General features: G+C 40.2%; 9 protein-coding genes and 1 long non-coding RNA gene across 11 annotated transcripts; 7 read left to right on the top strand and 3 right to left on the bottom strand.

Moving 5' to 3' along the window:
* The first annotated feature begins 6,916 nt into the window (after positions 1–6,916).
* Positions 6,917–43,430, top strand: LOC122786621 (ubiquitin-conjugating enzyme E2 E2-like). Its single transcript, XM_044053061.1, has 6 exons — positions 6,917–7,100; positions 8,596–8,793; positions 13,511–13,561; positions 35,253–35,385; positions 39,376–39,523; positions 42,706–43,430. Exons 2-6 carry the CDS (start codon positions 8,603–8,605, stop codon positions 42,801–42,803), a joined length of 621 nt encoding a protein of 206 aa, XP_043908996.1. The 5' UTR covers positions 6,917–7,100; positions 8,596–8,602; the 3' UTR covers positions 42,804–43,430.
* Positions 43,431–44,707: 1,277 nt separating this feature from the next.
* On the top strand, positions 44,708–58,457 carry LOC122786620 (ubiquitin-conjugating enzyme E2 E1-like). The gene is given in 8 exon segments (XM_044053060.1): positions 44,708–44,746; positions 46,346–46,393; positions 46,395–46,406; positions 47,426–47,623; positions 48,535–48,585; positions 54,704–54,836; positions 56,286–56,433; positions 56,768–58,457. Coding segments are annotated over 8 exon segments (705 nt in total). The 5' UTR covers positions 44,708–44,729; the 3' UTR covers positions 56,866–58,457.
* A 684-nt stretch (positions 58,458–59,141) lies between these two features.
* On the bottom strand, positions 59,142–62,748 carry nkiras1 (NFKB inhibitor interacting Ras-like 1). The gene is made up of 4 exons (XM_044053063.1): positions 62,593–62,748; positions 61,908–62,008; positions 61,258–61,499; positions 59,142–60,876 (listed from the first exon to the last, which is right to left on the bottom strand). Exons 2-4 carry the CDS (start codon positions 61,999–62,001, stop codon positions 60,634–60,636), a joined length of 579 nt encoding a protein of 192 aa, XP_043908998.1. The 5' UTR covers positions 62,002–62,008; positions 62,593–62,748; the 3' UTR covers positions 59,142–60,633.
* A 716-nt stretch (positions 62,749–63,464) lies between these two features.
* rpl15 (ribosomal protein L15) lies at positions 63,465–66,695 on the top strand. The gene is made up of 4 exons (XM_044053062.1): positions 63,465–63,513; positions 64,508–64,689; positions 64,798–64,934; positions 66,343–66,695. The coding sequence occupies exons 2-4, from the start codon at positions 64,518–64,520 to the stop codon at positions 66,646–66,648; spliced, it is 615 nt and encodes a 204-aa protein (XP_043908997.1). The 5' UTR covers positions 63,465–63,513; positions 64,508–64,517; the 3' UTR covers positions 66,649–66,695.
* Positions 66,696–68,170: 1,475 nt separating this feature from the next.
* sf3a3 (splicing factor 3a, subunit 3) lies at positions 68,171–73,582 on the top strand. The gene is made up of 17 exons (XM_044053521.1): positions 68,171–68,405; positions 68,518–68,565; positions 69,471–69,523; positions 69,738–69,843; positions 69,933–70,005; positions 70,209–70,300; positions 70,401–70,483; positions 70,843–70,981; positions 71,095–71,163; positions 71,252–71,319; positions 71,719–71,826; positions 71,915–71,984; positions 72,083–72,247; positions 72,378–72,488; positions 72,577–72,667; positions 73,164–73,219; positions 73,319–73,582. Exons 1-17 carry the CDS (start codon positions 68,310–68,312, stop codon positions 73,394–73,396), a joined length of 1,506 nt encoding a protein of 501 aa, XP_043909456.1. The 5' UTR covers positions 68,171–68,309; the 3' UTR covers positions 73,397–73,582.
* Positions 73,583–75,700: 2,118 nt separating this feature from the next.
* maneal (mannosidase endo-alpha like) lies at positions 75,701–82,708 on the bottom strand. Its single transcript, XM_044053248.1, has 5 exons — positions 82,603–82,708; positions 81,792–82,395; positions 80,522–80,631; positions 77,347–77,423; positions 75,701–76,639 (listed from the first exon to the last, which is right to left on the bottom strand). The coding sequence occupies exons 2-5, from the start codon at positions 82,303–82,305 to the stop codon at positions 76,003–76,005; spliced, it is 1,338 nt and encodes a 445-aa protein (XP_043909183.1). The 5' UTR covers positions 82,306–82,395; positions 82,603–82,708; the 3' UTR covers positions 75,701–76,002.
* A 1,172-nt stretch (positions 82,709–83,880) lies between these two features.
* On the top strand, positions 83,881–90,979 carry LOC122786773 (protein lin-28 homolog A-like). Its single transcript, XM_044053249.1, has 4 exons — positions 83,881–84,010; positions 84,157–84,335; positions 85,658–85,836; positions 89,389–90,979. Exons 1-4 carry the CDS (start codon positions 84,001–84,003, stop codon positions 89,546–89,548), a joined length of 528 nt encoding a protein of 175 aa, XP_043909184.1. The 5' UTR covers positions 83,881–84,000; the 3' UTR covers positions 89,549–90,979.
* Positions 84,347–85,389, bottom strand: LOC122786774. The gene is made up of 3 exons (XR_006362485.1): positions 84,853–85,389; positions 84,527–84,682; positions 84,347–84,446 (listed from the first exon to the last, which is right to left on the bottom strand). It is a non-coding gene; the product is annotated as an uncharacterized LOC122786774 (long non-coding RNA).
* A 1,833-nt stretch (positions 90,980–92,812) lies between the features above and the next one.
* On the top strand, positions 92,813–105,837 carry pdik1l (PDLIM1 interacting kinase 1 like). The gene is made up of 3 exons (XM_044053216.1): positions 92,813–92,975; positions 96,949–97,244; positions 100,639–105,837. The coding sequence occupies exons 2-3, from the start codon at positions 96,960–96,962 to the stop codon at positions 101,377–101,379; spliced, it is 1,026 nt and encodes a 341-aa protein (XP_043909151.1). The 5' UTR covers positions 92,813–92,975; positions 96,949–96,959; the 3' UTR covers positions 101,380–105,837.
* Positions 105,838–106,893: 1,056 nt separating this feature from the next.
* On the top strand, positions 106,894–114,322 carry LOC122786097 (replication protein A 32 kDa subunit-like). Of its 2 annotated transcripts, XM_044052122.1 has the most exons (10): positions 106,894–106,976; positions 107,068–107,123; positions 107,200–107,301; positions 108,485–108,598; positions 108,709–108,780; positions 108,852–108,959; positions 109,194–109,271; positions 110,148–110,245; positions 110,475–110,583; positions 113,574–114,322. In XM_044052122.1, the coding sequence occupies exons 1-9, from the start codon at positions 106,964–106,966 to the stop codon at positions 110,551–110,553; spliced, it is 720 nt and encodes a 239-aa protein (XP_043908057.1). In that variant the 5' UTR covers positions 106,894–106,963; the 3' UTR covers positions 110,554–110,583; positions 113,574–114,322. The 2 variants fall into 2 exon arrangements, with proteins under 2 accessions (XP_043908057.1, XP_043908056.1); XM_044052121.1 differs by lacking the exon at positions 113,574–114,322 and having other exon boundaries at positions 110,475–110,769.
* Positions 114,323–117,492: the final 3,170 nt, after the last annotated feature.

Raw genomic sequence — 117,492 nt, 5'->3', positions numbered from 1 at the left:
TTTGTTCCCAGAATAATTCAGTACTTCCCACATGACTGGAGCACAGACTCCGTCTGACACAGTCACTGAACTGAAATGTAACTGAACGGGTTGTGATGCGACTCACGATCGCCGGCTTTCAGCAGTGCTGTCGCTAAATACACCAGACTCCTCTGTTAATTATTGACATTTTAGACATTTCCTTTGCTAAATGTTGGAGATGAATGCATGTTTTTCAAGTCTCTCCAACTGATCTACAGTTTGGCATTGATTTCTGTGTGATTTCTTGATTCTTGTGACTCTTCCAGTGATGAAACTTTCTGAACAATCAGTGGCAGGAAGTCTGACAACATTTTAGTATTGGCTCAGCTCACTTTGAACCTCACCCGAACAGATATTTAAAATGTACCAGGTACTGTCAAGAGTCGAGCCGAGTCATGTTACAACTGTCACAGCAATTTCATGCAGCCTTGCTATGATGACTCCCCCCTCGCCCACATTGAGGAGGTAGTAATGGAAAATGACCCAAACTGTGTAGAGTGGAGCTGTGCCAAGCCGTGCTACAACTGCGTAGTTGAAAAGCGCCATTTGTTGACATGGAACAATTATATAGTTCACAATTAAATAATAAAGCAGAATAAAAGCCACTTATGAAAACAAAATAAATATAAAAAGTACCAATAAATAAATGGAGTTTGTTGTATTCAGGGGTTTGTTTGTTTTTTAGATTTCAGTTTCTGTTTAGTTTCAGCCTTGGTTTAATAGATTTCATCTTTGTGTGTCTTGTCTGGTGTGACTTCCTGTTTTTCTTTATAGTTAGTTTGGGGAGTTTTTTTTTTCTCTCTCTCTCTTTTGCATACCTGGACATGTTTTGCTTCCTGTGTTAGTTTTCTGGTTTTATAGTATCTGCCTCGCCCTGATGTAAATCACCTGAGTCCTGGACTCTGACACAGATATAACCTCAGTGACACATCAATCAAACAAACTGTTGTTGTACAACACACACATACTGTCTACTGTATCACAAAATGCAGCATACATACATCCACCCTTACACACACACATGTTCTTGAACAGCATTCTTTGTTTGGACACTCATCAACAGGGATGCGCAGTATTTCTTTTTTATACGTGTATTTAAAATTTCAAATACAAAAATATTAGTAACACAGGAGATTGACAACCCCATATTCTATCACATGCACCACTTATTTTGAAAATACAGTATTTTATTTTGATACGTTCATTAGTCGAGTATTTGGTATTTTATTTTAAAATACAATTAGATGTATTTTTTACCCATGCATGTGTTCCCTAGTCCCTTACCCTAACTTTAACCCTCTACAGTCCCTGACAAAAGTCTTGTCACTTATCCATTTTGTAGAAAAAACAGCTCATAACCTAACTTTGAATTAATCCATTGGTTTTAGAAATGGCTCATATGAAAGCTAAAACCCTCCCAAATCATGTTCAATATACTAAAATAAATTTGCTTCACTGAAGAAAGATTGAACAAATAATTTACTTCAGATACAAAAATATGCTGCATAACATCAGTAGATTAAGTAGTGGTGCTGTGAGATCAATAATTAATATCTTGTATGACTTCCATGAGCTTGAAGGACTGCATCCATGCGGTTCAATAATGATTCATACAATTTATTGATGAAGTCATCAGGAATAGCAAAGAAAGCCGTCTTACATGCCTCCCAGAGTTCATCAAGATTATTTGGTTTCGTCTTCCATGCTTCCTCTTTCAATCTACCCCAGACATGCTCAATCATGTTCATGTCTGGTGACTGGGCTGGCCAGTCCTGGAGCACCTTGATCTTCTTCGCCTTGAGGAAATTTGACTTAGAGATGGAAGTATGCGATGGAGCACCATCCTGCTGCAAAATTTGACCCCTTTTATGTTTGGGAATGTAAGAGGTAGCTAATACTTCTTGAAATTTTAGGCTATTCATATTGCCTTCCACCCTGCAAATAGTGGATGTAACCCCAGACCATGATTTTTTTTCCACCACCAAGACTTTTGTCAGGGACTGTAAATGTCTAACCCTAAAACCAAGTCTCAATGGTGCATTCCATTTGTAGCGAGGTTATCGGCTGGTATTGCTAACATTGGCTAGCACGAGATATGTTTACACTTGTGGTTTTTTTCCAACTACTCAACTGGAACATGGTGAACTCGCATCCCGATGTAAATGGAAAGCAGCATAACTCTCACTCTCAAAAAGCCTCTTAACATTGTGAGGAGCAGCCAAAATGTCCTCACAAAGATGGGTTTGAACCAAAAAAGTGTCCTCGCAGCCAACTACAGACATTCCATCGACTAAAAGCTATCCCCAACCAGTTCATGCCTAACCCTAACCTAACCACAATTCCAATCTTTGCCCTAAACTTAACCAGTTCCTTTATAAATGCGGTTCTTCCTGATTAGGACCAGGTTTTGGTCTCCATGAGGACTACTGATCTTGACAAGATCACACATTAAAGACTTAAGACTTAAGAAATAAGAAATGAAATTCTAAGAATGAATAGTTTTGGTCAGGATATTTGTAAGTCACTCACGATCTTGCACCACTCCATAGAGAAAATCAGGACACAGGAGCTGCTGTCTACTGCTGCCTCGTGTGGTCAGTTTGTGGCACTGAGGTAAATCCGAACAAAGGATTTCAAACACCGAAGTCACAAAATAACACAGTGAAAAGTCACGAGAATAACACAGTGGAAACAGGATTTACGTTCACGTTACAGGATTTCCAGCTCTCATGATGTGAAACAATGCAGGCAGTTCTCCCCCAGAACCAGTTTCAAGTTGTTTGTCTGCAGTTGTGGAGCATTCCATTTGTTGTCAGAAACTGGGAATTTAATCACCACATTTGACGTAGGATTCCAACATGGCTGCCGCCGTACAAACACTACTTCTTGGATAGAGTATCCGCTAAGGCCTTGGTTCCCAACCTGGGGTCCAAGTCCCCCTTAAGCGAGCATCAGGGAGCACATTGGGGGCCCAGAGCTTTGTCCGCTCTGAGGTTGTGAAGTTATTAAAGTTTATTATGCATATTAAATTTAGAAAATCTCAATCACACACTCTGTTGGATAGTCAGAACTCGGTATCACCCAAATTTAAACCCATATGCAGCTTTAAAGTACACTGAAACGTCATAACATGTAAGCCTACAAACCTCAAAACTTAATAATTAGCTGTTCTCTCCTTTCACTAGTTTCAGTCTTGTTTATATTGTCGTTTGCATAATGTCAGATATTGTTGGAATGATAAACAGCAGACCAGTGGGTCCAGTTCGGAGACAAGATTTGGAGAACTTCTCTCCCACATCGCATTCTTACTGGGTTAACATGACCCCAAAAATACTTCCCTCCTTTCCATAAACAGCAGGCGAGTCTTGGCCCAGATTCGAAGAAGATGCAGCAGCAGCAGCAGCAGCAGCAGCACACATTTCCCAAAGAGTTCCAAATCCCAGCTAATGTTTCCTCACCACAATGGAAGCTTTTCAGGAGTGAGCCATCCCTCACACTGTCATCCCGCTCTCCACTTTCCTTCATTTGGATTGTTTTGTGGGGCAGGTCAGGAGCCTCTGCCGTCGCTCAGTCACACAATAGACGGGGAGTAACGTGAGAGATGACGATTGTTTTCACTCCACCCTTCCATGTTCTCAGTTGACCCTTTTCACTCTGTGGCTCAGGGAGATGCTGTTTGATCTGAGGAGTGGAACGTGTTGTCACGGTGACCCACTAAATCCAGTCATCATGACAGTTATCGACCATTAGCTGTGGGAAAAGTCATGACAGTGGCTTCAGATTACTTCATTTTTTTACACATTTTGTTGTGTTATAGACCAGGACTGCAATGATCAATTGATTATTAATCAGTAGGAGTGTCATGATTCTCCAATTCCTCAATTCGATTTGATTTCCGATCATTTTTTTCCTCTCTCTTTTAGCGCAGATGGGTCTGCCGTTTTTAGACGTGAATTATTGGTTTTATGTCACGATAACTCATTTAATATTATAATTAAAATGATATAATGTTCACCATTTGTTTGCAATGTACCACACTAATACTGTGTTCACACTGGAGCCGTGCAAATTTGTCAATATTGTCTTATTTAAATCATTAAAATGTAATAATTTTGGCTTAAGATGTTTGAGAACATTATTATTAGGATTTTTCGCCATTTTATGGACCAAAAAAGTAATTGATTAATTCCAAATGAACTTAAAAAAAGATATACTTAAATATTTTGTGTTTTTTTTGGCTCTGCCACAAGAACCTGAGTGGCAAGTTAAATCTTCTACTGCAGTATGTTTTCACTATGTACATGTGTGTTGTGAATTAAAAAAAAAAACAAAAAAAAAAAACTTCCGTTCTGGTGGTTGCAGGAGCACAGAGACCATCACGCCTCCTCCGTGACCATTTGACTAAATGAAGGTCATGGAGATCACTAATATGAGCCCAAGCGTCACTGTAATGGGGCTAATAATAGATCCACACTAATGAGGCCGCGTACGCCCGTAGAGTCGTGATAAATGCAGCCAGAGAACTCCTTGAAGCAGCTCTGAGGTCATGTGACAGCACGTGACCTCAGAGCGGGTGTGAACGTTTCCTGTTCTTTCACAGTGACGCGATCATAAATGTGTAAAGGTGTGTAGTCAGTGTTGCCAGATCTCGTGAGAGAGAAACAAGCAACCGGGCCCTTTTTAAAAACAAGCTTCTGCACAATGACCACAAGAGGGACTCACATTCTCAAACCAATTTTTAAATTATATACAGTAAAACTTTGCACACACAAACACATAAATATCATCCTGAATTCACAAATGTATTGTTTCTTTTTTATTTTAGTTCCAGGACAAACTCTAATTACAAACACTAAACAACACTTAATTAATAATACATTTTAAAAAATAAACCTACTTGCTCTCTAACAAAAATAAATAAAAATAAAAATGATTTTGACAGTAGTGAACGATCACAGACTGTGGTATGTTTCAAACTTGAGTTAATGGCAACAAATCATCTCGTCTTTTCTGTTGAACCCTGGGGTCAAAACAACGACCGTCATAGTGTAAATTATCACCCACCTATTTGTTTCAATATTCTCACTCATGACCTGATATTAAACATGTCAACATTCATTTCCAAAACATTTAACCCTCAACTGTTATCCTCAAATCTACTAACACCACTAATCCTCAGCAATTCTTACTTTCCAAATGAATGAGGGATTTCTAAAGTGTATGTATCAGGTATTTAAGTGTCTTTAAATGTCAATGTTTATTTAAATAAAATACAACACCATTGCACAATATAGAAAATAGTAGTTGTAAAGAAGATCATAACATTTAATATCAGTCATTAAATATGAAGTAGATAATTATAAAAATCATTTTTGATGTCCCAGGAATAACAGGGGGGTTAAATCAGCAGTTAGAAGAGCTGTGATTCAGGATTTTGACCTGTGGAGGGCAGCATTGAGCCTCCCTGTAAACAGCCTGCTCGATTCTATTAGGAGAAGAAGAAGGCGTCTCATTTCACACAACGACTGATTTCCGTCTCCTCCTGAGGACACAGACCGTGGATTGAGACACGTGAAGATGAAGTGGCAGCCTCCACGTTCGCCCTCTCATTTCCACTTCCTTTGTAGTCTGACACCATCATCAAAGCCTGCCATAAACAAAAAAGGCCTCAGACAGCACTTACACCGTCCGCCGCATGGAGGCGCTCTCTTGTTTGGTCAAGTTTTGGCATCCAGGAAGCGACCGGAAGTGATGATTCTCAACCTAAAAATAAAACAATTTTGCTATGTTACATTAAAAAAATGTCTGTACATACATAGGTGTGTGATAATGTACTGTTTTGTAAAAAAAAAAATAAGTTGAATGTAATAACAAAATAAAGAAATTAAGGAACAAGAGTGTGTTCAAAAGCATAGACTTTCCAATCACTACAATCAATAGTTACATAACATTATTAATGAGCATTTGCTTTGTTGTAATAGATATGTAAATACATACACATACACATTTATCTTACACACACACACACACACATCTGTCCATTAAACTAGAACTATTTTTGACTCTTTACGAGAAGACCCGGGTTCGAGCCCCGGTTGGAACAAGGGCCTTTCTGCATGGAGTTTGCATGTTCTCCCCGTGTGTGCGTGGGTTCTCTCCGGGTTCTCCGGCTTCCTCCCACAGTCCAAAAACATGCAATGTGGGGATAGGTAAATCGGACACTCTAAATTGACCATAGGAGTGAGTGTGAGAGTGACTGGTTGTTTGTCTCTATCTGTGTGGCCCTGCGATGGACTGGCGAACTGTCCAGGGTGTACCCCGCCTATCGCCCGATGTCGCTGACTGACTTTTTCTAAATGTGTGTATTCATTTAACAATGTTATATTATACAAATGGTACAGTATTGTGGAGTATGGAGTGGTAAAAACCCCAAATCTGTGAATATCTTTAATAACTTTACTTAATAAATTTTGGTATTAATGATTCCTTGCAGCCCCATGCTTTAGAGAATATCATTCCCAAATTTAAAATAAAACTCTTATCACAATTTAGTATTTCGTGACCAGGTTATATCTATTTTGTAGCCGTGAATTAATATTTCATGGCCATAATTTAGTAGTTTGTCTATTTCATGGCCTTGAACTCACAAGTATTTCATAGCTGTGAGTTAGTACTTTGTGGCCACAATTTAGTATTTCGTGAACACATTTATTTCATGGCCACAATTTAGTATTTCGCAAACATGTTCTATTGGGCTCCATAAAAAAGAAACGTTTTTAGATGGAAAGTGTGTATGCGGCTCACATACAAAACAAACCCGCTATATCAATCCATCTACGTGGACTTTTATTTTGCCAGCATAAACCGGAAGCGACGCCTGTAGCTAGTATGTCTGCGTTGGCAGCTACAGTCGCGGCTCGGCTCGGCTCACATTCTCCAGCAGCAGCACCAGCGGCGGCAGCGGAACAGTGAAGTGAAGGCAGCGGACGGGAACCAGCGCTCGGTCAGTTCGTGTAGCGGACAACGGAACGGACATTAGTGGACATTAGCCGACATTCCTCCTGCCGCTGCTTAGAAAGGTGAGTCCCCCCCCCAAACAAATGCATGTGAGCGGAAAGAATGGAGGTGTATTCCGCTGTGTTGTGGAGGGAGGGGGCGGTGGTGGAAGAAGGGGTGCATCCATTCTGTCTTTGTGCTGTTGGTCAGCGGCAGCTCCGGCGTTTGTACGCCTGGATGCGGGGGAAGAGTGTTTTTGTTCAGCTTTATCTCGCACTACCATCAAAGACGTCTCACTCCGAGGCTCTGGTAACTCTTCATTGATAGCCACAGAGCCATGGGACTCGAGAGAGAGTGGTCCTCGGGGAAGTGAGGGAGGGTCGGGTCGGTGTGTATGTATTTATGTGTGTGTGTGTGTGTGTGTGTATGTATGTGTATGTGTATGGGGGGGCTCGGTGTCGATGTTACCCCCGGCGCGTGCCTTCTCTGTCTGACACCGAGTGTATGTAACGCCTCCACGAATCCCATCCAAAATGTCTCTATTTTAAACTTGTCCCCACTGAAAAACAATGACATGCACATCACAGCGGAACCGCTCAAGGTCCTTCAGAGTCCGCAGCTGCCACTGTTTAATTCGGCTAACACCCCCATGCACTACACTGCACTTGAGTCCAGTGAGAGCCGGTAAACTTCCGTGAAGCGCTCACCAGGTCGTGCCACTGCCACAACCTTCCCCCATGAGGTGCCTGAGTTAACATGACAGTGGAAAAAGTTTTTTTTTTTTAAAGAGCTGTTGAAACTTGGTTTTTAAAGAGGGGCTGTTCAAGTTCAATGAAGCATTGTTTAGGAAACATAGAGATTTCCTACATCCATGAGATATCTCTTACATCTCTTTAACCCCTATTGACCCTTAATGAAGTGCAGGGCTGCAAATGACGATTAATTTCTCCATTTATCCAGTACATTTTTTGGTTTGGTTTGACATAAAATGTCAGAAAGTTTTGATCATTGTTTCCCAAACCTGGAAGTGATGATGTTCTCAAATGTCTTGTTTTGTCCATAAACTAAAATTAATCCTGTTTTAATGATGTATTTGTTGGATGGACCCAAGAAACCAGAAAATATTCATATGAGAAAGCTTTGAATAAAGCTTATTGAAAAAAAACCCCACTCTCATTCATAATGAAATATCAAAATAATTGACAAATAATAAATTATTACTCAGGTAATTGTTTCAGCCCTCATAATAATACTAATGTCAAGTAGTTAGTTTACTATCATGTGAAACTTAATCAAAAGCAGCATAATTCCATTAGGGGCTGCAAGGACTAATCATTAGTCAAGTCATTTGATCATCCATTAATCAGTTTGATTGGTGTTTAATAATTAAAACAAGATTTCTGTGAACACTTAACAACATTTTATGGACCAGCAAACGCTTAATCCATTAATCAATTAATTGAGAAACAAATTTTTATTTGCTTTCCTTAAGTCAGATGAGTGGGTCGTCCCTCTCAGATTGCTTGTTTCTGCACTTCCTGCATGTGCCTCACGCCGTCGTCTTGTGTGTGTCTGCAGCGTCAGCATGTCCAGTGAGGTGCAGCCGAGGCCGGACGACAGCCCCAACACCAGTGGGGGAAGCTCAGATGCTGAGCAGAGAGAGGCAGCTCCTCCCGAGCAGGCGGGCCCCGAGCAGCGGGACCAGACCCAGCCCAAGAAGAAGGAGGCCAAAATCTCCAGCAAGACGGCCGCCAAACTCTCCACCAGCGCCAAGAGGTAGATTTACTGCCCCAGTTATCTTTGACTGTGTGTGCTGCCTTCACTGCACTCACCTGCCGTTTGCTCTGTTGTTCTGTGTGTTCTAATGTGATTAGGGTGCAGAACATTAGACAAAAAAAGAGTGTGTGATGGATCCACTGTTTAATCACCAACTTTATATTTGGATTCTCAAAGCCTCCGTCACCACAGCTCCTCTCCTTGAAATGTGCCACCTCAGGAAAACACTGACTGCAGATAAAATAACACAGCAAGTGTTCACTATTCCATAAATGTGGAGATAATATTACAAGCTCTTTTGCAAATATATGTCTTACCCCATACAAAAATAAATGAATACATTTAAAACAAACTCTATTTGCCTCACTTTGACTGTGAACAAAATAGATGCTGTTTATTGCTGCTGTTTAAATATTTACAGTCCCCTCTAAAAATGATTGGAGGAGTGAGGACTATTTCTTGGTTTTTTTGCTGTAAAACATTCGGGTTTGACATGAAAAGACCAGAGATCATTATTTCAGCTTTTATTTCCAGGCCCTCGTTAAATGTAAATGCACCACCACATTTTAGTATAGGACGAGAATTAGAGAGAACTTAATACTTAGTGGCCAATGTTGGTTCTTTAGATGTTGTGGGTTGAAGGAGCTACGTTTTCCTCCTCCTCTTGACAATTGAGCAGAGCACAGGTTACCCGGGGTCTGTCAAATTATGGATTTGGTTATAAATCGTCGCCCTCTCTCGTGCAACGCAATAAGTCGATAAGTTGGGGCAAATATTGATGTTGGCGCTGCTCAAAGGAATGAGGGAAACTTGGGTGGAAGTTGCCTGGCTGAAGAAGAGAGAGGTCAGAGAGATAGAGAGATAATGGTGGAGAAAGCTACGTTAAGACATGCTCCATCCACGTTCTTCACATACAGTAGAATTTATGCACGTTGTTGTGAATAAATAGAGAAATCGTGCACTTTTAACTTTTCACATTAACATTCTTCAGTGAAGTAGATATCGTGATGTATCGCTCTATGATTGTCTCGCAATATATTGATTATCACAGAATCGTTGTATCGCGATATTATTAGTGTCGTATGTATCGTGTATCGTATTAGACTGTGCTTATCTGAAGGCGCATATTTTGTGTGTGGTCACCTGCAAAATATATCTACTATTACATTTAGTACTTACTCTTATGTTTATTACTTCTTTTAAATGTGTGTATGGATGGATGGATGAATGTAAGTGAAAGCTCTTTAAAAGGTTTGTTGCACCATGTCCATGTGTACAATGACAAAGAATCTAATCCAGGGAAACTCATGACGTGATAATTGAGTTTTTGTGCCCCCGCTCTGTTATTCAACATGCCATACATTTCTTTATCTTCATCATTTCTAACAGCCGTGATCACAGAACATTCTCTTTGTTGTTCTCTGTGAGAAACAAGCACAAGAAAAGGTGGAATAACCAAAATGATTTAGTTTGAATGATTACTTTAGTAAATGGAGCCGAAACTGTAAAGTGTTCACATGCAACAAGCTGAAAAATAGTCAGAGTAATTCAGCAATCGGTAGACAATGGATTAATCATTGCCACATTTCTTTTTTGTTCTCATGTATTTTTCATTGGTTTTAATTTGTTAAACAATAATTTTTCTTAACTCAAGAAATTACTTTGTAGTGCAACATTGAATCAAGTACTAAATATATTAGTCCTAAATGTGAATATTTTCTGGTTATTTTGATCCATGTAACAAAGGAATCATTCAAATTGAATCATTATGGTTTGTGGACAAAACAATGTCGTTATTTTTGAGGTTTTGGGAAACACTGATCAACATTTCCTGACATTTTTTGGACCGAATGTGTAATCGGTTACGAAATTGATCATGAGCTGCCGCCCTACAACTATCACACATTCAGTCGATGCCGAAACAATCCGTCATGTCGGCATCGACCGCTTGTCTTTCGTCTCCTTCTCACTCGCAGTAACAAATTATTTTTATGTGTCAGTTAACAAACAGCTGAGGGAACAGTTAACAGGATCAATCAATGCGAGAAGTCAATTATTTAGTTTATTTTTCTTTTTTTTGCTTTGTTATGTTACTTTGAACATTTTGAGTTATTGCAGTGAAACATGATGTAAGAGGAGCAGAAGAGCAGGAAATGGAAATGAAAGCAAATCTCCCTCTTGGTGCAGAATATGCTGTGTTTGAACTTGAATCCGTGGGAGTTTGAACTTGGCAGGATGGATATTGGAGTCTGGACTTGTAAGAGTGAGAAGCACGAGTGTAACATCCTCCATGGCTGACATCGCCAGCTCAGTCTGCGTCCTGTTATCGCGCTCCGCGGCACACGCTGTCCCCAGACAAATCAAAACCCTTGCAGACAAATATGAGATGAAGATTTCAGACCCAAAAAGTGCACGTTTCATAAAGAGTCTTTAAGAGACGTAAAACTACAAAGACGTTAATAACAAGAGCATGACAGTTATTCACCGTCGGTTACGCCGGCTCTTTACAGAAAAATCAATAATCGTAAATAAAAAAACATCTCAGCCGTCTGTATCTGTTTGCCTCATGCTCGCTCACATTGTCATGGAATAATAGAATAATGCAGCGACGTGTCTCTCTCTCTCACTCGCTCTCTCAATTTCTTTACAAGTGCAGTTGAATGAGGTAGTGACTCGCAGTTAATGTTGACTTCACCGTGTGTGTGTTCAGCTTGGTGCTGGTGCCAGGAACCAGAACGGAGAATATTTTTTCATGCTTTATCTTGTTCCACTAAAGTCCACTTTCCAACTTCTCACCCTCCTGCACCAAAGTCTGTAGAGAAAATCAACATTTCTAGCTTGCGGGGGACACAGGAGCCACTGGTCCGCTGCTGCCAGGTTTGGTTAAGATGCGTTGCCTAGGTAACTTTGAACAAAGGATTCCAAACACCAAAGTCACAAAATAACTCATTTAAATTCACTATTGGAGGCAACAGGGGGATCAACTACTCCTGTGTTCTGTGATGTAAAATCACAGATTTTTTGCATGGGCTTCAGTGTGGGGGATTGTGTTGGTTACAAAGCGACGCAAACTTCAGTTTCCACGTTGGAGAAAGCTGCCCTAACAGTGAGATAAAGCAACAGACGTATTCCCAGGATATCGTAGAAATAAGCTGGAGTATTTTTTGTGACATTAACCTTTTGACTGTGTGTCAGCATCTCATACAACTGTCACTTTACATGTGAAATGTAACAGAGGTGGTGGAGACTGATAATGCGACAGGGATGAAGCCATTAAATGTTAATCTCATGCATTGCGACATCGACATGGATGATTGACTACAGCCATTTTCGTTTCGGAAGATGGATTAGTTTGGTTTTTTGGGGGGATGAAATATTTCAATTTTATGGTTGCTCTTGTGTTTTCTTGGCAACATTCCTGCACTGCACACAGGAAGTCATTTATTTTATGTCAACTCAAGACAAACAGAGGCGACAGCAATGTTCAGCTAGTTAAGTGAGAACACAAAGAAGTGTCCACTACAAGTGGTCGTTCAGCACTTTGATGGGATAACTGCTTCTTGCCTCCGCCCGCCTTTGTGCTGCTGCTGTATACAAGCAAGTGCTCCCCGAGGGCTTGTACGCACAGGAACAAGTTTAGGCAAACGTTTTGTATCGTATTGAATCGCTAAAATATGCAAAGTAATGATGGAAACTTGTCTTTGATAGTCTTTATTAACACCCAAACTTTTCTGCTGTATTTCTTTGACAGCGTTACAGCGCCACACGCAGGCCTGGCATATACTACAGTGTTAAGAGTTGTTTTTTTATATACTTTTTTGAGGATATGTCTCCATTCTGCTGTATTTATAGATTTTCTAGCAAAAACATGCTGCCAAATAAACATTTTAAACACTTTTTAACAGACAACAAATATATGTTTAGTACATTTTAACTGCCAAATCAATAAAGAGTAAAGAAAACGGATCTTATAGGTTAAGTTATTTTCCGTGTGGACGAGGCCTAATGGGCAGATAAAAAGATGCAGCTTAAAAATAATTTAAACCCTATCTGTTCACACCAAAGCAAACGGAGACTGCCGAATAACATAACAACAACAAAAATCACCTAAAGATACGCACTGCAGCTTTAAATGAAAGCCGCATCGATCTAAAATGAACCATGTGCGTTAATGTAGAAAATTGAGGATGCAATACATGGCATCGTCGTCATGGTAATGGCAACTGAATCATGATCAATCAATCCGATGTGTAATTATGTTAAGTATATAACATGGCTACTGGTATAGTAAACGTAATAAATACTAAACCGGGGAGAGTCAATTGATTGAATACTTTCTTCGTGTGCTCGGTGTGGAAACGCGCCCGCCAGCTTCCCTTACAGTCAAATTAATTTACCCTCATATACCAGATATGATTCCATTATCTGACACGACCTTTTTGACATCGATATCCATTTACATTCGTATGCGGGAGAGAGAGAGAGAGAGAAAAAGTGAAATATGCAGCTGCGTGGTCGCCGTGGTGTTGATGTTGTGTGTCAGGACTGATTCCTGTGTTCACTCGCCGCGCTCCGGAGCTCATTAGAAAATCAATGAAGTATTCCGTGTGCACTCACAGATTGATTTTTACAGTCAGGATTTATACAACTGTCTTGTTTTGTGCGTGTGTGTGTGTTTGTGTGTGTGATTATAACACAGATCTTCGTCTCGTTTCAGGATCCAGAAGGAGTTAGCAGAAATAACCTTGGACCCGCCACCAAACTGCAGGTAAGATCCCGATGATGAGTGTGTTTTTGAAAAGGGCCGTTTGCTCTGACACCCGAGGCTCTTTAGTGTGTGTGTGTCTGTGTGTGTGTGTGTGTTAAGCCCTATTCTATTTGGTCCACAGAAGTCCTGAGGGCTACGCAGAGAAATCTGGGTGTTTTCTCCTGTTTTTTAAGTGAATGTCGACGTCCAGGAGTAGTTCACTGGTTACCAGTTCACTTTAGAAGACATTTTAAGGTCCTTGTTACTTCTTTTAGAGCTTTAAATGGTCCGGCTCCTTAAGACCCTGCTGATCTGCTGCACCTTTACTCCCCAAGACTTCATCTCAGGTCAGCAGATCAGAGGCGGATCAGTGGTTAGGACCAAGAAATTAATGGACTAATGAATGAATCAGTTATAAAAATGGTGAAAAAATTTGTCACCACTATATCTCTCAGTTAAAAAAAAAAGATTGCAACAGTTGTTTCTTGTCCTGAGCTCAGATACCACCATCGCATGCTGCCTTTTCTATTTTGGATGAAATGATGAATCAGTTCATTGAGCCAGTGAGTGATGTTATATTGTATCAGTAGTTTTTTTGTATCGTTGATGCAGACGAAGATCATTTTCTCACCCGTCAGAATCACACCATTAATCTGTCATGGCTGTTTGCAGTGTAAATAAACAGCCAAGTGTTTTTATCCGTCGGACCTCGAGCGATGACTCCGGCACCTGCCGGCTGTTTGTCAGCTCCCCAATCTCAAAGACGAGGCTAATCTGGCTGAAGCAAGCCATTATGTTTCCTGACAAAGAGCCAAGCAGCAGAAGGGGGAATGAAATTTCATGGGCAGACACTTCTATAGAGACTGACACGTCTGTGTTCTTCCCTGAAGAATGTTCACACTGAAAAAGGCCCCTGTGACAAATGGATGGAGCGCGGCTGCAGTCGGGGAATCTTCAGACACGAGTGACAAACTGGGCTCAGGCGACTCGGGTGTTTTTCATTTGGCTTTTTATCACAAAACCGGCATTTAGGTTCAAAGGGTCTCGGCGAGAAAACAGCACACTCACATTTTCCTGTAAACAAACTATTCACAACTTTGGGAAACGGAGGATGTCATGGCCCCAACCTCTTGCTGTTGCATTCTGACTTTGATTTTAATGTATTGCTATGCCTTTGTAAAGCACTTTCAGTTGTGTATGAATAGTGCTATATGCACAAGCTCCTGTTCATTTGAGGTGTATTTCTGTGACAGCGATACAGCGCCACATACAGGCCAGGCATATACAACAAAGGAAATGGTCCAGGATCCTCTGTTTGCTCGTACGTGTTGCTGAAGTTGTTTTCCTAATGATGATGTGATTAAAGCAAGGTCACGGTGAAAAGGAGAATTAAAATAGACAAAGGAGTGACCTTGGAGTTTTTCCACACTAAGAAAATGTTATGGTTTCAGCCTTTTTTACCACAGGGAAACTTAGAAGACAAGGCAGATGATGGCAGACTTCACCCCATTCACACAACAAGCCCCTGGTGGTCTCTGCTTGTCAAATTGGCAAATGTGGAAACACAGACAGACAGACAGACCAAAAAAAAAAACGTAACTTCCACTCCGTGGGATGAAGTAACGAGTCCCAGAGTGAAAAAAAACTCAAAATGCCGCCCTAACATTTGCAACTTGAGGGGAAATTATAGCCCGACCTCTTCACCATCACTGCCTTCTTCCTGTGTTTGTAGTTTGTGCTTAAGTTTGCATCATATTCTACCTGTTAGGTGTTTTTCTGTGGCAGCATTACAGCGCCACATGCAGGCCTGGCATATATACCACAGCATTTAGAGGCGCTTCAGGCATGTGTAGGAAATAATTTAAACTAATGACTGAATAGGCTACTACCTCTAGCGCCCTCTATGATGAAGAAGTTTATCTACATCTGTATGACAAATATTCTGTTGATTTCCCTACAGAAGAGACTACATGAGCTCTGCAATTGGGCACAGGGGAAAAACTTGTATTTCTAGATTATTGGTTATCGGCCCAAGGAATTGGGCTGGCAGAAACGGGTAAAAATATCTGAAACTAAACTCCTTCAAGCGACAAAGAAGACACTTTGTCACAAGAAAGCAAAAAAACCCTCGGAAAAATGACTTCCAGATCACAAAACAAGAGTGTAGGAAAAAGGGAAGTTTCTGTGTGGACAAGGCCTCACACATCCAAAGCACCGGTGCTACTTGAAATGTAGATCTCTGCATTCATGCGCCCCTTCGGGGTATTTACCTCACTCTTAAATGGTCCTCAGTTCCCCCACAAGGCTGTCACATCCCCGGTGTTTGATTTAACCACAGCGACTGTTCTCGTGAACGTTTCTGACGGGATGAATTTCCTCACACACAAAAGACTTCACGTCTCCTCAGCCCTTTCTTCACCTGCTAATTGATGTGACAGTGTTAAATAGGCTGTGTTCACAGAGAGACATCAGATGTGAGGGGGGGTTATGAGGGGACGCTGTGATGCGGCTCATTACCCCACAGGCTTCAGCTTCTTCTGTTCTGTTTTGTTTTGTTTTTTTTCCTCCTCCCGGCAGAATATAACGCAGCTCATGATCACAGCAGATCCGTCTCACATCCTCTCTGGCTCATTTTCTGCATTCCCTTCCTCAGTAGAAAAGGAAAAGTGCTGTTTCCCTCCTGGGAGTCGTTTTTTCTCGAAGACTGCGTGTTTGGCTTTTCTTTGGTTCGGCTTAAAATGGAATTAGTGGAAAAGAGTTTTGGAGCCGCATCAGGATTTTTTATTTTCATCAGTCTCTTTAATCATCCTTGTCACACTGCCAGAGAGTAATTAATTCAACGTGACAAACACTGCAAATATGTATGTAAATAGCCCTCACATCAGACACATTATATTAGCCCAGTGCTTAGTAGCCTTCCTGGCTCTGTGTGTGTGTGTAAGTGTAAGTGTTGTCTTTTCTATAATTACCATATCCTTTCATGATAGTCCTGGCAGCATTTTAATAAGAATCCCCTATTAGAGAAGGTTTGGATTCTAGGGCTGCAGCTAATGAATATTTTCTCAATCAATTAATATTCAAAAATATTATGTTTTAATGATTTATTTGTTACATGAAGCCAAGGAACCCGAAAAATCTGAAAGCCCCCTATAATGTAACATGTAGCATTAGAGTTATGGTTAACATTAGACCAGTAGTAGATATGGTTATGGTTAGATGTCTTCTGAAGGCATGGAAAAAGACTGTGTGTGTGTATTGTGGTTAAGCTATGTGTGTGTGTGTGTGTGTGTGTGTGTGTTGTGGCCCCTGCAGCAGCCCAGCAGGCTTCAGTAGCTGTAGTTTTGTCCTGTCAGATGAACTGGAGGAGAACCAGTTTGTTATTAGGAAACATCCTGCAGTGAAACAGCCGTCTGCAGAGCTCACCTGCTGTTCAGCAGCTTCTCTCTCTGCTCACACTGAAACCTCCAACTCACAAAACTGTGAGAGGAAAGAGGATGTAGTTGTGATGTGTGATCACAACCACAAAGACATCCATGCATCCATTATCTATCATGAGAACTGCTGAAAAAAACACCTAACAACATCACTTAAATTGGTAACACCTTCATGAATTAAAGCTGTCGTGTGTAACTTTCAGGAAACCTTGATGGGCAAATAAACCAGAACATATTCACATTTAAGAAGCTGAAAAACTTTAAAGCTTGTTGTAATTATTAAAAGAAGCAATCAAACCGATGAATCGATTATCAAAATAGTGAACAATTCCTTTAGTTGTCGATTAATAATCGATAAATCGTTACAGCCCTCGTCTGTTACGGTCAAACAAGTTCACACGTTGTTGATTAAGTCGTATCATACACACAAGCTCATAGAGAGAGATACAGCGCCACCTACGGAGGCAGAGTCAGATGTACACAGCCAATCGGGGTGGTGTTAGCTCACTTGGTAGAGCTGCCGTCCCATGTTAAGGTTGCAGTCCTCACTGCAGGCGACCCCGGTTCGAATCCCGTGTCGGACAGTCCTTTCCTCCATGTCGTTCCCCCTCTCTGCCTCCCCATTTCCTGTCTCTCTGCACTAAACTATTGATTAAAAGCCCAAAAAAATACTTAAAAAAAAAAAAAAGATGTACGCAGCCAATAAATCGAAAATGGAGTCTTTGCATTGACTCTGTGATTACTCTATGTAAACTTGACGCACAAATTTGTGCCGCGTCCATTGTGAACAGAGCAAGAGTCTGACTACGGTCTTAGCTCAATGAAACTGTGCATATAAACATGCCAACTGTGTTCTTACTTCCTGTCAGAACTCGTGCTGCAGCGTGTTGAATTAACTTGAGGGTTTCAACAAACTCATTGGAACATCCTGACAGTAAGGACTTTGCAGTAATCCAATCTAGATTTAACAAATGCAGTGTAACCTTGAGCTCGGACAAGGAAAGAGACGCTGATGTTTCCGCTGTTTGAAGTGTGACACGTGCCTCGTGTACAGATACACATCTGTGACTACAAAGCAGAGAGAGAGAGAGAGAGAGAGAGTGAGAGAGGGAGAGACCATCCTATTTCATCATTTCACTGTTATCCTGAAACAGCCTGTTGTCGTTGTCATTATCCCAAATCACCCCCCGTCAGCAGGGAGCTCCAATTCTAACTGCCTGTGAACTTGGTGGGAATCTTGACGTACATCAGGATTCCATTTGATTTAATACAGAAGGCTGTGAGTTAATTATGAAAGAGTTATTGATGCATCTGGAATATTTAGGGCCCAAGCTCCGTACGGTATGTTTATTTTTCTTTGAAAACAGTGTGTTTAACAGTCCATATTTAAGTATTTGCTTCTGTACAACAGTGTGCCTCTAAAAGCAACTTTCCGTTGGAGTTGTCTCGCCTCTATTTCTGGAAAATGGGTCCCTGAGTGACACAAAAAACCCAAGAAAACGGCCCCCTTGCATTTTTGTGTATATTTAGGAATATGCAACTTTGGGAAAGTGTTGCTGTGTTTCCGTGGCAGCGTTACAGCTTACACCTACAGGCCTGGTATCTATACGACAGCATTTACAGTCGGTTTGGCGTGTATGAAGACATTTCTTGAAATGATACCATGTTTATTGTGGAATATTAATTCACTGTTCCTGCTCGTGATTCTATACAAACACTGGAAGTGCAGTACCGGCTCTCTCCTCATTGATTTAAATAGAATCCATGGTCTTGTTAGCTCAAAATAACTGCCTGGAGGCGTTGCTAAGATGGCGGCTGACTGTTGAGACTTGCCTGATGATGACACGGGTGTAAATCACTGCTGTTGTGAGAACTGACTCTACAGCTACATTTCTACCTCCTCATTCATTTAATCCCCTTTTTCTTGTCTGCAGTTAGTTACAGCTGACTAAGCCTATCTCTCTTTCTCGCCTATCCAATCTCTCTCTATGTGTGTGTTTGTGCGTGCGTTCGTGCATGTGTGTGCATGTGCTGTAAGAAGTTACTGCAGTGTCTTTCTGCTAAAGACCAGGACAGCATATCTAACAAGAGCCTAATCATTCATCCACACAGTGAGACATGATGTGCATAACTGATGATACATACTGGAACACACACACACACACACACTCACAGCTGTTTGTCTTAGGACATGGCACTGACTTCTATTTAATTGGACAGTGTGACCAAAGCATTAACCTTAACCAGTTAATGCCTAACCTTAACTTAACTACAATTCAAATCTCAGTCCTAAACTTAGCCAGTAGATCAGAAATGAGGTTCTGCTTCATTAGGACCAGGTTTTGGTCTCCATGACAGATCATGGTGCTGACAAGTTGTTGTTTATGCCAGAAAATGTCCTACTTTGTACATCCCTGAACAGCATCCTGGTAAGGACACTATGGATATAAGGACACAATGCATTACCAAGCCCCTTACCTTAACCGTAACTTAATTTAACTTAACCCTAAAATCTTAACCCTTAAAAAGCCCTTTAAAGTTGTTAAGACCAGCCAAAATGTTCTCACAGTCTACTACTACAACACACACACACACACACACACACACACACACACACACACACACACACACACACACACAGACTTCCTGGGTATCATCCATGATGTGCTACATCCAGCAATTACTGGCCTGTTTTCAAATCTTAAGTGTAAATCCACCTCTGATGCAATGTCCTCTCCCTGACTCTAGCTACATTACATCTATATTAAAATACACACATTTTATTGCTCAGTGTATTTTTATTTTTTTACATTAAAAAAGGGGACAGTTGAACAACAGTGTAGAGACAGGAACAGTCCCGCCTCCTTATCTGCCCGCTTTGTTACAGCTTTACCAACCATTGTGAGGGAGGGGAGATAAGGTGAAGATGCTCTTACAACAGTCAGTGTGAATACCTGAGGCTGATGCCACCACAGTGAGTGAGTGAGTGAGTGAGTGGCCTCAGGAAAAGCCTGACAGAAACATCACACAGTGTTTGTGTTTGTCGTTGTTTTTCTTTCTTCTCTGTGTCAGCTATTGATACTTTACACACAAACACGTGGCACTTTTTAGATTGCAAAAAATAACAAATGCACAATTCTATTATTTATATTGTTTATGGTCAGTATTTCACAATATTTGTGCCAGTATTTCACAGAATCTCACAATAAAAGTGTCTTTGACGTGAAACATGTATAGTTTACAATAAAAATGTTTCTGCATTTCTGATGCAAAATTAATCAATTACTTCATTAATTTTGCATCAGAAATGCAGAAACTGGACCTTTTTAAATTGAGTTAAACTCAGTGAATGAACCTGACAAGTTTGCCAACACTGATTTAAAGTGTGAAACCATTAACAGAACAGACCGTGAGAGGTTAAAATGTTCATATTAAACATTTCTCTAAAGTCTTGTGCAGTTGTCAAGGGAGGTTGTGGACTCTGTGAATTTGTATTCTTGAACTGATTCTGGCTCCGTGTGGGTTTGCTCCCAGGGAGGTTTCCTCTGTTTATTTTCCATTTCTCAAATCCAGCCAAGGCGTCTCTAAACTGCAGTGTTGCTGAATCAATAGTGCAGTGAGAGCCAGGCTGCACCCACATGCTCCACTGTTGTAGCGCACACACACTTCACAGCCGCCTTAAAATCTGACTGCAATGTGTTTTAGGGCCTGTACACACGAGAACGAGTCCAGGAGAATCTGCTCACGTTTCTTATTCTGTCGGCTTTCTATTCACATGGAATCAGCTTTTTTTGGGTGCTCTTCAAAGCTGTTTTTGTGTTAACAGTCGATGTGCAACTGGTAAAACGATAATGTCACAGTTCCACCTCTCTCTCTTGCTCGCAAATTCGTTGTCGCGATCTTTACCATCATCATTTTCTTCTTTTTGTGTTTGGTCTATTTGCTTAGTTTCATCATCATTTAATCTGCCGATTGTTTCCTTAATTTGTTTGTTGTTTGGTCCATAAACTGTCAGAAAATGTTGAAAAATATTGGTCTGTGTTACCGAAACCTCGAAAATGATGATGTTTTCAAATGTCTTGTTTTTGGTCCACAAAACCATTTTTCAGTTTAAACAATTTCTGTGTTAAATGGAGCTGAAAAATCAGAATGCTTGTTTGATATAAAAAACAATACCCCAACAGATTTGATTTTCAAAATATTTGCCGATTAATTTAGTTACACAGGCAGGTTGTATCAATCTCAATAAAATAACCTCTTCAATGTTTGTTGATGCCTTCAAATTGGCACTGCCCTCTAGAGGAAGTATTGCTTAACATGCTTACAACACAAAAGATGCATGGAGGTGTGTAAGGTAGAGACAGCAATAAACGAACAAGTATAAATGGGCCTAATTTACACCTTAAAAACCCTCTTCAAAATATCCAGCATAGAAGCACATCAGGCATTGTAAATGAATTAACAAGTTGTCCAGCAGAGGTTGTTGTGTCCTCTGTGCTCACCAGAAGACAACAGTGACGTTATCTTGTTTTGAGGGGATGATTGAGGACACAAATAATGTAAATTCTACTCTTGAGAGGACAATTGTGACACTAAAGCATCTGGAAATAGGTGTATGTATGTACGTACGTGTGGTTCTATACGGATTAGTGGTCGGTCAAAATATTGAGGCCAGGCATGTGTGTGTATATATGTATATATATATATATATATATATATGTATATATATATGTATATATATATATATATATATATGTTCACTTTATTTTTGTATGCTTGTTATAATGACACCAGAACAAATTCCTTGTATGTGCAAATAGGCAATAAAGCTCTTCTGATTCTGATTCTGATATATATATATATATATATATATATATATATATATATATATACACATATATACATATATATATATATATATATATATATATATATATATATACATACATACAGCTTTTGGGGAAGTCTGTATGTATGTATATGTATGAAACAGTATCGTGTTTCAAGAAAAAGATCACGCAGGAAAAGTTGTGTTTCCGTGTGGATAAGACCTCGGTCAGCAGACAAAGTTTTCTTTCAGTATCTCTCGTGGATTACGTTCCAAATCATCCCTTGTCTTTGCCTCAGGCAGCTCTGATCCCTCTCTGCTGCATATCTGAAAAGTATCTGTAACCTTTATCAGAGCCCCGAAGAGTGTTTACATTCGCCTGTCATTGCCACACACACACATATACGCGCACGTCTGTCCTTGATAAGATTAATTAACAGCTCAGTGGAAAGATAGTTGGACTTTCAAGGTAGCTGCCGCTACTGCGGCGGACCCGCTGTAGGTCACCTGCATCCCAGATGCAGTGATATGGAGCCTGTGGGAACCATTCACGCTACTCGCCTTTCAATTCTGATACCAGCCTCTGCACTGGCAAGGCCCTGAGCTGCCATTAATCAGACAGTACGTCTCAGAGGAAGCCACAGCGTGGAGGTGGGGGGTGGCAAATTTTTCCCGTACCTTGCAGGATCATCCTCTGCACAGTAAATCTCTGGTTAATTGTCTCCATGCATGGCTCAGTTGGTTTTCCAGCTGATGTGGCTGCGCCGGCTGTTGAATTCTTAATGTGCCCCCTTTTTCCACTTTCTGCAGCTATCACCTTCAAGCCTCGGCACTCAGTGGGGGTTGAGTCCTGTTTTATTTTCAAGGAACTTCTTGAAGGCACATGAACTGCTTAGCCGGGATAACACTGTAAAATACATTGACTCTGTTTGAAAATATGAGATTTTCACTTCATCCACTCCAAGAATTTATAAAAAAAGAACTTCAACCAGAGCAGGCTCTAGAGGGGATTGCGCTGTCCCCCTATGTATTTTCCTCTTGAGCATCTCAAACTTGGCACACAATACCAAGTGAAATTTGTGAACTGTTAACAACCAACAACATGGTTACTGGAAAATCAAAGCTGCTAACACAACTCTGCATAATCAACCATCAACCTGTCCAAGGGACAAGGGATGAAAATTTGCCTTTGGCTATAATCTTGTATATTTATCTTAAGAAAATAAACTTCCCGCTTCAGTGGGGTTGTGGGGGATCAATACAGTTTTAAAGAGAGCTAATGAGTGGTGTAAATCGCCACTGAATTAATTGTTCATTACTTCCCTCAGTCACAGCAGTGATGTGAGCATAACATCCGTACACACGATAACAAGTTAAGGAGAATATGGTGCAGAAGGAGCGCGTGCTGCAGGATTTCCTACTACGCGCAACTACGCGCAAGCAGGCACGCGATTTAAGTCCATGTGGACCAGGAGGAAGGTGTGAGACGTTTAGGCCACAGGTGAACTGTTCATATTCCACTGCAATATGAACAATGCAATTGAATATGTCATTATTATCATTTAAAGTGACCGGTAAAAATTGATTATGACGGGATTTTTATGACCCTGTCAGTCAAAATGACAGACAACGAAAAAGTCTAGCGCAACCTCTGGGTCACAGTAAATATTCAAGCGAATAATTAAATAATAGTATATTTTCCATGTACACAACTATATCATAGCCTGTTGTAGTCGTCTTCTTCTTGTGTTTGGAGCTCGTAATCTTTTTGCACATCCTCCACATCCTCATCTTTACATTACATTACAGCGACTTACAATAAGTTCATTTTAACATTTGGGTACAAATAAGAGCTAGAAGTAAGTAAGAGCTTCAAGTAAACCAAACTATGAAGTGCTAGTCGATGTGTGCGATGTATAAGTTTTTTTTGTTTGTTTTTTTTTTGTTTGTTTGTTTTGCCTCTGCAATCCTCTCAGTGAGGGAGCAGCGAGCCGGTTCATCTCTGTTTTTGATGTGTAAAAGATTGTGTTGGGAAAGTTCTGTGTCCGTGTGGATAATCCCTGAGTAACTGTGACAGGTGAGCTCATATAACGAGGGCTCATATGTGCAGAAACAGAGTAATATTGGCAGCAGGTCAAATAGTAATGACGCAGAGCGAGGCTACTACGGCACGATTCTATTACTGTTTTGGCAGAAGGTCTGTGTTGAGCTCCTGTCCTCTGCAGATACCACTCACACACACTGACGATCATCTTCCTGTATGGGCTGTTGATTTCATTCATACCCCCATCCTCACTGGTCAAAGACCAGCTGATCTGACAGAAGCTGCATTATAGCTGCCGAAAACACCTGACGGGGCAGGGATTAAGTATTATGATCTACTTTTATCATTACAAAAAAAGGCAAAAGGTGTCAGGCAGTCAGCAGCTCCCTCTGTGGGATATAAATAAACCACATTTTTGTAGTCACAAAGAGACTTAAGTACAGGAAAAAGGTACCATATGATAATGGTAGTGAGTTCCATGTGCTGGTACCGTATTGATTCAAAAGTACCAACTCAACTGATGACAAACAACCACTTTTATCTCACAAAGGTTCCCATTTTGATCTACGGCTAAACAACATTAAGTACAGTTCCTAAAACACACACACACACACACACACACAGTGTGTATATTTATAAGACAGCTTCGAAGCACATCAGACACTAAGTAATTAACAAGTTGTCCGAGCTGTCAGAGGTTATTGTGTCCTTTTGTGCTGTAGTTTTGAGGTGATAAGATTGAGGACGCAAATGAACTAAATTCTAAGAAAATAGGTGAGTGTACTTATGTCTGGTTCTGCACAGATTAGGGGTGGGGCAAAATATCGATTTGGTGATGTATTGTCGTCTTTCCTTGGTTAAAAAGTAAACAGACCATGCCAGTTTCACTCATCCATCGGGCATACATTTAAATGTCCTAGAGGGCGCTGCGGAGCAATTTTGCCACACACACAGTGCTGTGATCCACATCGATTGTTACGAATCAGAAAATCAATTATTTGTGCGTGACGTGCATCGGCACCCTTCCCTTGGGGTACCAGAGTAAAACAGTATGGTACGATTGGACCGGCTCCACCCACGACAGTCAGCTGATTAAGCGACAGAAAAATGTCACTCCCTTGCAATCGGTGTAAATATCCCAAACAGCCACAAACCGAGCAGGAAAGAAAGAGCTGCTGGATGTCCTCCATTGTTGTCTGTTGTGTCGCGCTCAATGCCATCTTTTGATGATGTCGGTATCGGTAGATGCTCGGGTTTGTGATATTGGACACAAAAAATGGTATGGTGCCATCACTAAACGGGCAGAGCTGCATTTCTATGGAACTGGTTAAGTTTATGGCTAAAATTTTAATTGTGGTTAAGTTAAGTTAAGGTTAAGGTTAGGCATTAATTGGTTAAAAGGTAAGCTAATATTTATTAGCATATTATGTAATTTATAGTGATGGTAGATGTGATGTAAATGTTTTGAATTAGTCCTGAAAGTCACACTATGTATGAATATACATACATGAATATACATACATGAAGATATGAGAATGTACTTTGTGGCCGTTGGAGGTATCGTGTGTCGGTATCGTGTCTTCCTGTATTGTTGGAGTTTTGTCCGTTTATCCTCGACATCTTAAAATATTGTGATGCAGTGCTATAACTGTGTTTGTATATTTTAAAAAGCAAATCAAAAATCTGACGTCAGTGCAGTGTCTTAAAAGTAACCACTCAAAGTCATGTGTATGTGTGTGTAGAAGGCAGTGTCCCATCTTGCCCAAAATAACTAAATCCAGTGTTGGCATCTCACCATTGAGCTTCACACTTGTGAATTAACACTGTGAAGCCTCCGGTGTTCTCTTCAGGCTTCGTGCTACAACTAATAAACTGCTCACATATTCCAGCCTCAAGCTAAATTAGCTTGAAATGATGTATATCAGCTTTCTAAGCTGAACTTCAACACTTTTTCCAATTCCAGTACTGATACAGATGTCAATGCAACATAATGTGTGACTTCAGACAGAATCATATCTGAAAATCTAAGCCCTAAACCTAACCAGTTGCTCAGAAATCAGCGTTCTGCCTCATTGAGACCAAGTTTTGGCCTCCAAAAGGTCACGTAGCAGCAGAAATCTTCGATCTGTCACCAGTTTCTGCTCTTTAATAAAAAAAAAGATTTATACTGTATATATATTTTGAAATAGAAGGTAAAGGAACTCTGACTTGACAAAATAAACATGATTTTCAGTCTTTCCACTTGACGAAAACAGATTGTCTGGGTCAGAGATGAAGATTCAGTCCAACTGTTGTCTTTGTGTCAGAGTTTGAAATGGGCTCATGTCACTGTGGACATATGGAAGCACTTTCCACTGAGAACCAGAGATTAGTCAACATGAAAATAGTCCCTAATCCAATTAATTCTCCACATTTGCTCCCTCTCATGGTCACATTTATTGGATTAGATTATTTTATTATTAAAGGAAAGGCATACAAACACGATAATTGATTTAACTCAGCAGTTGTTTTGTGTTGATTTAGTGTTTCGGAACTTGTGTGTTTAGTTTTGGGTTGTCACGAACATCTGCAAACCTAACTCTGCTCTTCTTCTCGTGTTTCCTTTTTTCCCTCTCTATTTCTTTTTCCTTCGATTTCTCATCTCCACGCTGCTTTATCGGCTGCAGGTTCTCACAGCTGGAGCAGAGTTAATGAATTACCATTTCCTTCTCCATAATGGCAGCCATTAACTGCTACAGAGACCGCAAAGGTTATCATAAACACATTTGCCCCCCCTCTTTTATTGCCTGATCGGGTGTGGGTATGAAGGAGGGATGACTCACATCTAACTGTACCGTTTGCTTAAATAGTCACAGTGGATATGGTGTAATATGCAGCATTGGAGACGTGGCGCGTCATTGAGAAAATCGTGTAGGTTGGTAAAAAAAATAGTCTGAAAACAATAGCTGGAGTGAGAACCTCAAAAGTAGATGCAAAGCATTACATCTGATAAAGTGGACCCTTGTCCTTCACGGGGCCAACATTTACAAAATGAACATCATGCTGTATCACAAAAGATCATAAACTAATGATTGAGACCATAAAGTACTGAGGAAAATGTCTATGGACGTTATAATTATACACATAAATACTTTCTGGAGAATCCAGGTGGGGCGGCCACATTAAAATCGTGGTCACAGATCATTTCTGCTGTCATCTTTCCTGTCTCACACCGATACTGATGCAGATATCAATGTTTTGTTTAGTTTTTTGCTCTTTCTGCAAGTGTCCAATTAACAATACAGCCCGCCCCACACGAGAGGATAATTGGCCAGATTCCGGTCCCGATCTGGCTCTTCTGACAATCATGGATGTCGTTTTATTTGAGCAGATTATCTGGCCAAATTATCTTTTAGTGTGAGGGATTAACAGACACGATTTTACCTTTATCGGTCTTCACCATTTCAGATCCTAAGTATTTAACATATTTGCTATTTACGAGTGAACAGTGATTGGAGGGCGGGAGCAGAACCCCACAATAACCAATGAGAGCGAGTCGACCGGGAAACGGGTGTTGCATACTTTTGCGTTTCTCAGCACAACACAACGCACTTACACACACACATATAACAGCTATTAAATGACGCAAGTTTCCGTGAGATCCCAAATCCCTGGAATCTCCTCCCTGAAATTGTTTGATTGAACGCCAAGTGTGTGGTCCCGTGTCTTGACTGGATCGTCTAGTCTGTGCTTTCTCAGGATTAAAACATTGTCTGTGGTCTCCCACGTTTCTAAATCGGATACATTGCTCAGACGTAACCCAGCCTTTGACCTGGTGGGGACCCAAACTGGCAACCCTTTGGTTATGAGCCAAGTTTCCTCTCTGCTTGTCCACGAGCTGCCCCTTTCATTTTACGTGCTATTTGATATTTAGGGTTTATGGATTGCAACATATTTTGTCGGTATCCAACTGATAAAGTTGTTAGCCACGTAACGCCATGTGCTGCCTGCCCTTTATATACGAGTTTGAAAGGAATTTATTCAATTTCTCTTTCTCTTTTTATTTAAAGAGAAAGATACTTTTGTGTGTCTCCCATTGGTATTTGTGCCTGTTATGGAGTCACGTGTTGCTCTGCACCATGTTAACATTAATCAGATTGTGCAAAGAAAAAAAAAAGAAGCCATGGGCTCTGTCACTCTGTTTCATAAAGATAAGACACGAGGTAACTGAGTTTGGAGTGATGAGCTTTTCCCATGACTGCACTGTCAGTGCTCATCAGGCACAAAGCGTGAACGGCCTAATTCATCTCCAGCTGCTCTGTTTTGATGAGAATCTCACACTCCTTATTTAAGGGCATCATCAGAGGGAGCACGCAGAGAGAGGATTAGATCTGACGTCGGCCCATGAGCTGTCACTAATGTTTAGGAAGTAATCTGAGCCTTGATTCCTTTCATATGATCTTGTCGGCTAATTTAATCGCTTAATGTGTGTTGATTTGTCCCTGAAGGACTTATTTGGAGGATGTGAGCCATGAGCGAGTATGAATGTGAGAGACCATCCGTTTGTTTATTGGCCTTTTATGTTTCATTGTGTCGGGCGGACAGTTTGGAGGGGTGTCGAGTGGCGCTGTGGTGTCTGCTTTGTACTGTCGTCGTTGTTGTTGTTGTTGTTGTTTCCATGGAAATTCCCCTCACAGCAAAAAATAAATACTTTTTTCTTTTTTTTGCATGCTCACAGTCACTGCAGGGATTTCGTGTTGCTAGGCAACACATTCAAGACAATGGTGAAATGTGGTCAGTTTAGTGCTGATGCAAAGGTTAAAGGGTGTGAGTTACTCTACGTTACTCTACGACCTTCTGTCACCTGTGCTGCCAGTGAACTGGTTTATTGTCAGTTTGCAGGTGAACGCAGTGAAAAGGGACAAGTCAACATTCAGTCCCTTTAACTAGAACAACAGTGGAATTAAAGAGCTTTTATTTTTGAATTTCACCTTTTTTTAGCCGGGTTTCCACAGAGTGGACCAGTTCGGTTTGGCACTGTAAGGCATGTATTTTAGTGCTTTTCAATTAGGAATAGTCCCCGTCATAGTGGTGGGAGAAATCAGCCATTTTGCAATGAATTGTGATTCTCTCTTCAACGATTATGAAAAACATAGCCTTTTAGCGCCGCGCTCGGTTGAATCGACTAAATGTCGAAAGTACAGACAGACAGACAAAATGTTGTCTTCGTCGTCTGTTTATTTCCGACTTCTCATCTGGAACGCGGTCAACTTAGAGATGGCGTCACTCCCACTTCCGACTTCCGATGTCAATGGAAGGCACCGTACGACAAAGATCTGAGGCAGCTACTGTCGGACTTTGCAGCCACCGAAAGCCTTTGAAGTGCAGAGTGCTTTTAATCCAGTTAGTCTGTAATCTGGAATGGGAGGAAGGATTAGCCATCCATCATGAAGCATAAGTCGATGGTAATGAAGCCCATCAGGTTTCTCTTCTTCACTGCAGATAATGGAGGCTGAGTTTGGGTTTTGGGCCAAGTGGAGCTAGTCCTGGTTTTACAGGATTTACACAAGAATGGGATTAAAATAAACTTCACACTCGCAGTTCAAATATAGGACTTTGGTAAATTCCTGTATGAACAGTGTGTCAGTGTCCCACTCGACCGTCTGTCCGCGAGCTATGCTTCTTTATTTACCTGGTCTGTTTGTAATGGTTGTGTGTGGTGAAGCGTCTCTGTTCACTCCCCAGTGAGTCACTGACATTTGCGCAGTGCCCTTGAGCGTCGACACATAGCTGAGGTGCTTGTACAATAACAACACTGTGTTAGTGGGCTGGATACAGAAGAGTCAAACCCACTGTGTGCAAACTTACTGAGCCCTGTTTGATTTGCTTCACGCCCACAAGAATAAAAGAATGTTTGACGTGTGGTTAAGACGCTAGACAATGAAGAAAAATGCTGTAGGAAGAGTTTCTAGAGAACTACCACCTAAAGCCCTTCATGGCAATTTCACTTTTTGGGAATTTAAGACATGCAAATCCCTTTAACCTTGATTTGAATCTACAGCGTAGCTAAAAAGTGTCGTTTTAATTATTGAAAACAAACCAAATACTGACAATAATCGATTAAACTGTCAATTGTTTTCTCGGTTAATCGAGTAATGTGAAAATGTTGATCAATGTTTATCAAACAAAACCAACGGAAGATGTCCTCCATTGTCTTATTTTGTCCTCAAACCAACATTATTCAGTTTTAATGATTTCTTTGTTATATGGTGCAGTATTCACATTTAAAAAGCTGAAAAAAAACAGAGAGGACGTTTTAATAATAAAAATAGTTGACGATTAATTTTGTAATCGATTAATAATGGATTCATTGACTAATTGTGGCAGCCTTGGTATTGTCGTTTGGGTTTGAAATTAAATATATCATGATTCTAGGGAAGACTATGGAAAGACAGAGGCAGTTGTGGGTGATTAAATCCAGAAGGCGGTAATGCAACATCTTCAATGCTTAAAAAAACACCATAGAAGATTTTGTTCCTGAACTCAAACATTTCCATCCCCCACAGGTTTGGAGACTTGACAGAGATTGACATTTATTCTGTCACTCAGCCTCATTAGCTGAATTGATTAGCTAAGGCAACTATCAATATGCCCGTAGGGCAAAATGATTAATGTTGCCACTTTGAGCGCAGATGTCACTCATCCACTGAGGACACTGAGCTGGAAACCAAGTCTTTAAACCACAGCGGTTTCTATCAGGGGTTTGGATTTAGTTGCATGTGTGGATCTCTTAAAGTCCTGAAAAGAATAATAAACATACAGAGCTTCCAGGGTCAGTTGTTGAAGAGTGCACTCGTTTTTTGGTGAAAGACATTTAAAGAGCTGGTGTTACATTAACAAAACCTCGGGTTACATCACCTATAAGCAAACTATTAAAATTCAAATAAATGTGTTGAATCACAGGTAAAAAAATAAGAAGAAAAAAGTCCACAATACATTTGATTGTTGACTGCAAAAAAAAATCTGCAGGGAGCCATCTGTGGGTCCCAACCCAGTCTTTGGGAACCGCTGCTGTTGAATGCTGTGAATTTTTCAATCTGATTATGATCAGATGTTTGAGAGGATCCCTTAAGTTTGGTATTAAAGCATTGGAATAAAAGCGCAGCTCCTGAGAGTGAAGTTCTCAGGAAGTCTATTAGCATTTTACATGAATAAAATATTACGTTGATTCCAATTTAGCCCCAGATCCGTCTGACTTCTGCTCCTCGCTGCCTACATAGGAAATTGTATTTTTTTATCATTTTCTTACAAAAAAAACTTCCTCAATAGAGATTTACATTAAATAAAATAAAGTAAGTGTATCCAGTGGTCAACATTGGCTGTAGCAATGGAGCTAAAGGATGCTGCAGAACGCTCCCTTTGCTTCAGTCTCATTATTAATGACTTGCACACTGTAATCGACATAGTGAGAAATACACAGGTCCATGGATCAGATCCAGGCTTCATAATTAAAAGAAAGCTTTTTCTTTCTCCGTCGTAAGTGATGGTGTTTTGGGGAGCACCCTGGATTCTTAAAGATAAGTCCCCAGCATCTGATAAAGAAGACAACCAGCTTCGCTTGGATAAATAAGAGAGAGAAAAGAACCCTGAGGACAACCTCGGAGGTCCGTGTCCTCCATCATTCTGACAGACCACGGAACAAATATCAGTAAAAGCTCTGACGCTCCTTTATCCACTGTTGGAGTGGGTCGTTCCAGGCTGCAGGAACGGAGGCTTGAACACTTCCAGATGCTGCAGAGGGAACTGTGGGAACTGCGGGAGAGAAAAGTCAGCGGTTGACCAGTGCTAAGAGGCCGAGAGGACGATCTGAAGCTCTGACATCGCAGGAGGATGTGACTAATCATGGGTTTGTCTCTCAGAGACGACACTGGCAGTTTGTGGGTCGAACCACCCTGGCTTTGCTCTTTCATCCTCACAATTCGTCACATTCAACCAAACTCATGTGACAATGTTGACATGGTGGGTTTCTCATAAATGGGCACATTAAACATGATAAGTGTTAAACATACAGATGTGGACAAATTTGTGATAAATCTGTGTCCACTTTTCCTCGTTTTAACGTCTGCTGCATTGATAATAGTCACATATTGAATACATTTGTGAAAAACACTGAACATTATGAATTATATGGAATTGACAAAATGATATATAAAAAGTTGCTTTAATAACACTTTTTTTTATATACAGCATATATTTTCTTTGTTTTGAAACATCATAGCAACAATAAAAAACAGTATGCTTTGTAACGGGGTGATTCAGTTTTCCTGTTAGTGTAATCATAGAACACAAACATGAAACATGGGGTGTTTTTCCACTGCTACAAAAACAAATATATGTTGTTTGGATAAAATTCTTTCACAGTTTGGACAAATTTCAGACAAAAGAGGGCTGTACAGGACATTTTAGATTTCCTCAGCCTCGACTCGAGTCTGACTTAAGTCACAAATTTGAGGACGTTGGTAAAAGACTCGACTTGACTTACACCTGAGTAAAAATGACTCCACTTAAGGAATAATTTCATCCTCTCAAATATTGAGGGCTTAACGTCACAATTATTTTTTAAAACGCACACCACCACTCCAAGATTCCATTTCACACTTCAAACGTGCCATTTTTTAGACTAATGATGAAGCAGTTATATGAGTAGTACAGTGTTGCTGTCCTTTTTTTAGCATAAATGTGTAATGTCTGAGTAATCATCTTCATCTTCTATATTCATATGACTTGACATGTTTGATTTGTGCAAGAATCAAACATCTTAAAAGCAAATTTTCATGAGTCCAGAGAAACAACCTGTGTGCAGCTTTATGTCCACATATATCTCATATATACATATAGATCTATATATATATACATATATATGTGTATATATATATATATATATATATATATATATATAGATCTATACATATATGTGTATATATATATATATATATATATGTATATGTGTGTGTCGCTCTAGTTTTAAAAAGTGCTCTGTAGTTGTTAAAAGCTGTGGGTCAAGACTCAAGATACACTTGGTGGTTTCAGTCACAGAGTCGATCCAAGACTAACACCTGCACCACGCTGTGTTTTAATCAAGCCTGACCGCTCTGCTCGTCCACAGCCCTGAAAGGCTGGTTTGACACATAAACACAGATTTCTTCTCCGAGTCACATCAGGCCACTGCATCACAGCCAGCCCGGGGATTTACTGCCCGTCAGAGCTGGCACACTATCACTCTCTGCGCTATTTTTATCCGTCCAGGAGAACATGTTGGCATCTTCTGCTCCCATAATTCCTCCCTGTGTCCAAACACACGCCGACAAGAAATAGATCTGCCATGGCCCGGCGCTTTACAACGGACTGCTGTTTCACATGAACAGCTCCACTCACACACTCGTTGTACATTTATGTGCCACACACACTCTCCCACCTCTCTCTTTGGCTTTCTCTGTGTGTAAATGATGAAAGTAAAAGTAATATATGAAACCAACAGGGGCATCTGGCCTAATTCCAGTAGTAAATGGAATTGGATTAGGGCCTCTGTACTTGCAGCTGTGCTTGAGTGTGTGTGTGTGTGTGTGTTTGGTGGGGGGGCGGGGGCTCAACAGCAGCCAGCTGCCCAATAGTGAGGCACTGATGATGAAGAGTGACGAAACAGAGCTCAGCACCTCTGTTTTTCTCGTTCACAAATCACTTCGTGTGTAATGCACCGAGGGATCGTTTGTGTCCAATTTGCACCTGTTGTGTGAGACAAATTTCCGGACGTCTGCTAGATATCAACGATGCTGTGTTTCCTTCATGGTACGGTTAGGATTGGTTACTGTAAAGCCAGGCTTGCCTTTCGACTGAGAACAGTACTTTTTACTTAGTAGGCGAGGTGTGGGCTGTGCTTGATGGCCGAGCCAGCGAGACACGTAGCGTAACGCTGTGTTGTTCACAGCTTTTCTAATTCCATTCATCCATCTTCTGCCGCTTTATCCTCTACGTGAGGGTCGCAGGAGGTCACTGGTGCCAATCCCAGCTGACAGAGGGCAGGAGGCGAGGTACAGCCTGTACAGGTTATTTTCTCTCACATTCACACCTACAATCAGTTAAAAGTAGGCATTTTTGGACCCACACACACACCTTTTTCACAAACCCAGGTCTTCTTGCTGCAAAGGCAAGAGTGCTAACACTACACCACCCATGTGGCGCGCTTCTGTAGTTTAAAAGGTGTAAAATGACTGATGTTGGTAGCAGCTGTGGTATCGGTGTTGCGCATTAGAAAGCGATATGAAGCCAACCCTCACACAAACAACCAAATTTGGTGACATACATATGGCCAGTAGCTGTTAATAAAAGGTTTGGTAGCTGCTTCCATTTATAAAAATTTGTAAAATTCTCGCTTCTCGTTCTGAGTCAAGGAAGTCACAAGAGTTCACACATTCCTCCTCAGATCTGGTGCTTCCATGCAGCGAAACGCAGAAGCAGAACTGATGTTTCAGTGACATGATGTTTAAGAGTAATCCTTTGTTTCAATTTCACACATTTGTCTTTTTAACTTTTCTACCTCCATCAGGTGTAAAAATTTAGAATTTTGAGACTTTTTTTAAAAATAAATTTGATTATTTCCTCCTTCCTTCATCGATTAGTTGTTTGGTCCAGAAAATGTCTTAAATGTGTTAAAAAGAATGTTGATTCCTGTTTTCCAAACCTTGATTCCACTTTTTATCTTTTATTTGTTTTATGGAGCAAAGAAACTGGAAAATATTCACATTTAAGAGGCTGAAAGAGAGAGAGCACTTGTTTAAATTTGATCACTTTTATCTTAATAAACAACAAAGCCTAAAAAAGGCTTACCAAATAAAATCTACCTATATCTAATATCAATCTAATAAATTTTGCTTATGTTTGCCACCTCATTTTTACATTAGAATAATCTTTTCTGACTGGAAACCTTTTGTCATCCATTCTATCCTGGAACCAAAGCCCATGGAGAAAATTATCATTTTTTAGCTCGAGTTGACACTAGAGTTGTTTGTCCACTGGTGCCTTGTTTGTTAAATTACTGTCACTTAGGTAAATACAAACAAAGCACTCCAAACACCGGAGTCAACAAATAACACATTTGAAGTGACTGACGGAGGCAGCAGTGGACTGACGGCTTCTGTGTGTGTCATGATGTAAAAACACCAGATTTTCTCTGTGGACATTGGTGCAGTGAACAAAAGAAAATGGTTGACTAACAACGATGAAAGTGACTTCAAAATGGCAGCCCGGTTTGGCTGATAATCATACACTTTGTTTACTCACATACTTGGTACACAGTAACATTATTGCTGTCTAAACACACGCCGCTGTGTTGATTCAATTTCTTCCCTCTGCTTATTTTCACAAATGCAGCGCCGGCCCCAAAGGAGACAACATCTACGAGTGGAGGTCGACCATCTTAGGTCCTCCAGGCTCCGTGTACGAGGGAGGAGTGTTTTTCCTGGACATCGCCTTCACACCAGATTACCCCTTCAAACCACCCAAGGTGAGTTTTGCCCCATTTGATGGAAAATCATTTGTAACTATAAACGATATTTACCACTCTGCCAATCCTTTGCCCTTTTGTAAGTAGTAATTAACATGTATTTAGCGCTGAGGCGATGCCATGACATCAACAAGAGGCAATTAGATACGTAAGACAGAAGTTTTTTCTTTCATAAAATCCTTAGACCAGTCATTCCCAAACTTAAATCTGAAATTTGGACATCCTCTGAGGCCAACACCCAAATGAGACAAGGATCAATAATTCCCATATATATGTTATTGCTTTCATGTGGGATACCAAAATTCAGTGCAGATTAATAATCAATCCACTTCACTTCATATCTTTTCATATCGTTCTGCCTCATTAGGACCAGGTTTTGGTTTCCATAAGGTCTACTAGCTCAGCTCAGTTTACCCTCATTTTCACGTTTAAGTAGCAGAAAAAAACCCTGCCCAAGTCTAAAATAAATTTTGATTATGTTTGCCACTTTATATTTCCCCATTAGCATAGTCTTTTTGATGTTTAAATCACCTTTGTCCACCATTCAATCCCTGAACCAAAGTCCATGGAGAAAATGATCGTTTTTAGCTTGTGTTGACACTGGAGTTGTGTGTCCACTGCTGCCTTGTTTGTTAAATTACTGTCACAGATTAATACAAACAAAGCACTCCAAACACAAGAGTCAACAAATAACACATTTGAAGTGACTGATGGAGGCAGCAGTGGACTGACGGCTTCTGTGTGTGTCATGATGTAAAAACACCTGATTTTCTCTATGGACTTTGGCGCAGTGAACAAAAGGAAAAAAAAACTAGTCGAGTGGAGTAGTGCTAGAACTGTATAATGGAAAAGCACCATTGGATGGGATTCCTCGAACCCTAACGTGTGAAAAACATGGAATATTTACCACACATTGAGTTTATCGGGAGTTAAATTGCAGCCTTGGGTGTTTCATTGGCAGCCTGATGTGGAACATCACTTCCAAAGACTCCCACTATATATCTTTTTTTGCCCCGCTCCTTCCTCACTGGCTAAAGCTGTGTGTTTCCTGGCAGCGTTGGCTGCGAGGAGAACAGAGCACATCTAAACGCCTGCTGCCTTGTTTTTCCAGGCTGGCTGTGAGCTGTGTCATCCAGCAGCAGCTCAGCGGCTCACAGTCACCAGTCTGACAGCTGCAGCTGCTCCTGCGCTCCCTCACTCACTCACTCATGTTAGGATGAAAAAGCCTGTTCAGGCTGACATGGATACTCTCAGATAAAGGTTCGAGTGTGGGCCAAGGACATTAGTATGTTCATCCAACATGAAGCAGAGCTTCTCTGAACTGTGTATTCTTCCTCACTCTCCGTCCGGTGCTGCTGCTGTGGTGGCGGCGGCGAGACATCGTATCTTCCTCCGAATGTGAACATCATTTACAAATGTGTCATCATGGTCTGCTGAAGAAGAGCTGAAACTGACGACTGAGACATTAACTCTTCAGTAAAATGTTTACTGGCGTTATAAATCGTGTGCGAAGTAGAAGCTCATTTTCTCGTAGACTTCCGTTCACACTGATGCCTTGTCCCCAAATGTCAGTAGCTCAGGGTGACGGTAGCCCATTGGTAGAGCTAATTGCCTTTTAACTGGAGGGTCATGGGTTTGATTCCTGGCTCAGCTAGTCTACATACATGCCTGAATGTGTTTGAAAGGTGTGATAGAAGAAAAGGGGCTGGTATATGCTGATAGTCATTGATCCGATCATGACTTCCTGGTTTGGTGCTTAACGCTTGTACATCACACCAACAGGGACTGTTATGACGTATTCAAACGCATACAACAGGACTTTAATATGGAGTTGGTCCAAATTTGCAGCAATAACAGCTCACACACCAAGATTGTTTTTTATTTGTTATAAGACGGAATATGTGAAGGGAGGAACGGAGAGTTAATGAAAGAAGATAGAAGAGGGAGGGAGACGGAGGAGGACGAGCAAAGTCTGGTCTGCCAATCCTGGTCAGCATCATCAATCTTGAAGAAGCACAGAGGCCAAAGGTCATCTTTTAATGATGTTGTGCCTCCTGTGCTGATGTTAGACTCTGCGGTGTCTTCACAAAGACTGTTGACTGAGGTAGATCTACAGGAAGTGGCGGTATCAGCAGGAAAGTGTGGAGTGGCTTTGACTCAAACCTCGTTCACACTAAAATTAGTGGCTGTATCATTTATTATATACGCTATGCAGTAAGCGTACCGTGGGTAAAAAAGACATAGCTAAGCACACCACTGCGCATCTATAGCCTACTGCATCATTACCACACATCTTCCGTTATGTCACTCAGCAAGCGCAATTTCACAAGCCACTATATGACACAAAACAAGCTTCCACATAAGCATAGGTTAGATGCTGGGAACACGTCCCCAGCACTATTTATGATCAACAGTTTTGTCCTCACCACTTCAAAAAATTTTATCAATTCATCATTAACACTCCAACTACCGGAAAATATGTACCTCTTCCGTGTAGGTCTTCCTCTTGAAATAATTTCCTTCTTTTCTCCAAAGGATGGGCGTGAAAAGTGCACACGAAGGAGATCAGAAACATGATGGATCGGTGGTGTTAATGCAGTGGTCATAGCTTACTTCAAAACCCGCCAAAGGTTCAAGCGTCGTTGATAACAACAGCGGGGGCTAGCGCCAGACACATCACTGGGCCTGGGGCGTTCTGTCACTATGATATCACATTTTGATTGGCTGACACATGTCAGTCAAAGTTATAACCAAATAGGAAATGGCAGCTTCAACGAAAGGCCAGCAATACTACTAGAGCAGGGCCACGGAGCTATGATGCGTTTAATGACATCCAGGAAAATCCAGCTCTACTTCACAAAAAATAACCATATTCTTTCTGGAAATATAATCATAACATACTGAAAAAGTAATGATTTCAGACACGTTCAGACACACATTTATTTGATTATTTAAATAATAATAATAATTTTAAAAAAATACTTTTTTGATATTGTCAGGGCCAGCAGAGAAGGCCCTGCTGGCCCTGACAGCCCACCACTGACGCTATGTTAGAAAATAGTGCCTGAGAATATGTGAAAAAATGAAAACTGTGGAGTAAGAACTGAAAATATATTTCTGTTAAGATTTTAGTAAGGGTGGTAATCATCAGATACATCACAATGCAATATTATCACGATATTTAAATCACGATACTGCAAAATACTGAGTTTTTGCGAGATTAAATATTGCGTTAAACCCACACAGGAGGAGCGAGGGTGAAAGTGAGTGCTTGGCACCACCTAGTGGACTGAACCGTCAATTGATTATTTTTTTTATGCTTAACAACAAAAAGTTTAATGTTTATTTGAAGCACTGGTAAAACAAAAAAAAGTTTGTTTTTTGTTTTTTTAAATCAACACTCAAAAGTGATAATAATATTGCGATATTTCTCTTACTTTTGCTCACGATTTTTTCTGGAGTCATACTTAGCATTACGCTTCCTCAAACACTGTAACGATATAAAAAACCCTCAATGAGTTTTATCAGCTGTTCACCCTGTTTGCTTATGAATAATGGTGCGTTCCATTTGTTGTCAGAACTCGGAAGGTTGTGCAAGGAACGGCCACTGAACTCGCATTTTCAACTTGGAAATTTTTGGGACAGCAAACAAAATGGCCGCCATTATACGCTGCTTGTTTCACTGTTAATAGCACTTTTGTTGTATTTGTTTCGCAGTAAATCAGTCGTACACATAGGACTGTTTATTTTTTTACCACAATAGCATGTACGTGTAGAGCTTTGTTATCGACTGGTATTTCTAACAATGGCTAGCCCAAGATACGTTTGCGTTCCAGACTTCTCATCTGAAGTGTGGTGAACTTGGAACTTGCTCGTACACTACTGTATTTGGTTTGCTAGCTGCGATGTTTTGTCGCGGAAATCAGGCTGTTGAGTGAGTAGGATGGTATTTATTTGAAAATGTTTTCTAACTCTGCTGTGCCATTGCAGGTGACGTTCCGCACGAGGATCTACCACTGTAACATCAACAGTCAGGGCGTGATCTGTCTGGACATCCTGAAGGACAACTGGAGTCCTGCCCTCACCATCTCCAAGGTCCTACTGTCCATCTGCTCCCTGCTGACTGACTGCAACCCTGGTGAGAACACAGACACACACATGTGCACCCACTTCCTGTCACATCTCTTCACAGCTATAGCTGTGTCACGTTGACTGACATGTCCTTTCTGTGTGGATTTCATACAGAAGGGTGTTGCTTTGCTCTGTGGAGCAGCAGCAGCAGTTTCCTCAGAGGTTTATCAGACTTGTTGCCTTTTATCTGTTGACTGACAAGTTTTTAAAGGTTTTTCATTCATCTTTTACCGCTTTATCGTCCACACCAGTGACAATCCCAACTGACGCAGGGGGAAAGGCGGGGTACAGGTCATGGACAAGTCACTAGTCCATCACAGGGCTGCATAGAGACAAACATTCATCTACTCTCACTGTCAATCTAGCGTCCAATTTGCCAAATCTGCATGTTTTTGGGCATGGGAACATTCAAACTCCATGTAGAAAGGCCCTTGTTGCAAACCCAGATCTTCTGGCTGCAAAGACAAGAGTGCTAACCAATACACCAACAAAATAATACAATTTTAAACATGTAATAAAAATGCAATGAATGGTGATTAACTATTGAACTCCATTCATTTATTGTGATTAAGATAAAAAAAACTGCTAGTTTGACAGCCTGACCTAGTGGAGAACATCTCTCCCGGCCTCTTTTGCTGCCTTCGTTTACAGTCCGATCAATATTTATTTATCGGGGACTGGCTGGCTAAACACAATCCTGTAAACAGCTGACACCGTTCACTGAGACGTCAACATTTTTAAAGCTAATTAAATCCATTATGAGCCAGTTTACTCAGCCGAGCCGAGACCACAGCTGGAGGGACACATAATTCAATCTGTTTTTTTATTGACCAGTTAAACTGACATCCACCGGGCCTCGGCGACCAGCGGCGTTAATGTCTCCTGATACAAAGTATCACGTCGAGCAAAGCAGAGGTGATAAAAGCATCATCACTGATATGATTGTTGGGAAGAAAAACAAGTGGGAAGAATGTGACGGAGCAGGAAAGGCAGAGGAAAGATGGTGATTTCACAGAGGGAACAGCTCTGATGAAAGCTTGTGTCTTGTCTGCAGGGATTTCTCTTTGATTCGTGCAGAAGAGATTCTACAGTGTGTGGGTGAAAAAGAGAAAAGCTTTTCCTCTTTCCCTCCTGACTTTCTTCACGTGATACTGGAATTTCTCTCAAGTGTGATATAAAAAAGACAAAAATAATCCCCATTATCACTCCTTCCTGCTACCCACACTTGGACTGGGTTCAAAAAACAGTTTTTCCGAATTCATATCAATTTATATTTGGAAGATCCATCATTGATTAATAAAACCTTTCCTGTTTGCTGTGTACAAACTGCACAACACTATTGCAATCAACTTGACCGCGATAGTCTTGCATGACTAAGGTAGTTTCGCATGACCACCATAGTCTCACGTGACCACCATAGTCTCTCGTGATCACGTTAGTCTGGTGTGATCCCGATAGTCTCAGATGACCACATTAGTCTGGCGTGACCACGACAGTTGACTACGATAGCCTCGCGTGACCACGATAATCTTGACCACGATAGTCTCGCATGACCACGATAGTTGACCATGATTGTTGACCACGATAGTCTTGCGTGACCACGATAGTCTTGCGTGACGATAGTCTCGATAGTCTTACGTTACCACGATAGTCCCGTATGACCACGATAGTCTTGCGTGACCACAACAGTCTGGCATGACCACGATTGTCTTGTGTGACCAGAGTAGTCTCACATGACCAGAGTAGTCTCACGTGACTACCATTGTCTCGCGTGACCACCATCGTCTTGCATGACCATGATAGTCCGGCGTGACCACGATAGTCTGGCGTGACCACCATAGTCTGGCGTGACCACCATAGTCTGGCATGACCATGATATTCTGGTGTGACCACGATAGTTGACCACCATCGTCTGGCGTGACCATGATAGACTGGCGTGACCATGATATTCTGGCGTGACCACAATAGTTGACCACCATCGTCTCGCATGACAATTATAGTCTTGTGTGACCATAGTAGTCTCGCGTGACCACAATAGTCTCTAATAATTTTTTTTAAAGTCTAATTTTTAGTGTCATGTGCCAAAGTCAGAATTTGTCAGAACTCTTCATTTTTAAATAAAATCAGTATCTTAAATTACAACCCCCTTCCCTTTAAGAGAACAATTTGTGAATATTTCCTGGTTTTAGATTAAATTCAAATTCCTAAAAATGGGGATAAAGCCATGGTAAAATGGGATTTAAATAGAGTGAATCTGGACCATTCTGAATCAGAATCAAATGCCTCTTTCTGTTTCTTTCCGCTCACTACACGTCTCCTGCCACAAATGGTGAACATGGACGCCGCATGGTGAATTAGCCTAAAAATATCTCCCGTGCAGGAGGACCTCATTGACATGTAGCTCATTAAAACAGAGGACGTGAGCAGACTGACAGTTAATCCGCTGCTCCTGTCGTCACGTCGACAGACTGATTCCAACCTGGGGGGGGGTAAAAAATGTCCACAGCTCAAGTCCCAGTTGCACGTCATTGCTTTGTCTTTTCACAAACTTTCACACAATTCTGAGCGCTGCAACGTTTATTTGGCATACAACTTTTCTGTGGTTTTCACTGGTTGTAAAACTTGCATTGATAGTTGTATGGAAACCTCTTTACTACAGTTACTTAAGTAAAGGCCAACTATTTTTGTTTTTGTTTGTTTTTTGATTAATTTGACAAATTTTCTCTGATTTTTTTCAGCTTCTTAAATGTGAATATTTGCTGTTTTCTTTGCACTAAATAAAGAAATCATTAAAACAAAATGATTTTAATGAGTTTGTGGACAAAACATTGTTATTTCCAGGTTTTGGGAAACACTGATCAACATTTCCTGGACCAAATAATTAATATGCTAATTAAAATAATAATTGACAGATTAAGTTTTTTTTGATTTTCCTGATTTTTTTTTTTAATTTTCCTGGCTAAGTTATCTGATTTTTCAGCTTCTTTAATGTGAATATTTGCTGCATTGTTTGCTCCAAATAACAAAGAAATCATTCAAACTGAATCATTTTGGTTTGTGGACAAGATAAACACCGTTATTTCCAGGTTCTAGGACATTTTCTGGACCAAACAGCTTATCTGCCAATTAAAATAATAATTGTTTGTTTGTTGCTTGTATCACTGAGTTGTTTCCCTGTTGTGTTCACAGCCGACCCTCTGGTTGGAAGCATCGCCACACAGTATCTGACCAACAGAGCCGAGCACGACAGGATAGCCAAACAGTGGACCAAACGCTACGCCACATAGACCAGCCAGACTCCTCCAGAACCCCCAACCCACCCTACACACACACACACACACACACACACACACACACACACACACACACACACACACTCACACAGACCCCTCCTCCCTCCCACATCTATGGAAGCACACCCGTCGCCCCCGCCCCCCCGCCCCTGAGAAATGAACTGTTATTTGTTCCACGCTGACTTGAAAAGCTTCTTTTTTATACAAAGAGTCTATTGGGATTGTATTTTCCAATACACTGAATGTTGATATGGTCATGAAAAGCTTTAATACTGTTCTCGTTCTTCTTGTCAATGCTGTTGTTCTTATTGTTCCTGTAACATTGTATCTTCTTTACATACAAGAGTGCGTGTGTTGTTCCCTCTTCATGTGATGGATTTGTGTAAAAAAGGATCATTCAGTTTGTTTGTTTGTTTGTTTGTTTGTTTCCAGCCCATGGTCAGTGTTAGTGCATGGCATCAGGACGTGTCTTCCTTTAGTGGACATGCTGTTGTTTGTGTTGCAGCAGAGTGAGTGTGATGATGATAGTGTTAGTTTTGCTGTACATTTACTGCCTTGTAACAATAAATACTCACAGAATACTCGATTAAACATTGACTGTAATGTGACAGTCTCTCTGTCTGTGTGTGTGCGGGCGCTCATGATTTTTATTAGCTATTTCTAGCCATTGTTAGCCTTGTGAGCCAGTATGTTGCTGTAGTTGATCATTGTTAACCATTTCCACACAGTAGCAATTTTTAACCATTGTTAGCTGTTGTTAGCCATTATTTAGCTGTTGTTAGCCATTATGTAGCTGTTGTTAGCCATTATTTTGCTGTTGTTAGCCATTCTTTGTTTCTTTTTTGCTAGTCATCCATCCATCGTCAACTTCATCCATCGCTTATCCGAGATGGTATTATGAGCACAGCACACAGACCTCAGACTTCCCTTTCCTTGGTCACATCATCCATCTCTGATCCTCAGGTTCTCCCAGACCAGTGAGGAGATAATCTCTCTACCTGGTCCTTGGTCTGCCTCCGAGATCTTCTCCCAGTTGGACGTACCAGGAACACCTACTCAGAGAGAAGACCTGGTGGAATCCTTACCAGGTACCTGAACCACCTCAAATGACTCTTTTCCTCCTCTACTACTCTGAGTCTCTCCCGGATGACTGAGCTTCTCACCCCATCTCTAAGGGAGACTCCAATCACCTTTCTGAGAAGAGTCATTTCAGCTGCTTTTACCCGCGATCTTGTTCTTTCTTTCATGACAATAGCTCAAGGCTATTGTTAGCCACTGTTGGCAATTGAGACCAGAAAGCCTTTATTGTTGTTGCACAGGCATACAAGGAAATCAGTTTATTTAAAATCCATAAATAAGAGTACAAAAAGTTATGTAAAGCTTATTCTGTACTCGCATAAGGGACAACTCTTTACAAAAAGGATCATAAGGAGCATTAATAAAGTAAAGTAAAAATAGCTATTATAAGGGGAAATACATTTTAAACTTAATAAATGTCAGTTTGCAGTTAATGTTAATAAATGTGCGCTTATTGTTAATTGTTATTGTCGTACAATGACAATAAAGGCCTTTTATTCTTTTCTATATTTTTACACAAACATCGTAATAGATTTGGTGTCTTTTGTTTGTTGCACGAGTTGTTATCCCGTCACCACAAAACATCTTTGTGCCCGCAGGTTGTTATGTAAACAGATTATGGATATGAATCAGTGAACATGAAGACAAGGAGAGGCTTTTGTCACTGTCCTCCGTCTTCTTATTTTATCATACAACAACAACAAAAGACACTAAAGAAGGTAAATAATCTGCGCCGTCTCTGTTCTCTGCTGTGTTTCCAGCAAAGTGGAGCAAAAGTGACACAGTTAATTATGGTCGACACACAAGAGGAGGAGGTCCTCGTTCACACTGCAGGAAGACAGGATGGACAGTAACCAGCAGTGAGACATCAGAGATGAACGTGCAGGTTCAGTCAGAATGAAACATGCTGTTATTATTGGTGTCGATAACATCAGACGACACAAACAGCCCGTGTTTGACAACAGTGTGTTCATTAGTGACAGTGAATTAAAGTGAGTGCATTTTAAAATGCAGACAGGATATATTAAAAACGAAAAAAGAATAAAACAAACAATAAAACCCCTCGTTAAACTAAACGCCTGCTTAGGGCCCCCTGAGAGCATTTTATTATCTTATTGTTTTGTTTTATTTTATTGTTTGTTCGCGATGATAATAACAGTGAGTCTTTTTCTTCACATAATGTATTTTTAATTAAATCTTTTAGTTATCTTGTTACAGTTCTAAAAAATGTAATATTTGTTTATTTTATTCAACGCCGACTTATCGTGCATTTGCACTTATTTGTGAATTAACAAGGTGATGGTTTACTCCATTATTTCACTGTTTCAATGTAGTGTGTTATTTTTTTATTTTTAATATTTAATGCTAAAATAACATAGCTATTTATTTTTTATAACACTTAAATTGTTGTTTTTAGTCAGGTGACTCCATATTCACCTCTTTCGTATTCTACCATGTTGAATGCGAAGTGATAAATCAACACGCATGTTCATTGTTCTGATCTTTAAAGCCATTTAAGATTAAAGTCAGTATCAGTGCAGAATTCCCTTACAACTGCTTTAATGTTGTTGATGAAGGGCCCCAAAAAATCTGATTCACCTTAGAGCCCCATAAAGGTGTGGGTCGGCCCTGACCATAATGTATATTCTGCATTTAAAGTAAAACATGTAAATAAAATTGAATGCACCATCATCAAGAAAAACAACCCTGAACTAACCCTTTAAAGGTGAGTGACTGTTGTTGTCTTTGTTTGGGTTCAAGTTTTAAAGACACTGACGTCTGTCATGTCAGGACTTCTGTCTGCTGCTGGACCAACACTTCCGGCGAGGACAGGCACGCGTCCAGCAGGAAAATAATAAAGATCCTGTCCATAGTTTGAGAGCGTCCCGGAAGTTGACGATTGGACCCAACAAAATAAAAGCGCTAAACTTCAACTTCACAACCTGACAACAAAAACAATATTTGTGATAATATATATGATGAGTTTTGTCTCGTTACATTTGAATAAGTAAATGATATAAAAGTTATTTCATATTTGTAATTTCAATTCGTTTATTGAAATTAAGTTATTTAGTATTGTATATGGTATTGGTATGCTAATATGTTATGTTAAAGTGTTTTCACGCCACACATGCTTTCACGCCACACGTTTTCTCATTTGAATATTTTCATGTTAAAGTGTTTTTACCTCAGTGTTTTCACGTTTCAAATTATCTCTTAGCACGTTAGATTTGATGAATGTGGTGTGAACTCACAGTTTTACCCAAGACACGCTTCCATGGCCTTTTCTGTTTGTTGTTTTCTGCTGTGTCATCATTAGATATCGCTAATTCTGTCACACGGGAGCTGTATATTTTAGTTTAGTCCTCATGTTCAGATAATGGACGTTTCCCCTCGCAGTATGCCTGTGCTTTTATTTTTACAACATTGACCGGAAGTGCCATTCGTCTACATTGCAGGTGTTTTCACACTGGTGCGTCCAGGCGGCGGAGGCTAAAATACACACACACACAAAGAAAGGTATCTATAAGGATATGTTTGTGTTGGAGCCTCGTCTCGTGTTTGAACAGGTGATGTGTTGCGTGTTTTTCAGTGGGAAACTACAGGTGAAGCCGTGTCACCGTGAGTGGAGCGTGGACGACTCGGTCCATCCTCTCACATCAGCTGCGTGTCGACGGACATGGCTTTAAAAAACGCGAGCTAAGCCTTTAAATGGAGGCGTGTGGTGTCGCTGCGTGAGCAGCGTGTTTATCCCGGGTTTTGACGCAGTAATGGGGACACCTCCGCTGCTGTTGATGCCGCTTGCTCCTTCACTTCTTCGCCTCAAAGTTTGGTTCCTCTCTCGGAGGCTGCTCAGGCGGAGTGTTGGGGGTCCCCTGCTACAACTGCGACATCGCCCACGCACGTCCTTTCCCCCGACTCGGTTCGGTCTGTAGCAGGCGCCTCGTGTCGTGTCTTGTGGTCCCGTCTCCGCTCCGCAGTGTCGGGCAGAGCTAGGCCACATCAGCCGGACTCTTTAACCGGATCGTTTCCTTTGTCGCAGCCCGACGGAGCTAAAAATACACGGCTGAGTGCAAACACGAGCCGGGGTCAGAAGTGAGCGTTAAGGAGGAGAGAAATGTTCGCCGATGAGCGCGAAATATCCCGTGTGACAGTCACTCTTGGGCTCATTCACACTGACGGACCCGGGTCAACATCCAGCACGGGCCCGGTGGTTAAAACGACGGAAATGTCTATGGAGTCTGGGGTGCACGGTTGCAGTGTAAAGGGCTGTTGCAGTTGAAGAAAACTCAACGCAAGGCTCCATTAAGAAAACGCTTAACTTGTGTTTGCTTGATGATAACAGTGTGTATTCAAGATAACGTGACGTGGTTTTGTCAAGGAAGTGTCTCTGTTATATTCGGTGTATAATCGGGCAACATTCATGCCAAGTAACCTGTCGTTTGTTGCTGGTTTTAGTGAGTAAATGCTGTTTTACTCTGTTCACTAATACACGTGACCTTTGCACCTCTCTTAAATCATGTGTCCTTGTTTCTCAGGCTCGGTATGTCGGATGAAGATTCCCGTGCCAGCACTAGCTCTTCATCCTCTTCATCTTCAACTCACCAACAACAACAACAACAACATCAGCAGCAGCAGCAGCAGCATCAGCAGGAAGCAACATCTCCCCCAAAGAAACGAGAAAGCAAAGCCAGCATGAGCAAAACGTCCAAACTGCTCACCACCAGTGCTAAAAGGTGACTGATCACAGGAATCATGGTCAAGTTTCACTCACCAACACTGCTTCATATTCATACACTGCTCTGGTTGAGAGGCTCACAGCTGTTTTAGGGTGCGTTCACACCAGTGTTGTTGTCTGTGTTGTCTGATGTGGTACATGTGGGTCTGAGGACTCTAAGGAACTAAGGAACGAACCCGGGTCTGGCACGGCCCAACTCTTCTTCCTATGCCAGTTTAAGTCTCCAGTACATTAAGATTAACTCGTCATTGGACTGTATTTTCTGGCTGAAAACAGCTTTTTTTTTGTGTCCCTCTGTAAACCGCTTACGCCACTGAGCCACTGCTGTTTCCATCAGTTAAGTTCCATCCAGTTAAAAATGTGTTATTTTGTGACTTTGGCATTTGACTGGATTTACATCAGTGACACAAACGTGGCAGCGGTGCACTAGTATGTTGTGTGGTGAAAATGCTGATTTTCACTATGAGGTTTGGTGAGGGAGAGTGAGCAGGTTTACAAACTTAATTTTCTGGTTTCACAGTGAGATAAAGCAACAAGCATAATTCTTAAGATGTCATTGACTCAAGCTGATGTAGATTTTGTCAGGTGTGTCTTTTATTAAATGGCTCAAATCAGTTTTCCCTGTTTTGTCCCAGCTGGCAGCCACGTTCTCACTGAGATTGAGTCTTGTAATTTCCCCTTTATATTCCCATGATGACGATGATGACGACGATTGTGTATCAACATCCTCCAACAGCTGGAAACAAAGACAGACTTGTTTCCCTCTGTGAATAGGTTTTAAATTTTGAGTTCCATGAAGGTTTTCTTTCATTTTTCCAGCAGCTTAGACGAGTCATGAATCCCCGAGTTTGATCAGCGCCTCCGTCCTGATTCATGCTCTCTTTTCTTTCTTTTCTTTTGCCTTTGCAGAATTCAGAAGGAACTGGCCGACATCACGCTGGACCCACCTCCAAACTGCAGGTCAGTCAACCAGTGTGCAGCATCACTACATCTGGATCACCGATGTTTGGCTGTTGGTTAATGTGTTTGAAATGATTTGTGGGTTAAGAGGAACGAGTGACTGCCTAACGCTGACTTGTTGACGCGGCGTCCTGTGTTGTTAGATCTGCTGTGAAGACGTTCTCCCTGGGTGTCACTCAGATTCCTGGCATTCCAGGCCGAGTATAGTAGGGTAATTAGTTCCAAACAGGGTTGAACAGATTCTTTTTCCTAAATGTGTTTCACTTAAACCATTTGGAAAACACTTAACAATGTTTTGTTGGGTTTTTGTTTTTGATGATGACCGTTAAAGACCTGGTCAGCTGATTTTGTGTGTGTGTGTATCTGAGTAGACTCGGCTTCCCTCACTGTTGATGCTGTGTTTGTTGTTTTCACTGCTGATGTGAGCAGTGGTCTCTCTCTCTCTCTCTCACACACACACACACACACACACACACACACCTCTGCAGTGTGTTAGCAGCCTGTGTGTTCGAGACTTCTGAGGTTTTCTCAACAGCTTCTTCATATCTATAAAAAGCTTCCTCCCTGGAGAGGAAGTGGCTGCTCGGTTCTGTGTGCTCTTACTTCACAAACAACTGAAAGCCACTGCTGCACAAATGGAAGTTTGAACAAGTTCCTCTCCTCTGTTTTCAGTATTAGTTGGGTAGTAAATGGAAGTAGAAGTTCCCTTTTATCTCCTATGTCGGCTACAGGTACAGCAGAATAATGGAGTTCCATTACTCTGCGCAGGGTCCTTGAAATCCTTGAAAGATTGTGAATTTTGTGCAATAAAGAAGTCAAACTTTCACCACCGACGACACTTTGCGTTACCGTAATTGTGCGAAGCTTTGTGCTGTCGGAGAAGTTGCGAGTCAGATAAAACATGTGGTTATTACGGTAAATTTACTCGCACTGTCGCAGGAAGCCGCAGAATCAGCATCTTTGTCACCAGAGAGGAAAGAATTAGAAAAAACGCCCGTACATACAGTAGTTTCAATTTTTCAACCTGCTTTTTAAATGTTTTATTCTGTTCAAATTACAAATTTAACATGCAAAATCTGGTGTTCATGCACAATTAGATTTTTTTTTTTAATAAAACTTTTGGTTTTCGCAGTAAATTGTAAGTAACTGCCAAATATTGCAAAATCACTTACTCACAGGACCTTTTCTGACCCTTTTATGGTTAAAATAAGCCAAAAAAAAGTCCAGGCGGACATTTTGAGGCTTGGGTGTGAAAGGGTTAAGTTGATATTTATGTAAAAGTTTTTACGACGCCACCTACTGTTTTGCGCCCTGCGTTGCTTGATGTAAGTAGACAAGGACAAGCGTTGATGTGAGATTCCGTGACATGATGCCTGGGAAAGGAAAATTCCCCAAATCTCTGTCTCACCAAAGAAAGTGACAAAGACTGACTTTGACCAAGATCCCACGGACAATCACTTGTCCAGATACCAGACCGTGTTGCAAGTCAAATAAAAGTGGACGTCCACCTCTGGTTGTGAACACCGCAAACATTTTTCTTCCCCTGGAAAATGAGTGGTTTATTACATTACATTACATTACAGTACATTACATTACATGTCATTTAGCAGACGCTTTTATCCAAAGCGACTTACAATAAGTGCATTAAACATTTGGGTACAAACAAGAGCTAAAAGTAAGAGGTTCAAGTGCTAGTCATAAGTGCGATGTATAAGTAAGTGCTTTTCTTTTGGTCGTCGTCTTAGTTGAGGTAGAGTCGGAGTAAATGTGTTTTTAGTCGGCGGCAGAAGATGTGGAGGCTTTCCGCTGTCCGGATGTCGATGGGGAGCTCGTTCCACCATTTGGGAGCTAGGACAGTGAACAGTCTCGAGTTCTGCGAATGCCTCTGCGATCCTCTCAGTGAGGGGGCAGCAAGCCGGGGTTTAGGTTTTGATCGTGTCCTGGATGTAGGCTGGACCGGATCCTTTGTAGCATGGAATGCAAGCACTAGAGTCTTGAAGTGGATCCGACCAGCTACGGAAAGCCAGTGAAGGGAGTGGAGGAGCGGTGCAGTGTGAGAGAATTTTGGTAAGTTGAAGACCAGTCGAGCTGCTGCATTCTGGATGAGTTGCAGAGGTCGTATGGCACACGCAGGGAGACCAGCCGGGAGGGAGTTGCAGTAATCCAAGCGTGAGATGACAAGAGTCTGGACCAGAACCTGTGCCGCCTTCTGGGTTAGGGGTAAGAGGCCGTGTCCTTCTGATTTTGTGCAACATGTATCTGCAAGATCGAGCTGTTGCAGCAATGTTGGCAGTGAGGGAGAGATGGTCATAAAGTGTTCCTTGCGGTATGAGAAGGAGTTACCATAGAGTTGTCAAGGGTGATGGTTAGATCTGTGGTGGGAGAGCCCTTTCCTGGGAGAAAAAGAAACTCAGTCTTGTCGAGATTGAGCTTCAGGTGATGGTCAGACAAGCGGAGATCCGTTCTGCTGCATGTGTTTTGGAGCTTGAGTTCGGAGGTGGAGCAGATTCTGGTGAAGATGAGGTCATGGTGGTTGCCAGCTTTGTGAGTTGGTGGAGAAGGAGCAAGTGAGAGGGAAAGAGAGGAAAGTAAAAGAAGTAGATCGGATGACTTCTCTGACTGGATGTTGAAGTCACCAAGAAGAACAAGTGGTGGGCCATTTTCTGGGACGTTTGAAAGGAGGACATCTAGCTCCTCCAAGAAGTGTCCAATGGGTCTGGTGGCCGGTATCACTCGCACACTGTTAGCCTGTCATCATTCTTGGTTGCAGAGGTGCAGGAGTATTTGCCTTAAATGCTATGGATTGTTCAGAACATTTTCAGCCTCATTATTGGATGGCATTGTATCGTGGAGGCGGGCTTGGTCTTTGTCTTGGCACTCGAGTAAAGTGGAGTCATTATGTTGTCTCAGTCGGGCTTATTACAGTGATTCTCCCTGTCATTACAGTGGAGTTGTAAGCAGGTAGTGATGATTGAAAATGAAGCTCTCTCTCTCTGTGTGTGTGTGTGTGTGTGTGTGTGTGTTGAGATGTAGAAAATGGATTTATTTTCAGATGAGAGATAATGACGATAATGTGCACAGAGAACAGATTATTTTGATCTGTGTCATCATCATTCGTTAGGCTTTTTACACCGACTGATGTTAAATCACACTTTTGCCAAGAAATCAATATGAAGTCATATCTGTGTGGTGTTTTCTTCTGTATGTGTTAAAGTCATCGTTTTAGGTTTTATCAAGTGATTTAAAGTGCAACGATAAGTCCATTCTTAATCGATTACTTCTGATTTTTCAGCTTCATGGATGTGAATATTATATGATTTCTTCGCTCCATGTAACAAATAAATCCTTTGAGAACATCATTTCCAACATTTTATGGACCAAACAAGTGCTGGATTAATCAAGAAATAATAAACTATGAAAATAATTGTTAATTGCAGCCCGAGATGCAACCAATTCAGTCATACAGCATACTTAAAAGGATACAATTATACATACTAATCTACTTGAAATATACAAAGTGCAGTATAAAAATGCATTGAGGCAAAACAGCGACAGCCAGATGTTTCTGCCTCTGTATAATTTAAAACCACTTAGAAAGTGTCCAATAAAATCAGATCCTTCAGTTTCAAACAGTTTAGTTTGTTCCAGGACGAAGAAGGCGCACATTTAATCGCCTTTTTACACAATTCTATTGGAACTGGCATAAAAGATATACTTGTAGTTTTATGTTGCTGTCAAATAGAAAAACTTGGATGTTGGTAAACTGCTTCCTCTCCTGCACCAAGCTCACGGGGACACAGGAGCTGCTGGTCTACTGCTGCAGTGTTTGTTACACATGTGTGTCACGAAGAAAAGTCTGAATGAAGAGTTTTAAACCCAGTGGTGACATAATAACAGTTGAACTTAATGATGGAAGCAGCAGTGGATCAATACATCCAGAAAATCACTGATTTTCTCTATGGTGCTTTGGTGCTGTGGAGTGAGAGGTTTACAGAAACAAAAGAAACGAGGTGAGATAGAGTGAGACACACGTTATTAATGTGTGGATTTTTATTACATCAGCTTTGTTGATGTTGTTTCCTCTGGCGTCCCTGTTGCCAGTAAGAGAGTGTGTGTGTGTGTGTGTGAGTGTGGTAAACGGAGCTCAGACGGTCTTGGTGCCTCCATACAAAAATAAACGGAACTGCCCCTTTAACGTGTACATACTGAGGCGTGTGTGTGTGTGTGTGTGCTGCAGATGAAGTGTATGAACTTAGTCAGCGTCTCCTCTCCTCTGCAGTGCTGCAGGAGGATAAACCACAGTGTCTCTCTCTCTCAAAGGTTAAAGGCCTGGAAAAAAGTGAAGCAGCTGAAATGTCAGCTGTGTGTGTGTGTGTGTGTGTGTGTGTGTGTGTGTGTGTATGTGTGTGTACTTGTATTTGTTGCCTCTTAAGGACCTTTTCTGTCAATACGCCCGGGCACTATATTGATATATTACTTTTGTTTATTTGTTATTTTCCTGCTTTTAAAGGCTGTTGCATTGATGATCGTCACATTTATTACAACATATTGAACAAATTGGTGAAATTCACTAAATATTGTATATTAAATATTATGTGTTGATTTAAAAATATGTGTGGTTGCAGAATTTGACCATATTTATTGTCAATTTCACTGTTTCTAACATTAAAAAAAAGTCAAAGACATAAAGCAGGTGTTATCTAAAATGAAAGGTAATAATATTAAGTGTTTGGGGGGTTTTTTAAGATCATGTAATACAGACCAAAAACGGTATGTGTATATGTGTGAAACTGGCAGGGACTAGATTAATTTGTTAATTAAAATATCGGTATTTGCCCTGGGCATCTCAATTATCGTGTTACAAGGAAGGACAGCGATATATTGCCAAATCAACCAACCACAGAGACCAAAACCTGGTCCTAATGAGGATGTGACTAAGTTTAGGACTAAGATTTAAGTTGTCAAAATGACAATATTACTGACTCCCACAGCACTGGTGGCCTTTGTGTGTGTGTGTGTGCGTGTGCGTGTGTGTACTTGTACTTGTATATTTATCTTTGTGGGGACATTTTGTCTGTGCCCCTGCAACTTTAAAGGACTTTTTCAGGGTTAAGATCTGGTTTTAGGGTGAGGGTTTGAATTGGGTTTGTGCTGGGGTTAGGTTAAGGGTTTAAGTTAGGGTAAGGTGAGACACTTCGTTGTGATAGTTAGGGTCAGAGGCGAGGGGATGCATGATGTCAGTGATGTGTCCTCTTGTCTTGGTCTTTACACATCTTATTCCTCAGACTGAAGGGGACATGTTTGTCTCTCACAGATCTGCACAAATATCACACAGTTATCATTTTTAAATATGTTTTTCGAATGAAAATGAGGTCGCAATAGCAGTTCCTGGCAAAATAATCATTCAGCACGTGTCCTATAAAGGTGTGTGTGTGTGTGTGTGTGTGTGTGTGTGTGTGTGTGTGTGGCAGGGAGGAAGCCCCATCTTGTGTGTATGTGTGTCTTAGTCTGGTTGATGAAACCACATCTATCATGTCATGTTGTTGTGATTGTGATTGTGATTCCCCTCCAGGGTCAGTGTCTCCCTGCAGGAATCCTGTTAACTCTCTGTTAATGAAGTGCATTCCTCTGAGGGACGTGTGGTATGTGTGTGTGTGTGTATGTGTATTACTGTGCGTGTGCGTGTGTATTACTGTGTATGTGTGTTACTGTATGTGTGTGTGTATTACTGTGTGTGTGTGTGTTGTTACACTCTTGGCCTCAGGTCAGCCCTGGTGTTCACACTAACACGTTGTCCTTTTTGACTTTCAATGTCATTTATTGTGTGAATATCATGAAAAGTGCACTGCACGGTGAAGTACGAGGTAAATTATAGTCGCCGTCACTTTCCACAGCTGGTGTGTGTGCGTGCGTGCGAGAGTCGGCAAACATCTGCTCCAAGGTGAAGGAGCAAGAAAATCACCAGAATGTAAAGCTGTAGCTTTGATGGCCTCCATTTGCTCTTGCGTTAGGTTCTAAGATGAATTTGTTGGCGTTTCAGTTATTAGTGGATTAATAATCTGTAAATTGATTATTCAGAGTAAATGTCTCCTGTGCGTGTCCGTCCTTGTCCCCACAGCGCTGGTCCCAAAGGAGACAACATCTACGAGTGGAGGTCGACCATCTTAGGTCCTCCAGGCTCCGTGTACGAGGGAGGAGTGTTTTTCCTGGACATCGCCTTCACACCAGATTACCCCTTCAAACCACCCAAGGTCAAACATCCCTTATTCTAATCAGCTGTGAAGCACTACTAGTATTAGTGTTAGTAGTAGTGCTTAACATATTTCCTGGACAAACAACCCTCTTCTAGTTTTTATTGTTTCCTTCAAAGCCTAAAATCAGTCGAGTATTAAAACATTCAAACAATTTTTTTATAAACTTATAATAAAGTCAACAATCCAAAATGTCACTTTTTAAACGTACAACAACGCTAGCTAACTGATCACATTATAAATAAATATTATAATATAACAAAAATAGTTGTTTGAGTGATTAATAAATTAATAAATGAGACATTAAACAAAAAATTGTTTGGTTTTATATCGTTCCATTTGTCATTTACTACCTGTTACAAAATCCTTTTTTTTTCCAATTACAGACATTAGAATGTCTTGATTACTAATAAATTAGAACAAAATTGGCTGATGAAATAATGTTAAAAGTCCATAATTTATTTTACCATAAAATATTCTAAATCTGTTTGTAGACGGAGCAAATATGAGCTTAAAGCTTAAAGGGTCTTAAAATCAAAATGACCTGAGACATTGCAATAATAATATTTATGAAATAAAAGTTATTTATTTATATATAATATTTATTTATTATATATTTTATATTTATATATTTTTTTTCAAAATAAAAGTGTTTGTGGAGGATTATGTTGTCATGAGGATTAATATTTGCTAAAAAAAACAGGATTGTAGCTTCAGTCTAAACCTTTTAGTCATTTTATTTCAGATTCTTTTGTTGCATTTGAACAGCAACAGACTCCGATAAAAAAGTAAAAGTAGATATAAAAGTGTAGAAACTAGAAAATCAAAACAAAAACTAGTATCTACTGTTAGGGTTTGTTCTTATCCAAACAAGAATAAACGAGGAGCAATCTAAGTTTATCGCCGTTCTTACTGCACACACTGACATTAATGGTGATAAAGTTTGTGTGTGTATGTCAGCAGGCAGCGGTTATGTTCATGTGTGCCACTAGAGGGCACACAACCTATTGAAATCAGCAGCTCACGACCTGTGAAGGAGTTGTCGCAACCAAAGTTCATTCAAAAAGTGTAGGAATTTACTTTTTCACATTTTCAAACATTGACCTTTAAATGAAAAGAGTGAATAGGGACTTTTTTAAAAAAGATTTATGATGTTACTCTGTATTTTGGCTTGATTCCTGTCATTCTGTACGGCTTCTGTGATGGAATACGGATGAAGAATGAATGCAAACCCTGTAGATGTCTCCTGGAACAGTCACAGTTACACAACACTACTCCACAAAATGTCTGTAAGAGATCTGTAGTTGATGGATGTGTGTGTGTGTGTGTGTGTGTGTGTGTGTGTGTGTGTGTGTGTGTGTGTGTGTGTGTGTGTGTGTGTGTGTGTGTGTGTGTGTGTGTGTGTGTGTGTGTGTGTGTGTGTTATTTTATGTGTGTCCATGTGTCCAGGTGACGTTCCGCACGAGGATCTACCACTGTAACATCAACAGTCAGGGCGTGATCTGTCTGGACATCCTGAAGGACAACTGGAGTCCTGCCCTCACCATCTCCAAGGTCCTGCTGTCCATCTGCTCCCTGCTGACCGACTGCAACCCTGGTGAGAACACACACACGCGCACACACACGTCCAGTCTAAACGAAGCCTTATCTCGAACCTTAACCTCACCCCAAGTCAAACCTTGGCTCTATACTTAACCAGTTCTCCATGAGGACTACTGGTCCTGACAAAGTCAGTATTTATCCCAGAAAAGGTATCAAATAGAAGAACACACACACACACACACAAACTCCTGATTAGAGCCACTGAATCTGCTAAATATATTGTTCTCAGATAAATTAAGTCAAGTCACAAGTTGTATCTTTTATTAAATAATATGTTTCTAAGTGAAATTCTTTTAAAAAAGAGTGTTGCTTGTTTTGTTTGTTTACAGCGGACCCTCTGGTAGGAAGCATCGCCACACAGTACACAACAAACAGACCTGAACACGACAGGATAGCCAAACAGTGGACCAAACGCTACGCCACATAATCACAACAGCGACCCCTGGTGGGATGTGGTGGAGATAGATGTGGAGGTGTGAACTCGGGGTGGGGGGGTGTGTTTTTTTTTGTTTTTTTTGTTTTTTTTAATCTCAGAATTGAAGTCTTATCTCCTCTCTCTCTCTTTGTTACCTTTGGCCCAACTGTAATCACACCTGATGTGTTTTGAGTTTTTTTCCTTCTATTGTTGTTTTTAAGCCTGAGCTTGAAGGATCAACATTAAAGTGAAAGTTCAGGTTTTGTTTTTGAAGTGCGATTGTATGAGGTACAGACAGTCAGTGCTGACCGTGAGTGCACACGACTCATCCTTAGATGGCATTTTCTGACATTTTTACTCTGCCACACCAAAGTCCATAGAGGAAACCAGTGTTTTTAGCCCATGCAGGCACAGGGGCTGCTGGTCCACTGCTGCCTCGTGTGGTCAGTTTGTGTCACTGTAGTAAATCAGAAGAAAGGATTTCAAACACCAGAGTCACAAAATAATACATTTGAACTCACTGATGGAGGCAGCAGTGGATCAAAAGCTCCTGTGTCCCTGTGACGTTAAAATCACTGGTTTTCTCTATGGGGTTTGGTGTGGGACAGTGTGTGGTTTACAAATTGACAGCACCTCATACAAACACACTTCAAAGAAACAACCTGAACTAACCCTTTAATACTTGAGCGCTTGATGAAATGTGTCGCAACATGATTCCGAACCCCGTCACTGTAAACACTCACTCCCCCTGCTGTCTGAACGGGTGCGTTACACGTGTTCAGATGATGACCGGATGTTTGGATGTCAGTTGTGGTTTGTGTCGTCGTGTTCCCGATGAACGGCTGTTTATTTTCACCCTGTAAACATGTGAACAACACGACCGAGTTCGGTTTGATCATTTCACCCCCCCGCCAAAATAAAACTCTGAGATGGTTTAATATGAAGAGGCTGTATTTTATTCAGAGCGTCATTTAAAAACAGCACAGAACCGTTTAGTGTTAGCACGAAAACGTTGTCTCACTACAACCTCTGCTCTATCAGCAGCACGTCACATTATTATTCTTATTCTTAAACATGTAAAACACAGGAGACAGCGTAGCTCATTCATTACATCATTCAAGGAATGTGGCTCATTAAAGTGACAAAAATAAATTAGTTAAAAAATAAATATTTATTCTCGACACTGATTCCTACTATTTAAAAAGGCACAAACATACACACACACACACAGTAGCAGCCCTACGGGATTCTACAGGCCGGACACACAGGAGTGCAGCTCATGTCTGGCAGACATTGTGAAATCATACATGACCAGAGAAGGTAGTATCGTGAACGTCGTTATTGCGATAAAATTGAATATGCGACACAGACAGAGCGAGGACAGACGGGAGTCCCGTCACAGGAACGAACTAAGGATGCGTTTCTTATTTTGCTAAAACTGTAATATGTTAAGTTTCAGTTAAATTATCACTTAAAATTTAAAGCTACCAACTGCTCTATAATCTAATGCGGTGATCAATGTAATCATTATGTTATAACATCTATATCCTAAAGTACAGTGTTTTGATGCTTGTGATTTTCAAAATAATAAATTGTACAGTCTACGGCTGCAACGATTTAGTGTTTTTTTTTTAAACACGTCTTCTGATTTTTCAGCTTCCTAAATGTGAATATTTCCTCTTTTCTACAATCGAAATCACAAAGAAATCGTTCCAAACTCTTTCTGGACCAAACACCTAATCGATTAATTGATTGTGAAAATAATCGTTAGTTGCAGCCCTAAATAATTAATTTATTCAGTCACTCATCACAGACGGGTTAAATGTTAAATCTAATGTTAAATATTTCCCAGTTTTGGGATCAAGAAAATCTATCGATCTAAATCTAAACTCTGAACATGCAACTGATTAGAGAGAAATAACATTAATAATTAAGTACATGATTGAACACACAAACAGGACACCAGCTTATTAAATAGCTCACGTCATAAAATCTACACCAGCATAAGTCTGTGATGTCTTAATTTTACTTAATCCCATTAAATCCTTTCAAGTGAAAGCTGAAGTTTCCCGCTCACTCTCTTGCACCAAAGTCCATAGAGAAAATCAGCGATTTTACATCATAGGGGGACACGGGCTGCTGATCCACTGCTGCCTCCATCAGTGAGTTAAAGTGTCTTATTGTGTGACTTCAGTGTTTAAATTACTTTGATTAGTACAGCAGTAACACAAACTGACCACACGAGGCAGCAGTGGACCAGCAGCTCCTGTGTCCCTGTGAGTTAAAAATCGCTTATTTTCTCTATGGAATTTGGTGCAAAATGTTTTGAAAAAGTAAAAGGTATTTATCACTTAAAAGTTTGGAGATGACTGACTCTGAGTGTTGGCGTCAGTATTGGTTGTTCTCTCGTTGGTCACATGATCACAGTTAAAGTTAGATCCATTCATAGAGTCACTGAAAGTGCATAAATACATTGTAAATGAGTGCGAGTACGATAGAGGACGACTACAGACGTAAGACTGGCTCGTGAATTTCTCCTTTCAGAACACACACACACACACGAACATAGAACAAAGAAAGGAAAGTAAAAAACAAAGGAAAACATTGATTTCACCACTGTAGTGCAACACACGTCAAACCAAAACATCTGTGTTTGGAACATGTCAAGTCTTTGGTACTAAAGTGCTTCTTTTTTGTTTGTTTTTCTTAAAAGGGAAAAAAAGGCTTTGACTGCTCGCTGGAGTGGAAGAGCTTTCACTTGAGGGTGAGAGAAAAGCTTCAGACGTGGTTTTGGTTTGTTGTTGACACAGAGGTTTGGTTTTCCCTAAGAAAATAAATAAATAAAAAAACCTGTAAACTCAACTAAAATTAAAAACTGTTTTGAAAATGAATCACTTCAGAAAGTAGACATATTTTAAGTATTAGTTCAAGTACTGTACACGCCCCCTCTGCTACAACCAGATTGAGACATGGGTGCTTTAGAATGCATTCTCTGCTTTATGGCACTGTTGTCTGAAACAGATGTTTGTAAAGTCCTCACTCCTCTGCACCAAAGTCCATAGAGAAAGTGTTTTTAGCCCATGGTAGCATGAGCGCTGCTGGTCCACTGCTGCCCCATGTGGTCAGTTTGTGACACTGTATTAATCTGAACAAAGGACTTCAAACACAGAACTCACAAAATCACACAGTTGAATTTACTGATAGAGGCAGCAGAGGATCAACAACTGCTGTGTGTTGTGATGTAAAATCGCTGATTTTCTCTATGGGGTTTGGTGTGGGAAGAGTGAGAGGTTTTCAAAGCCACACAGAAGTTCAGTTTCCAGTCAGAAAAGGCTGTTTAACTGTGAGATAAAGCAACAAATGTGTTCTTCAGATACCGTAGATTATTAGAGTGAATTTCTTTTAGGTACGTTTGTGGCTCCAGTTCAGCTTGGTATGGGTTTGTTTCCATCGTCGAATGTTGCCCCAGTTTTCTGAACTGAGCTGAACTGAAACGCCTGGTGTGGAAAGGAGGCTTTTTGGCAGCCATGTTCTCAGCGAGAGGGAGCTCTTGTGCGTCAATACTTCATACAACTACGGTGTTGCATATTGCAGCTTTAAACACGTCATAGAGTAAATTTCAGGTTTTTACAACATGTATTTCTCCTGCCCTCTTTATGTTGGGACAAACTCATTCTGACTCCAGCCTTGATTCTGATGTGCATGTAAACAAACAAAAAAAAATCAACGTGTATAAAGTACACACAGCGTCGGCATAAACATACGGGGACGGTTGGAGCTTCACATGTCGTTGGACGGCGTGCCCTTGCTCTTGCGTCCCGGCAGAGGGAAGGAGGATTTGCTCTGCGGCTGAGTGAGGCGGCTCGTCAGCTGCGTGAAAGGCTCGATCAGGGAGTTGCGCTCTGTGACGCTCACCTCCCACAGCTTCACCTTCTCTCCTCGGGCCCACTGCTGCGCCACCTCCTGGTCAACCTGCCGATGCTCCCGCAGGTCCGTTTTATTCCCCAACACCACGACTGTCACCTGAGCACACCACACACACACACACAAAGACATTCACTGGTTCAATCTCGGGACGACACATTAGCCTTAATTTATTAATTATAATTTATTAATCAAACTGTCGTAAAGTGTCGTCAAAACCAATGCGGATCAAAGTTAGAGCTGAACATTTTTTTTTTTAACAGATACAATAAAAGCAATTTGTAACATAAAAAGACAAACATGAATAAAGGCAGTCAGGGAGTTCCAAACCCAAACTTAAAACCATGACTCTGATCAAAACACTTCACTTAATAACACATGCATGTGGTTATTACAGCCGGGCATATTTGTTAGTATCACATAGTTTCTGTGGTAAACTTGATTAATATATTCTCTACTAGAGATAAATACTTCTTCCACCTCTTTTTTATCTCTGGATTTGTCAATTTCCTTCTTCAGGAAATCCACTTTCTTGAACGACTCCAAGCTGTCGACGCTGTAGACGAGCACAAAGCCGTCTGCCACAGAGTAGTAGTGCTTGGGCAGGTCTTGGCCATTGTTGAGGCCCTTGGTGTCGTAGAGTCTCAGCTGTTCCTTCACACCGCGGTCGGTTTCCACCGAGGCCACGTACACGTCTTCCTGTGTCTCACTGGACTCGGAGCCTGGAAAAGGAAACACACTTTAAGTAAATATGGCCAAAAAAATAGACCAGAAACATGCTCCATGTACCTCAAACACTGGGTTGGGACCCTCAGGTGGGTCATGGGAGATTTGTTTAAGGTTCCCAAACAAATTTACTGAATTTCCCCAACCTTTTAGTTGTGATTTATGTGATAATGGTTTAAATAACATGCATAACATTAAGGCTATCTAAGACATCTAACACATTTTCATAGGGACACAGAAGCTAGTACTTAAGCAGTGAATGTTTAAGTAGATTATCATCGGTTTTTCTTTTAATTTTTTTATCGACAGTGCTTTCAATAGTTGTGTCCAGTGTATTGGTATAAATTTAGGCTGAATTACCAACTGATATTAGAAAGATTCACTTCACTGTGTTGTTTTCTTACCTACGCTGTGATTTCCATACAGCAACTGCTCCAAAATGGCTGTTTTCCCAACGGCTGCTTGTCCACACACCACAACCTTACAGCCTTTTCCCATCTCGAGCCTGCGGTGCACAAGCACATGAGGTCATGTTACTTACACTTACACCGTGTTTCACTGTTTTTTAACAATTACCCGGTAGACGGATTATTCACTACAGATAACTGAAACGTCATTGAGACAGTCTCAGATATCTGCACTTCAGTTTGTACTTGTCAACATATCTGAAACGTAAGATATCTAAAAAGACAATGTAAATATCTTCAATTGAAGATAATTAAAAATAGACTAGTTAATATATCTGGAACCAGTAAATATCTGGAACTGGAATTAGAAATATCTATAATGACAACACCCGTAAACAGGAATGGCAAGATTGACGTAATTCTGATTAGTAATAACTGAACTCGTAATAACTGTAACAATGACGTTACAAATATCTACATCCACTATCCAGTCACAATGAAATCACGTCTGGTCAAAGACAGTCAAACTTGGAGATTAAATGTTAAAGCCACTCGCCATATTTCACACAATTCACTGACAGAAACAACTCTGACTGTAGCAGTGGTTATGACAGCATATTGTTGTTGTTTAGCCTAGTTTAGCGAGCTAACAGCTTAGCCGCAGTGTCACGAGGAAACGCACCGTTAACAGTCCGGTCGCGAACACACACTCCCCAGTACATTCAGATAAAAAATCCGTATCTGAATTTGAAAAAAATTAAAAAAAAAAAAAATCTGTTTATAGCGTTTGTAGCATCACAGCTACACCACCCATTCTGTCCTGCTAGCACAACACGTATCGCACTACTGCGCTTGCGTGACTTTTGCTTTCGCTCTTGTTGTTGGCGGCACAGCTGTGTTCACTGCTGTCTCCCACCGTTTGGAGTTGGTATTACATTTACACGAAAGTTCTTGTGGCCCATTTATAAAGGGTGTAAATATCGATTTGGTGATATATTGTCGGCGTATAATAAATGAAGGCCCTACCTTTGGATAAGATGTACGTGTTTTGAATAAATTTGTTTTCAAAGGTGTTTCAGGCATAGTGTTACAATACAAATAGTTTTTTTCTTTAAAAAGTACAGTTTCTGTGTGATTATTCTTAAAATTAAAACATGTATCACAGTTTTTGTCTCTCCACAGTGATCCAGTCTTCTGCCTCGTGTTTACCAACCTGTCCCTCCTGATCAGTCTTGTGCTTTTATTATTATTTGCTGTTAAAAAAATAAATACAAAAAAAAACTGGATTATAGTCTTGTACTCCACCCTCCCAATATAATACACACAAATCTAATTTCTCCTATTTTCAAGACCAGATTGGCTTCAAAAACTCAGACAAAAGGTTCAGATTATGGACATAATTAACAATAACTGTGGATCTCGTTATAAAACCACGCAAATATGGGTTAGGTCTTTATAAATTGTGGTGGAAAAGAAAGGTCAAGCTAATTCCTCGGCAATGACTACATTTCCCATGAGCACCACAGCGGAAATGCGTCACTGTCGTTTTCAATAAGGCGTGCTGGGAAATTACGCTCTCTCTTTCCGGCTGGTACGCCATCATGTAAGCGAGTATTTCTATACTTTTGCACGAATCGAAATCCATTAAAATCGTAAATTTTCTGTCTTCATCGGTCTGTTTGAGCCAGGTTATTGATTGTGGACACATTTAACGTCAGTTGTTTTTAATTATTTTTAGAAAAATACAATCAAAAACACAGATAATAGCCCTGTTTTAACGGCGCTTAGGGTGCCGTTGCTCCGCTTGCCATTGCTGCCGGCCGCGGTTGTTTGATGACGTGTTGTCGCTTTTCAAAAATAAACTTAAGACTTTTTCGCGTTTTGCCACTTTCGTAATAGGCACACGCAGTTTATACGCATGTAAATTCTGTCAATATTGCAGCAAAGTGAGCAGTTGCTATGCAAGTAGCATTAGCGTGCTAGCTTTTACCTCTAGCCGTCGTTTACACATGTGTGGTATATGTCTCGTGCCTCCCATTGTGTTGTGTAGTAGAAGTTTATATAGTATATCAAACGTTGGTGAATGTGTCATTTAATCAATGATAAGTGTAAACATGGCTGCCTTTAACCGGCATAGTAAAACGACTGTTCTCTTCCACTTGTACCGAGACCTGGCCCTGAATTATGTGTCATTAAGACGAGAAAATTATAAATTTGTAAGATTACACTGATTAAGTCTGATTTGAGTGATGCTTTGCGTGTAGAGGAAGTTGACTCTGATGGTTTACTTTTAAATCCCAGTTGCTGTGATAATTATTGGCAGTGATGTGACAATGTGATTGTGTGGAGATTTAGATGATACACCTCCATCTTTTTCTCTAGCTGCTGAAACCTTCTTAATAGTTAGTTCTGACTGTATTCAAATCTGATGTAAATTTGTTAATGTTACTGCAGTGTGGTTGAAATTTAACATGGCCTTAAATCTCTTTTCCCAGTTCAGTTGGAAACAGATCCTGGTTTTCCTGTTTAGATTTCTTTATTTTATTCTTTTTGCAAAGAGCCAAGTTGACATCTTTCTCGTTTGATTCTTTTCACAGATAAGTCAACATGGGAGCGTATAGGTATATGCAGGAGTTATGGCGGAAGAAGCAGTCCGACGTGATGCGCTTCTTGCTTCGTGTCCGCTGCTGGCAGTACCGTCAGCTTTCCAGCCTCCACCGTACTCCTAGGCCCACCAGACCCGACAAGGCCCGTAGACTGGGTTACAAGGCCAAGCAGGGTGAGTGTTGAACTCAGTCAGTTCCTTGTGGTATTTTCCCGCACAGGTGTGATACCTTGTTGTTCTCTCCTGGCCCTGCTCATCATGTTTTTTGTTTGGTTCAAACAGGTTATGTGATCTACCGTATCCGTGTGCGCCGTGGAGGCCGTAAACGCCCCGTGCCCAAGGGAGCGACCTATGGCAAACCCGTGCACCATGGTGTTAACCAGATCAAGTTTGCCCGCAGTTTGCAGTCCACTGCTGAGGTACGACCATGTCACACTGCACAAGCAATTTGTTATTTAAACTATAGATGATTCTGGATGTTCAGTCTTCTCCTGGAATGTGTTTATCAGGTGTGGAATTGCACGTTGAAGATTTCAGTATAAACAATAACGCTAAAACTCATGTATGAACTGTATGAAAAATGAAGTATGGGTTATGCAGATGGAGGTCAAATTCTGAAGCTGACAGTTGGATTTTTGCTACGTAATGACTGTTGTCACGTAATGATGTTCACAGTTGATATGCATATATTTTACAAGCAAGAAATAACAGTCTTGGCTAAATTGCTCCTGAAATCTGATCCATAAACCCTAAATGTGTCAGATTTTTCACTTTACACTGATGTGCTGTGCTGGCATTTTAAGTTAAACATTAAGACTTTTTTGTGACCCAATCCTACCACACATGCTAAAAATGCAGGTTTTTCTCTATGGACTTTGGTGCAGTGAGTGGTTTACACACTTGTTTACCATGAACCATTTATAACATTTTCACGGATACAGTCGGTAAAGGGGTTTTAACAGCTCTTTGGAAAAGCAGGTGTCTGTTTTGATTGATGCCAATGTCGCGTTGTAAACAGTGTTTGCTTCACCAGTAAAGAAATACGGGTCAGTCATCGTACATTGTAGCAGATTGTACAGTGACCTTTGCGGTTGGGCAAATGGGAAAAGGGGTTTGGTATATGGTAAATGTTAAATATTATGGATAAATTATTCTCATGAGTCATTTAAAGAAACTAGTTAATTGTGGGCTGAAAACAAACCTATTAAATAAAATGCTTAATTATGCATTATGTGTTGAACTTGATACAGAATAGAAAGCATTTGTTGTAAGAAAAGTATTAGCTGTGTGGCTCCTGGGAAAACAATGCTTAAACATTCACCCGTCTCCAGTTACACACATAACTGCATCTAAAATGAGTTGGATATACATATGCTACTATATATAGTTATAAAAAAAGAATAAAACACCAGAAGAGTGGAGAAATTAACAGCTACATTTAAAAAAAAAACCAATATGGATCCATTTAAAAAAAATTTAACCATAAAAACCAGGGCTGCAGCTCATGCTCCTAATCAATGAATCTGTTCTTGATCAACTAATCAGTTAACCAAACCCAAATGATTCTTTGTTTTGTTTTTTTTTGGTTTTTTTAAAGCTGTATTTAGCAGAATTTATTTTTTGTGTTTTTAATGCTTTTACACTGGTGTTCAGACAAACGCATACCTGATTTCTTTCGTCTTATTGACTAGGATATTTCCTGCCAAAATCATGGAATTGCTTTTTTAAGTAAATACAATAGCAACACAGAATCGAAGGCTGTGTTTATTTAAATGTTTTGGTTTGATCCAAGTGAAGAAACTCATTCCTGATGCCTTTATTTTGTAGGAGCGTGCTGGTCGTCACTGTGGAGGCCTGCGAGTCCTCAACTCCTACTGGGTGGGCGAGGACTCCACCTACAAGTTCTTTGAGGTGATTCTGATCGACCCCTTCCACAAGGCCGTCAGACGCAACCCCGACACGCAATGGATCACAAAGGCCGTGCACAAGCACAGGGAGATGCGTGGCCTGACGTCTGCAGGAAAGAAGAGTCGCGGCCTTGGCAAGGGCCACAAGTTCCACGGCACCATCGGAGGTTCCCGTCGCGCTGCCTGGAAGAGACGCAACACCCTGCAGCTGCATCGTTATCGTTAGAGCTCGTCTGTACATTCAAACAAATAAACATCCTTTTTATGGCGACAGTTCTGACTCCTGAGTTTGATTCTGATCATACAGTGTCAACGTTTTTAATAGTATCTGCTCTGAAACCTTGTGTTGGACCCATTCATTGGTTCGACTAGGTTAAAATTTGCTTTATTTTAATTTTAGTTGGCAGCTCTGGCAGGATACTAATCTGCAGTATTGCCAGGCAGGTGCTTTTTTCATGTGTGGTTTTCAAATGTTGAGTAAGATGTGGCTCAAAAGATGGACAAATTCACTCTTATGAAGATAATTTTATTCAATGTTGCCTTTTTGCTACAAAGCCTGTGATGTGGCTAACATTGAAATCAACCTTTGGTAAAGTACTTAAAACGTCAAAGTTGGGTAAAATATTGCAGCAGATATTCTGCAAATTAATTGGTATAAAATGTATGAGGACCCTGAATATCGGATATAGTTGATAGCCTACAAATATTTCTTTTTTGCCTGAGCTGGGTTTAGATCTCCTATAATACATTGTAAAGCCAATATCTGCCAATACCAATGTTGTATCTCCCTATATTTTATACACAAGTAAATACTGTATTGCAGTGCAGACATCAAATGTTGATAGAGGCAGATCATTTGTCCAGTTACTGCAGACAAACATTTGATCATGTTATCATATAAATCATAATCAAATCAGTTAAATATATGGACGAAATTCCCAGATTTGTATGGAGTTGACCTCTATTTATAATCTCTGGTCTTTGATTATTATGCTCTGCTGCTTGTTTCCAGGTCCTAAATGCATCTGCTAGTGTGCAGAACATCCACAATGAGCCCATTCACCTGATAAAAGATAACATTTGGATTAGACACTCGAACTGCAGTGCCATGCGTCAGTTTAATGTAATCATGCGGGTAGAATGTCAGTATTATTATCCACACATCTTGTTTTGTCTAGGTAAAGCCCAAAAGTAGACCCACCTAAGTTGTGCATCTCCCACATGCTAATTTGTATGTGATAACCCTTTTTGACCCCTCTATCAGACAGTCAACTGTATGGTTGTATGAATGTACTGTATGGGCCTATTATATGTATAGCAGGAGCCAAGTATTTTATTTAACTGGGAAAGTACTCACTCTATGGTATTGTGCGCAAACACTATTTATGTACACACTCGCATGCATAAACATAGTGCCCAGGTCGAAAAATACCGGAATTAAGGCCATCATTTTTGGACCACCGTGTGTTTATAGTGCATTCCAGTTGTAGTCGGTAGTCAGAATTTTCTCAGATTTCTATCTCAGTAAACACATCAAGTTTGACCCCTGAACTGTACAATTGCATTAAATTTTGTATTATTACCATTTGTTTGTCTATATCAAATTTCCCATTAAATTTGGTAGTTTTAATCAATAATTTCGAAATTAAAATATAATTGATTTATTTGTTCCCTGTCGGTCTTCGAACGTGTCGGGACTGCGGAACGTTTTTTTTTTTATCACGCAGCGTATGTTCCCTGACGACGGGTACAGTGACGGACAGCTAGCTCCCCTACATGCGCCATTGAAAATAAACGTAGCCAAAACGGCGGGGGCTACTGTTTTTCATTTTTATACTAACCTTTTAGTTAGTTAGTTAACCAAGCGTTCGCCACATTTAGGAAAACATGGAGACAATTTTAGAGCAACAGCGTCGCTATCATGAAGAGAAGGAGAGGCTTATGGATGCCAAAACGAAAGAAATGCTACACAAAAAGTCCACGGTAAGTCGACCGCTCCGTGTTAGCTTTAGTGCTAATGCTAACCAAACACAAGTACGTAACACGTATGCAGCTTAACGAATGTTTTATTTATTTATTGTCCTTTTTTCCGCAGCTGCGGGAACAGATTAACTCAGATCACCGGACACGGGCGATGTTGGATGTGAGCACTTTTTTCCATTTATTACAACACCGGCTACCTAGCACTAGAACAGGCTATTAGTTAGTTAACCTCATCATAGGTGACAGGTAATCAGAGATTTTGTCTAAGTTATTATTATTAGCGTTCAAATATTATATATAACACCATGTATGAATGTATATAAAGTATGAGACAACTCAACGAGAAACCCTTATTACTACAAATACAGTATGTCACTGAGGAACTCCATTCAAAAATCTGCCACTTAAATGTAACCTTAAAGATAAAATAACACTAACGCATGCATTTACTTTAGTATATGCTTCGTATACACGAGTAGTAATATTAATTATTTTTATTATATATTATTAATTATTATAAATAGTAATATCCTGTAATATGCATGGGAGTGGACGCTTCAAATACCTTGTTTCTGGTTCACAAGGTATTTTAGTTCAAAATTTGAAAACATAAGCATTTCAAATAGCAATAGTCTTCTTTGTAGACTACCAATAACAGTACTGGGACTAAAACAAAAACTTCACATTGTGATTATTCTGACCATGACATTATGGCTATAGTTGAAAAAATATCTGCTTTAATTTTGCTCTGAAAAGCAGCTGGATCACTTACTTTAAATAGTATTTTGTATTGCAGATAGGACTCGTATTTTAGAAAACATTACACTACTGGATAAAACATCTGCTAGGAAACACTGTACATGAATATATCAGTTGATTTCTAACCATATCATACCTATACCAGCATCATAGTGGAGTTAACACTATAATTTCCCAAGAAATAATACATTGAAACATTGCTGTTAATTACACTATTAAGATTATGCATACTTAGCACAACAGGGAGATGTAATGTTTTAATATTGAAACTGATCAGCAGCTGAAAGTGTTTTCTTTCTTTGACAGAGGTATATGGAAGTGAGTGCAAATCTCAGAGATTCTTATGAAGACAAAGATGGGTAAGTTCCTTCCTTTACAGTAAACTTGCCCCTGTGAATTCACTATATTTGCCTTATTTTAAAAACAGATGTATAAGAGAGGCCTTTATCTCCCTTCATGGTTCCATACGCTGGCTCTGTTGTCATGTCTGAACCTTTTCACAAACATTTAATCTTTGTCTTTCAGACTCAGTTTAGCCAGAATATCTTAACCACTTGTTTTTCTTATTGACAGCATGAGGAAGGATGAGCTTGCTGCCATCTCAGGACCAAACGAGTTTGCAGAGTTCTACAACAGACTGAAACACATTAAGGAGTTCCACAGAAAGCATCCGAATGAGGTAGGAAAAAAAAAACCTCTTAAAATTTAGCTATGTGTGAACTGCTGAGAAATTAATTTTAACACTGTTATTGTGTGGGTTCCTTGTAGATTTCTATTCCCATGTCTGTAGAGTTTGAAGAGCTGATGAAAGCCAGAGACAACCCCAGCGAGGAGGCTCAGAGTAAGGCTTCATCTACACTCCTCTGTTTTTCCAGAATTCTGAAAATGCTTGGATGATGGTGGATGAGTGGTAGATTTTTTTTTTTTACAAATTTAGATTTACACCTGGATCAGCAAAAAACATTAACATTATATTTTAATGTTGGTTTGCTCTCAGGCTTCTAATATTGGTATTGAAAAGTAAAATATGTTTATTTTCCACAGACCTGGTTGAGTTCACAGATGAGGAAGGATATGGCCGTTACCTCGATCTCCATGACTGCTACCTGAAGTACATCAACTTGAAGGGAGCTGAGGTGAGGATCCATTTAAATGTGGATAATAAAAGCCTGTACATTCAAACAAAACCTTTTATTTTGTTTTAAAACCAAAAACCTTTGCTGTGTCTTTGTGCAGAAACCCGAGTACATCACATACCTGTCGTCATTTGACCAGCTCTTTGACATCCCAAAGGACAGGAAGAATGCTGAATACAAAAAGTAGGTCCAACAGGACGAGGATATAGGACATAATGAGCTTGTGGTTACTTATTTAATTAAATCTGTGTATATGATGTACTGGTTCCCAGGTGATTCATTTGTGTAGACGGCTGCGAGGTTAGAAGCTTTTATTAATTTTAGATTGCAGTGTTCATATGGACTGTGGGTTAGAGAACATGGTTATCACGACCCTGTTTGAAGGCAGCATTCACCCAGCTGTTGTTGTTCAGCACTATGGAGATAATGTTTGTTGTCTGCTCTGGGGAGATTTTCAATGACGTAGACTCTAAATTAGATGTGATCAATGTGAAAGAAACATAAATATAGCCACAGGTTGAAGATCCCCTCTTTGTGTGCAGGTATCTGGAGATGCTTCTTGAATACCTTCAGGACTACACAGACCGGGTCAAACCTCTTCTGGACCAGAACGACCTGTACGGAAAAGTGCTGGTGGAGTTTGAGAAGAAGTGGGATAACGGGACTTTTCCAGGCTGGCCCGTGAGTTCTCCTGACAGCCTCTTCATGTGTGACGCAGCATGGACATGTCAGGTTTTTACTTTCTTCACCTTCTCCTCTGACCTCGTTTGTTTGTTTGTTTTTCTGCACTCTAGAAAGAGACGAGTAGTGCTTTAACCCATGCAGGAGCTCATCTGGACCTTTCTGCCTTTTCCTCTTGGGAGGTAAGAAAAGAACATTAACGATGGAGGTGAATTGAAAGGTGAATCAATGGTGCTTTAACTGGTGGTTTTTCCTCATGTTTTCACACAGGAGTTAGCGTCTTTGGGTCTGGACAGACTGAAGTCTGCTCTCATGGCACTGGGACTCAAGTGTGGAGGGTGAGTGTAGTTGACATGCAGCTTGACTGAAGCATTAATGCAGTCGTGATGCTGAATCCTAAGTATCTGGAATTGCTTGATTTAAGTTGAGGGCATATAATCCACTAGGCTTCTTCAGTTCTTCGTTCCTAGTAGGGCTGCAACAATTCATCCATTAATCCATTACTAAATGAAATGAAGTATTTAGATAGTCATTTAATCAGTGTTAAATGTGAATATTTTCTGGTTTATTTGCTACATGTAACAAAGAAATCATTAAAACGGATGCAAACTAGATCGTTTGGGGAAACACCCAATGATCATCATTTTCTGGAACATTTAATTGAGAGAATAATAAACAGATTAATTGATAATGAAAAGACCGTGTCAATGACGTGAATGTGTGTGTGTGATGTCCAGGACCCTGGAGGAACGAGCTCAGAGACTGTTCAGCACTAAAGGCAAATCCCTGGAATTACTGGACCCTTCACTGTTCGCCAAGAATCCCAAAGCCAAAGGGCCTAAAAAGTGAGTGGGTCTAAAGACTCAGTGCAGCGCTGACTCATGTTAGTGTTGTTATGTAACCCATATCATTTTCCCATCGTCACTCCTGCAGAGACACAGAGCGTAACAAGGAGACTGGCTTCCTGGAGGCTCAAGTGTACGAGTACGTGGAGATCCTCGGGGTGAGTGACCGTGTCCTCAACGTCCACTCCTGCTGCTGTTTTAATTTGTAATGTCAAAAGTGCTCACACGTGTTTGGAATGTGGCCCTGCGGTTACAGGAGCAGAGGCAGCTGACGCACGAGAACGTGCAGAGGAAGCAGGCCAGGACGGGCGAGGAGCGCGAGGAAGAGGAGGAGGAGCAGCTCAGTGAGAGTGAGAGTGAAGACGAAGACAATGAAATAATTTACAACCCCAAGAACCTGCCACTGGGCTGGGACGGCAAGGTTAGCAACTCTGTGTGTGTGTGTGTGTGTGTGCATTGGATTGAGACTCCAGCTGCATTTTTCTGTGCAGACCCAAAATGTGTTCTTTATTTATTGTCATTTATTAATTTATTTTTTTTTCCCCGTGCAGCCGATTCCATACTGGCTCTACAAACTCCATGGTCTGAACATCAACTACAACTGTGAGATCTGTGGAAACTACACCTACAGGGGACCCAAAGCCTTCCAGAGACACTTTGCGGTACGTGGTGATTAGACGGAGTAAAACACAGCAGACGTGCAGTGAAGTACTCGCTCAGTCGATGTAACTGAAGTGTGTTTTTCCGCAGGAATGGAGACACGCTCACGGTATGCGCTGCCTGGGAATCCCCAACACGGCCCACTTCGCCAACGTCACTCAGATCGAGGACGCCGTCGCTCGTAAGTCGGCCGCACTGACAGATTTTTTTTTATGCACTAAAGTGTTTTTAGAATGTGTCTGTAGAAAAGAAAAAGAAGAAAATACTTCTGAAATCCCTGTTGTTGCCAAACATAGTAGTGGTTTATTTTTTTTTATTTTTTTTTCCCATTTGTTTTTATATTAGTTTTATTTCATTCTAAGAAATATATAGTAATATGAATACTATTTGCTGAAAGAAGAATGAACCTTATTTGCATCTGCTCCTCTTTCACAAAACTCAACCTAGATTTTTTTAGTGTCAGCCAAATATAAAGGAATAATATAAAAAGAAAATACAGCAGAGATCAAACAAAAAAAACACAGCAACCGTCGACTCAACGCTGCTCAGTGCTACGTTCTAAGTTCCTACAGGTTTGCGTGTGTGACCTGAGCTTTGAAACATCACAACTGTTCCCAACTGTGTGGGGTTAAAAATATATATGTATTTGATATTTGATTTGTGTTTTTCGTCTTCAGTGTGGGCGAAACTGAAATCTCAGAAAGCTTCAGAGCGCTGGCAGCCGGACACAGAGGTGAGTCCACACTGACGCTGTGAAATAAAGTCCCTGTTTATTCCCTGACTCATGCTTTTATTTTTTTACTTATTCCATTACTTTGTTTCGTCCCCTCAGGAAGAATACGAGGACTCGAGTGGAAACGTGGTGAACAAGAAAACCTACGAGGATCTGAAGAGACAAGGTCTGCTGTAGAGACCATGTCTGCTGTGGAGACGCTCGGAGAAGATTAACGTCATATTTACTTTGTTTTTTGTTTTTTATCACTGATTTTCCCGTTTCTTTTTATTTGTAAGTAGTCATGTTGTTTCCCTTCCTCCATTTGATACTTTGTAATGTGGCAACTGTTGTCTATGATAATAAACTCAGTACTTTATCACACACGTCTTTGTTTACTATTAAAAACGCACACAAGCACAAGGAAACCACAATTCAAATCTTGGGCCTAAAGTTCCTCAGAAAGGATGTTCTGGCTCATTAGGACCAGGTTTTAGTCTCCATGAGGACTACTCATCCTGAACAGGTAAATACACACACACACATTTTTATACAGCTCTCTTTCTGAGGACATTCACTCATTCGTACTTGATGCCTCCTTTAACCCTGTCACAAACCTAGTTCTAAACATAAACATGTTAATCAAGGTATGAAAAGTGCTTGAATTTTGGATAGTGCTTGGAAATGCTTAAAATGGTGGCTCTTTCTGTCCGAGTTAGTTGAGCAGATGGAGGATTAAAACACGCCTGCACCTTTACACACATTCATGTGGTTATAGGAAAACACCATCTGTTTTATTGTGGGAAAAAAGGATTGAAATATAAATTTCCAGTTTGTGTATATTCATAAAAATCACCCACAGCTGTAAAATGTGGGGAAACTGTGAAATTGGGCATTGAAAAGGTGCTTGAATTTGACCCTGGAAAAGGACTATGACCCTTAAACTAAGTCTTAACCCTTTCAAAATTCAAAACTGTCTATTATTGTGTTAGATAATGTCAATATTTGCAGTATTTTGTAACCTTGGTTGTAGAAATAAAGCTTTGCTTCATTTAATCCCACAGAGCAAAGTTTTCCATCATTTTTACCATTATATTACAGCACACAGATTACAGAATGTATCTGTCCACCATAAAGAGGTGAGTCAATAAATCCGTTTTCTTTACCACTCAAATAATAATCTCTATTATAAAAATTTGATTATTTTTTTCAGACAAAAGTGCTAATCCAGCAAATTTCTGTGGATTATCAGATCACAGGTGGCGTTAAAAGCCTCACATATGAACCTTCATTCTTCACAGGTGGATATAGACCGGACCTGCAGGTGGCGCTACTTCACCACGATTCTCTGATGGACTGATGAAGAGACTGCACTGCAGGTAAAACTGTGAGGATATGAACAAGTGTCTACTGGATTATGTCCAGATTAACAAGGTCTATGCAAAAAATTGCGAAATTGAAATAAAATGTCGCTCATCGACATGATGTCGTGGCAAAATTGTGTCGCGATAAAAGATAAATCTTTACTGTGAACACAGCGTAAAACAAAATCATAATCTTATTTATCTCAATCATTTTAAAATTAGGATTATTTGCTCACCCACTGATAACCGGGACAAATTATATTAACTTCAGTGTGTGTGTGTGTGTGTGCGTGATGTTTCTGGGTTTAGGGGCCACAGACCTCTGCCCAAAGTGGGGCCCGTGGCCCAAAAATGGCCCGTCCAAGTGTTTAATAATTTTCAGGTTTATAAAACTATTTGTGCAGTTGCTAACACGTGATCATTAACCAAAGAGTTTCGATGTTTTCAAAAATAAAACAGTAAAAAAGTGAGGGTTGCAGTACCTGTTTTAAACACTAATGGCCGCAGTTTTACACATTTGTACATAACAGTTCCTTGAAGCAGTGTTCTGTAAAATCAGTTTTTTTCCTTGTGGCCTCGACAACAGCCATATTTTTCAGTCTCTGTGTCCTCTAGGGGGCGTACACTGTCACACAGTGGAGATTATTTTGCCAGAAGCATCTGAGAAGACTGCTTACATTTTATTTGTTTTTCAGTTGTTCCCATGAGATGTTTCCACTGAGGTACTTTTACTTAGTTGTACTTTTACTCAGTGGTGCTTTTAATCTGTGATAATTTTACACAGTGGTACTTTCAGTCTGTGGTACTTTTAATCTATGATTCTTTTCCACAGTGGTACTTTTAATCTGTAATACTTTTCCACAGTGGTACTTTTAATATGTGGTACTTTTCCACAGTGGTACTTTTAATCTGTAATACTTTTCCACAGTGATACTTTTAATCTGTGGTACTTTTCCACAGTGATACTTTTAATCTGTGGTACTTGTCCACAGTGATACTTTTAATCTGTGGTACTTGTCCACTTGCCGCTCAGTGGCTTCAGTTTCAGCAGATCTTTGACGATTTCTCGTACTGGTTTTTTTCACATCAATGACTAAATGAACGACTGATTGTGCCACAGTAAACAAACAACAGTAAATAAACAAACAGACACCCATTTTAATTTGTCTTCGAGGAAATAACAGGAAAGAACATTTGTAGAACAAGAACAAACACCTTTCATAAGAAAATAAGAAAAAACTCAAAGCGCACAGAGCTGTGTTTCCGTACGTAGCCGCTTTCTCCGCGTCGCAAACAGATTCTGAGTTTGTTTGCTGTGACGTTAAAGGTTCAATAAAACGTATTATTAACCTGTAAAAAAAGGTTATTGATTGAAAACAGTGAGAGCAGAAGGAACATGTCACCAGATGAAGTCATTTTTTTTTTTTTCAAATCAAGCGTTCACATCAGCCATTTGTCTTTCTCCTTGTTGAAGTTCTCGGCCCACTGACGCGTGAGTTCTAAGTAGTGGTCGGGCTGGTTGGGCTGATAGTCGAGGTACAAACGTGTGGTGGTTTTCTTCGGTACGGCCTTCTCGATCTGCGTTCCCTCGTGCCACTGATTAAACGACGTAACCGTGACGATCTCTGGTCTGACAGAGAGCGCGGCCTGCAGCGAAGTCTCGTAGTAGCGTCCGTTCACGCGGTTCCTGGTGTTGTGGTTGTTCCACGGCCGCACGGCCGTGTCCACGTACCCCGGACCCACGCTAGGGACGAAGAGCAGGTTGTTGGCGTCGCAGAAGGACTTGATGGCTTTCCAGTTCTGGTGGGAGGAGCCAAAGGAGAAACCGTTGGAGGCAAAGTAAGTGTACATGCCGTCGAAGCCGCTGGCCAGGATGTCGTGTTTGTGGCGCTCCTCAACGATGAGGGCCATGAAAATGCCATCGTACGGCGTTCCTCTGATGCTGTGGGAGCCCTTCGCCGTCAGAAGCTCCGCCCACGTCTCTGGAGGCGTCAGGTACGAGTCGTAGACGTAAAAAAGAGGCAGGACTCGTCCCGTGCTGGAGCGGAATCTGTAGAAGGCGCCGTGTTTTCCGTACCTGAGGGAAAAAAGACAAACTTTTACTTTTTGAAATACCGTTTCATTGTTGATTCAGAATAGATGATAGATAAAGTTGTGATAGAATTTGTAAAATACGGCAACATTTATCACGTGAGGCGTCACTTTCACGCTTTATTCTTTCTCCTGGGCGCACAAGATGTTTCTCAATAATTATCTACCCTGAAAGTTAACTGCAAACATTTTTGGGGGGGAATTTTCCTTAAATATTTAGTATATATATATGTATATATATATATATATATATATATATATACACATACATATATAAAAATGTCCTTTGCACACAAATTTTCAAAGTTTTTATTTTCATCTTTAATATATTTCAAAAACATTACCCTAAACAGAGCAAAAAAAAGAAAAGAAAAATCATCCTTAAAATGTTTTTCACTTGCCTTCCAGTCGTTTGTGCAAAAGAATAAAAAGTATGTCTCGCTCTGAATGTTTGTTGTTGTAATACATATTCTGGCCATTAGGGGGTGCTGAAAAGAGTATATTTGACGCCTTAACGGCCAAAATCGCTACTAGAAAAACACAATTTTGGTGATCTTTGACGTTTTCCGCCCCAAAAGGAGCAAAAACATTTGGGAAAATCATCTGAATGTTAGATTTGAACTGGCCTTTCAGGGCTTCCGTATGTGCCTCTGTCATAAAGCTAACACACTAACACGTTAAACGTCCTCATACTTGTCGGTGATGTATCTGATGTTGTCATGCATGCTCTGCTCCGTCCGTCCTTTGTACGGCTGGATGTGAAAAGCCACCTGTGCAGAAACACGTGAGAACGTGGACGTTAGCGGCGAAAATGTTCAAAAAAATAAACACAGAGAACCTGAAAAGTAAAGGAGTTATCTGTTCACACACAAACATAATCATGGTACACATGAAAATTGTCTTAAGATGCTACAGCTTATTTTAAATCTTTCATTAGAAGCTCCTGGTTTGAAATATAAGGAATTATAAGGTATCATTTGTATTAATTGGCAGCATTTTTCTTCTTACCAGGCACTGGCAGGAGGTTTTAAATGAAGAACATTTGTCTTGTTTTTACAGTGCAGCAGTTCTCTGCAGGTCATTCCTCTACAGATGTGACTGTCAAACCTCAAACTGCTCCACATTAACAGCGGGAATCTAATTTTAGACCCCAAATCCACCCAAGTCCTAAAGTCTGCCCTAAATTTTGCTAAAGAGGATTTTGCTTTGTAATCGTATCAAATACGGTCAGATTTCCAGTTCTTTTTAAAGACGGCGAGTCTCACTATGATGTCTGACATTATTCTGTGATCTCATATGAACGTGTTTGTCAACATGAGGCAGCATTTTTCACCTGGAAACTGTAGTTTGTGACGCACTCGCTCCCTCACACCAAACTCCATAGAGAAAATCTGTGTTTTTAGCTCACAGGGACACAGGAGCTGCTACTTTACTGCTGCCTCGTTTGGAAAATCTGTGACACTTATTTTTTACTTACTTTTTTTTTTTACGAGGATTTCAAACACTGATGTGACAAAATGACACATTTGACGATTTATCCGGAGACGTTTGTTGCTCAACAGCTCCTGAGTGCTGTGTTGTAAAATCGCTGATTTTCTCTATGGAGTTTGATGCAGTTTCCGATTCTGATTCACTTGTCGAAATGATTAGAAAATGAGGAATTGTTCAGCTGCGATGGGAATTAATTTCATGGGAGTGATTTTCTCTTTTCCAGGACAAACCCCATCACACTGTGCTTGTTTGCTGCAGTCACAAAGGTCTGCTGCAGCAACCGACCGAGCCACAGACGCCCGACGCCCACTCCATCTCTCAAAAAGAGGCTGCCACATCTTCATAAACAGTTTCCATGGCGACGTGGCAGCGTTTGGTGCCTGAGTTCAGGCTTCGTCTGCTGGGGAATTACGACGGGTTGATGAAAGTGAGGTGAAACATTTGAAGTGTCTGGATGAAACAAGCCTCACGGTGTGTACACGCGCTCGACCACAGCAAACATTAACCTGAGGCAACGTTATGACGTCATCATGTGAGCAAATTATGTAACATAATCTGGGGTTTTTTGTGTGACAGTATGTACAGGAAGTATAGATGTCAATTACATTAACATTCACTACATATACGACTGAAAAAGTAGTTTAATTTACGCTTTAAGAACAAAAAGAGCCAGATTAGGAGTTTCAGGACACGACTTTATTCAGAAGATTCTTTGACCTGTTTTGTGATTTTCTGTCACAACGACTGATTGTTGTCATCACAATTTAATACTTAGTCTAATAAATAAAAAATAAAAGTCTCCCTTGTCTTTCTGCCAGCGTCCAAACAGCAATTTTTCACTGAGCAAACGGGGTCAATCTCTGCTTAATTACTGAGGTTGTGGGACTGGAGGGGGATTATAGATCATCCCGTCTGACTCGCTGAAAAAAAAAAGACAGCTCGTCTGCTCAGATTTTTTTTTCCTTTAATGTTGATATAGAAACTTAAATATCAAATAATGTAAAAAGCCTGAAGTAATCTGTCCAATAAAGTCGTAATATTATGAGAGTAAAGTCGTAATCTTTCCCGAATAATGTTGTTATATTATGAGAATAAAGTCATAATTTTTCCAGAATAATTGGAATAAGGTTGTAATATTATGGGAATAAAGTCGTAATCTTTCCAGAATGAAGTTGTGATATTATGAGAATAAAGTCATAATTTTTCCCGAATAATTGGAATAAGGTTGTAATATTATGGGAATAAAGTCGTAATCTTTCCAGAATGAAGTTGTGATATTATGAGAATAAAGTCGTAATCTTTCCAGAATAAAATCGTAATATCATGACAATAAAGTTGTAATATTATGAGAATAAAGTCGTAAATAAGCGTTTATGTTGTTGTTTTTGATGGAGTTCTGCCCTGAAAAGTCACTTTAGCTCTTTGTCTCAGCTTGACTGAATCTGACAGATTTACATTAAATGTCATCTTTTCTTTGTTTTTTGTTTTTTTTTTAGGTCAGAGCATCAAACTCAAAATAACCACATGGACGGAGACATTTACTGCACTGACTCAGTCGTCTCGCTGGAGCTGTGAGTCATAGCGTCTTAAAATTTTTATACCAAGTATAAAAACCTATTTCAGTAAAAATGATAAATAAAGTGGTGTAAAGTCACAGGAGACAGATTTATTCTCTCGTCATCCTCCTCTTCCTCACATATACTTCACACAGTAGTATAATGACATTAGATTAAGATGGAGCAAGAGATAAAGTGGCTCTAATTATTACTATTTTGTTATTTGTTTAATTTTAAATGCTGGTAAATAAACAGAAAAACAGACTTTATGACTTTCCTCCAAGTACCACCAGTGGAAGCTTGTGTACCACTGGTACTAAAATAAAATATAATCTACTGTTTATTATAATCTGTATTACATGGTCTTAAAATATACACTTAATTATTACCTTTCATTTCAGACAATAGCTGCTTTATTTCTTTATTTACATGTGTTGGAAACACTGACTTTGACTATAAATGTGGTTTAAATTCTGATACAACACAAATAATTGGGATTACAATGAAACAAGTGTTATTAAGTGACTTTTTTAATCAATATATGTCATATTGTGTGTATTTTGTGTAGCCTTTAAAACCAGGATGCTTTATCTACAATCTAGGACCATGTAATCCAGCCCTTTTGACAAATTATGATTATCACACATGACTTATAATAGAAACAGTACATATTAAGTCAGTGTAGACACACATTGTGTCACATTCCACATTAAATTGGCTTATTCCTGTTTGTTCTCAGCATAACTTTCACTTCCAGTCATTCACACACACACAGTAAATGGTCAGAAAGGGAAAAACATACCCGTTGTCTCACCAGTTACCTTGATGCTGTGCCTGTGGGCGGCGTCCATGACGGCAGGAACCAGGTCCTCTGTGGGCTCCCCGTGGTCGTCTGCCACGCTGGGAGGATACCAGGACAACACCAGCACCCCTGCACCAGCAATAATGGTAAATATGTTACCATTATTAAGTAACACCATTATCAGTGGTGTAAAATAGACCGAGCAAAGTTATTCTCTCATCGTCCTCCTCTTCCTCACATATACTTCACATACTGGTTTATTGAAATTAGACTAAGGTGGAGCGAGAGATAAGGTGACTCGAATTATCATTATTTAATTCTGGCCCGAGGATACGAATGCTAGGGGCCAAACGGCTCCTGGCATGAATTCATGCCTGGATTGCCATAGTGCTCAGACCCGTGCGTTACACCAGGGCTCTATAGCACCCTGCTAAGGGGAAATGTTACGTTGCACCGAATTTCACGAAACTTGGTGGGAACGTGATAAAGCCCAAGACGAACAAAAAAGTAAATGGGGACCATGGCCTCAACTCAACAGGAAGTCGGCCATTTTGAATTTGAAAATGAACAAACTAGTCTGAGTGCGTTTATCGCATTAAACAAGGTTCTAGTTTATTATTTGTGTTATTTGTTTAATTTTCTACACAAAATTCCTCAGCTCCACTCCAGTCACATATCCTGGTAAATACAGAACATCATTTCTGATTTTCCTCCCACCAGAGGAAGCTCGCGTACCATTAATCGCGTACATTACCCACACTGCACAAGGGAATTATCTTAAAAGCTGTAGCTTTTAAATGTAAACAAATGTCAGTGACATTCACGTCCAACGGGTTCACGACCCTCCATCTGTGTTTTGTCAGTGTGGCCTGGTGACATTACCGCGCTGCACACAGGAAGTGACTTGTTGTATGTCGAGACAGGTGGCAGAGACAGCTATACTGTGCTTACTCAGCGAGACGACTGCAAGCAGGTTGGAGTTTGGCGTAAAGCCCACCCCCCCCCCAAACTTAAGAGGTAAATTGTGAACATTTCCTGCCAAAATGGCGGCAAAACTGGTCTACAGCTCTATATTTACCACTTCATCGGGAAACCACAACTTAACATTAATTTTATTCCTGCTTTGTTTTAAATTTTATGTTAAAAAAAGACTATCAAGGAGTCATGTTATAACAGGAAGTGCTGATAAAAAAAGTTTTTGTTGTCAGTTCTACTGTGAAAACAATTAAATATTATCAACAATCAACGTGTGAACACTCAAGTCAAGAGAACTGTTGGGCAGTGTTTACCTGCTGCAGCAGCTTCTATCTGGGCCATGTGTGACTCCAGCACCTTCGGGTCTCTGGAGCTGTAAGGTCCTAGCTCCGGGTAAAAACTTGAAGCAATGTCCTCGGGTGGGGTGTGCTTCCCCTGCGCGTGACTGGCCGCGATCTTCGGGTCCCAGTGTGGCACCAGCACATGGTCCCAGTGGATGTACTTGTTGTCCACGCCGGGCGAGCCGTACCACAGGTAGTAGAATATGTGCACGTCGTAGAAAATGCTGTAATCCCGGTCGGATCGGCTGAAAACCACCTTGGTGTCGCTGCTGCTGCCCATGTGGGAGTGACCCGGCGACGCCGCCGCCGCCACGTCCCGCACGTCCGCGTGCCGCCTGTCCGACCTCTCCCCGGCGAAGTCCATGCCGGGGGCCATGTCGGAGAAGCCGTCGCTGGGCTTCAGCGTCCGGAGTCCCATCATGGTCCCGAAGATGAAGAGCGTGAAGAGGAAGAGCGCGACCAGAGCCTTCCTGCGGAGGCGCGTCATGGTCGCTGTCCGTGGTGCTGACCGCGGAGGGAGTGATGCGGCTCCGTGTTAACAGCCCACGGAGGCTCCTTCAGCATGGAGAAGCGACAGCTGCGGAGGAGGGAGGAGGGCGAGGAGGGGGGAGAGTCAGTGTTAAAACACGCACTTTTAAACTCGAATCACTTGCACCATCACAGAGCGGATACAGCAGACTTCCTGTGTGCAGCCGTGATGGAGGACCAGGCAGCTCCTGCTCATCCTCCTGTCACAGTCAACAGTGTCTCGCTGTCAAAGCTGGAACAAACCAAATCTGGTTACCTTTGTTTTCCATCCGATCACTTCACTCTGTGCGTCTGCTTCTCTCGTCTCCATCATGTCATCATCATTCATCCCTTCATCACATCAAAAACACCTTTATTTTACATTTATTTTCTTTAAATAAAGAATATATATATATATGTAAAAAATAAACCCTTAACGTTCACACTGAAAGTGCATCTGTTGTCTGTGTGGCAGAGAGCAGCAGCAGCATCAGGAGGAGGAGGAGGGAGGTGGGATTAAAAACTGCCACCGGAAAGAGACGAATGCGGGGCGGTTAAAGGGATAGTGCGGGGTTTTTGAAGTGTTGTTGCGTGCGCCCCCTGCTGGTCCCTCTGGAATCATCAGTCTCTAGGAAGTCTTTTCTGTCACTTTATAAACAATTTCCTCTGTGCACCAAAGTTCATAGAGAAAACCAGCATTTTTAGCTTGTGGAGACACAGGAGCTGCTGGTGAACTGCTGCCTCGTTTTGGTAAGTTTGTGTCACTTATTTAAATCAAAACAAATGACTTCAAATGCCAAAGTCACATAATGATATATCTGGAATCACTGTAGGAGGCGGCAGGTTCTGCTTCTGGTTTGGTGCTGAGGTGGATCACAGCAGTCCGGATGTTCTGTTGTGGGAGGGATTTGTGTCACAACACAACAGTGCATATAGATTAGTTATTGATCAGGTGTTATTGATTGATGTCCCTCAAGAGGAGGGGTGAAAGGTGAGCTGACACACACACACACAAACACTGTTTGTTAGTGGTTAAGTTACTAGGCATTAACCGATTATGGTTATAGTTAGAGATAACACGGTATGGTTAGGATGAGGTTAAGATTAGTCAGGAGTAGTTATGGTTATGGTTAGATTAAGTCTCTAAGAAATTAATGTAAGTCAATATAATATGTGTCTTTGTGGGTGTGTTTTCCCCTTTTCTGGCATAAACACTGACCTTGTCAGGACCAGTAGTCCTCATGGAGACCAAAACATGTTCCTAAATAAGCAGAACCTAATTTTTGAGGAACTATGGTTAAGTTTAAGGCTAAGATTTGGATTTTAATTGTGGGTAGATGAAGGTTAGGGTTAATCATTAAGTGGTTATGGTTAAGGTAAGGGGGTAAGGGTTTGTTGGGGCTGTCCTCATGAATGGAAGTCAATGCCGTGTCCAGTGTCCAATGCAGTGAGGTGGGGTGGGGGCAGTTATTAGAGGTAAGAGGGTCGGGGGGGGCTTGTTCTCATTGTGAAAGAAGAGAACAGGAGGAAGGACGCTTTCTCCTGGAGGACACACAGACACACACACACACAGGGACCTACCAGCAGCAGGGACAGAGTGTGGACGGATCATGGACTGGACTCATGTCATGTAACCTTCTATGCTGTGGAGCAGTTTGTGGGGAATCCTGTGACAATGACAGATGGTAAGAGAAATGCTGCTGAGACTGGGACTGAGACTGGGACTGGGACTGAGGCTGGGACTGAGACTGGGACTGAGACTAGGACTGAGACTGGGACTGATACTGGGACTGAGATTTAAATTATAATTTTAATAATTTGTCTGTTACAGGAGGAGGAGGATGTGTGCAGGGTGAGGAGGAGGAAGAGGAAGAGGAGGAGCAGACAGTTTTGTCCTGGGGCAGGGGAGTCTGTAAGTGGTTTAACGTGCGAATGGGTTTCGGCTTCCTGTCCATGAAGATCAGGGATGGATCTGCTCTGGAGCAGCCGCTCGACGTCTTTGTCCATCAGGTCAGCTCTGCTTTTTCTTTTTTCTTTTTTCTTTTTGCCCTTCTTTGTGAGTGTGGACAGACAGGTTTATTTTCATGTCCTCATAGGACATTTCTGTCTTCACTGCACCTCCTGTGTGGGGACAATACTAGTGTTAAAGCCACAATATGGATAAGAACATTCACCGAAAACTGAGGTAAAAACCCACTGACCTCATTCATTTAAGTGTTGCTCTGTTAGGCCAGAGGTCTCAAACTCGTGGCTCATGGACCACATGTGGCTCCCCCAATCAATTCCATGCAGCCAGCCACTTAATATCAGATCAACCGTAACTGCTGCCGCTCTTCCACTCACATACTGATGTGGATCTTAAAAGGTGCAGATTAGGGAGTTTACGGGTTCAAACTTTTCTCTTTAAAAGGGGTTAAAGGTTAAAGTGGAGATAACAAGGCTCATTCCTGTTGCCATCCAGCCCTGCTTCCTGCTATAAAGTCATCAAAGCATCAGGGAATAAACTCAGTCAGTGTCTCAGTCTCACCTCCCATGTGGAGCTTTTTGGCTGAGGCCCCTTCTCAAGTTTCTCCGTCCCAGTGTCGGTGTAAATCATCAGATGGAAGACAGCGGATGAGGCTGCTCCTCCACATGTCTGGTGTTGGGCTTCAGTTCAGCTCAGTTCAGTTCAGCAGAGGTTTGATGAAAAGTGAAACCAAAAAAATTGTAAAATTAGGTATAAAAACTGTGTACATGTTATATATTATGTTAATGTTATGTTAGTTTACTGACAGTTGTCATGATCACCTTTGTTTTGGTTCAACATTCATTCATGTGCAACTGCAACAACTAGTGGTGCTGAAGTATCACATATTGGATCTTTAAATACCAAACAAACAGCTACAGTCGGATCACCTTTTCAACTAACCAACCAACAAACTGATTGACTGAGCGGCTGATCGACCGGCTGACCAACCACCCAACCAACCAGCCATCCTAAAACTAACCAACCAACTGCTTAACCGACCAACCAAATTACCAAGCCACCAATCAACTGACCAATCAGACCAATCAACTAACTAATGAACCAACTGACCAACCAACCAACTGACTAAACAACCAACCCACCAAGCAACCGACTGACCAATTAACCGAGTGACTGACCACCCGACAAACCAACCAACCAGCTGACAACTAACCAACCAACCACCTAACTGACCAACTGATTGCCTAACCGACCCACTGACTAACGACCAATCAATTAACCAACTGACTAACTCACCAGCACCTCATCATGCTAGTGCAAAGATGAATAAGAGTGTCAGCAGCTTAATGTTGATAATTCTTCACAGAGTAAACTGCACATGGAGGGATTTCGCAGCCTCACAGAAGGAGAATCAGTGGAGTTCACCTTCAGAAAATCCTCTAAAGGACTGGAGTCTGTCACAGTAACTGGACCTGATGGAGCTCCGTGTTTGGGGAGTAAGAGAAAAGCCACAAGTTCACAGAAACTACGCACAAAGGCCAACAGGTGAGTCCTACACCTCCTGTATACCAGAAAGTTTGAATCATGTGACACACACACATATTCCGAGGTCACCAGACATGCAAATGTCATGTATTTGCAGCAGTTGCATCGCCCCCATGTTACACTCTTCTTATTACTGAACTCATTCACATTTTCTGCATTTGATATGTTTGTCTCATGAATGAGTGAATACGGGCACCAAATACAAACTGCCATTCATGTGAAATTTGCTCCACAAAAGGGTCTTTGAAGCTTTTTAAAGCATCTTAAATGGAGTCCGTCCAGATTTGACCATATTAATCATTGTTTGCAGTGATAAAAGTGACTCCTCGTCTTCCTGTCTGGATCTGATTACGTTCAGACGTCCAGACTTTTCTTCCTCTCGCTGCTTCCCGTATGTGAATCAAAGAGTTTGATTTGTAGACTGTGAGCCATTAAATTCCCTCACTGAAAAAAACCCCCACCGCATTATCACTGACAGTGCTTTCATTAAGTCCAGCTTCATTTATCACGGTGGCCACTGAGCAATGATAAAAATAATCCCACAGCTTCCTGTGTCGCTGCAGGTTTGATTGCACTCACATGTTTCCTTCACTGGATTTAGAGGAGAGAAAAAAAAGGCTCCTATTCGTTTAATTGATAACAGATGTAAGTGCCCAGGAGAGGTCAGAGGTCACCACCGCCATGGCAACAATGAGATGTGTTGTGCAAATGAGGCCTAGGGGGGGAGGAGGGGGCGGCGAACGAGCGGGAGGGGTTCAAAGGTCACAGGAGGATTGAAACAAAGGAGCTCCCGCTGCCACCAGCGTGGACAAGATGATCAATACTGAGGAGGAGGAGGAGGAGAGGAAGAAGTGGTGGTGAAAGGATCCAGGACTCAGTTTAGGTTTCATCCTTGTGACTAAAGATTTTGATTAACATTTTCTAGCTTTTTACAGATCAGAATCATAATCAGGTGTATAGCCAGGTAAAGTTTACACACTACTAGAACATTCACTCTGGTCAATGGTACACATATCAAGAGAGAGACAGATCAATAATGTGAGGAAGATTAAAATTATTTACATCCAAAACAAAAGTCAGTGCAACACGAGAACAGCAACCTGTCAAACAGAGAGTAACAATTCTCAGGGCAATGTCGAAAAAATAATCAAACAGCTTCATTAGTAATGGAAATGATTGTTAGTCTCATCCTCCATATACAACAGCATGAATGTACATACTCAGCACGTGATGACACGTTTTAAACCAGCACACATTTATGTAAGGCACAACAATTTGTGAAGCAAAAAATACACATATTTTACTTGAATTTAGATACTTTACTTGTCATGTAAAGATGCACAATATTAGCAACAGCGTTTATTTCTCGGGCTCATCGCGAAGTGCATTTAACAGAACACAAAAAGAGCTGTCAGTGCTGCGTTCATGGTCAGTGCTACTGCAAGGAATTTATTCAAGAATTACATAAGAAGAAATACATATATACCCTGAGGATGTATGAATCATCAGGCTGCAGTGAGTATTCTTCCGACTCTACCTCAACTAAGACGACAAAAAAATTGTACATCGCACTTATGACTAGCACTTCATAGTTTGATCTACCTGAAGCTCTTACTTACTTCTAGCTCTTATTTGTACCCAAATGTTTAAATGCACTTTTGTAAGTCGCTTTGGATAAAATCGTCTGCTAAATGACATGTAATGTAATGTAATGTAATGTATCAATCGAACAGCGTAATTAAAACTGCAGAAAAAAACATTTGTAAGCAAAAGGGAAAAAATATCTTAGGCTTGAGTACTTATGATATTTAGATATTTAATATCAGTATTCAAATCACTGATTCAGAGAGCAGATTCATTTTAGCTGAGTCATGTTGTGAGCTGTTTTCTTTTTGTGGGAGTAGAATATTTGTTAGACAGTTGGAGAATTATGTCTCAAAGGCGTCAGCACAAATGTGTTGTTTACAGCGTCGTCGTTTAAAAGGATGAATAAATCCTGTGTTTGCCTGAAATTAGTATCAGCATCAGGCACAGAAAAAAAGTGATATTGTGCCATCCCTAATTTTTATGGTGGACGTATTTTAATGTTCGTCATTGCATATTTATATTATATTATTCATTTTATAATTCAGAGTGTGTGTTGTGTGTGATCGGACAGGCAGTGATGAAAACCAGGGGTCGCTGGAAAAGACAGATTGTCCATAAACAAAGAAATCAATATTTAGTTTTTTGCCTAACGGTTAAGTGACCTGTGTCTCTGTGTGTCACACTGTTCACTGCCTTGGCCTCACTCGCCTTATTTATCTCACTCTCATTGATTTACTGATAAAGAAACAGTGGCCGAACAGGGAGGTGGCACGGTTTAGTCACAGCAGCTTAAACCTCTGTGAGGTTCATTGTAACAATACAATCATATTCATGCTATTATTCATTTTAATTACAAGCAGATTTTTACTATTATTATATGACTGAACACTTTGCATGATGTAATATACAGTATAGATAATATTTTGTGTATATTTTGTGTAGAAAATATAACCCACGATGACCTCGGCTGGAAACCGACCGTGATTTTAGCTGCTGGTCTACTGCTGCCTGTTTTTCCAGTTGAATGAAGCATTTGAAATAAAAAAGTGACAAACTCATGTGAAGTTATTACTGGAGGCAGCAGTGGATCAACAACTCTGGTGTGCTTGAGTTAACAACATCAGGTTTACCTTGTGAACTATCCCTTTAAATACAGTGAGACTAATTTACTTGCTCTTTATTGTAACAAAGTTCCTTTAGACTAAAGCACTAGATCTTTGTTAAAGCTCTACTGTGTCACCAAATCACTGTGTGTACTAATTTGATCACGGTTTGAATATAACAGACATTTCTTTATATTTAAAAGCAGCTTTTGTCAGACATATAATATACTTTCTTTATGTAAAAAATAACAAGTAATAATTTTAACAAGGATAAAGGAGTGTGTTTACAGGTAAAATCTCCTCACAGCTGTAAAAAAACTGTGGACTCAAAACTGAGAGTGTGCTGCCCTCTGGTGGTAGAAAACACTTTCACTGCAGATGATGGGAAATGAATGACATGTATATTAAAGTATATTAAACACATTTGTTTGATATTACTACTACTACTACTACTAATAATAATAATAACAATAATAAAAACAGGAAAGAGGCAAGGATTTTGGGTTGTGTGTTAGAGTGCTGCAATCAATGATTGTTTTCATATTCTGTTAATCTTTTGATTATTTTCTAGATTTTTTTAGACAAAATAAAGCTAAATAAAGGAAAAATAATTACGTTTAAAATGAAAGCTGATTAATCTGAGAACCTGCAACAAACAGTCAAACTGACTAATCAGCTGTCAAAATAGTCTGCGACTGTGAGTGAAGTTTATGAGCTTAGGTCATCTCAAGTGCTATTGAATATTATTTATCATTTACAGTTTACATTGGGATTTACCACTATTTAGTTTAGTTTAGTTACATTAGCACACAACTTTAAATGACATTTAATGACACTGTTGCTGCTCCTCTTGTCACTTCAGATGCTACAACTGTGCAGAAGTCGGTCATCACGCCAAACAATGTCAGGTGCCTCCTCAGCCAAAAAGGTGCCACTTCTGCCAGAGTGTTTCCCACATGGTGGCCAGTTGTCCAATCAAAGCACAACAACAGCAGAAGCCGCATCAGCAGCAGCATCAGTGATGAGAAGGGAACGTGACAACATGACAATGAATGTGTTGAGAAGCAAAGCCTTTGCTCGTCAACAGTGGTGCGGAAAATAAATGGCACAAAATTTGGAGGTGAGTTTTGACACTTAACTTGACATTTACACGGTGCTCAGTGAGTTACTCAGGGGAGGAAAAGAAACACGAAAGTTTAACATTGAACTGCCTCAGGACGGACTTTGTGGTGTTTTGAAGATCTGATGGTAAACAGTCACAGTTTACAGTGCTATTTTATACACACATTCTGATTTATTTAATCTAATTTTTTACACAGAATACCCTTCATATGGACTCTCTATAAACAATAGTGAATTATTTGAACTAAACAAATGTCTTGAGATATGTACACAAAAAACACTTATAAGACAATATTTGTGCTATAGTGCTATATTATCCACTTTCCTGTGGGAAAGAGCTTCTTTCAAATGACATCTTCCATTAGAAAGAACATTATTTCATCACACACACGTAAAGTATGACAGAAAAACAATTAGTGGTGAATTTTACATCTTAAATCTAAGTTGCCATTTCAGAATTTAAACTTATATGCAAGACCAGTATTGATTGTATGACAGGCTTTTGTCTGCATAACAGTATTTATCTTCAGGGAAGGTTCATACAGTATATCAGAGATTTACCTTCTCAGTTATTGTACTTGATGGATTGAGTTGAGACATAGACTTGTTTGGTTTTTGGTGAACAGGCTTAATGTACTGTACATAGATATGATTTTTTTTATATGAAGTATCCACCTCTCAGTTTTGTCTATGTATCTAGTTTAGGCCGGAAAATGTACAACTAAATTATGAAAAGGTTTTACCTCTTAAATGTCACAGTGTCTCCTGCAATTTTATTTCTTTGGAATTGTTTATTGACAATATAATTTTTGTCCAACTTTATTGTACTGTCAGCACAGTATTTCACTGCAAAGTGTTGTTTTATTGCCTTCATAGTAAACTCAGGGAGACCTTTGTCTTTATTTATTGCCAAATGAGCCTTGCAATATAGTTTTATCTGCCAGCGGTGACATAAAAAACAATCAACTATACATATCTTTTAGCATTAGAATTTGGCTAGAGGTTGTACTTTACTTTGATATTTCACCAAATGAACTATTTCAAGTACATACTAATAAAAAGCTGCACATTGAAGAACCAAACTTATTTTTGTAGCCATTTAGTCACCTAGGATACAGCCAAAAAGTCATAGCTATACTGGTTAGTTAACCAAACAGGGTAGAAAATGTTCAGGATATTTAGGTTCATACTTGAAATGCGCAGTTCATTATCTATAGTGCTAAAGAAATACTTAGTTCAGGTTAGCGCTAACTGTGCTGCACCTGTTAGCAGCTTGAGACACAGATTCTGTCTCTCACTGAAAACATGGCTGCCAGTTAGCGGGACACAAAGAAAAACAGATTTTAGCCACCTAAAAAAAAAAAATCCATTCTCCCACACCAAACTTCATAAAGAAAATCAAGCATTTTACATCACAGCAAAAGGTTGGTTATAAACTAGTGCTTCAATCAGTCAAGTTCAAACATGCCATTTTGTGGCTTTGGTGTTTATAAACTTTCCAAACTAGGTGGCAGTTTGGAAAGTTAAAAGTGCTGTTTTCTCAATGGATTTTGGTGTGGGAGAGTGAGCAATATACAAACTCCTGTATCCGGTCAAAATATACTGCACCAAAACTGCTGGGTCAGCTGTTACACTATAAAAAGTTCACAGGAGTATTATTATTATAATAATAATTTTATTTCTGTCTGTGCTAATAAATAAATAAATGTGAGTGCTTCATAGATGCATATTTGTTAGCTTAATCAAGCTAAGTAGCTGCTTCAACGTGTTAACAGCAACACTAAAGCAAAAATACACATATTTTACTTGAGATACTTTACTTGTCTTGTAAACATATTGTGAAATGAAGCAACAAAAACAGAATAAATAGCCAAATAATTAACAGAATATTATGTTGATTGTTTGTAAGTCTGCTAGTTGTTAGCTAACAGCTGTTAGCTCAAGCTACAGCTTCCTAGTGACATTTCCTCGAAGTCAGAAATTTGTCTGAATTTATTTTTTATTGTACATATTTGTTGTCTTTTTCATGGTATTAATATAATTATACTGTGCATAATAATGAGTAGAATTTTAGATTAATTAGCTTTTTTTTCCACATAAAAGGGGACCAGAGTTTATGTTAGCAGTGCTTTAGTATTGATCACCATCAAGGATCATTCAGTTCGTATTTTATTTGCTGTTTTTTTGTACATTTTGGTTCAATCTACCATTTAAAACACTCTAATGTTCCTCTGACTGTGTATTGTTTATTATTTCCTGTTTTACTTGTATATGAGAGAAGACAGAAATAGTCTTTTTCCTCTAATCTATACCAATCTACCTCAGGTGTGATCGTGGTTTGTGGACAGTGTGTTGAAAAAAACAGTTTTGTAAATATTGTTAGTTGTTTTGGGGCATGTGTTTATTTAAAGAGTTGTCACATTGTTGTGCTTATTGTTGCTGTGATTGTCATGTGAGATAATGAACCCAGTGGAAAGATTTTTTTTTTAAATTAAATCCACCATTTGTGTATTTCTAGTGATGTTAATGCAGGCAAAGAATGTTTTTGAGGTTGGCATAAGTTGAATTTTTACTCTTTAGTCAGGGTTTTATTGTTCCACTTTGCAAATTTACTGCAAATTTAATGCTTTGTGCTGAAAATGTTGACAATTAAAGATCCAAAGCAGAGTTTTGTGTTTGACTCCTGTATCTCCACTTTTCAATCTTGAAAAGGTGAAAAAATATAGTTGTCACCATGGCCACGCTTTGGACAAAAATGTCCAAACCTAAATGTCCAAACACTTTTATTTAGACATTTGTAGATTTAAATAATAGTGTGCAATAATAAGCATACAAGGAAATTGACATTCAACAATACAAGGTAAATATACACGTTATTTACATTTAGCATAGCATACACAGTATACATAGGTGGATTCATCATACAATAAAACAGCAATACACACATTTTACCTTCAACTTCTGCCAAATTAAGTTAATTTTACCGATATTTTACACACTGGACGTTTTGAATGAGCACATGATGGCAGCCTTTGGTGGGTTAAATGCAGAGTTCAAATTCACTATCACTAATTGGCGTGCGTGTGCAAAAATGACTGACGTTCGAGAAATTGCGAACCTTATTTTGAAATATGAAACAGGAAGTCATCTCATTCGGGCCACCGCTGCGCTGCGCTGCACAGCAGCTGCACGCGCTCACTTCCACTGTTTGACAAAACCTCCCCATTTAGACAGAGCGGAGCGGAGCGAGCTGAACGTGTGCGGCGGTAATGGCTGCCAGGGAGAGGGAGGAAGACAACAAATGAACCCCCGGGAAACGAGCTAAAGGTGAGAGCGAGAACATGTCAACACTGCGCCGCAGAGCCGCTGCCTCTTCCACCTATTTGCACCTTTGTGTCGGCTGCTTTGGAAACTCTTGGCTTAGCAGGTGTTCGTGTATGTATGTGTGCGCGTGTGCGCGCGCGCGAGAGTGTGTTTGGAGGAATCTGCTTGATGACACACACACACAAACACACGCCAGACAATAATCTGTCACTAGCATGCACGCCTCCTCCAGGCTCCAGATACAGGTCCACTGTGAACTTGCCCTGGTTTTAATGACATAAGCCTGGTGCATGTTCGGCTGAGAGCCGGAGTCTTTGTTAGCTGATGTTAACGGGATTGAGCTAACGTTAGCTCACCGACGAGACTGGGGCCAGGCCACTTAGCTGTTAGCCTGTTAGCCAATCAGCCAAGTGCATGTCTAATTATCCCCGTTAGCATGCTGGCTGCTATGACAGGAAGCTCCCACTTCAGACGTTCTGAATACGTTTAAATAAATCAAAATATGCCACTCTGTGGTTTCTCTACCTGAAAAATTAAGTTTTATTATTAGTGCAGTGAATGTGTGTACAATATGTACAGGGAGACAGGTGACAGTAAAGCTGCAGCAGGCTATTCAAATGTTGCTGTAGCTCTGACTTGTGTTTTTATATAAACTGGTCTGTTGGCATTTAAACGACAGCTGTTAGAGTCCTTTAAACTTTGGATTAGAATCATTAACTGATAGAAAGGTGAACATTTGCTGCTTAATAATAGAGCACTGCCATTGGAAATGGTTTGTATTGCTCGTCTATGAATGAGACATTTTGTTGACATACTGATGACTCATGTATATGTACATTAGGGCTACTTATTGACTTGAACTTTGAATATGAAATTTTGAATCAAACTTTTAAACTCACCTAAAATAATTATTAATATTTTTTATTGAAATATCGTATAAACCAATGAATATAAATAAATTCACGGATGTAGTGCACTTCCAGTCTCTTTAAAACACGTAAAAAAAATAATTGTGGCACATTTGTTTGATTTGTAGTTGATGCACAATAAAGATGTACATGTATGATGAAAATAATTTCTTCAATTTCTCATTTCTCAGCATTAAAAGGGTCCAGTGTGTAGATTTTATGAGGCTCTGTCAACAGAAGTTGACTACAATATTCATAGAATTATCCTTTAATATCCCTTTAAAAATCAAGAAGTACTTCAGAACTGTTGTGTTCTCAATTCTCTTCCTCCACAGATCCATCAATGGGATTTAAAGGGGACATATTATGCAAAATCAACTTTTTAACCATTTTAATACTTATATTTGGGACTCTGAAGGCCCTACCAGTCGCCAAAGTGTGGAAAAAGAATACTCAGTCATGTTTTCGTGGTCCCGCTTAGTGTAAGTATGGGCGATAAAACACGCAATGTTGAATTCCCTGCGCTTATGACGGCAGCATGCGCATTTCACCGCGAATGTTACCGCCCCATCAGTAAGTTTACTTCGAGAGCTCCACCTTAGCTCCACCTTGTCCCTGCGAGAGTGCAGGCGAGGGAGGAAGAGCGGTATTATGTCAACGCAGAGGGACAAGTGTGCTGTTCATGGCTGCACAGTGGAGCACAGTGTTTTACACAAACTTCCAGCCTCAGAGGATTTTATATATGAAGCTAATGTGCTGGATAAAGTCAGCACGTGTGTTCGTACCACTTCGCAACAGACTGTGGCCAGCAGTCGTTGATTTAGTCAGCGAACGTATTTCACTGACGTACAAACGCACACAGTTTTAAGAAAAGGTCAAATAGAGCTCATAACTGACCATTCTGACACGTCCTAATAAAAACATTTGTTCAGTACGTCCTCCATGACCGGAGCACAGACTCAGTCTGATACAGTCACATACAGGGCTGTTTATGCAGCTCGCCGCTGGCGATCAGGATACTTAGGGACAGCACCGCTGATTGCCACCGCTGATCGGGAGAGACGAGCTGCCTAAACTGCCGCTGTATGTGACTGATCGCCAGCTCCCGAGCATACAGTCACCGGTCTGATACAGTCACATACAGCGGCAGTTTATGACGCTTGCCGCCGGCAATCTGTGGTGGCGATCAGCGGTGGCGAGGTCTCCAGAGCACAGACTCTTTCTGATACAGTCACAGACGGCAGCAGTTTATTCAGCTCGCCGCGTGCTGCTGGCGATCAGCGGTGCTGTCCCTAAGTGTTCTTAACTGATTTACAGTTAGCGCTGTAAAGAGGACAAATCAGAAACCCCCTGTAAGAAGTGGGTGTGTGTTTGCCTGTGTCTCATTTGCATATAAAGGGACCACGCACAAAACCGAGCGTTCTGAAAGGGGCGGGTTTAGCAGGGTTATTGAACTGCTATGATGCTTCATCCTTATAGTATTTTGACCAAAGCACTGACATGTTCATTAGGGCACCAGGGAACTATTTTAATTGGGGAAATAGGGTATAATATGTCCCCTTTAAGTAGTTTTAACATGCATCCTGGAATATTCCAAATTCTATACATTGGTCCCTTCATGTTTTGATGATGTCATGTCATTTTGTATTTATTTATTTATAAGCAGTTGAATTACCTGCTTGTAAAACTAAGTAACAATTGTGTGTTTTGAGATGATGTGAAAATTCAGGTACATTAGAGGTATGTGTATCTTGGTGTAAACTCTGTAGCTGTTTGTTTGGTTTCAAAACATTCTACTAAAAATTGAAAGTAAACTCTATTGAAAATAAGAGTTTTTCTCTTTTGAGTTCAGTGACGAGGTGAAACTGTTAAAGGAAAACATTAAAGGATCTTCATGTTCTCATCTTATAGTCATGTTTTGATTGTTACCAAAGTTTCACGTTTTTTTCTTGTCCAGACTCAAATGGAGTTTTCAAACTTCTTTGTTTTTTAGGCGTTGTGTGTCCAGAACAGAATTCAGGCTTTATTAAATGAAAACTCACTAGTGTGGATGGAGCCTTAATGCTGATTTATTTAATAGGGTTTTGGAAGTGCAAATCTCTATACATTGTGGTGCAACTAACGATTGTTTTTATAATTGATTGATTGATTGATGATTGTTGTTGATTATTTTCTTGATTATTCAGTTAGATGTTTGGTCCATAAGGTGACATAAAATGTCAATTGCTCTTTACCAAACTGATTTCTCTGATAAGTGGAGCAATAAACCAGAAAATATTAATTTTGATTAGTTTTATCAAATGATACAATCCAAAGTGATTATCAATGTGATGTTCAGATGGGTTGTCAAGGGAGAGGACGGCAGTCTCCATCTCAGAGGTTCCTGTTCCTTCATGTCCTTTCCATCTTTTTTATTGATCACTGTAGATGATAATCCATCTTATAAAGACACTGTTTTTTGCTGCTTTGTCAGTTGAGGAGGTAGTGGCACTGTTGTCAATGCTTATTGATACTTTGATACTAACCAATGAGAAACTGGTGCTTGTTAAGTGCAGATTATTCATACTTATCCCTAGTAGTGATATAGTGATTTATATTCTGGCATGATTTTTTTCCTCGCTATCCATTATTAAATGTGACCGTTTGTGACCACAATTTCTTAACTTAAATAAGCGTTTATTGGTCTGTCTTTCCAATCTGCATTTTAGCTCTGCTCTGCTGTGGATTTTAAATAAAAATAATGTATGAATTTAACATTGGAAACCAACATTTCAGTAAAAATTTAAACCTTTTCCAGATCATTTTTTGTATGAAATTGCAAAGTTTAGGTGCATTTTTTGCAGTATCTATCAAGTTTGACAGAATAAAATATAAACTTAAATAAGTAATAATTTGCTTTATTATTTAAATAATCAGCCAATGCAGATTATATCAAAATGGCAAAAATGGCCCACATCACGTCCAATCCTGGCTTTGTAACAATACTCACCGATGCTTTGCTGATTCCTTTAAATTCTCTCACTATTGGTTCAAGGTCAATCTGACATGGCCATGTTGTTTCTCCACAGTGAGGACTAGGATGGTAAGCAGTCAGCCGAAGTACGAGCTGATCCAGGAGGTGGGGCGCGGCAGTTACGGCGTGGTTTATGAGGCAGTGGTGAAACGTACGGGGGCCCGTGTGGCCGTGAAGAAGATCCGCTGCCACTCTCCAGAGAATGTGGAACTGGCCCTGCGGGAGTTCTGGGCCCTCAGCAGCATCCAAAGCCAGCACCCGAACGTCATCCACCTGGAGGAGTGTATCCTGCAGCGGGACCAGCTGGCCCAGAGAATGAACCATGGTTCCAGCTCTCCGCTCTACCTGGAGGTAAGGACAAGGACTTCACTTGATAGTAGTTCGAAGTTACACAGATGTATTGGCAAGTTTTGTTGAAGTTTGATTGGATGAGGTATCCCTATACCAAAGTCCATAGAGAAAATCGCTGCATTTACATCACAACACACTGGAGTTGTTGATCCTATGCTGCCTCCTCCATTTAGTTCAAACTTGTTATTTTGTTACTTTGGTGTTTGAAATCCTTCCTTCAGATTTCATTAAACATACACAAATTCACCAAATGAGGCAGCTGTAGACCAGCAATTTCTGTGTCCCCTGATTTTGTCAATGGACAAATGGTGTGGTAGAGAGAACAGTTTGCTAATTTCAGATTTTATTAGGGGTGCTACTTTCATTAAGAGGCTAAAACCTTTTTTCAGTTGGCAGACATGGTTTTCAACCATGGTTTTCAACCATGTCTGAAGCTGGTTCTAAGTCAGTGCTGACAATGTGTCAGTACTGAATTGTTTGTATTTGTCAACTCATGTTACTTCTTTAGCTGGTAAATGCATCCTGAGACACATCAACAGACTTTAGTATCTCCAACAGTGTAGTGCTTTCCGAGCAGGTGTGGCTTTGTAGTAATTCGGGAGGAACAACCAGTCTGTCAAGTAGTGAAGAATAACAGTGAGCAGATAAAATTAAATAATTATCATTCAAATCAAACAAAAACATTCTAGACGCCGATTATCACAGCTCTTGCAGTTCAAAACAATTTAAAAGCATTAGAAATATTTTTTTTATAGACTAATGTTCATTTAAAGGATAGGTTGAGTTCATCTTATGTGGAAAATAAACTTAAAACCCTCCAGAAACTTTCACTTTAAAGCCCTTGACAACAAACATCAGATAACCTTATGTTATTTAATGGTGATCTGCCCATTCAACACCCTCCAGTTATGGCATTGTTTCCGTCAGGGGTGGTTATATAAAATCTGGAGAGGTCCAGATAAAGAAAACTTCCTCAAACTGAGTTCTGGAACGTCATGGTGTCTAACAACTGGTGTTGGTAACCCTACCCCTAAGCATGATTGCTGGAGTAATGCTGCTTGATGGCTAGTGAGAATGCGACAGGGCTTTTTTAAAACTCCTGCAAAATTCATCGTATTGTCCTAAAAATAGGGCTTTTTAAAGTAGGGCTGCAACTGATCATTTTCATACCGATTAGTCTGTCAATTATTTTCTCAATTAATTGAGTACCCGCTTGGACCATAAACTGCCTGAAAAATCCTCAAAATTAACTTTTTTTCTCAGCGATCCAAAATTATTTGCCACCCCAAGGTCATAGATGCACCACAAAATTTTTAAATTTTCTTGAACATTTTTCAGTTTAATAATTGAGTATTTGTGCTTATTCCTAGTTGGGAAGAGCTGGAAGTTTTGTTGTGGCAGCCAACAACAAAAATGATCCAACCAGGATCATTGTTGTTGGCTGCCATGTCAGGTTCGAGTAGGGGTGTGTGTGGGGTGAGGGTGGGTGGAGGACGTCCCTCCCCCATCAAAATGCCTGCAGCCTCTCAGACTCTGCCAGTTCTTGATTATAGCCTCTCATGAACACGCAGAGCTATTGTCAAACCTTTCATTCAGTTTTCTGCAATGCTAGCGTTGGCCACTTTCCCAGAATCCCTTTATTACAGCTCTCTACCCCCCGCTTCCCCCTATTGCTCTGTGGCGTTCCAGCACATGCTCACAGAATAACATATGATAATAGAGCAGAATTATCTGACCACAAACTGAGGGATAATTTGCACCCATTCATTCTGTGTAGTGGATGCTTTGATGATTGGCCTATTGAAAACCCTGAGGCCGTTTTACCAAAACCTGGGTTTTCTGCAAGGAATTGTTTAATACTCCAGATTCTGAATGGGCTTGGATTATCTGAGTCCAAACTGAACTCAACAGACTTTAGGTCTGACCCCCTGACCTGAATCACTATAGTCACAACGTGTGGGCTCCAAAAGTTGGTATTTAATATGCTGTGTTTATATTTAACACAGATTTTTTCATTTCATTCGTTTTTTTACAAATCAGGGCAGCCAATGGCCGAAATTGTATGCAAATGGTTTTTTTTTGGCCCGTTTCTTTAGCTGATTTTCTTTTCTTCCTCCTTTTTGATGAAGTAACACATGAAGTAAATATTAAATACAAGACACAGGTCATCAAAAAACAAACACAAACATTTACTTTTGGATGAAAAAATTAGGTTTCTTTAACCTTAGCAAGATTGATCAACTTTTTGAGAACAAAAATGCATCATTTGTGGAAAAAACAACAACCCAGAGGTGAGAAAGGAATCCGTCACTCTCCTTGAGACATGCTGTCTAAAACCATGTGAGGTCTCGTGGCATGTAAACAAACACCTGAGTGAAACGAACACTACAACTGTCATCCCTATATTTAGACCACCAAACCACGCATTTACTTGTAAAAAAAAAAAACATTCTTTCCTCTTCATCTGACATGTCAGACATGTCTGATGCCTGTCTCAATGCTATTTTCTCCCTGAACAGTCAATATCCCTCAAAACAATGTCAGAAACACAACACTTTCTATACCAGTTTCAAAGTAAAATCACTTGTGTTTCAGTTGTTTTTTCAAGGCTTTTATTGTGAAATAGTCATGGCATTTTGTTCACTAAAGAGGTCCATTAAATTGTTTTGTTTTATTTATTAAGAGGCAACCTAATTTAAAACAGCCACCAACACACTTCCTGTGCAGCAGCAGATGGTTATCATCATTCTTGGTCTTTTTCTTGTGAGTGGTTACACACATTTCCTCCCTAAAGTTCCCTCTGTGCATAAGTTATAATTGGATTCTTTTCCCATCTTAAAATTACAGAAACAAACATTTCTTGATTGTTTTTATACTTACAATTTTAGACAATTATGAAAAATGTCAATTCGTTTCCAAAACGAATTAGAAGACATGAGTCAAATGTCGATTATCAAAACAGATGGCAATTTGTTTTGTAGTCGGTTACAAATAAATTAATCAGTTAATTAGTTTCATGTTGAATTCATATTTGAATTATTTTCTTGATTAATTGATTCATTTTTCAGTCCGTGAAATGACAGAAAATGTTAAAAATATGATGATCATTGTTTCCTAAACCTCAAAATAATGATGTTCTTAAATGTCTTGCTTTGTTTACAATATAAAATTATTCAGTTTTAATGATTTCTTTGTTACATGGAGCAGAAAAAACAGTGAATATTCACATTTAAGCAGCAGATAAATCAGAGTTTGGAATTAATTTAGTAATTGTCTAATCATTGATTAATTGTTGTAGCCCTATCCTTTTACTCTCCATATATTTCTCTATGAGTTCATTTGACCTTTGCCCTTCGTTTAATCTGGTCTTTCTCTCTCCGTGTGTCTGATGCAGCTGGTGGAGACATCTCTTAAAGGCGAGATCACCTTTGACCCCTGCTGTGCCTACTACTTGTGGTTCGTCATGGACTTCTGTGACGGGGGTGACATGAACGCCTACCTTCTGTCCCGCAAGCCCAGTCGCAAGACCAACACCAGCTTCATGCTGCAGCTGGGCAGCGCCTTGGCCTTCCTGCACCGCAACCAGATCATACACCGCGACCTCAAACCAGACAACATCCTCATCTCCCAGGCTTGCACGCCGACCGGCTCATCCGAGCCCACACTAAAGGTGGCCGACTTCGGCCTGAGCAAAGTCTGCTCCACCTCTGGGCTCAACCCAGAGGAGCCGGCCAGCGTCAACAAGTGCTTCCTGTCCACGGCTTGTGGAACAGACTTCTACATGGCCCCAGAGGTTTGGGAGGGTCACTACACGGCCAAGGCGGATATCTTTGCCCTGGGGGTGATTATCTGGGCCATGGTGGAGCGCATCACGTTTGTGGATGTGGAAACTCAGAAGGAGCTGCTGGGGAGCTATGTGCAGCAGGGCACAGAGATTGTACCTCTAGGCGAGGCCCTGCTGGAGAACCCAAAGATGGAGCTGCTAATCCCCGCCAGGAAAAAGAGCATGAACAGCCACATGAAGCAGCTGATCAGGGAGATGTTGTCGGCCAACCCTCAGGAACGGCCCGACGCCTTTGAACTGGAGCTCAGACTGGTCCGTATTGCCTGCAGAGAGCTGGACTGGGACACGTGATGGACAGGGCGGCGGCGCCACAGACTCAGCCGATGAAGCACATGTACACATCTCATCTGCTACTGTTGACCTCGATGGTTCATGGAGGATTGTTTTGTAACAAGGGAACAATCACTAGAATAGTCATTCTTTGTGTCATGGCTTAAAACCTCATCCACTTTCCAAGTGCATACACTCTTCACTAGTTAGTTTTGTTTTCATAATGAAAAGGATAAATGTGACAACTTCTGCTGCTCCTGCTCCTCAACACTGCAGCTGAGGCTCAGGCTAATCACATCACAGCTTCCCCTTTTCCTCACTGGAGCGTGAGCAGAGAGCAGGACAACCCCAAACGTCCTATTATAAAGTTGAAAGTCTCACAGCGCTCTTCCATTATACTCTTCTAGCACTACTTGGCTCGACTCGTTTTTTGCCTTTCCATCAGTGAGGGTACCTGGTGCTTTTTTTTTAATGGGACCTGCTCTGAAAAAATCCTGAAAATGTGTTAACCACTAATTTAGCAAGGACATTTCTAAAATTTATTTAACAGAAGTCTGGTGTATTTAGCGACATAACCGCGGGATCACAACCCGTTCAGCCGTATTTCAGTTCAGTGACTGTGTCAGACGGAGTCTGTGCTCCGGTCATGCAGGAAGTACTGAACCATTCTGTGATCAAATCTTTTTATTTAAGCTTGATGTTTCAGTTAAAAACGACTGCTTTGACTTGTTTGTGTCACTTATAAAACAACGTCACGGCAGTCTCGTGCAGCCGTGCTGTGAAGACCCCGTCCTCGTTGAGGAGGTGCTATGAACGACGTGACTGATACCAGGCCGAGTAGAGCCGAGTAGTGCTAGAACTGTGTAATGGGAAAGCGCCATACAGGTTTGTCTACACATACCCTCCTGGACTCGGTGCTAAGTCGTAACACATGCAATATGAGACACAATCCTGTGATTTTTTACAGTCTACTTTTATCCAAAGGGACAATATTTAAACCTCAGTGTGTAGAATGTTGTGAAGCCACTCGCGGCTGTGACAGCTCTTGACTCTCAGAGGGATTTCTGCACTGGTCATCTCCACCAGCATCGACACTTATGTCCAGATCCGACTCTGTTTTGGCATCAAATGCAGATATGCACTGAATGCTCAGGTAAAAACAAACACAACAGCGTGATGGTATTTGTAGACAAACTTGGCACGGACGGGGTCAGTCCTGCTCTGTGGTCTTTGAGTGGAAGAATATACTCAACTACAGTGAAGGAAAATAACTTGTTTTTTTTCTGTTGGTCATGTTGGGTGGAGGACGTTTTATCAGTGTCCGTCCTGCAAGTCCTTCTCGTTGGCATTTGTACGCTGTCCCTGATGCAAACACTAAGATAAGTGGATTAGTCTGAGACACACCCTTAACCACTAGAATGTATGATGGTTAAAGACCTTTGTCTGTAGAGTGATTGTTGTGAGAAGGAGAGCCAAGCTTAGAAATCTTTCACTGATTCAGCGAGCTCATGTTCAGGCTTTATTTTCATAGTTTTGGTCATTACTCCCATTCATGATGATGATGCTTGGGTTATTTTTGCTAAATGTATAAACTACAAATTAAAAATGTTAACTGAAGTAGGGCTGCAATCATTAATCAATACTAAATTAACAACTATATTTAACTGTTTTTTCAGTTGCTTAAATGTGAATATTTTCTAGTTTCTTTGCTCTATTTAACAAAAAGGGTTAAAAAAGGTTTGGGAAACAGAATCACCATTTTTCAACAGTTTCTAATATTTTATGGACAAAATAATCGAATAATGGTGAAAATAATCAAACGATCAATAGATTATGAAGATAATCATTAGTTGCAGCCCTAAGTGAAATAAAATTTCAGACTAAATGGCGTGTAGTGACAAATATACACAGAAACCTCTGCATTACACGATAAGAAAAAACCCTCAGCCTTTAGTTGGGATATTTCTCTAATTTGACCCTCATCTGATTCTGAATGTGTTTGTGTTTTGTTGGAACAAAACAAGGCTTTTATTGACTGCCAGTGAGTCGAGTATTGAAAGTGAAACTTATCTCAAACTTGGACATAACAACACAACATGAAGGCTTAATTTATGCTCATATTAGAAGCATTTTGCACAATGTACAGAGCTTTTTCACAGCTTTTCTAAAAGCTTAATTCTGTGTGGTATGTGCTCCTTCTCTTAAATATCATGATTATGTGGTAACACGTGACCTCAGAGCTTACATTTCTTGTTTGCAGCAGGTGGAACGCAAACATTCCCTGCAGTTGAGACAATTTCGTAATTTCGTAAAGCGACAGATGATGAAAAAAGCAGCCTTTTTAAACCACTCCCCTTCCTGCACCAAAGTTCGTAGAGAAAATCAACAATTTTACATTGTGCCTCACAGGACTTGTACATCCACTGCTGCCGCCATCACTGAGTTCAAAAGTGTCATTTTGTGACAGAAATGTTTTGAAATCCTGTTTTTGGATTTACCTAAGTGACACGACCTAAATGGAATGAGGCCGCAGTGGATAAGCCGCTCCTGTTTCCCTGTGAGCTAAAAATGCTGGTTTTCTCTATGTACTTTGGTGCTGGAGAGGAGACACTTTACAAACTTCAGTTTAATGATGAGATAAAGTCAATGTAAGCAGCTGTAGATTTAATAAGTTGAGCCTTTATTTGAAACCTGAACCATCACATTAATGTGGTGAAATGAGGAAGTGAATCCAGTATTTTGAAGATGTGGTTTTTTTAAAAAAAAAATCAGCTGCCGTTTACTCCTTTTTTTTTCTCCATGTCCCTGAAGGTTAATGCAATTAGATCTTATCTGGTTCACAACTATGAAAATAAAGCCCAAATCACAGTAAATAATATCAAAAATAACAAACGGACAAGTTTCTATGTTGCCTGAACATAAATTGAATTATCTGAAAAGGTGAGCTGCTTAATTTAAAAAGGAGCAGTGACATGAATTTTCACTTCTGAGGCCATTTATACGTGACAGCACTTTGATTGTGGGGTTTTATATTTAGTCCCACTAAGTACAGTCGTATGGAGGAGCACCGTGAGGCTGGACTGGTTGTGATAACCGCGTTGCTATTTGTTTATCTCACTAACACAATATCAGCCAACAGTCTACTTATGCGTGCGGCGTCTCTCACCTTCAGGGAAGAAACGATCGCACAATCCTCCACGGGCCAAATCATCCCATTTTCTTTCATTTTTTTATTTATTTATTTCCTTCTTTGACACAATACAGTTGTGTTTAACTTGATCTCCTTTGACTGTGTCACTGCTCCAGGTTTCCTCAGGCTCTGGATCTTACAGTAATCCCTTTCTTCATGCTTCCGACAGGCTAATTCTAAGCCTATTAAGTTGTTGCAGCACTTGGCAGAGGATCAGGCCAGGGACTCGCTTTTTCTTTTTTCTTTTTTTTTGGTTGCCTTTCAGTTCGTACATAAATTGTGCACTTTTGCAAATTTGAGGAACACCAGAAAAACCAAACAATCTTGGCTTCTTGGCTGCACTCAAACTCTGGCAGAAGATCAAATTTCCCTCGACTCGTTGCCAACATGTGTCTGAAATACCTCCTTAAATTCTCCCTGTGGCTGTAATCGTTTTTATTTCCTGTCATGATGCGATTAGGATTTGCCTTATTTCACAGAAAGTCGATGAAATACCAACTCGACAAAGTGCTTTGAAACCACAAATCAGTATTGAAACACTTGCCTTTATTACAGGACGTCTACGCTGCTGTTCAGCTTCAAGAATGTTTGCATTTGTGGCTTCTTTTTTTTTTTTCTTAATATGTGAGCAGCAAAGTTTGGATTTAAAGTAGGTCACCCATATCCTCAGAGCAGAGCATGATGGGTAGAGCCACTTCCAGCTAGAACTCTACCTTGTACCGTTTCGAACCACAAGGGTGGGCACTTGGTTTCTTTTTGAGGTTTGCCAAACAAATGCTACGTCTCTGGTTTCATGAGATTTCACCCTTTTTTGATTTTTGTTGAATTATTGAATAATTTTGCACATGTGTAAATACTGTATAGGACGAACGGGGCTTGATGTACGTTTATTTTTGAGTGGACTTGCTCTGTTTTTAAGAGCGCGACTCGTTTGTAAATTGCTGTGATGGATTCAGTTTTCCTTCCGCTCGTCATCGTCGCGCTTCAGTTTTACGTCAATCATCGGAAAGATGTGATCTGTTCACAGGGTAAATGTCAAGTGTGCTAGTGATAACTGTGTGTTTTGCATTTGGACTATTGTTTGTGGTTTTTGTGTAAGCTAAGCTAAGCTGGTATTCATCTTGTCTGGTACTGGACTATCAGGAAATGGAACTGGATTCTTCATTTAAAACCCACCTCTGTATGTAAGACCTGATCCAGGACCGTCATACAATGAACCTGGCACTTGGACATTTCAGTCACTGTGTGGCTCATTAAGTTTGTTACATTAAAAATGTTGAAAATGAGAACTCCACTGATCAACTGGTTTGTTTTTGTAATGTGTGATTGAGCTCATGCCAGGTTCCAGTCCAGTTCCAGGTTGAGGGCTGGGGTATCCCTGGGAAAGGTACCCAATTTGTGCTAGTCCCTGACTGCCATAAAAATCTTAAAAATGTCTCTTTGTGAGACGTACATTTTGACATATGTCCATTTTTGACGTTTGGTTCCGTGTGGAGAGTTCACTGCAACTGTTTAATCACCTTTGTTTTAGTCAAAAGAAATGGCGAAAAAAAAAGACGATAACCATGGAAACGTACTCTTGGTGGTTTTTTGTTTTTTTTAAGGAGGTCCATACGTGGACAACCCTTCACTCAAATGAGTCTGGATGAGTCCCAAAACCAAGTAGCTCATAGCATGTCTCCTTTTGTCCAACCTCCACATCAGGTAAACAATGCAGCCCATGGCTAAATGGAAAGGAAGCTGGGTTGCCGGGTCGAATCCCTGCCAGGTCAAAAAGGCTGGGGGTCCTGAGCAAGGTACCCAACACCCATCGCTCCCCAGGTGCTCCTCAGTGGCTTCGATAAGTCAATTAAAAGATGTTGAAAGTACAGCCCTGATTTGCTGATGTCGGACACTAGGACTCTGTCTTATCTCTTTGTTTGTCTTTAAATAATATTGTGTCCCACATTCTCAAACAAAACATGACATTACATTTATTATTATTATTAATGTTTGGGAAATACTAATGTGACTGTTAAAAGAGTCAGTTAAACTCAAACATTAAACACAAATCCTGATTATATCTTCAGTCCTACTCAAAACTGGTGTTAATTCAACACTTTTTGTATAAATGTCACGCTGCAAAATTGACTTTGTAGAAGAAGAAAGTGAACGACGATCACATCGTCCCTATTGAGGTGTAACAGGTTCATGTTCCCACATGTTAAATTTCACTATTATTCTTTATTTTGCTGCTTCTTCCCTTTGTGTGTAAACTCAAAGTTCCGCCCCCTGCTTATGGTTCCACCCCCTCTTGACATTTTCCTTGGTGCTGCACTGCACTGTGGGTAATTGTGATGATTCATTTCACCTGCTGGAGACATGTGTCCTGGCCTGTGTTCTGTCTGACGTCTTGTGACGCTGAAGGACTTCATCATGTGGAAACGAGGTGGGACAATGTTTCCTCTGAATTATTAACAACGTGTCGTCGTTTGAGTTAATTATTTAACTCTTTGTTTGTTACTTTTTCTCTGACGCAGTTGACAGTTCTCAGTCCGGCAGAGAGAAGATGAGTCACAGTCAACTGATGTTAAAGGTCTGTCCACTTTCTTTTGGGGGGTTAAATGATATGATGTGATCTGATGGATTGTTTTGCTCTGATGTCGCCACAGAAATCAACCCTTCAGATTTTACCCTGCACCGTGTCACAGCTTCTGTCTGCCTCTCACGTCGGCAGTGATAACTTTGTAATCAGTGACTGTGAACTCTTCCAGGTATGAGGAAAAAGAATCATACAATATTCTTAAAAAAGGACTTTTATGTACAAATGACGGCCGTTTTATTTGTAATTTGTATAGATTTACAAATCTGTTCATCGTCACTCTGTGTCGTTTTAATTATCTGAGTTTATATTTGACGTAGTCAAGGCAAAAACAAAAAAATAAATTTACATTGTTGGTTTAGATTAAAAAAAACATCCAAAAACAATCCAAACTTTAATCCAGTGTTTCCTAGAGACTGGGTCAGACAGGTGAATCTTTTGTGGTCCCCACACTCGCCAAATCCACGCTTATATTAGCTCAAGACTCAACAACTGTCACGCACTTTATGTTGGTCTTGGCTCATATTCCTCTTTTGTGCCTCCAGCTGGTTCAAAATGCAGCTGCTCACTTTTTCACAAATGTCCAAAGGTGCGAACACGTCACTGCCGTTTTTTAAGAACTCCATTGGCTGCCGGTTAATTTTCAGAATTGATTTTACTCTTTAAATTTAAAGCCGTTAACTGCCTCGATTTTAAATGTGAAAATGAAAGTGTTTGTACGTTCATCAGGTCAGCGGAAACCGCGGCGACAGCAAAAGCAGAAAAAGTAACGACGACGAAAGCAGAAAACGCGACAACGTCAAAAGACGGCAAAAAAACAAAACAGGGGCAGCCTGTGGCCAAGTGGAAAGGGAACTTGGCTTGTAACCGGAAGATCGCCGGTTCAAGTCCCCACCAGGTTGAAAGGGCTGGGGTACTCCTGAGCAAGGTACCCAACCCCCATTGCTCCCGGGGCGCTACTCTGTGGCAGCCCACTGCTCCTAATTCTAGGATGGGTCAAAATGCAGAGAATAATTTCCTTAAGGGGATAAATAAAGTATCTAAAATTAAAATTTAAAGCAGAAAACGCGACAACCTCAAAAGACGGCAAAAAATACCATGCATATATTGTAAAGTGCTATATGAACATTGATTGATTTTAGAAAACATTTTCATAAGATATTGTAGGCTCCAGATCCAAAGCTGGTTCACGTGAAGCACAGGGTGTTAATTTGTCACTATTTCATGCAACTTGCCCTCAAAAAAAGCCAAACTACTCCTTTATAAGTAAATGCTTTATGCATTTTCAGGCTTCATTTGCAGGGATGCACTCGTCATTAAATATCTGACGTCTCCGCTTCTCTCTGCTGCTGCAGGTGTCTGTCGTGGGCGTCGTCCGAGGATTCGCTCCCTTCGTGACCTTCATGGAGTTCTCCGTGGACGACATGACCGCTCCTCCGGTCAAAGTCAAGCAGTGGGTGAACTCGGAGGCCAGTGTGCATCATCATCATCATCATCATTAGCTCGCTCTGTTCGCGGCTACACAAATGAAAACCCCACACACAAATGATGCTGGTTTTTAAAACTGTCCTTCTCGCAGGACTGTGCGATGATGAGCGTCGCTTCTCCTGGATCGTACGTGAAGGTTACAGGGAGTCTGCGCAACTTTAACGTAGGTAAGCGCAGAAGAAATCGCTCCTCGACGAACATTCCTCACTAACTCTGCTTTTATTTTTCTATTAGGGTCAAAGGTCACTACTGGCAATGAACATCCGTTGCATCAAGGACCTGAATGAGATCACGTCCCACATGTTGGAGGTGATTCAGGCCCATATGAAGCTTCCAGTGAAGGTACCGCAGACGATCGTGTCCTTTTTTGAAGTAGCTCAGACTTTGTTGACTCATGTGTCCTTCAGAGTCTGTCCCAAACTAAATCTGACTTTATAACAGTTTTATTTTACTTTTTATTTCATCAAATATTATAACCTTGGTGGTGACATAATATTCTTATCTTAACGTTTGTGCTCGTGCTCAACAGTGTTGTTGTTGTTGTTGTTGTTGTTGTTTTTGTTGACGTTGACGCAGGAGTTTGACGTCAACATGAACTCTCTGGTCTCACAGTCTGGACGCTTTGTCCAAAGTCTGTCCACCATCCAGGACCAGGTCAGTGGATTTAAATGATGTCAGGACTGGGAAAAAAACCAAACCTCAGGTTGGAGAAAACAAAGGTTTTTATTTAATTTTACATTAAAGGGGGAGTTCAAGGATTTTTAAAACCTGAGTAAGTGATTGGCATGATTTCATGTCTGATACTGATATCACAGTCATTTCAAACTGTTTCAAAGACATAATTCTCCAACTGTTACTCATTTAGTTTGTTTTTTTGTCTGTGCAAAATGAAGCTAAGGATTTTTGTTATCGGATTTTACTGATATGTGATCCAGTGATTTGGATCAGTATCAGACCAAAAATGAAATTGAGTATCATATAACTGACAAACTTTAAAAGTAGACAATTAGAACTATTAGGTAAAAGTTGGTCTAAATGTTTTCTGTTCTCGATCCGTTTTTGTTTTTTTAAACAAAATCCCACCCACCAATCCCACCCAATCAATCTCAATCAAAACTATTTTTATTTTTTTCACTTCATTCAAGTCAAAGTTAATAAAATGAATCCCTCACTTTTATTTAAATTGTCCTGATTATAGTAGTATTTTTGAACCAACCCATGCATGAAAATGATTAATGATTTTCGATAAAAATATTAATGTAATATTACACTTTATCTGGCAAGTAAAGTTTTCTATTCTAGTCTTTGGGAAAATGGTAGTTTGTCTTTCCATGCACATAAGGCTGATATCCTGCCCCCTGGTGGCTGATTTAGTCACAGAGCGAGGCCTTCACGAGTAAGACTTGCCCTTTGTGTCTGAAGTTGTTCATTTAAATATAAATAATGTATGATAATGATTGTGACATCAGGACATTAACGCAGTGATCATGTGCCACTGGTTGGACACAAATGTCTCGCTTCTTGTCTCAGGTCATCCATGTCATCAGAACGTTCCCCGACCAAACCGTTGGCATCAGTTTTGACGACCTGAGGACGGAGATGAACCATCTCGCCGTGGCAGACGTCAGGTACCCGCTCACCTGGGAATAATTCCACATAAAAACTTCTATTCAGAGTCCAGACCTTAACCTCGCTGAGAATCCTTGGGGCTTTGCTGGAGCAGATGTTTACATGAAGCCTGATCTTACAAGATCTTAGTTAAAAATGAATCCAAAGAAATCATGGAACCAGGGTCTGTGTCTGAAGATGAAAAGAGTGTAAAACATAAGTGAGAGAGTTTTGTCCTTGTCTGTGCAGATCATCGCTGGCTTTTCTCTTAAACGAAGGCCACGTCTTCACGACCATCGACGATTATCATTACAAGACGTCAGTTTGAACGATTTCGGTGAAACGTGGAAGGCAGATGGTCAGCAGTATATTTTCTCTTTAATTTATTTCTAATTTACTCAAACCAACAGAATTATGTGCTATGAAAAAACTTAGTTGTTCATGCCTGTGATGGATTACTCAGTTATTTGACCCAGTTTATTTATTATGCTGGTGTGTGTGGACACTTGAATACTGCCTATAAAGATCATCAAATGATGTATAATATTGCCTTTTTTATTTAAATCACTTCTCACACATAACTACTATAGTCTCTCTGTGTCTCTGGAAAAGAACATTTATGTAACCTGTTTTAGGGTACGTTTAACCCCTTTATTTTGCTCTTAAGACGGACGTTCTGAAGTCTATAAACCACTTACTCTCCATGTCTCTATGGACTTTGGTGTAGGGGAGAAAGCTTTTTATAAACTTCAGTTTCTTCTAAAACATTATTTCCGTTTCCTTGTCACATTCTTTTTTTTAGTGAGTAACCTGTGGTTAGATTCATGCACAAAAAGAAAAACAATTGGTGACAACTTGACTCAAATATTTATGAACTATGTCACTTTATAAATGTTTATGGCAAATCCTGTACATGGGTTCAGTATGAGTCAAACGTTTGGACACAATTCTGTTCAATCAACAGCATAATGCAAACATTCTGTCATATAATGGAGTTTAAAATGTTTTTTGTAAAGTCTGTCTTTCCAGGCTTATTCCTGGTAATAAAACGTAATATTAGTTCTTAGAATTAGATTAATTCTCTCTTGAAAAATAATTTTTAGCAGCTGATTAGACCTGATTTGTGCTTCACATCAGCCATGTTTCCAGAATGTGTGGGTTATTGTTTGTGATTTAATGTGGTGTTCAGCATCATATCCCCTGTAGTTTCTGCTGAACTTCAGCTGGCAGAGAGCCGCACTGCTGCTGTTCTTCTGTCAGATAAACATTGGATTTAATTTGACTCTGGATGATGGTGAAGCTCCCAGAGGCAAAGAAGGCGGAAAAAACCCACGATGCCAAGTCCTGACGTTGACTCTGCTGGACTTTAAATTTCAAGTTTCCTGACAGTTTTTTTCTGCCTGTGGACCGACGAGTATGTGAACTCTGACGTTGACCTTTGACCTTTTCCAGCCTCATAAACATCAACTGTTTATCTCTTTTAAGAGTCGGAGTTGGTTTTTCTAACCCACGCCTCCATGTTTCAGTGGTTTTCATCACTTTCTTAAATGCAATCACTTATTTAAAACAATGTAAATAAGTCACCGCGTCATTTTGGTTCCAGAAATAGTGATTTGCATAATTAATGAGGCATAATTGGGATTTTAGGAACGAGAAGGGTAGTTAGAAGTTAGGTTTTTTTTGCACATAAGCTGTTTTAACAGCACGTCTGTGGTTCAAAATGAAACGTTCACGACTGATTCACTGTGAAACAAATGCGACCGAAGTGCACTGAACTGTAAAAGTAGCAGTTTGTTTCTTACCTTTTACTTCATCTCAGTTTGTCAGCATGAAACAACTTATTCCTGTTTTTTAAAAAATGAATTGTGAATTTTGTCAACATTCATTCAACTAATGTCCAGAAATGTAAGATAAAAACTAAGTGAATGGATGAGCTGGAGAAGACAATCCACAAACTGGGGAAAATTAAATCACAAAGTAACAATATTTTAGTTCAGATTAGTTATTTTTAATAAAGTATGTTGATTCTGTGGACGAGACAAAAGGACACAAAACAAAAATAAAAGCCAGAATTCTGAGAAAAAACTAATTATTTCATTTTTAATCTCTGAATCCTGACCTTTTTTCCCCTCAAGAGTTTGCCTAGTTTATTTTTAAATTTTATTTCCCAAAACAAAGTTCACCTATGATCCTGATCCTCTTCAGTATGAATCAGTGTGATGTTCAGACGGCCAGAAATGAATAACTAACACACCCGAATTTGGCTCAAACTCCAGACTTTTTCCAAACTGAACGCTTATTTTTTTTTTTTTTAAACAAATGTAGTTTTATACTTGAGTGCCTTCTTTCTTGTTGAGATTGTACCTGTTATGTTTAATAGAAAAGACTTTCAAGACCTGTGCAAGCACCCTGCTTAAAATGATTGTTATGGATATAATTTAATAAATAATTCTAGATTTTCTTCCCTTATTTGACACGTTGAAAAGGCAAATTGTCAGAATTAACTTGAAATGTATTGCCACATTTGATGAATGTGATGAATTATCTTATAACGCAAATGTTTCATGTTAATGTGATCAATCAATTTATTCTTTACAGTGTATAAATCCACATAACTGAACCCCAACAGCAGTTTCCCTGTAAAGCCACTGTTTTTCCACTTAAAGTTACAAAGGTTTTTTTTGTTTTGTTTGTTGTATTAGAATAAGTGAAAAGTGGTCTTTGACTCATGGTTTTAGTTTCCACGCAGCAGCAGCAGCAGGTTCCATTAGAGTCAAGCGTGTAGTTCTGAGCTCCAGAGTCTCTGTGAAAACTACGACAAACCCTGAAGCGGAGCTGCAGCAGTGGAGTGGAGGGATGAAGGCCCGCTGGGTTTGCCTGAAGAGGAGACGGAGCCTGACGTGCACAGACTCCCAGCTTTTGTTTGCCAAAGCTGCTTCTCAGCGGGGTGTTTTTAGGAAGAAGAAGAAGAAGGGGGAAAAAAAAGTCTGGATTCAAAAGGAAAACCCCTCTTTTCTCTGCGAGAACTCTGAATACGAGCGACTCCAAACTCCAGATGCGTTTGCCGTAGAGAAAGTGTGGATCTGACGAAGCTGCAGATTGACAGTTGTCCACATTAATAATTCATAGCCTGTTTATATTTTTTTTAAACAAAAAGTGTCAGCTCCAGGAAGCGGAAAGTCTGAGCGACGAAGACGAATAAACAATTTCATTTTTTACAAATGTTAAAGCTGTAATGTGTGATAGTAATTTATGTAAAAATAGATGTCTGTAATTAGTTCACTCACTGGTGATTAATCACAAACTTCTCTGTTGCTGTTTTCTGTTTTTTGTTTTCACACGTTGTAGAAGACGACGAGGCAGACGAAGCTCACAGCGCGCGTAAAGTCGCACAGATTGACGGACAGACCGGGGGACACGGAGGACCATTCTACACAAACTCATTCCTGCTTCTCCAGTGAAGGACCTGGATATAGTTTGGACAAAGTAACGCTGCGTTCAAATATCGTAGAAACAACATCAGAAGACAACATTGTTCTCTGTGTGTGTGTGTGTGTGTGTGTGAGAGAGTGTGACAGTAGGTGGAGATCAAACCAGGTCACAGACCACAGACTGTTTTGTGAAATCAATCAAGGAATCCACAGGGGGGCGATAGAGCTTCTACAATGGAGCTTTAAATGGGCATCAGTCTCTGAATTAGATTCCGTCGACGCTCTCTGGTTGATCTAATTAATGAATTGCTGTCAGGTTTTTTTCTTCCTGTTTTTCTCACGTTTTATTCTTAGTCTTTGCATCAGAATCAGCGGACGAGAGAAGAAACGGCCGTTTGAGCCTCGCAATCCTCTCTCTCGTGAAATGTTTTACGTTATAACAGTAAATTATGTCGTAACGTAAATATTTCATGTTGTAATGTGATAAATTTAAAGACTTTTTGGACGTCTTACTATACTAAGACACTTTTGTGACACGTACCACAGCTTGAGAACCATGGCCTTGTTGGAGTTCACAGTTGTACGTATATACACACGTGGACAAAATTGTTGGTACCCTTCGGTTAATGAAAGAAAAACTCACAATGGTCACAGAAATAACTTGAATCTGGCAAAAGTAATAATAAATAAAAATTCTATGAAATTTAACCATTGAAAGACAGACATTGCTTTTCAACCATGCTTCAACAGAATTATTTTAAAAAATAAACTCATGAAACAGGCCTGAACAAAAATGATGGTACCCTTAACTTAATATTTTGTTGCACAACCTTTTGAGGCAATCACTGCGATCAAACGATTCCTGTAACTGTCAATGAGACCTTTGCACCTTTTTGGGTCACTGTCCTGTTGCAAGACCCAGGACCTGCGACTGAGACCAAGCTTTCTGACACTGGCCAACACATTTCTCTCTAGAATCCCTTGATGGTCTTGAGATTTCATTGTGCCCTGCACAGATTCGAGACACCCTGTGCCAGATGCAGCAAAGCAGCCCCAGATCGTAACAGAGCCTCCTCCATGTTTCACAGTAGGGACAGTGTTCTTTTCTTTATATGCTTCATTTTTCCATCTGTAAACATAGAGCTGAAAGTTCCATTTTTGTCTCATCTGTCCATAGGACATTCTCCTAGAAGCTTTGTGACTTGTCAACATGTAGTTTGGCAAATTCCAGTCTAGCTTTTTTATGATTTGTTGTCAACAATGGTGTCCTTCTTGGTCGTCTCCCATTAAGTCCACTTTGCCTCAAAACGACGACGGATGGTACGATCTGACACTGATGTTCCTGGAGCTTGAAGTTCATCTTTAATCTCTTTAGAAGTTTTTCTGGGCTCTTCTGTTACCATTCGTATTATCCGTCTCTTTGATTTGTCATCAATTTTCCTCCTGCGGCCACGTCCAGGGAGGTTGGCTACAGTCCCATAGACCTTAAATTTCTGAATAATATCTGCAGCTGTAGTCACAGGAACATCAAGCTGCTTGGAGATGGTCTTATAGCCTTTACCTTTAACATGCTTGTCTATAATTTTCTTTCTAAACTCCTGAGACAACTCTTTCCTTCGCTTTCTCTGGTCCATATTGAGTGTGGTACACACCATGTCACCAAACAGCACAGTGACTACCTGTAGTCTACCTTTTCTAGGGGTACCATCATTTTTGTCCAGGCCTGTTTCATGAGTTTATTTTTTTAAATAATTCTGTTGAAGCATGGTTGAAAAGCAATGTCTGACTTTCATTGGTTAAATTTCATAGAATTTTTATTTATTATTACTTTTGTCAGATTCAGGTTATTTCTGTGACCATTGTGAGTTTTTCTTTCATTAACTGAAGGGTACCAACAATTTTGTCCATGTGTGTATATATATTTATATAATGTATAATCTTTTAATTTTCTTTTTATAAAATATTCAGCGAGTGGTTGATTGAGCTCAAACGGGAAGAAAACGTGGAGGAAACGAAGAGCCGACTCAGCTGTAATCGACTGTGACGAGGCCTCGAACTGAGCGAGGACGCTGACTTCAAACACAGAGAGTGATGTTTGTGACAGTTAAATAAATAATCATCTGTCCTTTTATATGTCTATTTTTAAACCAGAACGTGTCTCACCATTGTCACACATTCACGAGTGTGAGGGCTGTAATTGATATGACTGTTATTAGAATGTGTCCATGCTGGATATTTGTATAATAAACTATAATCCATACCTCTGTCACGCTGCGTGTGAAATGATGTGGATGAGGATTAGCGGGTCCCTGGAGGAATCTCACACTGAGCGTACTTCACTTTCATGTATTCACTTTAGTCTGTGAGCTGCCGGAATAAAAAAATAAAAAAAAGTACTGGAGAATGCTAATTATTTTTTTTCTTCTTTGTGCAAAATGATATTGATAGATGGTCTCCAGCACATGCTCCACCTGTCATTCTCTCCACACACTGATGAAGATCCTCTCTTCTTCCTGTTGGAACTGTTTCCTGATAAGTGACAGCTTTTTCTTTTGAAATAGGTCTTTAAAAAAGAAAGATTCTAATGCTTTTCTGCTCTGCTGCGACAAGAACACTCCAGACACTGAGACGTGCAGGCGTAAGTGTTGTTGTTTATCCACCAGAGGGCAACATGTGTACTGTTATTATCCACAAACACCTCAGTGTGGATGCTGCAAATCACTTGCTTTCTTTATGATGACATTTTATGTGCAACAGTAAACACCCATCGCAGTCTCGAAAGTTCACTGTAAAATAATCCCAGGATTTCTCAGGCTTTAACTGTCATCATTTACAATATAATCCCATAGTTTCCCATGTGTTTTATTGTGAAATTACTATGGGTGTAACTATTACAGGGAACTTAAAATGTGGTTTTGTTTTTCAAAGAGTGGTTTATAAAGAGAAAATACTCCTAAATCTCAATATCTGTGAAGGGAACTGCAATATTGCAGTACATTTTGGGAGGAAAACTTCAAAATTGACATACAAAAATACAACAAAATAAAAGTATAGTATATGAAAAGAATTTAGTTACTGTAAATTAAAGTAATTGTAAAGGAAAAAAATCAAAAAAGTCACCAAAATGTCATTTAATTTAGTATGTCATCCAACATATTTAAAAAAATGTCAAAGTGTAGTATTTTGTCTGAAATAACCCCCCAAAAAACATCCAATATGACTTTTTTGAGTGATTTTGGACGACATACTATAGAATGACTTTTTGACAGATTTTGGACAACATACTATACGATGACTTTTTTGACCTATTTTTGACGACATACTATACTATGACTTTTTGACAGATTTTGGAACACGATGACTTTTTTTTTGACCTATTTTTGACGACATACTATACTATGACTTTTTGACCGATTTTGGACGACACACTATACTATGACTTTTTAGACTGATTTTTGGCAATTTTCAAAGACATACTATACTATGACTTTTTGGACGACATACTATACTATGACTTTTTGACCAATTTTGGACCACATACTATACTATGACTTTTTAGGGATTTTGACCGACATACTATACTATGACTTTTGTACCATTTTTGGAATTGACACATACTATGACTTTTTGACACACATACTATACTATGACTTTTTTGACCGATTTTTGACGACCTACTATAATATGACTTTTTTGACCAATTTTGGACCACATGCTATACTATGACGTTTTTAGGGTTTTGGACCACATACTATACTATGACTTTTTTGACTGATTTTGGACCCCATGCTATACTATGACATTTTTAGGTGATTTTGGACCACATACTATACTAT

Source organism: Solea senegalensis, linkage group LG20 (assembly GCF_019176455.1).
Source record: "Solea senegalensis isolate Sse05_10M linkage group LG20, IFAPA_SoseM_1, whole genome shotgun sequence".
Taxonomy (NCBI): domain Eukaryota; kingdom Metazoa; phylum Chordata; class Actinopteri; order Pleuronectiformes; family Soleidae; genus Solea; species Solea senegalensis.
The sequence above is the reverse complement of the archived record's forward strand: the minus strand, read 5'-3'. Positions and strand labels throughout refer to the sequence as shown.

Bases quoted from the DNA above. Each gene is read 5' to 3' on its own strand.
- LOC122786621 (XM_044053061.1), top strand. From the start codon at position 8,603: ATGTCCAGTGAGGTGCAGCCGAGGCCGGACGACAGCCCCAACACCAGT. The intron at 8,794-13,510 runs GTAGATTTACTG...GTCTCGTTTCAG, and splicing joins CTCTCCACCAGCGCCAAGAG to GATCCAGAAGGAGTTAGCAG. The intron at 39,524-42,705 runs GTGAGAACACAG...TTGTGTTCACAG, and splicing joins GCTGACTGACTGCAACCCTG to CCGACCCTCTGGTTGGAAGC.
- nkiras1 (XM_044053063.1), bottom strand. From the start codon at position 62,001: ATGGGAAAAGGCTGTAAGGTTGTGGTGTGTGGACAAGCAGCCGTTGGG. The intron at 61,500-61,907 runs GTAAGAAAACAA...TTCCTTTTCCAG, and splicing joins GTATGGAAATCACAGCGTAG to GCTCCGAGTCCAGTGAGACA. The intron at 60,877-61,257 runs GTGGAAGAAGTA...TGGTGTGCTCAG, and splicing joins AATCCAGAGATAAAAAAGAG to GTGACAGTCGTGGTGTTGGG.
- rpl15 (XM_044053062.1), top strand. From the start codon at position 64,518: ATGGGAGCGTATAGGTATATGCAGGAGTTATGGCGGAAGAAGCAGTCC. The intron at 64,690-64,797 runs GTGAGTGTTGAA...TGGTTCAAACAG, and splicing joins GGGTTACAAGGCCAAGCAGG to GTTATGTGATCTACCGTATC. The intron at 64,935-66,342 runs GTACGACCATGT...TTTATTTTGTAG, and splicing joins GTTTGCAGTCCACTGCTGAG to GAGCGTGCTGGTCGTCACTG.
- sf3a3 (XM_044053521.1), top strand. From the start codon at position 68,310: ATGGAGACAATTTTAGAGCAACAGCGTCGCTATCATGAAGAGAAGGAG. The intron at 69,524-69,737 runs GTAAGTTCCTTC...TCTTATTGACAG, and splicing joins TCTTATGAAGACAAAGATGG to CATGAGGAAGGATGAGCTTG. The intron at 69,844-69,932 runs GTAGGAAAAAAA...GGTTCCTTGTAG, and splicing joins ACAGAAAGCATCCGAATGAG to ATTTCTATTCCCATGTCTGT.
- maneal (XM_044053248.1), bottom strand. From the start codon at position 82,305: ATGACGCGCCTCCGCAGGAAGGCTCTGGTCGCGCTCTTCCTCTTCACG. The intron at 80,632-81,791 runs GTAAACACTGCC...TTGCTGGTGCAG, and splicing joins GATAGAAGCTGCTGCAGCAG to GGGTGCTGGTGTTGTCCTGG. The intron at 77,424-80,521 runs GTAACTGGTGAG...GTTTCTGCACAG, and splicing joins CCCACAGGCACAGCATCAAG to GTGGCTTTTCACATCCAGCC.
- LOC122786773 (XM_044053249.1), top strand. The intron at 84,336-85,657 runs GTCAGCTCTGCT...AATTCTTCACAG, and splicing joins TCGACGTCTTTGTCCATCAG to AGTAAACTGCACATGGAGGG. The intron at 85,837-89,388 runs GTGAGTCCTACA...TTGTCACTTCAG, and splicing joins CTACGCACAAAGGCCAACAG to ATGCTACAACTGTGCAGAAG.
- pdik1l (XM_044053216.1), top strand. From the start codon at position 96,960: ATGGTAAGCAGTCAGCCGAAGTACGAGCTGATCCAGGAGGTGGGGCGC. The intron at 97,245-100,638 runs GTAAGGACAAGG...TGTCTGATGCAG, and splicing joins GCTCTCCGCTCTACCTGGAG to CTGGTGGAGACATCTCTTAA.
- LOC122786097 (XM_044052122.1), top strand. The intron at 107,302-108,484 runs GTATGAGGAAAA...CTGCTGCTGCAG, and splicing joins GTGACTGTGAACTCTTCCAG to GTGTCTGTCGTGGGCGTCGT. The intron at 108,599-108,708 runs GCCAGTGTGCAT...TCCTTCTCGCAG, and splicing joins AGCAGTGGGTGAACTCGGAG to GACTGTGCGATGATGAGCGT.